This window comes from Sminthopsis crassicaudata, chromosome 2 (genome assembly GCF_048593235.1).
Source record: "Sminthopsis crassicaudata isolate SCR6 chromosome 2, ASM4859323v1, whole genome shotgun sequence".
NCBI lineage: Eukaryota > Metazoa > Chordata > Mammalia > Dasyuromorphia > Dasyuridae > Sminthopsis > Sminthopsis crassicaudata.
In genome coordinates, this window is record NC_133618.1 from 598,556,026 (window position 1) to 598,700,204 (window position 144,179).

Sequence of the window (144,179 nt, forward strand, 5' to 3'; positions counted from 1 at the left end):
TTTGAGTCAATTTTCTATATATTTTAGAAATAAGGTCTTTATCAGAATTCTTGGATATAAAAAAAAATGTTTCCCAGTTTTTCTGCTCCCCTTCTAATTATTTTTGCATTGGTTTTGTCTGTACAAAACTTTTTAAGTTAATATAATCAAAATTACTTATTTTACATTCTATAAGGTACTCTAGTTCTTCTTTGGCTACAAATTCCTTCCTTTTCCATATATCTGACAGGTAGACTCTTTTTTGTTCTTTTAAAATTCTTAGAGTATCATTCTTTATACATAAATCATACACCCATTTCAGCCTTATCTTGATATAGGATATTAGATATGGGTCAATGTCTAGTTTCTGACATTCTAATTTCCAATTTCCCCAGCAATTTTTTTGTCAAATAGTGAATTCTTATCCCAGAATCTGGAATCTTTGGGTTTATCAAACATTGATTGACTACTCTTATTTCTTAGCCTGTACCAAATGATTTTGATGACTGATGTTTTATATTATAATTTTAGGTCTGGTATAGCTAGTCCACCTTCATTTTCAGTAATTTTTATTAATTACCTTGAAATTTTTGACTTCTTGTTCTTCCAGATGAATTTTGTTATTATTTTTTCTAGCTCTATAAAATAATTTCTTGGGGGTTTGATTGGTATAGCAGATTAATTTAGGCAGAAATGTCATTTTATTATATTAGCTTAGCCTACCCATTAGCAATTGATTAGATCTGACTTTATTTGTGTGGAAAGTGTTTTGTAATTCTGTTCATGTAGTTCCTGACTTTGTCTTGGCAGGTAGACTCCCAAATATTTTATATTATCTACAGTTATTTTAAATGGAATTTCTCTTTGTAGGGAGAATTATCTTTTACCCAAATCTTAGAAGCCTTCAAAGATAGTTCCATTCCAACAGAGAATAGGAACAAATCAAACAAGAAACAAAAACATGAAGGAAAATGACTGGGGATAAAATTCAAATGAGTGGCAAGATCTCAAAGAGAAAGTTGTCCTTTCTACATCTGGGATACACTTAAGCACAGGATAGAATGTTAACAAGAATGGAAGAATTCAAAAGACTTGGGGGTCCTTATTTGCCATGAGAAAAATTTGAAACATTTTCTAAAAATGGAAGGGTATTCCCCTTTCATCAAGGCACATGCCAGTTCAAAACCTGGCATGAGTAAAAAGGCATTTTCCTATTCCCATTCTCATAAAACTCTCATGTAACAAATAATGTTCAAGATTTGGCTCTTTCTTTCCTGTTCTTGATTAAAAGCAAACCCAAGCTGGGGCAGAAGAAAATTTGGTGTGACTTTGAACTTTCATTCCCCCTTGACCAAGATATTACTCTCAGTAGCATCTAGGTCTCATAACATGAGTTCATTTCCTTTCCTCCTAAAAGAATGATCTCAAGATTTTTTTTGAGTCCTGAGTATCTTTGGAAATTTGAGGATGCTTAAGGACCCCTTCTTAAAATAATGTTTTTAAGTATATAAAATACAAAGGATTACAAAAGAAACCAATGGTATTGAAATAATTATCAAAATAATTTTATAAAACAAACTTATGGATTCCATGCTTCATGGCAAATCATTTGTCTTTACAAGATAAAAAAAAACATACTAATGAATATTTCCTAAATGCTTAGTAACACTAATAGTTTTCTAGCACCTGAAGGTTTGAAAAACACTTTACAAACCTTATCTCATTTGAGTCTTTCACAATCATGTGAGGAAAGTACTTACAATATCTATTATACGCACATATAATATCCATTATACACAAAAGACATAGGACTATGCTCAAGAGATTCATTGGTTTACTCATAGTCATATATCTAATAATTGTCAGAGAAGTTCTCAAATCCAACTCTTTCTGACTTCAGGTCTACTGTTATATCCAATACAAAATATGGCTTCTCCATAAAACAATGGGTATCACTGAAAGGCTCAGGTACCACATACCTATTAAGATTCTAGAAAGGAAAGTGTAAGGAGAGTTCTGAGCTAGCTATCTCTCTTCACTTACTACAGAGAACACAATAGATGGGGAATAAGAAACCAAGAAAGTCATAGAATTATAAATGTTTAGAATTCCTAAGGGACCTTAGATAATCTTCTTTTCAATTCAATTCAGTGCCATATGTGTATAACCCCTGCTACTGGGACTGAGGCTGATGTTCTAAACTATAGTAAGAGTAAAGCTAATTATCCATACTAAATCTTACAGTAATATGGCAATCCCTAGGAACAAAGGCCACCAGGCTATGTAGGTAGCTGGGTAAAATGGCTCAGATTGGGAAAATGGAGTATGTTAAAGCTTACGTACCAATTAGTGATGAATTGGATCTGTGAGTGGCCATTGGATAAGATTAGGATACAGGGTCACAAAGAAGTGAATAAGAAAGGAAAGGGGAAGGAGAAGGAAAAGGAGAAAAGAAGGGAAAGAAAGAAAAGAAAATAGAGGAGAAAAAGAAGGTGAAAGGAAAGAAGAAGAGGGAGACAAGCCAAGAGGAAGGAGAGAAGGTAAAAAGGAGGGAAAGGAAGAAAGGAGTTTCCTCAATCTTCTAATTATACAACTGAGGAAACAGATAAGCAAAGTGACTTTTAAACAAGGTCATACAATTATTACAAAAGTCAAGACTTGGAGCCCCAAGTATTCTAATTTCCAACCTAATTCTCTTTATATTAGCAACTAACAACTCCTAGGTGTTTTTGGAAGGTTCCAATACAATCAAGTCAAACCAGGAAGCACAAATTCTGTAAATCAGAACTGGACCACAATCAAACTCCCACAATGGATTCTCTGACATTTTGGTCATCATCATAGCTGTCCTTGCCTTCTATACTATCTTAAGAAACCCCCAAGACTGTGCACATGGAATGAACATAGGTTCTGCTAGTCTGACTCTGTTACTAGATATAACTATGTGAGATGTTCAAAATTTTGTCTTGAGAGTTCTTAAATTCAGACATTTTGGAATTGGAATTAGAAACAACTGAGGTTAGCAAGGATAATTAGTTGTTTTTCAATGCTGCCAGACAGCACTTCCCCCCTACTTTGGGTAAGTTCTCCCTTGCTCTGATTCCATACAGCTCCCCACCCTAAAGCTGAGCAATAGATCATCCATACACGTATGAAATTAACTGTGGGTGGATGCTACGCCATTTGTCTTGAGCACAACTTTTTTGGCTAGGACTCAAATGGACATGTGACATGTGTCTCTTCAATTTTATCTAAGCCTGTGTGAGAAAAGGTGGCAAGAAGTAGAAAAGAGGAAGAGTTTCTCAGGAGCTGAAGCAAAATTCTGATCTTCTCCCCACCATCAGGTTGCAGAAAACTCAATCATCAGCAAGAGAAATGACTGGATGCCCTGCTTTCAGACTCACATCTAAAGCATACTGAGATGAAAAAGTGAACAAAAAATCTTCCACAGGATATAGCTTCCGCTTGACTTTCTTCAGAGTAAAAAATGAAAAGTGAACTATGAACTGCATGCAGAGAATGCATGTGGAGAATTACAGCTAAGTTTAGAGGATCAGATGTTGGAATCAAAGCAAATGAATGATAGGAGCACAGATTTCTAGTGAGAGGGGACCTGGGAGATTATCAAGTCTAAAACCCTCATTTGACCCAGAGAGAGTCATTCAGTTAATTCATATCTGAGAAGGGACTTGAACCAACAGCTTCTAGCCACAACACAATGCTTTCTCTAAAATATTTAATCCAACAGGAAAATTATGCTACATGCTTCACAACCTTCAGAATTCAGAGTAGATTATTTTGCTGACACGAAGTTGAGTTTAAACATAATCAACATGCAAATCCACATCCTTGGTTTCATATGACAGAGAATAGAATAAGGGTGGACAGATTGGAGAGAATGGGATCAAAGAAGGAGTTAGTAGAAATATAGAAGCATAACCTTCAGCACCCCATTCATTGTTCCAACCTTGGAAGAGCCTGGAAGGGAAGGAAGGATCGGAGATCCCCAAAGTTATCATTCAACTTTCATCCAGCTTTTGCTTTCCACCATTTCTGGGAAGGGGCCACCCTCTCTGGAAATGTTTATACCACAGACTGCCTCCATCCTTTGCTGCTCTCCAAGGACGATTGAATCCATTTTGCTCGGCACAGCATTTTTTGGGCAGTGAGGGTTTTATGGTTTTGTGAAACAGAGCAAGGGCTGGATTGCAAAACCAAATATAACTGGAAATGTATCCATAATTTCAAAATAAAATAAATGAAAACAGTTAATACAGACCAAGAATTGCCCTACAGGAGTGGAAACCCAAACATAATTGTATTCATCTTGAGTGGTGGGGAAGGGAGTAAACTCATTCCAAATGGACTGAGATCCAAAAGTTAAATTCAGTAAGTTGAAAAGGAGAAACCAACTAAGATCTTTAAAAACAATCCCACTAACCTTAAGTGTTGAGAACAACAAAAATAAAAATTATATTGTCTTTTTTAAACTTTCTTTTGTAGGAATAAACTTAGGATTCAATGTTGTCTTTTTGGTTTGAGATGGCAAATATTCCTGAAAACTATCTGCGGCTATAATTTGGCACATACACATGTAGTAGCAAAAGACTAAATGAAGTGTTGATACTTGGTAACCTAACCACCAAATCAAGTCCCAGAGCAGCTTAAATTCCGTTATCCACAGCTGCAAATGATTCTCCTTCATCTAGGGAAAGCAGGAATGTAAAACTAGACAGACAGAAGAATTCTGGACAGACAGGAAGATGTTGATTCTAAACCATTGTGTCACATGACACAATTCAAGTCAAAGTGTTCTGTCAAGAGTAGAGAGAAAGAAGTGAGCAGCTCTTATTTGGAGTTTTAACTTCATTTGATTTTAATAGTTATTCTGAAATGTACATGATCAGAAAAAAATTGCTTTCAAAAAGGGAAGAAGAATGATAAAAAAGATGAATGTGATGGAATGATAGTTGTCATTTCACACGATGGAATTTTTTTTCTTTTAGACAAATTATATACATATAGAAAAGTGATGAGAAAAGTTCTTACAAACTACTCAATGTATCCATATAATCTGCTGATATTGGACTATAGAGATAGATAAGTGAATAGATAGATAAAGATGGATAGATATAAATGATTTCTAGATAAACAGAATATTTAGTAATAGTTTAAACTGTATTAGGACTTTAGGAATATGACAGAGGTGGGGGGAAGAAGGAGGGAGAGAGAGGAGGGGGAGGAGAAAGAGAGGAAGAGGGAGAGAAATGACTGAACTTATGATTTGTTTAGTATAGGAAACTCCTTCTTATGCAGATTTTTTTCTGCAATCTATAGTCTTACAGAGTTGCCTTAGAGAACTTAAATATAAATAACTTGTTCAGGACCACACAGCAATTTGTGTCAGGGACAAGGTTTAAAACCAGCTGTTCCTAGCTTTAAGGTTCATCTCTAATCCACTATGCCACATTTCTTATATCATATATGTGTGTACTTACACACACACACACACACATATATATATATATACATACACATACACACACACACACACACATACTTAAAAGTCACCAAGTTTTACATCATTTTATAGATGGGGAAAACATAATGGGAAAAGTTGTAATGTAGAAGGTATAACTGTAGTTGTATGACACTAAAGTAAGTCACAGAATGTCTCTATGTCTCTGTGTCTGCTTCCACATTTATAAAATAATGTCAAACTTGGTGACTTTTAAGTATGCTTGTGGGTTGGGATAAGAAATCTAATGAGAATTTTGGAGTAGTTTTGCAGAAGCTGCAGATGACTTGTGAAGGCTAGCAGATGACACACAAAAAGTATTTTCACTTAATGTTGACATACATTTACCTATGACCCAAATAGGTAACCCAAGTTTTACAATAAGGTACTATAAACACCCCATAAAAAAAAGAAAAAATTCAGACTTCTCTAGTATAAAGGGCCAAAAATTTTTATGAGGATTTTCCAGATCAAAGGGGGCGTTGAGCCCCTAATCCATGCAATGTGGAAGGATAATTGTAGTTTCTAAGGTAGAATTCATGATACCATACTAAAGCATGGTCCTTCTGAGTACATTATAGACAGACAGATAAACAAGATGAATGATGAGAGTCGTTTTGTAAAAGTTTCACATTAGCAATAAAGTCAAGAATTTTGTGCAGAGACAGTGCTTCTGATGTGATCAGTAGGTTTGTTTGAAGCCATTTTTTTCTTTAGTGGCCATTGCTTTTAGTGACCATCCACACAAGATTATATCATCAAGCCTGATCTAAACTTGGTCTTTTCTTCATCACCTAGCACCTACTCTGCAGAAGAGGATTTAATAAAATGACAACAATGTGTAACTATGGATAGAATGCTTGTTTTTGGCCTGGAGTCAGGAATACATGAATTCAAATTTGGCCTCAGACACTTACTAGCTATGAGACCCTAAGCAAGGCAGTTAACCTCAGATTGCTTCAATTTTCTCATCTGCAAAATGGGAATGATAATAATAGCATCTGCTTCCCAAGGTTATTGTGAGGGTCAAACACTTAGCACAGTATCTGGCACATAGTAAACACTCTATAATTATGGCCATTATTATTAAATCTAAAAAGTACATCAACATTCATCTAGTCAAGGGGGTAAGAATATGATTTCATTAGTATAGGGAACTCCCAAGTAAAGAAATTACAAAAATAGACTAGTACCTTATATGTAATTTAAAGTCTGAAAGAGTTGCTTGAAGCACATAAAGGGTTAAATGACTAGCCAAGACCAGGCATAGAATCTAAACTCTTGTCTTCCTGGTATCAATGGTTGGCTCTTTATCCACTGTCCCATCCAGTTGCTCCTAATTATCAGTTCCTTAATCCTCGAAACTCTGGGTCTCAACAAAACCTAATTTCATGGAAGTTTTGGAGGCCCATCAGGTCAGATTGGGTTTATAAAATACATTAAAAAAAATAACTTGCATTGGTGATAATAATAGAGATGCAATAGCAAATAACCATAAGTTATATGTTTAGTGCCTTACAGCTAAGGAACATTCTTGCCCCCATCATTTCCTTTGATTCTGGCAACACTGAAAAGTGGGAAGGGCAAACATTTCCATCTCCATTTTTGATTAGAAATTGATGCTCAAAGGTATTTAATGATTCATCAGATTTACCAGCTGCATGGTGACCCAGTTGATAATTGGGGGAGCCAGAGTTGGAACCCAAGTTTTCTGACTGTGTCTTGTTCTTCTGGCTCAAACCTCCCCTCTTGACTCAGTGACCTTCAATAAGTCACTTAACTCTCTGGGCCTCAGTTTCCTCATCTGTAAAATGATTAGGAGATTAGACTAGATGGCCTATGAAGCCCCTTGCAGTCCCAAGTTAGGATTGTCTGATTCTACAGTTCTATGGGAATTTCTATAAAACAGCCATATTATAGAACCTCTAAGTTCCAAGGGGATGTGATCAAGAAAATGGAAGGAAAGCAAAGGATTGGGACAGGCCTTTAGATTGTCATTGTAGCAAATGTAGAAGGAAATAGATATATAAGGAAGGGAAGAGAGAGAGAGAGACAGAGAAATAGATGGAGAAATGAGAAGAGACAGAAAAATGGAGAGATAGCTAGACAGATAATTATAGAGTAATAATAGATGGATGGAGAGATAGAGAAGGATGGAGAGATAGATAAAAGGAAAGAGGCAGAGAGAGAAAGAAATGGAGAAATAGATGGAGAGATAGATAGATGGATGATTTTATATATATATATATATATATATATATATATATATATATATATATGTATATGTGTATACATATATATATGAATATGTGTATATATGTGTGCATATATGTATATGACAAGGACAGCTAGGTGGTGCAGTGAATAGTGCCAGAGCCTAAAATCAGGAAATCTCATTTTCCCAAGTTTAAATCTGGCCTCAGATAATTATAAGTTGTGTGACCCTAGGCAAGTCACTTACTGTGTTTGCCTCAGTCTCCCCATTTGTAAAATAAGCTGGAGAAGAAAATGGCAGACTACTTCAGTATCTTTGCCAAGAAAACCCCAAATGAGATCATGATCAGACATGACTTGAAAATAAGTGAAAAAGAAAAAGATATGTACATGTGTGTGGAGAGAATGCCAGACCTGGAGTCTGAAAGACTCATCTTCCTGAATTCAAATCTGGTCTCAGACACGTACTTAGATGTGTGATCCTGGACAAGTCACTTATCCCTGTTTGCCTCAGTTTCCATTTTTGTAAAATGATCAGCAGAAGGAAATGACTCTGCCAAGAATACCCACATGTGCCAGTGTGTATACATATATATGTGTGTGTGTATATATATATATAGGTATGTGTATGTATATGTACATGTGTGTGCATAACTATACAAGTCTGAACAAATGTGAACTTGCTAAAGAAGTTGAGCAAAGAAAAAATATTTGTATTGCAGCACATAATGTGTTCAGTTTCTCCTTTACTTTTGGACTAATTGTTCTTGAAACCAATCCATTTGATAAATTCTATCCTCTACTTGGAAATTGATAGGTAATACTTATCTTTCAAGTAAAGAGAAAAAGGCCATAATTCTGGGTGTTAAAAAGAAAAAAAGGAAGTTAATTTTTAAAACTGGAGATCAGCACTTTTTGAAAAGTTTATGAACAGAAAGTTTTAAAAAATAATTACTTAATAAAAACCTTTTTAGTTAAGAATGTTAAGCAATGAATTCTCCAAAACTAAATTACAGTAATGCCATTTTATTAACTTAATTTTTTTAAACTCAGAGGTTTTGAACTCAATGGAAGTGATTTTTTTAAATTAACTTCATTTTTATTCATTTATTTATTTTTAAACACAAGTCTCTCTTCCAAAATTATATAGGCGCCTTCAAGGCAAAGCATAATAAAGTGAGATTAATTCAAATTCCATTCATTCAGAATTTCTGACAATTTAGCCAGGGTTCTCTGGAAGTTTGCCTTGGAATCTTAGAATAATAGTTTTGCTAAAGAAATCCACTGTGCAAACAAGATGGCTGGGGGCTAGATTTAACCTAACTTAAAAGAACTGCTTTGGTTCATTGTTTTGCATGCAAATGCATGCTGTTAATTACAGAGGAGTCTTATCTTGTCATTAAAGCAGGCTAGCCCAAACCTGAGTTAGAGGCTCTGTTGGTAATTAATTCAAAAAGTTACCTCCACTTGAAAGTAAGGAAAAGATCTTTCTTTCCAATTATTCTGCCATACTGACCTTTTGCTGATTTAAACTAGCCTTCCCCTAATTATGCTGAACTAGCTAATGGACCTTGGGACAAACTGAGAAAGGCCCAAATTCTGGGAATAGGAAAGTAATGGTCCCACTGCAACACAGCAGTTTAATAGTACAGATTGAGGACTGCCCTGGGAATGAGGAAGACTTGAATTCAAGTTCGCCTCTGACACAGACTATGTAAATCTGGGCAAATCACAATCTCTTGGTGCCCCCAAACAACTGGTGAAAGTTCCTTAAGAAGAAAGCTGGGAAAAAAAAAAAAATTAAGTCAGTGTTTCTGATAGAGGCCTCATAACTAAAATATATAGAGAATTGACTCAAAGTTATAAGAATACAAGCCATTCCCCAGCTGATAAATGGCCGAAGGATAGGAACAGTTTTTTGATGAAGAAATTAAAGCATTTCTAACTCATATGAAAAAAATGTTTTAAATCATGATTGATTAGAGAAATATAAAAATTAAAACTTTGAGGTATATTTTACATTTCTTAGATTGGCTAAAATGCCAGGAAAAGATAATGATAAATGTTGAAGGGGATGTGAGGAAAAATGAGACATTAATCCGTTGGTGGAGTTATGAAATGATCCAATCATTCTGGGGAACAATTTGGAAAAGGGCTATCAAACTGTGCAAACCATTTGATCTAGCAGAGCCTCCACTGTATCCTAAAGAGATCATAAAAAAAGAGGAAAGGAACAGGTGCAAAAATGTTTGTAGAAGCCCTTTTTGTGTGAAAATGGAGTGGATGCACATCACTTGGGGAGTATCTGAATAAGTTATGGTACATGAAAGTTATGGAATATTATTGTTCTATGAGAAATGACCAGTAGGCTGATTTCAGAGAGGCCTGGAGAGACTTACATGAAATGATGCTGAGTGCTGTTAGTAGAACCAGGAGAACATTGTACATGGCAACAAGATTATACAATGACTAATTCTGATGGATGTGGCTCTTTTCAACAAGGAGATGATTTAAGGCAGTTCCAAGACTTTGATGGTAAGTGCCATTGGCATTCAGAGAAAGAACTATGGAGACTGAATCTGAATCAAAGCAAAGTATTTTCACCTTATGTTGTTTTTTCTTTGGGTTTTTTCCTTTTTGCATTTTTCCCTTCTGATATGACTTTTTTCTACAGAATAATAAATATGGAAATATGTTTAGAAGAATTGTACATGTTTAACCTATATCAAATTGCTAGTTATCTTGAGGAGGGGAAAGAGGAAGAAAAATTTGGAACATAAGTTTCTGTAAAGATGAATGATGAAAACTATGTATTTGTATGTATTTGGGAAAATAAAATGCTATTAAAAGAAAAAAGAAAGTTCACTATACAAAAGAAATGACAGGTCTACTTAAAAACAACAAACAAATAAACAAAACCAATATTTCTGCATTCTGTCCTGGTGAAATTATATCACCACAGTTTAGGAAGTTGAGAAACTGGAGAATGTGTGAGGATGGTGAAATGAGGATAGATTTGAAGAACCAGAAATATATAGCTCTAGAAAAGACTGGTGTTGGGATGGGGAACCAAAATGAGAGTTGTGTTCAAGTACTTTAAGGATTATTAAGTGAAGAGGCTTCCCTTGGGGGACGGAATGAGACAAAGGCTTCACATGTCAAAAAGGCAAATTTAAATTAAATGTAAAAGTTCAAAAATTTAGAATTGCCCAAATGTGAGAAGGGCAGAAGGTAGGGGACTTTCTATCATCAAAGGTCACCAAGTAAAGAACAGATTGCATGCCCTTTTGTCAGATTCTTCCTTTCTGATTTCAATTCTCTTAAGTTTTTTCCAAACCACTCAGCATTCTCTTAGGTACCCAAAGAAAGTAGATAAAAGACATAACTTAGTGTCCTGATTTCCCTACTCTCAACTTATGCTTTCAATTCAAACTGAATCTGGGAAATGTGTACTATATGTATGAAGACTATTTAAACAGTTATTCCATCAACTTGCTGAAAAGGAATTGTGAAATGTCAAGGGAAGGAAGGAATTCGGACTTTCCCAAAGTTTAAACTTTTTTTTTTTCTTTTAGAACGAGTCTATGATTTCATGGGCATATGGGAGTCCCAAGGAGAAAGCTCCTTTTATTAATTATTAATCAATAGCAGAATTTGCTCTATGATTTCATGGTGTTAGAGACTTATTTTGGGGCACTGAAGAGTTAAACTTCTTGCCTGGGGCTTCAGGACAGTCAAACAGGCAAGACTTTCTGATTCTAAGATAACAAATATAAATATTGTAATAATATAAATAATATAACAAATATAAAAATTGAAGAAGAATAACATGAGAAAAGTAGATAAATGAAATAAAAAATTCATAAACAACTGAGCTTTTAAATGTTATTGGAATTTAAATTTAACAGAAAGATATGTTAAGAGAGTATCAGATTCACTTTGAGATCACTTTCCAGGGTTGTTAGAAGGACTTAGTTCATCCCAGATCTCAATTCTATTTGTCTCTCTTCATACATTAATTAAAATTAAATTTCCTGCTATGATCCAATCTACCAAGCACTTATTAAATGCCTGGTTTTTTTACAAGATATTCTATGAGGGGCTTAGGATATAAAAAATAAATTAGAAAAATAGTCCTTAATCTCAAGGAGCAGAAAGTCTACTGGAATTCACTGCTCTAGAGGGTTAAAACACACTTTTATCTCCTCAAAAAAAAGCCCAAAAGTCAAGAATTTAAAAACTCAGGCTTCAACTGTTTTAATCTTCAAGTCCCAAAACCAAAACAGGCATTAATATGAAAACTTTTCCAAAAGATAAATTGAAATCCCCACACCTAAACATAGATCTTTTAAGGAAACAAGCCTAACTTCTGATACAGTGACTTTCCTTAATCCCACAGCACAGAGTATCTTATGAAGTAGCCAGTGTACCCAGATATTACTTTATAGGTCGATAAATGTGGAAACTGATACAGAACTTGCTTTTATTTACTTAAAGACTCATGATGGAGCACTGGGTCACCCTAGTCCATGGCCATTGCTGTTTGCAGATGAAAAGATTCCAAACTTCTTTTAGAAAACCTGTATGGCCACTGGTGAAACTATGAGCTGGTCCAACCATTCTGGAAAATAATTTGCAACTATATTAAGAAATCACTAGACCATACATATCCTCAGCCCTAGTGATACCACTGGTAGGCTTGTACCTTAAAGAGATCAAAGAGGAAAAATAACCTATGTATGAGAATAATTATAGCAACACATTTTTGTAGTAGCCAAGAACTGAAAACTTAAAGGGGTACCCATAAATTGGGGAATGTCTGAACAAATTATGGTTTATGAATGTGTTATTGCACTGTAAGAAATGATTAAAAGGATAGTTTCGGAGAAACCTGGGGGGACTTGTATGAACTGATGGAGAGTGAAATGAACAGAATCAGGAGAATAATGAAATAAGCAACCTCAACTCTAGAAGATGGATTGTAATGATGTCTGCTACCCTTCCTCCTGATATCTGGGTGATGAGCTCAGGTTGCACGGGATATATATTTTTGGATATGGTCGATGGATAACTCTATTTTGTTTGATTATGCTTATTCATTAGAAGAATGTTAATTTTCTTTTCATTGGGAAGAAAGCATGTGAGGGAGAGATACTGTGACATCAACTCAGAAAAATAGTGGCTTATTAAAACATTTAAAAGAAAATGGAAAGATAAACAAGAATATAAAGAAACTTAGAAAGAAACATAGATAAGTAAGATAGCTTTGAGAGTTACAGATTGAATTTTAGTGGCCTGAATTTATTGTATTTGTTTTTAAAAAGCAAATTGTTGTGTTCCATTATGCTATGCATATATTTGTATGTATATATGCATGTGTGTATATATTTATATATATGAGTATATATTTGCATATATACATATAAAATAAATATTCTTATTTGGGACAGTGTATATGTATATACATATTTATATGTTCATATATATATATACACATATACATATATACACATATTTATATATTTATTACATATATATTTATATGCATATATATACATATAATACATATAATATAGAAATATTCTTGGTTTTGAACATTGGTTGTAGAATAAAAGAAAAGTAAAATAAAAGCTACAGGAAACTCACTAACCTTGATGGCACAGCAGTCAGAATGGATATAACCCCAGTCCTGACCCCATCTACCTGTAGGATGAATGAATACCTAAAAGTGGGAAAGCGACTCGCTATGGAATAGGGAGATCTTGTTTCAAACCCCGCTTCTGCTTCTTGCTACCTTTGTGACCTCAGACAAGTTATTCTTCTTTCTGGACTCCATGAAATATGAATTTTGAGCCAGATGACCTTAAAGGTCTCTCCTACCCAAGCAAGTTCAGTTCCTGGAGAGCAGGGATTCCTTCATTTCTTTCTTTATAACCTCTGTGCCTGACTCGGAATAGACACTTTATAAATATTTGATGACTGATTGACAAATTGATGACCCTTTATGCTATGATCCTAATTCCTAGAAATTGAACAGACGTGCTTACTGATATATATAAGATAATGGGATTCTCCTCTCTATTTAATTTTTCCATCTTTTTTTCTCCTTGTCTTGCCTCACTGGAGTGTTTGGGGATCTGTTCCCTCCATCTAATCCAGCACTTTCAGACCTCACTTGTCAAACTCCTGACCATTCCCTTTAATACTTATAATAAGTTGACTTGGGAAGCAGAAGCAGTTATACTCTCTCTGATTCCAATACTCTTACCCTGTACTCTTCTCCCACAAATCCCCCCACTTCTGATCTGGCAATCAGCAAGTATTCATTAAGTGCCCATTATGTGCCAGGCATTATGCCAAAGCAAAAGGGGCATAAATACCAAGAATGTAACAGTTCCCATTCTCAGAGGAAGATAAGTAGACATGTGTATAAATATATACAGAAAAAAATATAAAGGAGGCACATATGCATAAATGTGGTGGCTAAATGCAAGGAATCGGGGAAGGGAGAGCTTTAGAGTTTGAAGGCCCTGGAAAGTCTGCATGCTTTTCCTGGTGGTACCCAAGCATCTTGAAGGAAGAAAGGGATTCTATGAGATGAACAAGGGTGGAAGGGACAGGTCACTGCTCTGTGCAACTGATTTGGAGGATGGGAAGGCAAACACGTGGCTATGGTAGCTACTGCATGATTTAACACTGGTTGGGAGGATGTTCCATGAAAGGGAGGAAGAATATGAAGCTGCGGGGATTTTTAAGTACACCTGTGGGAATGTGCTGGGCTAGTCAAGAATCAAGGGACAAGAGGTTAAAAATGTTGTATCCTGGTGCACAGAGCCATGCCTGAGACATAGTAGAAGCTTCATTAATTGATTGGACATATGAAGAAAAGGAGTAGCAATGAAGCTGGAGAGTTGGTTAGAACCAGATTGTGCAGGACCAGGGCGTTTGCATTTTAGCTTATGGACATTGTAGAGACAATGGATGTTTGTAAGTGACGATGTCAGAAGAGAGCATTAAGAAAACTAATCTGACAGCTGTGTAAATGTTGGAGCACCTGGAGGCAGGAAGACCCCCTGGAAATGCTCTTACATTTGTCCAAGGGAGTGACAATAAGGATAGGGAGCTAAGAGAAGAATAATGTGAATGGAGAGAAGAGGACAAATGTAAGTTATCAATAAGGTTTGGTGAATGAGTGGATGTGGTGGGTAAGAGAGGGAAGACTTAAAGATTTCAGGCTCATTACAGACAGTCCCCGGAAGACTGATGGTAGCATGAACAGAAATAAGGAAGTGGGGAGGATGGATAAGTTTGGCTAGGAAGAGAATTAGTTCCATTTTGGACATGTTGAGTTAGAACTACCAGCAAGATATATGCATATATGTATATTTCCATGCATTCAAATATGCTATGGAATCTGGACCCTAATTGATGTGTATATTCCTTCCCATAATATAAATAGGGGCCCATCCATATTTATTCATCCTATGTGACTTTTTCTTGTCTTCCTATAGTTCTGCTACAGAAATTCCACCAGACACACTGGGGACCTTTTTTTTCTTGATCTTGATATCTCAAAGATAGCTGCAAAACATACAAGTATTCCATCAATTATCCCTCTACCTTCTTGTATAATAAATGATCTGGCAAACTGATTTCCCAAAGTATGTGTATGTATTTTACTGGTAACAGGAATGTTGCTTCTAGTCCTTTGTTTTCTAAAAGGGTCAATAACATTGGGGGTGATGTTTTGACTTGTGAGTGAACTGGACTTAAATGAGGTAGAATTGCACTAGTTATCAACTTTACTCTCTCTCCCAAAGTCATTGAAAGTCCAGTCCTTTTGATTGTACATACCTATTGACTCTGTCATTTACCACAGCAGACATTTAAGAGGTGCTTGCTGATTCGGTTGACTACCAAAAAGTCAGGTTGTTTTTTGGGATACTTGCCGGTACATAACCATTGATATCCCTTTTATGTATGGAGTGGACTAAATGGCCACAAAGGTCCCTTCCAAATCAACTTCTAAGATTCTGGGATTGTTTTAGGATAATTCAAACTTAAAGGGAGTTTCTTTACCTGGAAATTCCCTATGCCAATTTAATCACAGGTCCAATTCTTGTCCTCATCCCTGTTACTATAAAGCACATCAGATCTCATCAAATGAATAATATGAAATCATATATCATTTTAGTTTTATTTTTAAAGAATGTTATCTTCTATCTCTATCTTAATCACAGAGTATTGACAAAACACAAAAGACTAATGAATTGAAATATTATCATGATCAGAGACATCATTATTAGTAACAACTCCTGACATTTATATAGAATTTTCATCTTTTTGATGTATTTACCTATATATCTAACTTGATCCTCAAGTTGTGAGATAGTCACTATAATTTTCCAACTTTACGGGAGGGAAACTGAGATTCAGAGAAATTGGAAGAGGAAGACCAGAAGAGTAAAAGCCTCATTTTGAAAGAATTAGCATCTTTTCAACTCTAAGATCATTTAACTTCCCATTATACCCTACTGCCCCTACTGATAAGTCATCTCAAGGTTGGTAAGCACTTCTTAAGCAACAATTGTACAAGACAAATGTTCTTATCTTCATTTTTCAGATGAGGAAACAGATTATTTCATTTGCCTAGTATCACAGAACTATAAAGATCAAGTCAAGTCTTGAACTCAGCTCAATATTCCCATCTTTCTTCTTTCTATCACAAATAGTAGCTAGGACAGATTGATTAACTATCCATCTGATTTACCAATCAAATCAAGAAGTGTGTATGAAACTCCTACTATATGACAGTCATTGGTTGATGTTGAGGATACAAGTAAAAAATGAACAATCCTTCCTTTCAATGAATTTATATTTCAATGTAAGATGGATGAATGAGCTCCTGACATTGATTCTATTTATTCAGTGCTAAACTTAAACTCATACAACCACTAAGTTAAATATTGACTAAATGGATTCATTAAAATATCTTCCAACAAGAAAATCACCATTAAAATTTTCTATCCTTTCCTGGGTCAAAATGGACTTTTTGCATCTTGAAAGGAATCAGCTAATGAAAGACATGCCACATATTCCAACAAATCCTTTGAGAGGGGACAGTATATTAAAGGAAAATATTTTATTAGAATATGTTTTCAATTGAGTTATTCAATATATGCTTTGTAAAACTTTTCAGTGGGTCTATCAATGTTTAGGCAGAATGTCCTGATTTTTTTTTCTTCTCAACTTACAAGATTCAGTAGTCACAATGGAATGTGGGCATAATAATTCAAAAGCACATTCTAGAGTACTGGGAAGTTGTGGAACCATTAAATCTTATTGAATTATTATTAAAAATTATGCTTGGAGACACTAGGGCTCCATCAAGGGCACAGAAGATCTGATCAAGGTTATACATAGCAAGCTTAGTGCTCAAAGGGTTTATCAATTCTTCCCTTCACTCCATCCTAACATTTGATTCTTGGTTAAATTTGCTATTTACCTTCAGTTACAATATAGGGAAGGTAAGTACTGTGAGGACCTCCCCTAAAGATAGCCAATTTGCTTCTAGCAATTCACGTTAATGGAAGGTGATGAGAGATGAGTGTTTTTTACTTCAATTATGTTTGAATGCTTGTTAATGAATAGTCTGTGTAATTAAGACATTGGGTTTTATTACAGTCAAGTATTTATTTATCTATTTAGTGTATAAATAATTATACATTGCTTAAGTCCTTCAATTTAAAATGGAATGAAATCATAAGAGCATGAAGTTTAAATAAGATAAAAAATTTATTTGAAAGGAGTACCAGGGATACTGAAACTCAGGAGAGAAATGTTCTATTTAAATAAGGAAAGAATGGGGGAAAGGAGCAAGGAGGAGAGGAGAGTCGGTGATATTACATGCTCTAGCTTCAGTGATTTCTTTTTGTTGTATCATGGAGTGTGTATGTGAGCTTTGAGAGGGGGGTAGAGCCTAGACATCTGGGATTTCTTCAATGCAGGGAATTCACAGATGCCAATCAACAATTCTTCTATAACTTATAGTCTTAGAGATTCATGTTGGAGTATCTGAGAAGAAAATAAGTTACTTGTCTATAGTCACAGAGTCATGTAGAGAAGGAAATGGTAAACCTCACTTGCCAAGAAAACCCTAGACAAGATCACAAAGAGTTGAAAATGACTGGAAAAGGACTGAACTGAACAGAGTCAGCATGTGGCAAAAGTATCGCTGAACCCCATTTTCTGCTGAACCCTCCTTGGAGTCCTCAATCACAGCCGCTGCTCTAACAGACATCCCCTCTCATTCCAAGACTCTAATGTTGATACGTTTCTGTTCCATCTGCTGCTCCTATGTCACTCTTCATTTCCATGATTAGATGCACAATAAATTTTGAGAAATCTAAAGGAAAAAAAAAAAAGTTGGGTAGTGAGCACCAAAAAATTTTAGGTGAGATCAATGAAAACAAAATTATTTATCACATGACTAACAGATTCCTTAAGCAAATGGTCTTATTTCTCAAATGTTAATTTCCAATTTATGACAATTCTCCTTTAAGAAGAATGCTTTAGGGTTGGGGAACAGGAGTGGAAAGGGGAGTTCTGAATTTTCATTCTAAATCTAAAATACTCCCAGGGATGGAGAGGAAGTATCTAAAAGTTCAACCGTATCCAATTATTTTCCTCCAATCTTTGTCTATCAGAAAGATAAAGATAACAAAAAAAAAATCTGTCTGAAGAAAAATTTACCTGAAGGAAAATTTGAAAGCCAGAAAGAAAAATATCCACACACACAAAAATAAAATAATTTAGAATTGCTTTTCCTCAATGAGGCTAACAACTAGAAATTTTTGTATATTATGGCAAAAGCTTCTTGCAAGACTTTGAAGAGATGAATTTTAAGACTCCAGACCTCCTCATTACCCTGGGTGATCTGACAAACTCCAAAAGACAAGAAGTGTCAATTTCTAAACAGGCGAAGAGATCTATCCTGATCCACTCCATGGGGGAGAGGAGGCTGAATCAGCCTGGACGTGCTTCTGCTGTACAGCTCTCTAAGCAAAGTGCAGACAAGCATGGATAATCTCACCTCCCATTACAGATGGACTGCCCACAAAACTGTCACCTCACATCGTGCCTGTAACTGAGAAACCACAATTATCTGCTGGTGCACATTTACTGGGAAGCACCAAGCCAAAGGCAGTAAGGATGATACTATTTAGAACAGGTGGAACTGGTGAGGAGAGAGGGAGGGAGGATTTTCAGATGCATCTCTCTGCAGGCGGTAGAGTGAATAGAGAAGGGAGACCATCAGAAAGACAGGAGCTGCTGGATGAAGGATACAGGAAAAAAAGGAAGTAGATATGAAAAAAAAGAAGGAAAAGTAAGTAGGAACCAAGCTAGAGAACATGGGATGATAAACAAAGATGTCAACTTTCAAGAGAGAGAAATCAAAAGCTCTAAAAGGTCCCAGAGAAGTTTTCCCCCTTAGCCACAGGAAAGGTTGAGCTCAACTTACTCTGACTTCAAACTTTTTCATGGAAGGCTGGGAGAAAACAGGACTGGTTTACAATAGGTTGTGGAAGAGCTGATTTTGCTGAAATGTTTTGTTCCCTGAAGGAAGGGGGTCTATATTCCTGATCTGAACATGAATATGGTCGAAAGATTAAAGATGTAGAGATATGCCAAACCTTAGAGTTCATCTAGCCTAATACCCCTTAGTTTATGAATGATAAAAAAAAAAAGTTATCTCCTCCACATCACGACTTTCCCCAGTTCAGTTTTGATTTATCATGGGTTGGCATAAGAAATTAAATGGCAATTTAGAGGGAGTTTTGTGGAAGCAACAGGCCAGCAGACAAAGATTAGGAATTCAGAACTGCTAAATATGTGCATAATATTGTATAATATAAACACTAATTTTACCACGATGAAAAATAAAAAGTAAACATTAAGACTAAAAAGCAGAGAAGAAAAATTTTATGTAGATTTTCCAAATTGCAGGGGTACTATGCCCTTAACCCCTGTGATATAGCAGGGATAACTATACATGTTTTATATATATATATATATATATATATATATATATATATATATATATATATATATATATATATATATATATATGTGTGTGTGTGTGTGTGTGTGTGTGTGTGTGTGTGCACCTATGTGTATATACACTGTACATATATACAACATACATATAGCACACATGTGTATGGTGTGTACAATGCATGCATAGATAAACATAAACAGATATACATATACACACATATAAATATAGATATATCTATAGAGCTATGCATATATATAGACTTCTATGTTTATATGGGGATACATGTAATATACTTGCATGTAGGCATACATAGGCACGTGTACACATTTGGGATGTAGATTAACTTTTTTTTTCCCACAATGACATGTTTCCCTCTTGAAATTAAAACTAGCCATTTTAAGGAGCTTTAATCAGCTCCAAATTCTCACATCCTACAATCCCCCTACTTTCTGGATTAAGCCGGTGGTTGGTTTAATTCCCTTCATCTTTAACAGCTTTTTTAGGTCTCACTACCCACTCCCTACCTGCAGGCAGACTCTCTGCAGAGGCTGAAACCTGGGAGTTCCAAATACCTCCTCATGTACCAGTGCTATAAGACAGGATCCCATACATGGGCTGTTTAGACATTTTGCAGAAACGTTGACTTTTCTTTCCCATTTACTTGACTTGTATATGTTTAGCATAGATCATACTTTTTTCTATAAACACTGTCAATATTCTTCTCTTACTTTTTGGGGGGGAAGGGCTATGGTTGTTTTGGTCATTTCAGGTAACGATCCCCGATGCTGCCTGTGGAACACAGAAGTCTGGGCAATGTTAGAACTGTCGTTTTTTGCTTGCTTGCTTGCTTTTTTCGGGCGGGAAGTGACTGCAACATTAACACTATCCAGAAGTGAGTGGTGATAAACTTTGGCGCTGCTACAAAAAGGCTTAGCCAGGCAGAGTGACATGGAAACTTGTGGGATACATTCTGCAGTCCAGGGGAGAAACCCTCATGAACTCAAAACAAACCAGTTCAAATAAACCTTGCCCCTTGCCATCTATAAACAGTAAGTTTGAGGAAGAATATACTTGCCCTGACAGGAACTATGGAATGAGATGAGTGAGACTTTTTTCCTTCCTTCCCCGCCCCCCATCTTTTAAAAAATAAAGACATGGTATGTTTTGGGGCTTTCTTATAAATGCATTTTAAATATCCATAAAATTTTAATCGGCTCAGTTCTATTCAGCCATGACTACTTTCTGGAATTCTTCTGGGGAGAGTTTCCTGTTGTTATCCTAAGATTCTGGCAGCTTAATGGAGTCTATATGTCAGCAAACACCATTTTTAAAATCTGAGGATAAACTTACAAGAAGAAATAAGAACCTTGCCAGGCTGACTTCAGATGTTGAGGTGCCATTCATGACTAAACTTGACTCAGTTTGACGTGGCTGCTCCGAGAAGTACCCATGACCCCATGAAATACAGCCCCTAGAAGTAATGTTCATCAATCGACCTTCTGGCTTGAAATATAATCTGGTTAATGGATTTACCTGCTTCACATAACAGGTATTGGATGGAATACCCAATCTGAAAATCACTGCACAGAGAACTCATTCTCATCAATTCTCCATCCCAAAGTGTTTTGGAATTGGGATCTAATATTTTTATGCTTTCCTAAGAGAAAGTGATTTCTTTGTTTCCTTTATAAGGGAAAGTGAACCTTCCAGCAAATCATGGCATATCACATAGGTCCGTGCTGCCATGTTTTTCAAGAGAAATAGCCTGAATATTCTCAAACTTAAACCAAACTCCTTTTAATGAGTTCAGGGGGATCAGAGTATTTGCTTTGGCCGGCAAGATATTTGTAGTTCATGGGCTTAGTTGATTCAGGCACAAATCAGCAGCAGGAGAAGGCATTAGCTCTGCTCCACATTTCTGCTCAGCAAGTTTGATGGCCAAGTTCAAAGCCAGGTACTTTAGAAAAACAAAAACTGACAACCCAAGAATCATGGCCTTATGGAACAGTCAGTGTCATCCTTTATGAAACAAATATTTAAATAGAGCTAAAAGAAAAATCTTCTTGATTATTTGAATTTAGTTCAAATTATTTAGACTAAGATATTGGTTGTTTCAAAAGTCCAAAGAAATTTGAACTCTCTTCATAAATTTCAGTAGGAGAGTAGTTCTCCATCTGCCACGTAATCAAATTCTCAAAGGTACTAAAAGACATGTAGCATAAACCTTTCTTTAAATGCATGGGAAGTACTTCAGCAAAACAATACTAACAATATTGAGTGTGTTACACTTCATCTTAATTCTGATGAAAATCTAAAAGTTTAGATATGAGAGATTTTAGACCTTGTCCAGTGAATAAAATACTAACATCACAGAATAAGAAAATCAGTCATGGGGAACTTGTGACTTGCTCATACTTAGGGAAGTAGATTGGGAGTGGCAGATTCAAAACTAGTTAAGAGTCCTTAAATTTGCTAGTCTTCTGAGGGGAAATCATTATTAATGATAGGAGCCCAGGAAATTGAGGTCAGGACCAAATAGTGCCAGATCTCTCTTACAAGAGAGAAGGAGGAGGTAGAATATGATTTTGGCAGAGAATCCCAAATCAAGAAGTGAGACTGGAAAAGAGAAGAGGGCACCATATTCTATGAAAAAATATTATGTATCATGAGATAACCAACATACAAACCTAGAAGAAGAGAATAACTTCACAAGTAAAAACTGTGCCTCAAAAAAGGGAGGGGAGTGCTTGCTTGTCCCACAGAACTAGAAGAGTATCTGAAAAAAAGCAAAGCTAACAATTTAAATGTGTGTGTGTGTGTGTGTGTGTGTGTGTGTGTGTGTGTGTGTGTGTGTAAAACATTATCAGGTGAAAAAAGCATTTTCAAGGAAAAAAAATTGGGGAAATAAACAGATTAGAACAAAAGAAAAAAATATTTATCCAAGTATTGTATCTGAAAATTAAAATAAAGAAAATTAAAGTCAATGACTCGATTAGCAATAAATGTTAGAGAAAAAAATCAATTTTCTTTTAAATAGAAGAAGAAAAATGTAAGGTGTCTATTATGAAAAACAACTGATCAATAGATCAGGGGAAGAGAATTTTAAAATAATCAGACTCTTCAAAGACTACAGCCAAAAAAGAAGATATGGATACCATATTTCAAAAAGCGATATATGAAAAGTGCCTGGATCTGTTAAAAACAACGAACAAAGCAAAAATAGAGATACTCTACCAGTCAACTCCTAAAAGAAATAGAATCAAATAAAAACTTCCAGAAATGTCATAGTCAAAATCCTTCCATCATAAAACCTTCCACATAAAAGAAAGGGAAAAAAATAAACTTTAACACAGAGTTCAAATAGTAAACTATAGAGTCAGTGTCACACAAAACCTAAAAATCACTACAAATAAAATCAAAAATTAAATAAAGAGTCCATTCAAAATCGAATCAAAAGAAAAATATTCAAATAGGATATTCCAAAATGCAAAAGAAAAATGTTTTAAATGAAGTATATCTTAGTACACAAGTTTGAGTATGATTGTATAAGTGGGGAAAAGGGGGCTTTTTGTAGAACAGAGATCTTTAATCACAACTGATAGAAAGACTACACTGAGTAGAACTGAAATATAAAGACAAATGTCAAGGCAAACTTAGAAAAATAAGCATAGAACAATTAATTGGAAAGGCCTCAACAATAATGAAATGCTTAAATTCTAATATGGAGGAAAGAGATTCAGAATACTATTTTTTTCCCAAAGGTTATAGAGGAAGTTAAATATAAGTCAATCTGAGAGACCACAGTAATTTTATTCTGCTTTATTGTTTTTAAGTGAGGGAAAAAAATCAAGATAGAAAGGAATACACTGAGGTGAAAATGGGGGAGGGGGAAATGATATTTTCTAATTGGAGTTTCCTAATTTGAATGAATGAGAAGAAAAGCATACAAACATGAAGGAAGAAGTAGAGAAAATAGGCATCATATGAATTCCACTTTTCTGTGAACCAGACAAAGGAGGATTGAACACATACACACACACAGACACACACAGAGGAGGGGGCTGCAGAAGGGAGGGAGAGAAACAGGGGGGGGAGAGGGAGATAGAGACAGAGAGAGAGACAGATAAAGAGAGAGAGAGAGAGAGAGAGAGAGAGAGAGAGAGAGAGAGAGAGAGAGAGAGAGAGAGAGAGAGAGAGAGAGAGATAAGAAGAAAAAGAAGGAGAAGGAAGGAAGGGAAGGAGAGGGAGAGAGAGATACAGAAACAGAAAGAGGGAGGGAGGGGGAGAGAGAGAATATATAGTAAACTCAATAGGGAAATAGATAGGTACAGAGAATATAGAGAGGGGTTTTAAAGAAAGAGGTAGAGTTGAGATTAGAATAGTTACAAGCAAAACAAAATTTACTTTCAGAGGATAAATCATAAAAGAAGAGACTTAAATAAAGAGAGTCAAACCCAATGATTAGGATCCGAGTGAGAGGAATAAAGAGAAGAAACAGATTGTTTCAATTATAGATCACTAATGTTGGCATATTTATTCTTTTTTTAAACCATCTTTTATGGTGAAGCGCAAAGGGTTGGGGGAAGAAAAATATAAATGGGAAATGCATAATTAATGCTTATAGCTGTGAATATAATTACAAAATTGAAGAGAGTAGCAGAATGGTTTAGAAAGTAAAACTTAATAATATAGTAATTAAAAGACATACTTAAAATAAGAAAGATAAAATGAGGGGCTGGAGCATAATCTACTATGCTTCAGGTAAATATAAGAAAAGCAAAAATACAATCATGATATCAAACTAGGCCATAAAACAAAAATAAATATGATAAAAAATAAACAAGGAAATTAGATTATACCTAAAGACAGCATATAACATGGTATAAATAATATGTCTGTATATATATAAATAATATATAGTAATATATATAATTATATATATATATATAGCATTGAATGGCAGTATCTAAATGCTTAAAGAAAAAGTCAATTACAATACAGGCAAAAGCACAAATGCTCAAAAGATAATATCTGGGAATCTCAATATATCCCTTTTATAGATAAGTATAAGAAGATAAATAAGAATATAATCAAGAACATGGATAGAAAAGAATTTAAGAAAAGATATGATAGATGTCTGGTGATTATGGAACAGGAAAAGAATGAGCAGAAAGATAAATAACATCAATATAGATTATAAATCTTTGGTGACTATTGAATAGAAATACAAAGGAGTATACACACATTCACATATATGTATATGTATGGACACATGTGTGTTGTATGTTCACTCATTGTAACATGCCCTCCTGGCAGTTATTATTACCAGTCTGTCCTAGGCCCAACAGAGTACCTTTGATCACTGACCTTTGCAGTGTCAATTCTACCCGGCTCGCCTTCTCTGAGGCCTTCAAAGGTCTCTGGCCATGATCTCTTGAATCTATAGTTTAATAACTGGTAGCGCACTCAAGAACAGCCATGTGTAATCTTAAAAGCCTTTATTATACCTACTCACATAATGCCCTGACATAATGCCCTGACTTGTCAGTTCCCTAGTGAACACCTGGTCAGAAGACACATGTGTTCACTACCAAACTCCTTACCTCTCTGGGCTTAGCTTGGCTACCCCAGGCTAGAGAGTGACTGCTGTCTGCAGTGGGCTTATAAAGGGCCTGTGAGGTCACACACACAGCCAATCAGCAAGAGAGCTGTCACCCATTACTAAGCTATCTCAATATGGCCAGGATCCCACCCACAGGGAAGTCCTATATCCACAGAGATTACTTCTGGGCCACTCAAATCTCCTGTTGTGCTGTGGCAGCCCATTTAAAGGACCCTTACAATTCCCTTCTCTTGTTTTGCAGGAACTGCATCCTTACAATTTTTTAATTCTTTTGATTTTGCATTTTTAAGTTATTTTGATTTTACATTTTGATTTTATATTTTTAAATTATTTTGGTTTTATATTTTTAAATTATTTCTGTTTTACATTTTAAAATTCTTTGCATTTTATCTTACCAATGCACTTCGGGCATACACAGAAAGTGTAGCTAGGTGACAGACGGACTAACTTTTGTCTGACTTTTGTTCATCTTTTTGACAACAACTTTGTTTCCACTGTGATGTGGAAAGGCCTGGATGGCATTTGGAAAGGCCCAAGTTGGGCCCCGGGTACATTCTTTCCTAGGTACAGATCCAGCAGCAGAGTTCATCCCACCAGAGACATTTGTAACCTGGGATCCACGAGAAGGACCAGACAACAGCCCAGAGGGACCAGCCAGATGTCCGCAGCCCTCCAGACGCTGAGGGAAGCAATGTCCCCCCTGACCGCAACACCAGAGACAGCAGACAGTTCCAGTGTAGCAGCTGAAATGGACTTGGGTGATACACAATATAAAGACTGTAAATGGACAATGGGCCTGCTTGCTCCTCCCGTGGCTACTTGCCATATGGTGGCCTGGGGAGAGGCTTTGCCCTTGAAGGACTATGATTTTAAATTAGTGGGTGAAAAACCAACGCACCCACCCGCCATTGTTATTGAGACACAGTTTCTGGACATGACTTTACTTATGTGCACCTGTGAAACTAGAATTGCTGTAGGATTTGAAAAGTGCAATAGAGAATTGTGATAAGCTAGAATTGTTCTAGAACTGTGATAAATGTAACTAGAATTGTGACAACCTACCTCACTGATATTTAATTGTTAATTAAAATTGTGATGTTTTACCTTGTTGACTTCCCACCTCAGTGCTGACATCCTACCTCATTGGCATCCAACCTCTTTGGCTTATTATCTCCTTGAGTATGACTTTGATGAATGGGTTGAACACTTGGGCCACTGTTGAGCCTGGTTCTCATTGTCATACTTCTGTTTACTGATCTGCTGCTTTGTACCTCCTTGGGCATAACACTCTGTCATCTCATGGATCAAGTGAACTACAGCTGGTGCTAAAAGTTTAGCTTGATGAGATGTGCGGTGCCTGCAAAACAAGAGAAGGGAATTGTAAGGGCCCTTTAAATGGGCGGTGCCACAGTGCAATGGGAGATTTGAGTGGCCCAGAAGTAATCTCTGTGGATATAGGACTGCCCTGTGGGTGGTATCTTGGCCATATTGAGATAGCTTCGTAATGGGTGACGATTCTCTTGCTGATTGGCTGTGTGTGTGACCTCATAGGCCCTTTATAAGCCCACTGCAGACAGCAGTCACTCTCTTTAACCTGGCTCCCTAACCTGGAGTAGCTGAGCCAAGCTGATGGATAGCCGAGAGGTAAGGAGTTTGGTAGTGAACATGTGTGTCTTCTGACCAGGTGTTCACTAGGGAACCAACAAGTCAGGGCATCAAGACAGGGCATTATGTGAGTAGGTATAATAAAGGCTTTTAAGATTACACATGGCTGTTCTTGAGTGCGCTACTGGTTATTAAGCTATAGATTCAAGAGATCGTGGCCAGAGACCTTTGAAGGCCTCCCTCAGAGGAGGCGAGCCAGGTAGAGTTGACACTGCAAAGGTCAGTGATCAAAGGTACTCTGTTGGGCCTAGGACAGACTAGTAATAGTAACTGCTAGGAAGGCATGTTACAACTCATATATACATACATACATTTTATACATATACAACACAGAAAAACTGAGATTTTAAGTACATTCTTTGCTGACTGAAGCATAACAAAAGTCCTATTCTGTAAATGGCCTTTGAAGAAAGGATTTGTACTTAAAGGTTAAAGAAGGGGATAGTCTCTAACAAGTACCCTAGAATTTTGGAGGGCTTATTCTCAGAGGCTCAGTGAAAAGGTAGGTGCGATTTCATGGAATATAATGGCACAGATGTCAGGCCAAGAAGAATAAAGGTGAACAAAATGACAGAAAAATAATTCTAGCAAAGAAGAAAATGAAGAGCTATCTTAAAAAAAAAAAAAAAAAAAAAAAGAACAATGAGGTTACACAGGATCTCAGCAACCAGACTGAAAAAAAAAAAAAAAAATATATATATATATATATATATATATATATATATATACATATATATATATAAACATGAAGATTATCCAAATAAAGATAGGAAATAGAAGATATGTATAAAAGAGCTACACAGCTCTCTAAGAATGGGATCATGTGATAATGTACAAAATGAGTAAGACTGGAAGGAAAGAGTTAACACAAAGGGCCTCTAGAAGGAAAGACCATGATAAGAAAACTGACAACTATAGTTTGGGGTAGATGAAAGAATAACTGACCACAGAAAGACTTTACCTCCAGCTTCTATATCTCCTCTTAATTCTAGTGCCTTCTATCTCTTCATTATTTCCTCTATAGCCTATGTATAGATTGCCTGCATTTATTTGTTTGTCTTTCCTATTAACTTGAGAGGACAATTTTTGTTTCTCTTTTTGTATTCCCAGTGCTTAGAATAATGCCCACCATATTGTTTGCCCTTTATGCTCAGAGAGAATCAAAATAATATCACTCTATTCTGTCATATATTAGGTACTTAATAAATGTTTATTGACTGATTGACTTCACATTCCTTATTTTGTATCTGTTTCCTTTGCCAAGAAAAATGATCATTGCATTGGACAGATCATAGCAAAACTGGCTAACAAGGAATTAAAGGTAAGCAGAAAACAAAGAAGGGAATATCCAACTGTTCTTGATGAGCTCAAGTCACCAAGGCCATAAATTAAATTATATCCCATAGATATAAAGGACAGATATAATTTCAACCAATTTGGGAAAGAATTGTAGCAATAAATACTATAGGACTAGAAAAGAATAACTATTACTCCCTTTTTTAGGAGGAGAAAATAGAATAGGCACATGCAAGAGCAGTGAACCTAAGTTCACATCATTACAAAATTCTAAAACATATCATTAAAAGAATGGCTAGAGGACATGTAAAGAAAGGAAATCATAATAACAAAGAACTATGATGACTTTTTCAAGACAGGTGATGTCAGAATAACTATCTCCTTTTATATGAGGATTATTAGAATGCTAGACAAAAGGAATGTTTAGCTACTTGGATTCTAGGAAAGCATTTAGCAAAGTTTTGTGTTATTATAATTCTTTTAAATATAGAAAGCTGACAGTTAGATGGTGACACAATTAGGGAGGATTTAGAATGAATTGCATAACCAGATCTAAAGAAAAGTTATTAATAATGGGATATCAGCTTGGAAGGAGGTAGACAATGGAGGGCTCCCTTGTTGAGTCACGTTTTCATTAATCATTCAGATAAAACATAGATGACATACTTATCAAATTTACAATTTGGAAGTTCAGCTAAAACAGTTGATAATTGATTCAGAATTCAAAAAATCTCCAAGCATAGAATATTGGGCAAAATCCAATAAAGACATAAATTTCACCAAATTGATACAAATATAAAAATCTAATGCTTTGTTTAATGAAAAAAAAAAACCTTCCTAGGCATTAAAACAATAGAGGTATGGCTTGACAGGAAAATATTTGAGGAGTGGATTATAAAATTAATGAGAGCCAGGAGTATTTATATGGAAGCCAATAAAGTTAATGCAACCTTGGACTACATTAAGAGGGGCATGGCAATAGAACTGGAGTCATGATAGTTTCATTGTTCTCTTCCATGGCCAGACCATATTTGGAACACTATATTCAGTTATGGGCACTCCATTTTAGGAAGGGCATTAATAAGTTGGAGCACATCCAGAGGAGAATAAACAGCATGGCCTTAAGTTCAAGCCACATAAAGTTCAGTTGGAGAAAATAGGACTTTTTAGCTAGGAGGAGAGAACTCCTTCCTGGTAGGATGAGGGAAATGGGGTGCTATAGTTATTTTCAAATATTTGAAAGGCTGTCGGGTGGAAGAGGGATGAGGTCTATTCCGCTTGGCCCTAAAGGGTAGAACTCAAAACAACAGATAGAAGTTGCAAAGAAAAAGATTTAATCTTACTATAAGGAAAAACTTCCTAACAACTAGAGCTATTCAAATAGTTCTCCCTGAGAGAGGAGGAAGAGAAAGAGAGAAAGAAAAAGAGACAGATTCGTATGGGTATTTTTTCATCCATGAGTTTTCTGAAAACATGACTGACTTATTGGAGTGATTTAAGCATAATCTTGCCTGTAAAGGGAAAAGAGAGAGGAAGGGGGGAAATAAGATAATTTTTGAGTGTCTCTCTTATTGTTTGATTCTACTTTAAGTGAGAGAAGAGAGTCTTTTTTATAATAGAAATATACTGTGATCCAGCTTAATCCACTTTGTATCACATAACAATACAATTTCAGGAATTAGACATCCTCTTAATGAAAAGTATAAATCTTCAACAGTCATTTCTAGGAAATCTGGATATTGTCTTAGGACATGGGGGCTGATGTGTGACAACCTACATATGGCCAATGTGATTGCCAGGGTTTTGAATAGCAGACAATAAACTTGCTAATATAATTGATGCAACTTAATGGGAGGTGACAATATAAATCAAAGAGTTAACAGTTGAATCTGAAGAAACAAGAACTGAGGTGGTACAATTTTTTTAGGTTGAATACGTTAAAGTTCTCAGCTGAATTTTCTGTCTGTTCAGAAGTTTGAGTAACAAGAAATCTGCTATAAAAAGATGAATAAAAACCTTACTAAATTAACCATAATCCTTAGCATCTCTAATTCATAGCAACTGGATGATTAGGCAAAGAGTTATCTCAATGGTGATTTCAGAGTCATGTCCAATTTCCAGCTGATTCTGTTGATTAGAGATAGACAATGCTCAGAAATATTTTTTAAAATATCATTTCTCTTTAAATATGTTATTCCGGAATGGTGAAATGTTAGCTTTATATGTAAATGGATATATAAATATATTCATATTTTTAAAGGAGGCTTTTTATTAAAAGATAATTGTATTTTGAGTTTCATAAAAGAGCAAAGAATTCATCTTAATGGATTCAGAGACATATAATACATTCTAATTTGAAGAATTATTTTTTTAATCTTTTTTCATGAATACTGGTAAAAATAAAATCATTTCCAAAAAGGGCCATAGTTTATATGCATGAGCATACTGCTGTGAAATAACTGGGGAGTGTGTGTGTGGTCATCAGTTTTTCTTGTTTAAATGTTCCAAAATTGTGAATTTTAAGAAACTGAATCTGATTCAGTTCTTTTAATCTATATAGTCACTTTTACAAAGATCAAATGATGAATTGATACTTTCAGTATGGACATATATACTGTAATACACACATGTACATATATATACATATATATACACATACATATATACATTTGTATTTAGAATACATAACATATAAATTTTGGCCATTTCTCTAATTTCATTATTGAAGGGAACTCCAAATGAGAAAATTTATCCCGCTAATGAAACATGACATTTGTTGTGCAAGTGTAAAGCACAGAGAGATCAACCAGAGTTATAACTAATATATGTCAGAAGCAGGTAGCATCTGAATCTAAGTCTTCCAAGCACACTAACTAGTTGACTTAGTAATTCTCCCTTTCCTTCTCCTTTTCCCTTTCTTTCTCCCTTTGCCTCTCCCTCTCACTTTCTCTCTCTCTCTCTTCCTCTTCCTCTCCCTCCTCCTCTCCCCCTTTCTTTCTCATCCCTTTCTCCCTCTCCCTCTCTTCTTCTTTCTCTCCCTCTCTCTCTCTTTAATAATAGTTAGATCATGTTAAGCCTTCACACATTTCTTTAAATCAAATTCAACATTAATATAAATTCTATTAATTAACAAGAAATAATGATAATTCTTGTCAAGGAATAATTAAAATCTAAAACAAACCAACCTTCTACCTATCTATCTACAGAGATATAGAGATAGAGATATTCTCCATTCAGATTGAAGAAAAATAAAATAAAATATTATTTGCCTGATCATACCACCAAACATTCCTGCCCACCCCCTTCTTAGTGAGTTTTTATAAAGGCCTTTCTTTTTTTAAATCTTTACTTTTAAAAATGGGGGGATGTTTCTATATTTCAAACTAGGAGAACAACAAAGTCAGAATGCCTGTAAAAATCATTCTAATACTTTAACTTTACAAATTATGAAACTCATTCCTTTGGAGGTAAAAAGACTTACCCAAACTCCCATATCTAGTTAAAATCAAGGTCTCCTGAATTTAAATCTAATCTGCATTCCATTATACCACACTAACTCTCTCATCCAAGTCCACGGAGTCTTTTTAAACCTCTTATGTGTTTAAGAAGGATATGCATTGTTCATATAATCCTAAAAATAAGAATCATGAAAATATCATTTTCTTTTTAAATAGCTTTTTATTTTTCCAAATACATGCAGAGATAGTTTTCAACATTCACTTTTGCAAAACCTCAAGTTCCAAATTTTTCTCCCTCCTTCCCCCACCTTCCCCCACAGCAAATTATCCAATATAGATTAAACATGTGCAAGTCTTCTAAACATTTTTCCATATTTGTCATGCTGTGCAAGAAAAATTAGATCAAAAGGAAAAAAATTAGAAAGAAGAAAAAAAAACAAGCAAACAAGACAACCAAAAAGATGAAAATACTATGCTTTAATCTACATTCAGACTTCATAGTTCTTTCTCTGGATACCGGTATCTCTTTTTACCACAAATATTTTGGAATTGCCCTGAATCACCTCATTATTGAAAAGATTCAAGTCCGTCACAATTGATCATCATATAATCTTGCTGTTACTGTGTACAATGTCTCCTGGTTCTGCTCATTTCACTCATCATTAGTTCATTAAGTCTTTCCAGGCTTTTCTGAAATGAGCCTATTCACTATTTCTTATAGAACATTACATTCATATACCATAATATATTCAGCCATTCCCCAAGAAAATGCTATTTTTCTTAATGCAAAAATAATGTATATTTAGCATTTCAATAGGTTTTGAAATCTTGCTATTTTTCATGAGTACTGAATTGTTGTCCCCTTACAATGGCAGGAATCTCTGAGCATAAATTATACTAGATGGGTCATTAATACATGGAGAAATGAATGGGATCATCCAAAATCTCTGTATTTTCAGCAGAAAATACTGAAACCATAGAGAGATAAATGATATTCAATAAAAGAAACCAAGAATACAGTTAAAAAACACATGAACTTCTTAGAAATGTTCTCAGCATTGACAAGACAAGTATCTTCCTTAGTCTCTTCTCACACAAAAATAAAGGAGAGAGAAGGGAAAAGAAGAAAAGGCAAAAGAGAGAGAAGAGAGATAAAGGAAATAGTACAAAGACAAGCCACTTTTTCATTAGAACAGAGTCGGGTCAATGCTCCTTACTCCCAACATTCAGGTTGTTCAGGTATGTACCATCTGTGAGAAAAACTGGTGATTATCATAAGCTAATAAGTTTATGGTATTTGTGACATCAATAATGAAAACAATATGAGATGCTGAAAGATTTTCATCAATACATAAGAGAGTTAAGCTTAGGCTAAAGCATTTTGAAATTTCCTTCTTATTTGGTTCCTTCTCAGATCACACAAAATTCTGGGATCTGTGTTTTTTGTGTCACTTTTTTTTTTTTCAATTATACAGTTAGGTTTAGAAGAAAGAGACTTTGATGTTAAAAAAAGAATAAACCCTGGATTTTAATCTCATGACCCTAAGCACATTTTTAGATCTTAGGTTCCTGATCTGTTAAAAAAAAAAAAAATCCCCTGTTCTCTGTTTCCTTCTAGTTCTAAAAAGTATTTTGTTGTTTTTGACACTTAGTTATATCTAACTCTTCATGACCTCACTAGGAGTTTTCTGGGCAAAGATATTGGAGTGGTTTGTCATTTCCTTCTCCAGCCCATTTTACAGATAAGGAAAGTGAGGCAAACAGGATTAAGTGACTTGTCCAAGGCAATAAGTATCTGAGGCCAGATTTGAACTAAGAAAGATGAATCATCCTGACTCCACGCCCAGTGCTCTAGCCACAGTGTCACTTAGCTGGACATCTAAATAGTACTATCCATTGATATCAAAGCTGTTATTGAAATTCTAGTTTCCAAATATTACCTACAACAATATTATCTTCCCTTAATCCTCAAAATGCATTATTAGGATTATGAAACATCATAAATCCACAGACTGGCTAAATTATTCAATAAAAAAGGAATATTATTTCTCATTTTTTGATCAGCTAATGGTTAAAAATCAGTGACTTACACACTTTATTATCTCAGCTTTTTCTGACTTTCTTTATATTTCTGATCTTAGTATTTTAACATTTCATTTCTTGGACATCCATTTCCTGGCAAGAAAGCTACACTTCAAAGCTTTGTTGTGCCCTCAGCACAGCAATTGTTTTCCCAAAATAGCACTGGCAGGCAGGCACATTGTCACAAATTTGTTTGGTAACTTCGGACCTGGGCTCACTAAAAGCACCATATAAAGTTTTCCAATTTGAAATTTGGGTTTTGTATTTGGGCCCCATGGCGCGTCCTTAATAATGTAGTCATGCAGAGCTTTGTGCTTCCTCAGTACTAATTTAAACCATGTCAGGATTCTTGCAACATGATTGACAATTGCCAAAATTAGTAGCCAAAAAAACTGTCATCCCATTAAATTGTGAGCAGAATGCATGAATTTCTACTCAAGAATCTCTCTCTCTCTCTCTCTCTCTCTCTCTCTCTCTCTCTCTCTCTCTCTCTCACACCACACACACACACACACACACACACACACACACACACACACACACACATAGACACACACATCAGTGGATGATTTCCAAGCATCTAACATATATTTGACTGAAACAAACTGGAATAGACCACACACAAAATACTAAATTGACTAAATAAGTCAGATGCATGACCATCAGCCACTCTAGTATAGAGAATGTTTACATTTTAGGGGGAAAAAATAAATCAAAGCATAATCTTCCCCCTAAAGTGATTCCTTATTGAGGATCCTGCTCTGAACAGAACGGGAGGCCATGGGGAGTTGTGTCTATCTCTGGGGCCCCACATGTTTTCCCTCTTTTTCTGGGACATACTCCGTGACTGATTAAGTGTGGCTCTATTTCCCAGTAAATCCATACACTGTAAAGGGGAGGAAGAGACAGTGAGTTAGATTTACATCCTCCTTTGAAGAGCCTCAGAAATCTTTGAATACTTTGAAAACAGACAAGGTTTCTGGTTTTTAAGATCATTCAAAAGCCCACCCCCATCCTACTCCCCAACACACACACACACACACACACACACACACACACACACACACACACACACACACACACTCCAGAGCTGAACTTAATGCATGGATAATTGCTTTTTCTTCTGGAAGAGAATAACTAGAACTCCCAAGGCTTTAGCCCTGAAACAGGTATCAGAACTTCTCTATCTCAACCATCCAGACAATTACTGCCCATGTTTCAAGGACCAATTTAAATTTCCTATTTTCCATGAAGCCTCAATGACATATACACCTAGGAAATGTAATGATTACCTCCTCTTTTCTGCTCTCATTGTCTTTTTCAAAAATGAGCTTTGTTAATGCCCTATGTTTCTACAACTGGTCAATAGTTTCTGGAAAAGCATGGGGAATGAGGATGGGGGTCAATATGACAGAATATAGATTAGCAAATCAAGCCGAGCTTCCCCAACATTGTCTTTCAGTCAACTTTAAGATGATTCTTCAAATCAAATTTTGGAAACAGCAAAGCCCAAAACAAGAGTCATCATGGAATATTTTTCTAGCCCAAGACTAGGCTGGCCCAAAAGACCAAGGACACCTAACTGAGCATGACAGGAACATCTGGAAAATGACTGGTAAAATATCAGCAATAGGAGCTTTGGGAGCTCTTAGCTTAGAGACAAGAAGGGGGTCAGACAACTGACAAGAAAGAGATTACTGGGGATCTTTTGTGGACACAAGATGCAACTGGTGCTAACTGTCAATTCTATTGCCCATATATAGTTCTGGGTTTCAATTCAGGGGAGAGAGAAGCATTTGTGGTCAGCCAAAAGGAAAAAGGACCCTAGTAAGAGAGGAATATTAACACTTAGGCAACACTAAGGGAAAGTAGCAGACCAAGAAGAGTATTACTACTTGTAGAGAGTCACAAACAGTGGGGAAACTTTGGGTGAGGTATAAGAACCTTCAGCCCAGAGGGAACCTGCTAAAAATTTCTGGTTTGGCTCCCCATCTCTCCTAAGGGCTCTCAACCTTCCTAAGAAATCAGGGAGTTGTGACAACCTGCATTGTGATTGAAACAGAGTGGTACCAGGTGAAAGAATGATACCAGGTGGCAAACTACGTACAACAGCAAATTGTTTATGTGGTCCCACATGCACAGTATAAACTTAGAGCATGTGTATTAGGGTATATAAAGGAGGAAGATCTAAGAATAAATGGACTCCATATTTTAACTATCTTCAGGAGTCTCATCACTCCTCACTAAGATGGTATATTTTTTCACCCCAGCATGGGGACTCTAGAAAGCACAGTATGTTTTGTCACTCCAATTTGGGGGATCTAGAAAGCAGGATACAACAACTATGGTGCCTGGGTAAAGATCAGAGTGCAGATCAGAAGTGACCACACCCTCACCAAACCTTGGTATCACCAAAAACTTACTGAAAACAGAAGGACCAAAAAAAAAAAAAAAAAAAAAAAAAACCTGAACAATGCCTCATCAGCCTTAGATGACCAGAGCCCAACTTTAGAACAAAGTCCCAAATCAAAGAAGTAGACTGGAAAAAAAAATTAGCAAATAAAAAAAATTGTGGCTATAATAAGTTACAGCAATGGAAAGGGAAGATCAAGACATAAAATTAGAAGACAACAATGTGAAAATTGGCTACAAACAAAGCCTCAAGAAAATGATAATTGAATTCAAGTCCAACAAAAAATTCCTACAAGAGTTAAGAAAGAGAAAAAATTGGGGACAGAAATGAGATTGATAAAAGAAATTTACAGGGGGGAAATTAACTGCTTGGTAAAAGAGAAAAGAATCCTTAAAAATTAAAATTGGGCAAGTGAAAGCCAATGAATCTATGAGACATCAAGAAAAAACCAAATCTGAGAAATGGAAGAAAATGTGAATTATCTCACTGTATAAAACAACAAAAATAACTGAACTGGAAAATAGATTAAGGAAAAATAATTTTGGAATTATTGGACTATATGAAAACTGTGATTAAAAAGTAGAGCATAGACATTATATTTCAAGAAATTAAAAAGGAAAACTGACCCCAATACCTTAGATCTAGAAGGTAAAATAAAAATTGAAAGAATATGTCAATCACCTTCTAAAAGAAATAGCAAAATGGAAATCCACAGGAATGTTATAATCAAATCCCAGAGCTCCCAGGTCAAGGAGAAAGTACAGCAAGCAGCCAAAAAGAAATAATTCAAATATTGTGGAGCCACAGCCAAGTGACATTTTAAGATTTAGCAGCTTCCACATTAAAGGAGTTGAAGACTTGGAATACAATGTTCCAGAAGGTAAAGGGGCTAGGATTACAACTTAAGATAACCTACCCAGAAAAACTGAATTTAATCCTTCAGGGGCAAAAGTGGATATATAGTGAAATAAGGTTTTCAGATATTACAGATGAAAAAATAAGAGTCGAATAGAAGATTTGATATTCAATCATAAGACTCAAGAGAAGCATAGAAAGGTAAACATGAAAGAGTAATCATAAGGAATTCAAGGTTATACCATTTACATTCTATCTTAATCATTATTAGGATAACTAGAATGGGTCCATATAGGTAGAAAACAAGAGTTGATTATGTTGTGATAATTTTTTAAAAATGAAGTCCTGTGAAAAAGGGATGATTTGGGAGAAGGGGAAAAGGAGTGGGGAGAATTTTCTTACATGGAAGATGTGTGGAAGGAATAGCTTCTAAAGTAAATGAGGCAGTGGGGGACAATCCTTGAATCCTTGAATATATACACACACACTCAGTTAAGTATAGAAACTTCTTCTATCCAACAGAGAAATAGACAATAAAAAATATGTGGAGAGATGATAAAAACGGAATGTGTATTAAAGGAGGCAGTGGACAGAAGCAAAATAAGATTTTTGAAAAAGATGGGGAGTAAACAAACAGAAGAAATAGAATAGAGGTGTATACACAATAATCATAACTGTGAGTTTAAATGAGTTCACCCATAAAATTGAAGCAGAACATAGTTGGATTACAAATAAGACTCCAATAACATGTTGTTTACAAGAGACACAATTAAGGTATTGATGCGTGGTTTTTTTGTTTGTAGATGATTGTGCACTCAATGTAATCTCTGAAACTGAGAAGCAACAAAGTATGATCTGATCAGCTACAATCAGACACACTGTAACTCGACTCATTATCAAATACATAGGGAACTAAGTCAAATTTATAAAACTTAAGAGCCATTACCCCATTGATAAATGGTCAAAGAATATGAACAGGAAGTTTTCAGAAGAAGAAATATAAACTCTCTACAATCATATAAAAAAATGCTCTAAACCACTATTAATTAGAGAAAGGCAAATTAAAACAACTCTGAGGTGCCACTTCACATCTATCAGAAATGACAGATGTTAGATGGGATAAGGAAAAAGGAGGTACATTAATAAATTCCTGGTAAAGTAGTGAACTGGTCCAATAATTCTAGAAAACAATTTGCAACTATGCCCAAAGGATTATAAATCTGTACATTATCTTTTGACCAACAATGCCATTATTAGCTCCATATCTCAAAGAGGTCAAAGAAAAAAGAACAAGACCTATTGTAGCAGATTTTTTGGAGGTACAAGTTGAGGAAAAGTTAATCAATTGAGGAATAACTAAACAAGTTGTGGTGTATTATTATGATGGAGCTCTATTGTACCATAAGAAATGATGAGAAGAATAGTTTCAGAGAGGGGAGTAAGGAACTTGGCAAGATCTATATGAATTGATGCAAGTGAAATGAGAAGAATCAGGAGAGCATTGTAACAACAATATTGTAATCATGATCAGCTGTGAAAGACCTGGATATTCTCATCAGTATAATGACCCAAGAAATTTTCAAAGAACTCATAATAAAAATAATCAAGTACAAATTGAAATACAATTTTCTCACTCTTTATTTTTGTGAGTTTTGCGATATGTTAAGAGAGAAATATGTTTTACATGCTTTTACATGTATAATTGATATCATTTTCTTGTGTTCTCATTGGATGGGAAAGGGTAGGAGAGAATTTAGAACTCAAAATATAAAAAGAAAATAATGCTAAAAATAAAGAACAAGTTTTAATTTAAAAAAAAAAAAAGAGTGGATGGGGAAGTGTGAAAACATTCCCCTCTCCTGCACTTCAAATTGAACTATCTCTTTTAACAACAACAATAGCTAATAACGGGTAGCATTTTATAGTCCACACTATGTGCCAGCCACTATGCTGAGTACTTTTAAATTATTGTTTCATTTCATCCTCAAACAATTCTGGGAAGTAGATGCATTATCAGTTGAGGAAACTGAGATGGTGACTTACCCAGGGTCACTCAATTATCTAAATCTGGATTTGAATTCATATTTTCCTGGCACTTTATTATAGCACACAACAAGGAGAAAATGTTCAATAAAAATTATGTAACAATACAGAAACATCTATTAGGTCCCCAATCTTTCCTCCAAGTAGAAGAAGTTTCATTAAATATACATTCTCTCAGTCCATTGACTAATTTTTTTCAGTCACTCAGAGCTTGGCTTTTCATATATGTTGCAGTTATCATATATACTGTTCTCTTTGTTCTGATTATTTCTCTCTGGATCAGTTTAGACAATTCTTCCTCTATTTCTCAGACAGCTTCATGGTCTCTATTTCTTAGCACACAGTAATATTCCATTGCATTCACTTACCATGATTTTTCAGCCAGTGGATGGGCACATATTTTATTTTCAGCTTTTTTATTACTACAAAGTGTGATTAATAGGTAAAGTATTACAATCCTTATCACATTCGGTCCTATATTACAATTATTTGTAGAAGCATTTTACTTTAGATAATGAATGTACTCTATTAATTTTCCTACTTCCCCTTTAATTCCTACTACAGGGCTTTTTACATAATAGGTGATAAATAAAAATGTATTGAAAAATGAATGAAATTTATCTAATCTGAAAACTTGACTTCTTTGGTCATTGGACCTAAAACAAAAAGTTGAAGTGCTTAACATAATACCTGACACATAATAAAAATGACTTATTTTTCTCCTTCATCTTCTTTTCCACTTCATTATCTATAATATATAGGAACATATTAGGAGAGGGAGAATCAATGAGATTTGGAATTCACAAATTATATACCATGGAATCTAAAAATTGGAAACTAAGAGGTTATCTAGTCAAATCTCCACCCCAATCCCCATTTTCCTAATTAGATAACTGAGGCCTTAGAAAAAATAGCAGATTGCTATTACTATTATACTTTATACTCAGGCTCTACCCACCATCAAGAAGCAGGCTAAGGATGATGCCCCATAGTGAGAAAATTCCAATTACTACTATTGTAATAAAAAGACTTACTTAATGGTAATTATTGTTATTTAGCCCAAATCTTCCAGTCCAACACTGTAGGATGCAAACATATCCACCCAAAGGAAAAATATACTTTCCACTAGTTGATCCTAATTAGGGATTAAAAGGTCATTTTCCCATCACTGCTGGAACATACAAAGAATTGTCCTATAAAGATTAAAGCAACCCAGATTTCCTTATTGAAAAATCAAGCATGTTAATAGAAATATTAAATAATACCATAAGTAATATTGTTCCTTCTTTCTCAGAATTCCAATACATATTTCCCCAAAACTGAGCCACTCTTATACATAGGTAAAGTAGAGAATGATTGTTACAGGATTATTTTAAGAGTACTGGGAAAATTATTTCATCTCATCAGTGGTCAAAATCTTAACTTTCCATTCAAATGCTAGAAATACTACACAGAATCTTTCATTCCAAAATGAGAGAAAAATTAAAAGACTTAATATTTCAATCCTGGGGAAGAAGATTAAAATTCTTGCTCAGAAATAAATGACCTAGAGATCTTTTCCAGACACTAGGTGGTATAAAGAGCTACAGGGAGAGGACACCTTCAGAACCAGCTAGTTCCAAGCTTCTCATTTCATTGGTGAGGAAACCAAAGCTCTAAGAAATGTGTGTCTTGTCTGTGGCCATGCAGTCAAGTGATAACAGAATCAGAAGTTCAGTGGTAGTATCCTAACTCCCAATTCAAGCATTTACAAAGTATGTCTTGAAAGAATACCTACTATTATGAGCAACATTGTTCTAATACTGAATATTATGATGATGAGAGAGAAGGCAATAGGCAACTAAAGGGATAGAAAAGCCATGTGCTGGAAGGCCAGGATGGGAAGGAGTAGGGATGGTAGGGAAATCATGTTCCAGGAATTTACCAACTTTTTTTTTCTATATGGCCTGCCACAGAATTCAACCTGGCCTTAGAAATACGTATGAACCACAGCAGCTCATTCTGAAGACCAATCAGTAAGCATTGACTAAGTGCCTTCTCTGTGCCAAGAACTGTGCTAAGTGATAAAATCAAAGGCAAAAGCAAAGGCTTCACCTGCAGGGAGTTTGCATTCTAATGGAAGGGTTGGGAGAGAGAATGTATTCCTGGCAGCCAGAAGAGATCAGGAAAAGCATCATAAATTTAAACTGAGTCTTAAAGGAATAGGGATTTTTGAGAGATAGATAATCTAGACATAAGGCATAGCTTGTAGAAAGGAACAAAGACTTGTGTGATTACTTAGGAGAGGTAGAAGGAGGGTGATATTGTGGAAAGAACACTAGATATGACATCAGAAAACCTGAGTTGGATTTTCATTTCTTGTCATGAAATAGCTTTGTGAATGTAGGAAAATTACTTAGCTTCTCTAACCCTCAATTGAATCATCTATAAAATAACAGTAATCATACTTGCTCTATCTACTTCCCAGGGCTTTTGGGAAGAAAGTACTATTTAAATGTGAGTTGTTATTATGGTATTCCCTCAGTGTATAATTCATATGTAGAATTACAGCTCTAACTCATACCTGAATTAAAAAAAAATCTTTCTGATAATACTTGCCAAAGTGACAAATAAACAAGCATGGAAGAATGCAATCACAAAATCTCCATATTGGACGGGATTTCTTTGACCTTCTAGAATAACCCTGAACAGGAAAAGGGATCTTAGTCTAGCATTTGCAATAAATAGTCAATTAGATTCTTAACTGAAAACTTCCACACACAGAGAGAGAGACCACTACCTCTAAAGATATCTCAACTGCTAAAAAGTTTTTCCTCAGGGGCAACTAGATGGTGAGTTTAAATCTGGCATTAGACACTTAGTTACTGTATGATTTTGAGCAAGTCATTTCACCCTGATTGTCCCACCCCTCCAAAAAAAAAAAGTTTTCCCTTACATTAAGTCCAAATATAGAAAGTTCTCTATAACTTCCATTCATAGCTTCTAGTTTTGTTCCAGAAAGAGTTTAATCTTTTTCACAATCCATTTTTCAAATATTTGAAAAGTTATCATTTCCTCTTAAATCTTCCCTTCTCCAGGCTAAACAGCTTGAGTTACTTCAACCAATCCTCATATGGAATAAATTTGCAGCCTTAAACCATTCTGGTTAATATCTTCTGGATCTTATCCAGCTTATCAACTTCCATATGAGTTTTTAATTTCATTCTTGAGTGATTCCACTATCTCTGATGTGTTTGGGGGCCATCTATTTTCTAAATCCTTTGAAATCTCCTATCTTCAAAGTTAAGTATATGACCTATTATACCCACCAAGTCCCTCTCCCTTTCTTGTTGGAACTCCCAAGTTGGTCACTTGCCTCCAAGATTCCTAATTTTTTTCTTAAACAACCAGAGCTTCTTTCTCAGTCAGAATCACTCCAGAATATGATCTTCCCTCATCATTTCTTCTCCTGTTTGAAGGATGAAATAATGCCCAAGGAAAGTCACAAAGTTCTTCTTGGAAATGGCCAGAATGAGAGTCCTTGAAAATTGACAAGAAAATTCAAATCCCCAACACTAGCTCCCATGTTCCCATAGCAGATCTGAGATCTTTCTCTAAAGATGTTAACCTATTTTTCCTTCTCTCTGGATGAGATTATGATGGAGCAGGATAATAAGATCACAGAATGAAAATTAGAAGTGACTTTGGATATCATCTAGACCAGAGGTTCCCAAACTTTCTTGGTTTATGATGCTCTTAATGTCTCAATAATTTTTTTCTTGACATCCCTTACTCAAAGGAAATAGCTAACAGTTCTGTTTATTGAGTAGTAAGGTCTTAACAAGTTAATAACTATTTATGTCCTAATAATTTAGTGATCTGAAACAATAAATTGAAAGATATTTTCTTTATTCCATTTTTACATAAACATGAGTTGTTATTAAATGGGACATATATATCTGTTGAACACTAACCAACTTCTCAAATCATGGAATTAAATAGGATACCACCAGCTCCCTTCCTGTTTTATATCCATTTTTGTTTGCTATGTGCTTTTTGTCAAAGCATCTGTTGAAAAGCCAATTTCACAAAGACATGACTTTCTAAATTAGAAAGTCTGAGAAATTACTTTTTTTACTGATCCTTCTTATTGCTACTATTGTATGATTTTCCGTATTTCAAGCTTCCCAAAATGAGTTCCATTCCCTAAGACTCAGAGATATCTATGGAGTCAAATTGGTTGCTTTGTTTAAAACCTCTAATTTATCAAAATTGCAAAAACAAATGTTAAATGTTGCTTTTACATGTAATTGGAAAATAATAATTTTTAAAAGAATCTCCACTTTATTCAAATAATGCATAAATACATAGATACATAGAAATATTTGAGGAAGTTAGTTTTCTTGCTGACTCTCCTTGGGGATTTATCCCTCTCCCACTTACTAATATTTTTTTCAATTACATATAAAGATGGTCTTTAATATTCACTTTTATAAGAGTTTGAGTTCTATTTTTTTCTCCTTCCTTCCCTATATCCTCTGCCTCTACCCAAAAGGGCAAGTGATCTAAGTAATACATGTGTAATAAACGTAATTACACATTAGTCATGTTGTGAATGAAGAATCAGGGAAAAACCAAGAGAAAGGAAGGAAAAACCTGAAAATAGTATGCTTCTTTCTGCATTCAGATTCCCTACTTTTTCTCTGGATGTAGATAGTATTCCCTTTATGTATCTTTTTAGAATTGCCTTAGATTGTTGTATTGCCTAGCAGAGTTAAATCTATCAAAGCTGACCATTACATAATGTTGCTATTACTATGTATAATATTCTTGTAGTTCTGCTCACTTCGCTCAACATCAGTTCATAGAAATCTTTCCAGATTTTTTTGAAATCTAAGAAATGATCAACAGGCAAAGTACAATAATATTCTATTACTTTAATTTACCACAATTTCTTCAGTCATTCTCCACTTAATGGACATCCATTCAATTTCCAATTCTTTGCCTCCTTTGGGTATTTTATTTCATAAACCATTGGTCCTCCCTTCTTGGTCTAATATTGTCTCTGTATTGTAATTGCCTCTCTTTTGTAGCACCCAGCTAGTCAGACCTATTTTGCTTCTATATCATCTATATTTCTCACTATATTCTTCCCTTCAACTGCTCCCAGACAGCATAATAATAATATGAAGAAGGAAAGAAAAATTTTTTTAATCTGATGCTATATTCTGTATCCTATACCAATGGTCTCCCTCTTCAGTTTAAAACTTTCTTGAGAAGTTAAGAAGACTCTGAGAAAATATATTTTAATGGACCTTATATGGAGATAAAAATTATTCCACCTACAATAAGAGAGACTGAAGCAATGGTATTTTATTAAAGTGTCCAGGGTCCCCTCTAATGAAGTAGACCTTAGATATTCCTCATGATCTGAGATTCTACCTCCTTCCAGGGTCCTATTTTTATAGGACTAGATGTCCAGTCATTCCAGAACAACTCTACCAATGCAGAATAACTCTATTGAATAAGCAAAATAATATGTCATCAGGGTCACAAGTTTAGTGAAAGAAGGAATATTCCACATAAAATAGATAGGGTTTTCTTAATTTGGACAAGAGGAAATGGTACAAGCCATCACAGTCAGTAATCTAAGTGGTTATATGCAGGTTACCTTCTTCTAATGAACAAAATGTTGATCTAGAGATACAAAAATATTTGGGGGACTTGCCATGTAGTTGTGACCTCTGCCAAACTGACTTAGTCACCATCACAAGGCAAACAAGGGTGGAAGGTCTTTAGTTAACTTCCTATAATTAAGCAAGTGAACTTAGAATCTGTAGCTCACAACTCTGGGGCCTTATATACAGAACTTTGATGATTTTATAAAATTGATTACTAATGATTGTAATAGAATAGGGCTCCAAACGAATTATTTCTTTCACTTATGAAGTGCAATCCCTTGCTACAAAAGTTCATTATTCCTATACTTTAAGTTGTGGTACAGCAATCCTAAACTCTTTCTCAGATATCATGGTAAGAGCATGGTATAATGAAAAATGTGATGACTTTAGATTTAGAGGCTAAGGCTGCAAATTCTGATGTTACTAATTATTTATGACACTAGACGAGTCACAAAACTATAGTCTCAATCTATACAATAAAAAGTTTTGATTACATGAATTCTAACACTGTTAGTTCTGTATCTATGATCCTCTTCTTTAAAAAAAAAGTTTATATACATACATTCTTTTTTTATATATATTTCCATGAGACTTATGTTGGGAGAGAAAAATCAGAACAAAGGGGAAAAAATGAGGGGAAAAAATAGAAAAAAGGGAGTGAAAAAAGTTTTCATTGATCCATATTCAATCTCCATGATCATCTCTCTGGTAGCGGATGGCACTTTTCATACAAAGTTTATTGGAAATGCTTTGGATCACTGAATTGCTGAAAAGAAACAAGTCTAACATAATTGATCATCACACAATCTTGTTGCAATGTTTTCCTGGTTCTGCTTGCTTTACTCAGCATTAGTTCATATAAATATTTCCAGGCTTTTCTAAAATTAATCAATTCATCATTTCTTATAAAACAATAATATTCTATTACCTTCATATACCATAACTTATTTAACCATTCTCTAATTGATAGGCATCCACTCAGTTTCTAATTCTTTGCCAGATCCTCTTATTTTCTTAATGAGACATTCACTTTCCATGTTTGAATTTCTCTTCTGAGTTCACGACTTTCAACTAGAAACAGTCATGAAAATCTCACCTAATTTCTACCTCTACCCATTAAATGCTCAAGTGTGCTGTTGGTTTTTTTTTCCTTCTTGATTTCTAGGCCAGTACCATGTATGCTCATGTGAATCACCAGAAGTGTATAGTTGTAGTGTCCAAATTTTGGGGAGTGATCTCTATCACATCCTTAATCTATAACCAAGAAAAACAGGATGTTTTTCTATTGCTGCTATCAAGTCAACTTCAGGACACCCTCAACAGAGAGTAACCTCACATCACCACTCTCCCTTTCTTCCACTGATCCATATTGTATTAGCTCAGTGTTAGAACCTTCATCATCATTTCTAGGTGGTCCAGAGAGTAGAGTGTAGGGTCTGAAATCAGGAAGACACACCTTCCTGAGTTCAAATCTGGCCTCAGACCCTTACTAGCTGTGCGATTTAACCCTGTTTGCTACTGTTTCCTCATCTAGAGAAAATGGCCAATAGTTTCAATATCTTTGCCAAGAAATCCCCAAATGAGGTCACAAAGAGTCATACATGACTCAACAACAACATTTCTTGGAACTCAAGAAGCTGCTTCCTCCTGAAGATGGCCAAGTTCTGATTTCCAAAGGAAGAACCTCTCATCCATTGATGGGTAAGAGACATGAATTTCACTGCTCTTCTTCTCTTGTATCACTTTTTTTTCTACCCACAAGTTTCCTGACATGAATAGGAATTCCTTTCTACCTCTTTACTTCCTTTTTAATCCTTTGTTTCTCTTTGAAGCACTTGAGCAGACGATTTAGACCAGAAGTGTGTCCCTCCATTTCTCGTACTTTCTCCTCTTCAACTTGCACTTTGTACATACATAGGTGTTACATCAGACTGACAAACACAGTAAATAGGTTGGAAGATCACAGAAGAATTTTCCTTCCCCTCCAAAAGGCTCAAAGCAAATTCCACTGTCTTTTGTCTTCTTTTTCTTAGCTCTCTTGGCTAACCCTCTTAGCTAACTACTGTGCAAATGACTATTTGCCAGATGTTAGACTGGAATGCAAATAGAAGATTGATCTCAGTTGACAAAGTGAGCTTTTAGTCAGGGTCAATGCCTTGTTAACAAGGTTAATATGGGTGAGACTGTCATTCTGGCATAGTCTTTGTGTCCTTTTTTAGGGAACCTTATGAATTACCTGAGAAATGACAGTGGATAGAGGTAAAAATGCTGGCCCAAGGTGATCCTGAGCCAAGCCAGAAGCTATCAAAACGATGCTTAAAATAGTAGGGCATCAGTTAATGACTCTGATAGAGAAAGGATAGAGCTAATACACTCTTAGTTTGATTCTTTTCTCTCCCTTCTGCCAAGGAGAATTATCTTTGGACTAGAAAAGACAGAATAAAAAATGACTAATAGGAAGGAAAATAGTATTATTAAGTCCATTAGGTATAAGTCAGTGCTAATCACTTTATAAATATTTTCTCATTACCTCACAACAACCCTGGGAAATTTCTAAGTAGCACACACACATGCACACACTCACATGCACACATAGACACCCTTTTGATGGCTGTGCTATTATTATCATTTTTCAGTTGAGGAAACTGAGGTCGAGTAGTTCTTAACTTGTCCAGGGTCACACACCTTGGAAATGGCTGAGGCTGGGTATGAACGCTAGTGTTCCACACTCAAGGGTCTACGAATGGTACCATCTTTCTGCCTTTGGAACCAACTCTGGGAAGTTAGAGCCCCAAGAAAGAAAAATAGGGACAGAATAAAACCTGACTACCTTGATAATTACATTATCAGGTCCAAATGAGCTATTCTAGGGTAATTGTAATTTCTGTACCACTGTCAGTGGTCTTTGGAAAAACATGGACAATGGAAAAATTCCTGCAGATTAAGGGGAAAAGTCCCCCCATTTTAAGAAAAAAGAATAAAATTTACAAACTATAAACTGATAAGCTTGTTGTCAGTAAATCTGACTGCTCTTCTTATATCGTGTCATGCTTATGAAATCATTTTATCTGCTCCTGACTTCCACCTTTCATGTGTCTTAAAAATTCTAACATAGCATTCATCCTTGTATCCTTAGAAAATACCCATTTTTCTTCTGACTAGAATGTTTTGTTATCCTTAGAATTCCATCCTTGAAAGCTTCCAATTATTTTCCTCTTGCAGAATTTTAAGTCATGTATTCTTATCTGGAGACAAACATAAGTGGATGAGCTCTTATCAGGTATGCTATAGGGAAAACTCATATTCAGATATCAAAGGTTTAGATGGCCTCTGAGTTGTCTTCTAGCTCAGGGATTCTTTGATTGTGAGATCTGTATCACAATATAGAATAATAGTTAAGGCTTACCAAGAGAAAGGCATGAATTGAAAAAGTGAGCATTTTGACTTACTCTATTTTTTTAATTATGTGGACTATTTAGATCAGGGGAGAAAGGACTAGACCCTCCAAGGATCATAAATCAATCAGTCAGTCAATAAGCATCCATTAAACACACACTGTGTACCAGAAGTCATGCTAAGCACCAGAGATACAAAGAAAAACAAAAAGGCAAGTCCTGACTTGGGAGCTTACAATACAATGTGTTTTCTCCTTATGTTATCTCCTTATCCTAAGGAATAGTATAGTAATTTATAAGGTATCTCATAAATTATTAGAGAGACAGCTTGGTGGTAACCAAGGTATGTATATACCTAGGTAGAGAGTACCAAGCCCAGAGTCAGAAAGAAATGAATTCAAATCTGGCCCCAGATACTAGCTGTGTGACCCTGGACAAGCCACTTAACCCTTTTTGCCTCAGTTTCCTCATTCATAAAATGAGCTGAAAAAGGAAAACCTCTCCAGTATCTTTGCCAAGAAAAACCAGAAATGGGTCACAAAGAGTCAGATTCAACTAAACAACAACAAAAATAGGTTATTAGAGATTGCAGCCCTCCCCAAGGGACAAAAGGTTATTGACTATGGGACATGGAGGCTATTTTCTCTAGAATCAAAGGAGTTCAATTCAAATTCTATTTCTATCACTTAGTACATATCTGTGATGATGGATAAGTCAATTAACCTTGCTAGACTGGAGTTTCTTAGTCTATAACATAAAGAAGATGGAACTACATAGTCTTGAAGATTCTTTCTAGTTTTGTTCTATGATCGTCCAGCAACCTTAAGTACTTTGTGTTCTGTAGGAGTGGCAAGATTTCTGTGCAGGAAACATCAAATTTCAATCCCAAAATACTATTATAAATATGAAGGATTATATAAGACCCTGAGGTAAGTGGAAAGCTACTGAAGAGGACAGGTAAATTGTTTTCATTCTTCAGGAATTCAAATGAGTCTTTTTCATTTGTTGAGTAAATAATGCCCAATCCAAATTTCTATGTCTTATTTGCTTGAGTGTCTTCATGGAACCTGTGAGATTTTTGCAATTTCTGCAGAGATATAAAGATAATGCAAATTATGATGTTCCCAAAGTAAATCTTGATCCTTCAGAATTTTTCTTGGATGTTTAAAAGTTGAATAAATTTCCTAGAAAATGGAGTATGTAAATAGTTCATTTTCTAATCTGATTTGTAAACTATATATCTATTTTACTTTATAACCTACTTCCAGATGTAGGCAGGTTACTGTCAATCTGATACACTGATTAAAAGACAAAAATATTTATAAAATGCTTAGTATAATACCTAACACATAGTAGGCAGTTTAATAAATGCTTTCTTTTGCTTACTTTTCCTCTTTCCTTTTATAATTCTATTGATCCAACACTGAAAAAATGCTTCTCTCAGGCACATTACAGCATTATTTGAGGTTTAACTGTAGCCTTGTCTAAAAACAGTATTAAAGGTTGTTAGGCAAGTCTAAAGCAGTATCTGAATTTGAAGGACATTTATCTTGCTTAGCAATTTTACTACAACTTCATCCAGAAAAGGATTCCTGAATACATCTGTTTGTAGTTGATAGGAGAGTATATATTTGGAATAGTCAAATATTAAGACAATGGTGTCTCCCATAACTACTCTGAGAAGGTTAATATTAGGCCAAGAATGCAAAGCACATAAATCAAAGACTAAAAATAAGATTTTGTCTCAGGTATTATGCTCTACACTTTTTTTTAAAGTCTTGTCTTTTAAGTCTTTCTATATCTCATCTCACATCTGATAGTAATAATAACAATAATCATTAATAACAGCTAACATTTAGCACTTACTATGTATCAGGCCCTGTGCCAGACATTTTCTAGATTTCATCTCATTTGATGAGACAACAACGCTGTCAAGTAGGTACCATTATTATCCCCATTTTACATATAAGATAACTGAGGCAAATAGGTATTGAGTGACTTGCCCAGGGTTACACAGCTAGTAAATATTTGAGCTGAATTTAAATTTAGACTTTCCTGACTCCAGGCCCAGTGCTCTATCAATTGCACCACCAAGCTGTCCCTAATCTGATCATACAGGCTCTGTCAGATGAATAATACCTATCCTGATAAGAGTAGGAAAACTTGGCTTTTTAAAAAATAAACATTTTTGATGGCACATCAAGCTTTTGGAACCTTCTGACAAGGTTGATATTAAGCCTGTCTTGTATACATCATGAACCTTAAATATACTATTTGTTTAAGCTGTTTTAAATTGTTAACTCCCCCACCAGTAGGGTAGTGTCTTCTTTCTACCAGTTTTACAAGTGTGAACCCAGCTAAGTAAAGGGCTCCGGTTCCACCATCCAACTCAAACAACCCTGTCAAGTCTCTAGGAAAACCTTTTATTTAGAAGTGCTCAAATTAATGACTGAGAAAAATCAACTTCTCCAGGAGAATAAAAAGAGCTCTATTAATACAAGTGCCATGAATGGAAAGTCAACAAAACTGGATAATGGGTTTTATTTGGATCTATACAGCATGACTATGATAAGAAGGTGTTTATATCTTAGAAACTGATGGCAATACACAAAATGTGATTCTTTATTGATTCTAAAACAAAGCCTCCCATTCAAATCACAGCAAGCTTAGGTGACTAGTAATGAAGCTATACATACATGGAAGACAGAAATTAGACATGATTCTATTGGTATAATGAACCCCCAGATTAAAAAATTCTCTCTGTTAACGCAAGTTAGCAACTACTCTGCAACTGACGATCTTACAGAGTTGTCCAGGCTAAAAAACTTGTGAGAAAGAGAGACAGAGACAGAGACAGAGAGAGTGAAATGAGAGAGAGAGAGAGAATGGAAAGATAGCCAGAAATAGAGAATGATAGAGATGGACAAATAAATAATAGAAAGATAGATAGATGGATGGATAATAGATTGATGATAGATCTATAAATAGAAAGACAGTGACACAATCGATAGATAATAATATATGAACATGTAGATGATAAGTAAATGGATGAACAAATGGTAGCTCTATGGGGAATGGAAAGATAGAGAGATAATAAGTGGACAAATAAATTACAGGTAGGTGGATAGATAATGATAGAAAGATAGATATGTGGGCAGATCAATAGCAGATAGATAATGATAGATTGTCAAATAAGATGAAAGAGAGAGGGAGATAATGAAAAAGAGATGGATATATGATAGATGGACAGAGATAGTAAGATAATGTTGGACAGATAGATGATAGGTAGATGGATAAAGATAAGACAGAGAGATATATACATGATTGATGGACAGATTGACTGAAGATAATGATAGATTAACAGATAATATGATAGCTATCTAGATAGATCAACTAACCAAATGCTTGAAAGTTATCATAATGTGGTAAATTTGGACTCAATATTAGGAAGCATTTTCTTACAATTAGAACTATCTAGCTATGAAATTGGTACAGAAAAATTTTCCTATTGATGGAAAGGACAGCTTGAACTTGCTCGGAGTCACATAGCCAATATATGAACAGAGATTTAAACCCAGGTGCTCCTGTCTTCATGGCTTCTTATCTATTCTGTATAGCAAGCTGTTTTTTGAAGTAATACACAAGGAAAATCTATCTAGCTTCCAGAAAGTAGAAGTTTAATAAATGCTTATTGATTGGTTATTGGAGATTTTTCTGAGTGAGGAAGAAATGAGGAGGAAGAGCATTACAATTGTGGGGAGCAGGCTATGCAAAGTGGAGGAGATAGAAAAGGGAATGTTTTATTCAGAAAAGAGGCCAATTTTCCTGGATCTCTGTGTGTATAAAGGAGAGGAGAATAAATGCAACAAACTTGGAACAAATAGGCTACTGTCAGATAGTGCAGGGCTTTCAACACCCAATAGAGGAGTTTGTATGTTATGCAATAGGAAACCACTGGGAATTTTGCCCATCTGCATTGGGAAAAGGGAATACCCCACACCAATGAAATTACAGAAACAGACCACAATAGAAGGATACACAAAGAGACAGAGGCAGAAAGAGAGAGAAAGAAAGAGAAAAAGAGAATGATAGATTATATAAATACAAATATATAGATTCTATTATATACAGATAGAAATAGATTTGTGTAATCAATAATGAGACTACCCCCCCCAGATTTTGTTCCTGGATTGTTGAGTACTTGAACTAAGTCACATGATTTAAATATATCTTAATTTCTGCATTATGAAGTGGGGATAAAATCCAATGACAGTGTGTTTTTTTCTTCTCAGAGAAACCTTATGTGACAACTTCAAATGAGGAAATTTGTCCAAATGGTATTTCAATAGGAGTCTATCTCTACATCATACACACACAAATGGCCTCTGAATAAAAATCTCCAGTGAGGAGAAGCCCATTATCTTTAAGACATATTTAGGTAACTACCCACTCGAGGATGATTGATGAGGTAAGTTTTCCCTCATATCAAACCAAAATCTATCCCTCTGAAATATTCTTTTTTGTACCCTCAATCTAATTTCTGAGACAATAATAATAACTCTTTTACAAGAAAGCTTTTCAAATATTTTAAAATTATCCTGTTATTTCCCATCAAAGCATTCTCTCTCCTGAACTAAATAATCCCATTCCATCTCTATCCTATATATAATAATGGATACAGGCACATAGTTACATGTTGTCTTTCATATTATATTATACGCTGCATTAGAATTTTGAGGGTGAGGGTTGTTTTGCTATTTTTTGTAGCACCAATGTTTAGCACAATGCCTAACCTATAGTAAGGATTAAGTCAATGTTTGCTGATTGACTGAACCAATTCAGAATCTACCTACTCTCCCCTTATTTCTCAGGAGGCCAACAAGATTCCTTGTATCCCCTGGTAATACCATCAGTAGGGAAAAGGAGGAAAGGAGAAAAGAAAAAAGCACACTCTCCTCCCTTTAAAAACTACTTTTTTAAAGCCATTCTCACATTTAAGGTCCTTTCCCGTTTAAATGGCCAGTTTAAGAGTAGCAGTTTTTATATGTAGCTCAAGGGACTTGATCTTCTCCGAACACTCACAAGATATCTCCTGAATGGCTTCTTCTACCTTTCTTTATCTGACAGTCCCAAAACCCTATAATCTTTTCAAACTAAGTATTTATTCACACCTAGTTTACTTTTGATTGGTTGACTAATTCAATCCAGATGTCTGTGCCAGCTGCAATTAGTTGTGTTGGGGATACAAAATAATTTCCAGAAGGGGAGAGCACTAGCAATGGAAGAAACAGGATAGGTTTCCTATTGATGGTGGCACTTGAGCTGAGCTTTACAATCAATCAGGCATCTATTGCCTGTCAATGTGCTAAGAACTAAAGGAAATTAGGGATATTTGTGAACTTTTTTTTTTTCTGGGAACCAACATCAAGTTCACTGTCTATTATCATTTACCATCCCAACTGTTTCCCCTTTTCTTAAAATCAGAATAAATTTGCCTACAGTACTTGTCCAAATATCTACGATCTTTCAAAGATCACTGTCAAGGACTCAGAAATGACAGTCTTGTTTGGGGATTTGTTTGTTCACTTGTTTCACCAAACACTTTAGTTCATTGAAACTTGGTGATCTGAGAAGCAGCTATATGGCACAGTGGATAGAGCACTGGACATGAAGTCAGGAGAAACTGAGTTCAGATCCCACCTCAGTCACTTAATACTTCCTAGGTGTGTGACCTTGGGCAAGTCACTTAATCCCAATTACCTCAGAAAAAGAAAGAAAAAGAAAAAAGAAAGCTGGTGATCTGAACTATTTGAGAAAAGCATTAGACTTTCTTTCCACTTTTTCACTTAACTTGAGTTTTAACTCCCTTATAATCATTTTGTCTCCTTTCTAGATCAAGGATCCTTATCCTTGCAAGACAAAACAGAAGCAAAATAAAGGCCATATAGTTCTGTTTTCTTAATACTGTCTCTATGGGTTGCCCCATATAAACACAAGCAGATCCTCTGCCTTGAGGCATCCCCTCATCCTGCAGGACTACACCTGTAGTAGGATTGCTTGTCCTCTATGTCTCAGCTTCTTATATTTTGTTTTTTGACCTTACATGGGGTCTTGTACCTGAAAGTGGGCATTATGAAATTATGATTTATTATCAGTTAATATTTGATTTGCATATCTGTTTTATATAACCATATGCCTGGGATCACATAAAAATTTCTTGGGCAAAAAGGGGTCATAGGTGGAAAAAGTTTAAGAAACCCTGCTCTGTATCAGTGACTGCCTCACCCATCATTAGACAAGCTTCTGCACTTCAATAACTGGGACAAATGTTAACAGTAGGAGAAAGAATCTATGGTGAAAGGATGCTAAGAATAGTATTTTGGTATCTAACTTGTGTTTCACTGAAGACATGTATTGGTGGAAAACTGATTCATGAGTTAGTCAACAAGCATTTTTAAATGTTTAATGTCAGTCAGACACTAGGGATATAAAGAAAGGAAAAAAATAATCACTATTGTCAAAAATCTCCCACTCTAATAGGTGGAGAGGATATATCAATATTGGGATACTTAACTATATGTGTGTGTGTATATATACACATACAAATATATACATATATATCTATATCTATATCTATCTATAGATAGATAGATAGATAGATAGATACATATGTGTGTGTGTGTGTGAATGGTAAATAATCTAAGAGGAGAAGGCACTAATAACTGCCGGGACTGGGAAAGACCTCCTATAGAAGGTAGATTTGAGGCAATATATGTTTGTGGCAGCTCTTTTCGTAGTGGCTAGAAACTGGAAGTTGAAGGGATGTCCATCAAATGGAGAATGGTTGGGTAAATTATGGTATATGAAGGTTAAGGAATATTACTGCTCTGTAAGAAATGACCAGCAGGACAAATATAGAGAGGTTTGGAGAGACTTACATCAACTGATGCAGAGTGAAATGAACAGAACCAAAAGATCACTATACACTTCAATGCTGTATGAAGATGTATTCTGATGGAAGTGGATATCTTCAACATTAAGAAGATCCAACTCACTTCCAATTGATCAATGATGGACAGAAACAACTACACCCAGAGAAGGAACACTGGGAAGTGAATGTAAACTGTTAGCACTACTGTCTTTCTACCCAGGTTACTTATACCTTCGGAATCTAATACTTAATGTGCAATAAGAAAATGGTATTTACACACATATATTGTATCTAGGTTGTATTGTAACACATGTAAAACATATGGGATTGCCTGTCATCAAGGGGAGGGAGTAGAGGGAGGGAGGGGATAATTTGGAAAAATTAATACAAGGGATAATGTTATTTTAAAAATTACTTATGCATATATAATGTCAAAAAAATTTATAAATAAAATTTAAAAAAAAAGAAATTCTAGGCAACTAATTGGTAGAAGTAAGGAGACAGCACATTTCAGGTATGGGAGAACATACAAAATCAGTAAGGTGGGTATACAAGAACAAGAAGTAGACTAGAATATAGATGCATCATAAAGTGCAAGAATATTGGAAATGTAGAAAGGAAGCAAATTATCAAAAGTTTTAAATTTCAGAAAATGTTATATTTAATCCCAGAAGTAACAGGGAGCCATAGATTGTTGTTAGGTGAAGAGGGAGTGACATTTCCTACAATTTAGTAAATTCCCTTTCTCAAATGAATGGAGAATGAATTGGAGGTAGAAAAGATTTGAAAACAGAGGACCAATCAGAAATATATTTCAGTTGTTCATGTGAGAGATTATTAGAACATGAACCTAGAATGATAGCCATGAGCATAAGAAAGGATCAAAAATGAGCAATAAGTTAAAGGTAGAAATAGCAAGGCTTTGCAATGGTGTGACTGTGGGATGAATAAAAGTGAAGGATGATGTTCAGGTGGAGATGTAGGATGTATGAAAGGAAGGTGATATCCTCCCCATGAGACACAGGAACAACATTCTCTAGGCCACCATAGGAAGAAACAGTACCTGCTCATTAACGAAAGATGTCTCCTATCCCCTTCCCAAAATGTGGTACCTTGGTACAAAACCCTGGTTGCCCTGCCATAGTTCAGATCTCAGTGACTAGTCCAATTTTGTCACTTACTACTTATATGACCTTACATATTTAGCTTCTCTTGATAAGATGAGAAATTAGATATCTACATTCCTTTCCAACTTTCCATCCATTTGTCCCATTTTTACCTTTAGTTCTAGTTTTTGTTGTTTTGACTTGTTTTTCTTTTCTAAGTTAAACAACCCAGTTCAAGTAGCAATGTTCAAAGAAGATAATATAGCAAGAATATCTCTTCTTGTTCCAAGTTCACTTTTCTGAGCTTACATTAGTTTTTTTAATCTATCACAATTAGATCATAGAAAGCTTGTATCAAGTAAAATCCCCATTTGTTCCACTGTTTTTGAAATTTACCACAAAACCTATCTGTCTCCTTGAAGACAAAGCAATTTCAAATGCAATCAGCTCTCAATTATACTATACTCAGTAAAAGGCTTAACTGAGTTCAAATGTTAGACAATCTACAAAATATATTGATCTATGAAATGTATTATCTGTAAATGTCTGGCATATGATTTACCTTCCACATGACAGTTGGTTTAGGCTAATAGAATAGATTTAGTTCTTCTACAAACACTCAAATGGACTCATGTAGTTTACTAGCAAGAAATGAACCTGAGACAATATACTTGCTTAGGTATTTCACAAAAGACCTGACAGACTGGAGCCAGATTGTGAAGGACTTTAAAAGTCAAACAGACAAGTCTGTATTTTAACCTAGAGATGATAAAGAGCTTTTTGATCAGGTGCATCATAGGGCCAAAACTGTTTTAACTAGTTTTGGCTGCTGTGTGGGAAATGGATCGGAGAGAAGAGAGGAAAAGCATCTATATTTTCAACTGAAGATGTTTAGAGGACATTTAATCATTAATTTTTGTACTGAGTCAAGAAAATTACTTTGAAATGGTGCTACTGACCATGTGAATGGGAAAATATCACTCATAATAATTAAAACTCTAAAATCTCATTATTGATCCAAAGAAATAAAAACTATGAGTGAAGTTTGACTGTATCAAGGTTTGGGGGGGTTGTAGTTTACTTTATTCAAGAATTAAGTTTATAATATATAGTTTTCTTTCAATCCTAGGTTCACACCCCACTTCCATGTTTATTATCTATGTGACTTAAGGTAAATCATTTAAGCTCCCTGAGTCTCAGTTTGCTCCTCTGTAAAATGAAGTTGTTAAATATGACAAAGGTCCCATCTCCATCTAGATATATATTCCTGTAATCTTTAATCTTAAAAAAGTATTTCTCAATTCATACATCAGTTTAAAGACTGCCTATTGTGACTTGCTGCAAGCAGTGATTTTTTTTTTCGGGTTTTTTTTTTCTTCTTTATTCCAAAACCTTGGTATTGTGATGATCATCCACCAACAAAGCCATCAACCATTCTTGCCCTGTCCAAAACAGATTATCCAAAACGGTTGACCTCTACTCGACCATCTTCCCCCATCTGGAGACAAGGCCTCCTGTAGAAATGTAAAAACTCTGACAGGCTTTGGCACTCCCACAATTCCATTGTTTGCTCTAATTTGGGGAGGCAGAAGAAGGAGAAGGTGGAGAGGCAGGCGGGACTTCTGAGGAACACAAGGCTTTGAGATACAGAACACTAACAGATCACCCAGGACACATTGTGAAGGTTCTTTGTTTTCTCTCTGAAGTGTTCGATCCCCAAAGCCCCTTTTCATCCTTTTCAGTCTTTGAAAGGCTCAGGCATCTGCTCTGCATAATGCTGGGGGAGGAATATTTAGGTTGAGGGAAACAAAAGCTCAAAAAGCTAAAATGCTCTCCCTCCAGGACTAAACCTCAAACAAGAAAAGTATCCAAGATTGATTGTGAAGACACCATACCATTCTGTTGTGGGGTGGGATAACAGACTCTCCCCTTTAAATAAAGTCTTCTTGTTGTCTCTGCCAATTTGGGCTTGTTTACCCAGATAGCTTAAGCATGGAACAGTCTTCCCTCTTCCAGGAACTGGGAATTAGAGGAGTATAAGCCTATTAAAATATTAGGGCAATTTATCTTACGCCACAAGACAATAAAATGGAGATATCAATTATGTGTACATTGAGTGGGGGGAAGGAGGGGAGGAATGAATAGGGACTGTTCAATGGCAAGGTTTACCTTCTACTATCCTCCAGGTTCCACGACTTCAGAAAACCCATGATTTTGCTAATACAAGAGCTTTCAGCACCAATGTAAGGCAGAGTACCTTGGGGACTCTGGACAAGGTCTTTATAAATGGCCAGGGCCAACAAGCTCATCAAAGTAATGGACATCCTTCTGAGAATGCATCCTTTCTGCATCTAGCTATGTTAGTTCCCAGGGAGCAGTCCTTCTGGGATCTTGTGTCCAAAATCTTGACAACTTGGAATAATCCACCACAGGTTGGGTTTTTCTGGCCTTGCCTTTAAAACACAGAGTCACCTCCTGCCATAGAGAAGCATTGGAATAGAGTAATATATTGTGGTTTTCAGTAAGGGATTCTTTGGTCACCTTATTTATTTATTTATTTATTTTTTTAAGATCTTTGCTGGGCTATGAATTACGGGTATCACATCAGATAGAGATAAAGGGCAAGGCCTGTGAATCCTTAAAAACATTTGGGTCTCCACTTTTCTTATTAGAAAATGATTTTTTTTAAATCTGTGGGTCAAAGATCATCTTGAAAGAGTCTATTCAAGGATTAAAGTCCAGCCTGAGACAGATGTTGGCAGTAGTTGAGAATCTAAAAGATGGAGGCAATAGAATCTGAAAGCATTCACAAATCCATTTGTAAAACTGAAGGGCTACCACCTAATCAAGGGGGGAAAGGCACTGGAGAGAAGGGAAAGCCCTTGTCAGATTACAAAAACTCTGATGGAGGAGGCAAGAAATTTTATTTGCTTGATTGGGAGGGTGGGGAGAGAGAAACGACAAGATTCCTGGGGATTAAGGCAATCCAAAATTGGCAGGCAACTGTGGAGATTTGAGTTACCTAATTTTAGGGGAAAGATAGGGCTTTGAGGCAGGGAATAATTCAGGATTGGGAGGCTATTCAGCCTGAATAATCTGGATAGTTTATCAGCCTTTCACTTCAAAAATGGTAGGATCACAGATCCAGATTTAGAAGGAATTGTAGTAACCTTAGGTTCTCATTTTATAGAAGAGGAACCTGGTGTTTATGGAGAGTAAGTGATTCTTCAAGTAAACATCCAAAACAGCATTTTAATCTAAATTTTGCAATTGCAGCATAGACTGCCCTTTGTTTTGGACAGATCCCAAACCCCAAAACATTAAAATGACTATATATCAAGATTCCCCATGGGCATAGATAGGAATTATACTGTGAGAGGTCCCCATGGTTTCATTATCTGAACCTTGGCAATCTGGAACGCACCTCGCCTGTGATGGCAGAGTCCAATCCAAAATGTGTTAAATTCCTCGATAACACAGACACGGGCTAATAGAAAAGAGCGAGAAGTTCACCAAAGGAATTCAAAAGGCTCTGGATTGGCTGTGTAATTTGGCTGACACATGGCAGATGAAATTTAATATGGAGTCATGTAAATTGGTTACAGAACCCCAGTCCTGAAGTAGAAAGTGGGTAGAAATGATCAAAAGCAGGAGGGCTTAATAACAATAGACACCTTAATAAAACAATTGTAAAAGCTGAATGACTGCCAAGAAAGCTTGGATATTTAAATATCAATGTTTATACAAGGAGACAGAAGCTGAATGGTAGGCAAAAAGATCGATTTTTTAGAATCCTGTCAGTGACAGCAGCGTTTTTTACAATTTGGGATTGATTCATCATGTTTCAGGGGCAAAAGCAAGGAGATCACAGTCTGCAAATAAGATTTCTTCAAATACCTCCAGATAGCCCATGATTGAATCTTTAACTAATAGAATTACAACGTGACTAGATTGAAATGCAGGTCACTTATTTGTGGACTTTTTGTTGTCCATGACTTTTAAATTGTTGCAAATGTTTTTGTTTACCAGGAAAGGTGCAGTAGGTTAGGCCTTGGATCTGCTCACACCTGAAGCTATCATAACCAGTTTCCCCACGCCTACTAACAATTGGGACTGATCCTGGGCAGAGCCTGCTCAGCTGTCGACTTCCTGGGAATAAACTGCTCAGCCATGTGAGATGAATTAACTGTTTAGGGCAATGCAATCCGATACTGTTAGTTACTTCTCTGGCCAGGTCTGGACAGCCAAATTGAAGTAGAAGGTAGTGCAGTGACCCAGATAATTCATAATGGGGTGGAGGGGAAGGGTAGTGTTTGCTTGAGTGTATGTTTTATAGCTCAAAGCTAAACACTGGCTAATGTCCAGGACAGGGAAGAATAATGAGGGAATTCATGAATCAGCTTTCTGCTCACATTCCTGTTGTGAAGGATAATTATTATTTTAAATAAGACAATTGGTTATAGGCTAAATAGCCCAGTGGATAATAATCATAAGTAACATTTATATGGGCAGTTAGGTGGCACAATGGATAATGTGGGGTCTGGGTCCAGGAAGACTCTTCTTCCTGAGTTCAAACCTTGCCTTAGATACTTATTAGCTTTGTGATCTCTGGCAAGTCCCTGAACTCTGTTTGCCTCAGTTTCCCTTCTGTAAAATAACCTGAAGAAGGAAAAAGCAAACCTCTCCAATATCTTTGCAAGGAAAAAATAAATAGGATCACCAAGAGGCAGACATCCTGAAAATGACCAAACAAGAACAGTTTCAACAAAGAATAATAACAGTTAGCATTTTACATATTTTAACTTATTTGTCCTTCATAATAATCCCTAAAGATAGGTTCCATTATTATCCCTATTTTATAAATGAGGAAACTGAGATTAATCAAGGTTAAATTACTTACCTAAAGTCACAGTTAATAATTGAGACAAAATTATAAACTCAAAGATTTTTGACTAAATTCAACTAACTGCTGAATCATCTGGGTGCTTCCTGAGAAAATTGAGGCTCAGAATGACTTTAAGATCACAAAAAACCCAAAACTAATAAATAAAAATAGAAGTATATATAGAATTCATGTATATATATATATATATACATATATATATATACGTATTTGTGACTAATGGTAGTCATCTCTAGGATGGGTGGGTGGGGTGAAAAAAAAGAGGAGAAATTACATAATAACTTTAACATATATTTAAAAGAAATAGCAAGTTGAATATAATGAAGTTGTAGCTTTGTGTGCAATTATTATTTATTATACTATGTAATGGAAATACTTTTTTATTTCATAAATAATTTTTAAGTATTAGGTAGAAAAGATGGAATTCTTTTGATAGCAAACCTAGTTTACCATCAGTACATGAAATTGTTGCATGAGATGAGTCTGTGAAACACAATATTGTATGAAATGAAAATACACCTGTGATGGGGGTGGGGTTTCCGTAAACATACTTTCATTTCCTTTTCATACTGTCACTAAGAGCCCTAATAAAGGCATTTAAAGAATAGTGCTGACAATGAGTTTGATAGAATAATAAGCTAATGTTCTTGTCTACCTAATTAGGAGAGTTTTAGCTACAATCTACCTATCGTAATATTTTTATTATTAAAAGGATGACATTATAGATGGTAATTGTCATCAGATTAGGGCTGAAAAAACTAAAGAACATGATCTGAACCCAACTTTGATCTTGTTTCTTTCTGTAGTTAAGATTTGTGACTCTGTAAGTATTCCTATCTTGTATGACACTCAGTTAAAACAAAGCTACTTCTTAGAGAGAATATCTGCTGTAGGGGAAAGTTGGTGACAGTGAATAGCAGCCCTGGAGTTAGGAGGACTGAGTTCAAATCCAGCCTAAGACACTTATTAACTGTATGACCCTGGGTAAGTCACTTAACCCTGACTCCCCTACCCCCAAAAAAAGTGTGTTTGTGTGTGCAACTGTCAGACTTTCTTCTATTTTTTGTAGATCAACTGTTCACTGAATCTAGTTTGTATTAAAAAGCATTCAGGGTAGCAGCAGAAAGGGGGAAGTCAAAGGGAAGGATCTGAATTTCACATGATAAAACCCAAATTCAAATTCTGCTTCTGCCACTTAATAATTCTGAAGTCTCAAACAAATCATGATGAGCTTCAATTTCCTCAGTAAAGTGAGAGAAATAACTCCGCTATAACTAACTTATAGTGGTTTATTTTATTGTATTTTGGTGAGAATCAAGTGGAATGATGTTTGAGAAAGAACACGGTAAACTATAAAGATCTACAGCAAGATTGTTATTACTACAGCAAGCATTGTTAGTATTACTGAACAGTGGTTTGGGGGCAATTAGGGGGGTCCTTTTCTCTGCTCCTTGCTTTCAGATGTCCCTCTTCCATTTCACCGTGGCAACCACTAGGGAATCTCATCTCACATATTTTCTACACATGTTGAGACTGAATTATATGGGCAATGAAGATAAAAGTGGATTTGGAGATGGAATGACCTGGATATCTGTGCAGCTCTGACACATAGATTTGGCTTTATAGTAAAGATCACTATAAACTTCTTAAAGATTTAAGTTATCAGACATAGGAAAGGAATTTACTGCCAAGGAGTAGTTTATTTCCTTGAATTCACTATAGAGTCCAGGCTCTGAATATATAAATTTTTTTTAAAAAGTAAGTAGTAACTTTGAAGCCAAAGATTTATAAATGCTTTTAAAATATTTCATTAATTCTCCTGCCACATGTACAAAGATGTTGACGCATCAGCAGGCTTTTAACAAAGGAGGAGAATGGTAATAAACAATAGTAAAGTGATTTGACCAAGCAGAGGATGGTCAAAAGACCATGGTGGGAGGGGGGACAAATTAGGGGAAGTTTTGCCAACTACAACAAAAGTATAATCCTTTGAGTTGGCAAATTAATGCAGGGCAAACACCTTTGTCTCTGCCTTACTCCCTCCAGCATTGCTAGGTATTTTTATGGTTGTTCAGTTATTTTTCAGTCCCATCCAACTCTCTGTGAACCCACTTAGAGTTCTCTTGGCAAAGATCCTGGTGTGGGGTGCCATTTCCTTCTCCAGCTAATTTTACAGATGAGGAATTGACTTGCCCATGATCCCACAGCTAGCAAATGTTTGAGGCTGGATTTGAACTCAGTTCTCCCGAACTTCAGACCCAGAACTCTGGCACTCTGTCCACTGGTTCATTGGCTAGTATTTGCTTAAAGCTTACTGAAGCTTTGGGATAGCATTTGTAGCCCATGTCCTAGCTTCCAGGATCAGGACAAGAATTGAAAAGAATATATTTATAATAGCACAATTAGGTATATCAAAGTAAGATGAGTCAAGAAGGAAAAAAAGTCTTTCTAACAAAAGAACAAAAATGTGTTGATTAGCCCCTTTGGTGTACCAACCATGGGCAAGATAAGTGATAATATTTTTTCTTCCTCACTCCTCTCCAGCCACAGCAACAAATGATAATTCCAGAAGAACTACTTAGTAAAGATACACCAAATGGCAAGTTATGAGTTGGCTTCTGTGTGATATGGAGAAAGAGTGGCAAGTTGAGTTAAAGGATGCTCCCAAGGGAGTTGTGAAGAGCAGAAGTGCCAAATAGATTACCGGGAAATAAAGCCCTGAGTGGGATTCTAGCAGTGCTCACCTTGCAATCTGAGTTACCTGAGGTGCATTCCCTCCCCAGCCGACTGACAGAGTGTGGGAGCACACACTCCTTCATGTATAGAAGACTGAGAAAGACTTTTTCCTCCCTAGTGAAACCTTCCCTACTCCTTATTTCTGGCTGGTCTATGAAGAATAAATTATTAGACTCTTCTCATGCTCCAGTGACTGTCACTAAAGCCACATCAATTACTTTGAAACTTAAGTAGCTTGCCTCATATCCCTGCCACCAAAGATTTATGCCAGAAGACCTGAGTTCAAATTCAGGTTTTGTTATTTTCTATCTTTTCTAGTTGGTAAAACAATTAATTCCTCAACTTTCATTTTTCTCCTGTATAAACAAAAAAGACAGGCGTACATGGTTTGTAAAGCCCCTTCCAGCTTTAAATCCTATAATCATACTTAATTTTACTGGAAAAACAAAGATGCCCAGTCATATCAGGACCTCCACAATATGGTCTCATCTTTCCTTTATAACTTACTTAACCTTCCATGAACCTATATGCAATGCCATCCCCACCATGACGTGGTATTTGCTATCACTATGTCTTTGCACACACTCTTCCACCAACTGAAATGCCCTTCCTGTCCCTCTCCCCACACACTCAAAATAAATTCAGAAACAATAAATTAAGTTCTGGTCTCTTTGTTCTCCACATCTCTTTCTATCAAATGATAACCAGCATTTATCCAATGCTTCAAGTTTTCAAAACACTTTTTAAAACATCTCATTGGTTCTCACAACAATTCTGTGAAGGAAATGCTATTATTTCCTTTTTTTCCCCCAGAAGAAGAAATTAGGGGAAAGAGAGATAAGGTGATTGCCCAAGGTCACACAGTGTATTCTTGATTTAAACTCAGGTCCTCCTGATTCCAAATCCTTCATTCTACCTACTGCACATCTAGTCACCTCTTTTAAGAAATGGTTTAATAAATATCAGATCAAATCATAGAATCACAAAAGCTGAAAAGGGGCCCACAGATAAGCTAGTACAACTTGCATTTTTTTTCCTGATAGGAAACCCAGCCACACAATATCCTTGATCAATAGTATCTTCCCCTTGAACACTCTAGTGTGTGTGTGGGAACCTATTAAGTTCTAACATAACCTGTTTCACTTTTGAACAGCTCAAATTGTTAGAAAGTTTTTGTTCCTGGAATCCTCCTTTTTGTTACTCCTACCCATTGGTACTAATCCTGCCTAACTGAGTAAATATCTGTTGAATGAATGGTTTCTTGGGGGTGGAGGAGAGGGAGGGAACAACAACAAAAGTTAATTTAAAGTTTTGCTCATCTTGATCTGAGACCTAAACATTTTAGAGGAAATCATTTCTTTTCAAGGTTTTTAAAATGAAATTTCTAAAGTTAAGTTTTATGATGAAATGCTTTTCAAAGATCACCTGGCCTCAATTATCACTTTAGAGAAATTTAAAATTCTACCATGTCCTTTCTTCTAATGGGATTTTCCAAAGATCATATTTTCCCCTTTTGACTCTTTCAGACAAAACGGTTTTCATTTCACATTGATGTCTTTAAACATTCATTAATGCTGATTCTAATGCAAAACCACTGCCAAAAACTTTATCAGGAACTTTAAATTTCTATACACAAAAAGAGGTAAATATTTAATCCCATGGCCATGTAATTGAGGAGTCTTTCAGTAAAATAATTACTTGACACAATAATTCTTCTGAAATATACCAATCAATATATTTTACTTCTAAAAATGAAGCCCAAATTAGCCTGTTATTTCTTTCCATGCTGGAAAGAATTTTATTATTATTATTATTAAATTATTATTAAAGGAGTAGGAAAGAATTTGTTTCTTTTTTTATTTGTTTTTAAACAAAAGTAGGCATAAAGAAACACCAGAGGAGAGATGCTAAAGTGAATCACCAGGTATTCTTCCAATATCTCCAAAGATCTCATTATCTCTTTCTTTGTGTAAATTCTGTCATTCGAAAAGAAACAGGAAATTGCTCTGCAAAAACTCAATTCTATTAATTCTGCAAATCCTTATTAGTTAAATGGGTGGCTAGTACAGGTTAAAAATAACACTCAACACTGAAAATCAGATATTAAGGAAAATTTATTAAAGAAGAATCTTAAGGAATCATCTTAAAGTTTCGGGCCAAAAGTGGGTCTCACTCCTCTTGGGGAAGAGGGAGCACTAAGTCCAGAAATGGGGGAGCCTTTATACTTGCTTACATGACTCAGCTCCTCTCTTCAAAGAAGGGATTGGTTCATTTTATCCAGTAGTCTTTCTGATATGCCCACTACATGTTTTCCCTTAATATGTATAAAATCCATCCCCCCAAAATCATACACCCCCTGTTCAAAAATAGTGGAAAACTCCTCCTCTGGGGTGTGTTGTTTAATATTCAGTTAGCCTATTAAGCAGGCACAGTAGTGTTTTGGTCAAGTCAGGTCACTGACCCCAACTAGTTTGAGCTGGATGGGCTATTGTCTTAAATTTGTAGTTTTCTCAAAACCACAAGACTTTCTGATTGGCTGAACTCCTGTGCCTTTCTAGCCCCCCCAATTCCTTGTTTGCTCAAGGCTTCTATTGATGACTTAATTGTTCTGTGAATCCTAACCTTCCTTAACCTCTCACATTCTGAAAACCTCTTGGTGAGTGGTACCCACTATCCCACACTACCTCAAAGCTTGCCACACTGTGGAAACCCAACTTTTCAGCATTTTTCACATAAGAACTCCAAATCCAGTGTTCTCTTCAGGGCCTGTTGCTTTATATATGTGGTCAGTGAGTAATAGAATCAGAATTTGAACACAAATCCAATGACTTCAGATCCAGGTTGAGACTCTACTTGAGGTTCAAATCTCACCTCTGACAATTAGTTGGGCAAATTATTCAACTTTTACTAGTCTCAGGTTTCCCCAGAAATTACCTAAGTCATAGACAAGTTAATACCTATTTAGCAGAGGTTCCCTCTGCTAAAGGAATGTCAGAAGTAAGATTATACCACCTCTTCCTGACATCTGTATGCTTCTGTCTGAATCGCCTTTTTGATGCAGCGGGGCACAATAAAAAGAGTAGGAATTAGGAAACGGATTCTCACCTAACCTTACCACTATCTTGCTTTATGGCATTGGGAAAGTCACTTCCCTTGGATTCAGTTTCCTTATTGGTAAAAATAAGAGAGGAGGAATTTTCAAGTTTAAAACTCTATTATCCTGCCTATTGATTTATGTCATCATAGTTTATTAATGTTGCAAAGAAAATCATTTTTCATAAAATAAGCCTTGCTCACATCTCCTTCAATAAAATATCAATCAATCAATAAATGTGTATCAGATGCCTACTGTTCCATGAACAATGTTAGACACTGAAGATACAATAACAAAAGCTGTCAATAAGCTTATATTCTATCAAGGGAGACAATATAAACATAAACATATACAAAATATATTCCAGGTAAATTTTGGGTGGAAAGCAGAGCACTCATAGCTGGGAGTATTTGAAAAGGCTCCATAGAGTCATTTCAGCACTGTTTTGAAGGAAAAGAGGGATTCTAAGGACTTTAAGGGGTCTCTAAGGGAGATTATATTCAGAGCAGAGAGCTAAGGGACAGATGTTATTTGGGAGGACCAACAAGGAGGGTATTGAAAAGATTGAAAAAGTAGGTCAAGACCATTTGTGAAAAACTTTAAAAACTAAAGAGATGAGTTTAGATTCTATTCTGGAAACAATAAGGAGTGTGACATATAAAAAGTCCCAAAGACAGTTTCTGGGAAATTAATTATTTCATTAATCATGCTAACAATAATTAATAAAAGAGGTCAGTGGTGCTCTTGAATGCCAAAGACCATCATTGAACCCACTTAATAATTATATTCTCTTGGAAAAAATGGGTATTCCTGAGGAGGACAATTTATTCTGATTTGTTAAGAATTAATGAGAAAACAGAATATTATAATGAGAAATGGGTTTATTCTAAGAAGGAGCTCAGGGACTCAGTGTGGACAAAAAGATTTAACTCTTATCCAGTCTACTCCCTCATGAGGCAGTTTAGACAAAAGGGATTCTACTTCTGATCTGACCTGACTGAATAAAATACAGTGGGCCTAAGATTCTCAAGCTGTTTGGGACAGCAATTCCAAGATTTCATCTCATCAGCCATCCAGACCTTCAGAGAACTAAGTTTTGATCTAATCTCCAAAAGAGGAAAGGAAAAAATCCTGGAACTCTCCACTATTTCGTTATTTAATAATCATTTGTCTCAGGGATCACTATAATTTATTAAAGGTGGAGGGGGGAGTCTGTCATAGGCAGATCTGAACTTTAAGAAAATCACTTTGACAGCTATTGGAGGATGAATTGGAGACAGGGAAGGCCTTAGTCAGGGAACCCAATTATTAGGAAACTATTTAAATAATTCAAATGAACTTGAACTAGGATGGTGACTCTGTTAATTGACAGAAGGAGGAAGATAAGAGAGACATTTTGGAGAAAAAAAACAAGGAGATTTGACAAAATGTAATATAAGCTTGGATCTCCAAGGGAGTTTTCTCCCTACTAGGACTCTTCTTTCTTTCTAGATAAAAAAAAAAAAACATGGTCAAATCCAGATTGCCTCCTGTTTTTAATGCTCCTCATAAGAATGTTTTTTTTTCTTTTTTTACATTTTTAAAAGGGCTGGATTTAGTCCTTGAGTAACAGTCTTCCAACCCAGTTTGCATTTGACTCACATATTGGGTGCCATGTTTAGAACTTCTCATTACTTCTCTTAAACCCCATGCAGCAGTTGGTTTTGTTTTTGTGCTGTTTCAAAAGCCTACTTATCCAGTTTCAGTGAACCTATGAAAAGGCAGACATCCTAAAATAGTATTTATTGGTGGATCTGTGAATTGATGAAACAAGTTCTATTATACATAATTGTTACATTGTTCATTGTTACAATAATTTGGTTTTTGACCCACTAATTATTCAAGATATCATTAAATTTACATTTTGGTCTGTAATGATGATCTTAATATTTATGGTTTTCTTCCAAATCACTATTGATCAGAGAAATGCAAATTAAGACAACTCTGAGGTATCATTACACACCTGTCAGATTGGCTAAGATGACAGGAACAAATAACGTGAATGTTGGAGGGGCTGTGGGAAAACTGATGCATTGTTGGTGGAGTTGTGAAAGAATCCAACCATTCTGGAGAGCAATCTGGAATTATGCCCAAAAAGTTATCAAAATGTTAATATTTATGGTTTTCTAAAAAGTTTAATAAACTTTTCCTTTATGAATGTAGATGCTAAGCTATTTGGTGCCTCTATACTGAGTATTAATATTATTTCACTGTCTATTACTCCTTTAAGCTCTCGTATTTAACAGTGTGAGTTTTTTCCCCTAATTTGTTAGCACAATTACAACTTCATGCTTTTTTGGAAACATATGATACAAAACTTTCAAGCTCCTAATTTTAATTCTCTATGTTTCTTTATTTTTAAGACATATTTCATATATATTACAAATAGTTTGAGTTTGTTATCTTATTAAATCTCCCACTTTTATCTTATGGGATTGTTGAAATCCATTTATTGGCTCAGATTAAGAATTGCAAGTTACTTCAAAAGTCTTCTAGATAAAGTCGTTCAATTTATAAATAAGGCCTAGAGCAATTAAATGATTTGCCCAGTGTCACATAGGTAAAAAAAAACATCCTAAGAGAGATCTGAAGCTTTGTCTATTTAGGCTTATTATTTTCCTCTATTTATTTTCCAATGATTTTTATCTTTATCATCAGAATTTTCTCTCTCTGATTAGTTCACTAGCACTAAGTTGGTAAACTAATATCAAATCTATTACAAGATTCTCACTTTGCTCTCATTTAATTGCCCTATTTGATATTATATCAAATGAGATATTTGTAAAAGGTTTAGTACAATGCCTAGCACATAGTAGGAATTTAATAAATGCTTATTGCCTTCTTCTTCCATTCCTCTGTGTAAAATTCCTTGAATTTATTAAAATTACTAATTTTCTTTCTTTCTTTCTTTCTTTCTTTAGGTTTCCCATCATATTTTGACCCTTCCCTTTCCTAACCTAGATAATCATGTGTTTCAAAATTTTCCCTTCCCAATCCCCACTTAGACTTTTAGGTTAAATAGCATTCTTTTTGGCACCATTTGCCAGGAAGTTTTCATTATTTTTTGGTCTATTTTATTTGTATCCCCTTCTGTTTTCCCATTCATAGGTTATTATTTGTTCATGTTTTTTCATTGTTCTATCTACCTGCTTGATAAGAAATAGAACTTCTGGAGTACCCAATTTGACTTCCTTCTCTATCATTTTCTATATTAATTAAATTAGTAAACTAATCCCATTCTCTCACCCCCTTCTGAATATAATTTGTTTAATTTTTGTTTTGTTTCTAGCAAGGCCTTCTAGTTTGCCTCATTCTTAGAAATATCATTTCATCAGATTTGTAGGTCATTCATGAATTAATCACTTTCTTCAGAGCTCTTTAATAATTATAATAATAATAATAGAAAAATGTATCCTGTGGAAAACAATGAAACCATAGGTGAAGCTATAGGACATTTTAAAAAAGAGATCAACTTACATATTAGCCACAAATAATTCAAATACTTAAAGTCTTTATTTAGCACCCAAATGAGCCTCCATGAGCCAGCAAGCTACAAAGAAAAGTCACCCTCTGGTACTTTTGGCACATTGTGAGTTTCTCCCTCCTACTGAGAGTCTGCATCAAGCCTGACCAGCAATAAATGGAAGACACTGATTCTGCCCAGCCACAAAGGAGGCATAAAAAAATGGAAGCACCCTTCCTTCTTACAAGAGAACTGCTCTAGATTAGGAATTCTCAAGATTGCAGAGAATTTTTCCATATCATTTATTCCAAGCTTAAAAATGTGGTAGAAGTAAAAGGAAAAGAGGAGAGCCAAAGGTAATCCATAAGTATTATTTATTAAGCACTTTCTATTTGTCAGCACCATGCCTAAGTGCAACCAATTACAAAGAAAGGGGGAAATGAGTTCTCAGGGAATTCAGTATAATCGGGGAGAAAGCATAACAAAGAAAAATGTATAAACAAGATATATTCATGATAAACTGGAATCAACAAAAGAAAATCACTAATATTAAGTGGAATAGAAAAAGGTTTTTTTTTGATCAGCAGGATGATTTCAGAGAGGCTGGGAAAATGAAATGATGTTGAGTAAAATGAGTAGAACCAGGAGAATATTGTACATAGCAACAACAATATTATGTGATGATCAAATCTTTCAGCTGTGGCTTTTTTCCACACTGAGGTGATTCAGGCCAGTTCCAAGGGTCTTGTGATGGAGAGAGCCATCTACACCCAGAGAGAGCACTCTGAGTGTGAATCACAATATAGAATTTTCATTTTTGTATTGTTGTTTACTTGCAATTTCTTTCATTCTCATTTTTTTCCTTTTTGATCTGATTTTTCTTGTGCAGTGTGATGATTGTGGAAATATATATAGAAAAATTGCACATGTTTAACATATTGGATTACTTAGGGGAGGGCGGAGAAAGAAAGGAAAAAAAATTGGAATACAAATTTTTACAAAGGCGAATGTTGAAAATTATCTATGCATATGTTTTGAAAAAAAACTTTAATTAAAAGAAAGAAAGTAGGTTTTTAGCCTGTACTTGAAGCAAGTCACAGAAGCCAGAATATAGTAGAGAATTCAAGGGTTAAAGAATAAGAGCCAGTGAAAATGCCCAGAGCTGAGAGATGGAATGTTGTGTGACAGGGATAGAAAGTCAGTATCACTGATTTGCAAACTACTTGGAAGAAAATAAGGTATAAGAAGATTAGAAAGGTAAAAATAGGTCAGATTATAAAGGGCTTTAAATGCCAAATAAAGGATGTTATACTAGATCCTAGAAGTAATTTGGAGTTACTGGAGTGTCAATCATGTAATCAAGCAAAGCAAAAATAAAAATTCATAATATCAATCAAGAACAATAAAGAAACAAAATTCTGTTTAAAAGAACCAAAGACAATGAATCAATATCAATATTTAACATATATGCACCAAATGGCATGCCTTCTAAATTCATAAAGGAAATATCCATTGAACTGCCAAAGGACACATAATGGAACAAAATGATATTATACAAAATTATTCCTTTGTAATTGATGGCACTTTGCATGGAAAATTATGAGGAGTTAGCAAAGTACCTCAATAAGATAAAAATAACTTTAGGAAGTAGCAAGCTATGAGGTAAAAGCACAAAAATCAACTTCATTTTTATATGTTAATAGTTAAGTCCAAGAAAGAATAATAGAAAAGGAAACCCCATTTGAAATAATTACAATTTTAAAGCATTATTTTAGTTTTCAACTTACATGTAAATATAACTATAAAATTAATAAAATATCTAAGATTCAGTCCACCAAGGCATACTTGGCATCTATAACTATATAGCTGTAAAATAAATTTTTAAGAAATAGACAACAGCTTAAATAACTGGATCTATCTTCAGTGAACATGTTTAGGCTTTGCCAATGTAATAAACATGACAATATTACCTAAATAAATTTAAATGCCCAGTGCTATACCAAACTACCACAGGAATATTTCATAAAGGCATACAAGCAATAAAAAGTTCTAAAATATCAAAGGAAAATGGGGAGGGGAGTAGAAATAAAGATAAAAGGTCACTTTTAGACCTAAAAGTATACTGTAAAGTGGTAATCATCAGAACTATTTGATATTGGTTAAAAATATCAAAGTAGTGCAATAGTACAAACTAAGCAAGGAAAAATCAGAAATAATTGAAGATCCTAACACAATGTTTGATAAACCCCCAAACATACCTATCTAAGAAGGAAAGCTCTATCTGACAAGAAACTGGAAAGCAAGTTTAGAAGAAGTTAGATTTAGATCAACAACTTACAGCACATATCAAAATAAGCTCCATGGAATCATATACATTGGGAATGCAAACAAAAGTAGAAATAAAGTTCCTGCTCTCAAGTAGCGTTCTACATTCTAATGGGAGAAGACAACACATAAAAGGAAGTTGAAAGGCAGTAAGAGACAAAAGTATCTAGCATGGAGGTGTGATGGGGTATATGGTAGAGAAAGTTCAGGGTGTAACCTGGAGCAGAATGAGGATGACTAAGTTGAGTATCCTTCCCTATCTTTAAGTGGCATTTCTTAGAGGAGTCATCCAATCAAAGGAAGAAGTCCTAGGGACAAAGGATGCTTTCAGAGTTTGAATTTTAGGTCTGAAGTAAGACTTCAGGGTGAAAAGTTAAGGCATGATAGAAGAGGTCCAGATTATAGTCTAATGAGAAATAAAATTTTAAATCCCCTACATTTCCCAACATATCTCTTTCCTCCCTTATTCCCCAGAATCACCCATTAGAATGAAGAATAAAAAATAAAAAAATAAAAAAAAGCCCACCCCACAAACATGCTGAAAAAGTCTGTTATTATATGCATTGTTCAACACCCATTTTGCTCTACATTTGTAAAGAAATGGTGGGAAGTAACTTCTTCAATCTTTTGTCTGGGACCAAGCTTAGTCATTATAATCTGCAGTATTCATTTTTTATTTTTTTTTTTGCTGTTATTTTTGTTATTATTTCCATTAACATTTTTTCAATGCATTGTGTAGATTGTTTTCCTGGTTCTATTTTCTTAATTTTACTTCAAGTCATCTAAGTTTCCAGGCTTCTTTGTACTTATCATTTTTGGCATTTCTTATAATGCAATGCTATTCCATTGTCTTTATGTACTATAACAGGTTTAGGCATTCTGTAAATGCTGGACACTTTCTTTGGTTCCAGATATTTTCTACTTAAAAAAATGCTGTGATGAATAAATATGTCTATGGGTATTTTTTTTTTTGTGAAGCAATAAGGGGTAAGTGACTTGCCCAATGTGACATAACTTGTAAGTTTTAAATGCCTGAGGTAGGGCTTGAATTCAAATTCCTCTGATTCCAAAGCTGATGCTCTATTCAGTGTAGCTACTTAGCTGTACCCTTTCTTTTCTTTTCTTTTAAATAATTTTTATGATGGACATTTTAGTTATTCTTTTAGCAAAGTTCCCAAATTGCATTTTAAGACAATTGGCTCAATTCATAGCTCCTTCAACGAAGTATGGAAATAGAGAAAAATTGAAAACAAACCTTTCTGTGATACCTTTAATATCAACTTTTTCTTTCTTTTTCATCTTTTTCAATTCATAAAATTGTTTTGTTTGTATTCCTAATGCATACCACAATGCCTGGTACATAGTAAGTCCTAAATATATATTCTTGATGACTAATTGAAAAGTAAGATATTAGTGGAAGTTTATTTTAAAAGAAAGAAATAACCATTCATGAAGGAAGCAATGAATTTTGGAGGGAATCACTTTGTATCCTGAGTAATGAGGCAATCTTGACCCTTGCCATTACTATGATTACTCATTGCTTTTAAGGAAAGTATAATCCAACTCTGGATCTATGTTTTACTTCTTAGCAAGGGTGTTGGCTGCCTCTGAGACCCATGCATTCTTCTTCTTAAGCAGAATACGTTCCAGGGAAACAGCTCCCATTTGGGAAAGTATTGTGCCCATTTTTCCAGACAAAGCCTATCAAAAGGTTTCTATCTCTCACAAAAGACATTAACTCCATTCCCCCCTTTATTATGAGAAAGTTTTTCAATGTACATTTTCATTTTTCCGTATTGGACAAAAATTACCTTCTTATCCCCTCTACTCCACTCTCTTTCCCTAGTCTTATCCTATTTCTCCTTGTATTTCCCCACTCCCTACATCCCTTACTCTACATCCTACACTTGCTAAAATACTGAAGAACCCACTGTTCCTTTTCTGCTAACTACTATATGGATAGTAATATATTTACAAGTCCTCTCTGACTCTTGCCTCTCCTCTCTCTGTTTAATTTGTGCTGACTCTCAACAAAAGATAAAGATTAATTTACAGGAAACTATATGATTTAGTCCATGAAGTATTAATTTATTCTTCTTCCATCCCTTCTCCTGATTCTTTAAGATACCTTTAAATCTTTAGCCCCTTTTTGTCCATGAATATTTTTTTCTCTTTTAATCCTCAGTCCAATTCCTTAATTTTTCCTTTCAAAGGCAGCATAGAAATAAGAGCTAACTGACTTTTTGATAACTATAATTGCCTTTACTGTCTGTGGCTTATCTTAAAGTGTCTATTCCCCTCTGGTGGTTTTTTCAGGATTGCTTGAAATGTCTTTCCTTGGATGAAGGTTCATTTGTTTCCAGTGATAATTAGGCTCCATTTTATAGGGAATATTATTGTGGATTGCATCTCAAATTCCTTCATTTCCTGGAATATTTATTCCTTTCTCTGGTTTTTCATGATTACAAAGAAATCATCTATTATTCAAATTGGCATTCCTTCAAAGCTGATTGCCTTTCTCCTGGCTGCTTGCAAAATTTGTTATTTGGCATTGAAACCCTAAAATGTAACCACTACATACCTTATAATTTCAAAAATGGGGTTTTTCTCTGGTAACAATCTGTAGATTCAATCAGTACTTTGGTGTCTGTATTTAAATGTTCTGGTAAGTTTTCTTATAATATTTCCTATGGTATAATGTTTTTAATTTATCTACTTTTTTTTCTGGCAGTCTTGTAATACTTAAATTTTTTTTTGTTTTTTTTTCCCCCCTCTGGTCATCCTGCCTTCCAAGTCAATTGCTTTGACTTGTATAGGATTCAAGTATTCTTTCAAAATTGTTATTTTTTCCTCTTTTGCCAAATTTTCTATTTCTTCTATATTTTTTCATTCCAAATGTGTCATTCTCTTTCCAGAATACTTTAGAAATAGTCTCCATCTTGTATTCTAAATTTTCTAATTCTGTGCTTATCTTTATTAATTCTGTTTTGAGCAATCTGATTTATAAACTAATTTCTATCCTTGTAATCATTTTATTTCTTTTTTGAATGTTTTAGAAATTCAAATTATCTGGGCAATCAGTAGAATTTTATTTTTCCTTGGTGTCCTTTTCCTTTGGTGTCCTATTTAATATGGCTTTTAACATTTTTTTACTACTTCTACATTTATAATTATAAATCTCACTCTTAGTTTTCCTTTTTGGTCTGTAGGTTTAAACAGAGCAATTTCTTCAGCATTTTGTCCTTCAACATTTCCCTTATATTCTCATTATCTTTTCTCTGGCTTCTTTTCTACCTTAGATTTTTTTTTCCTTCCTTCACTGCTGTGGCACACTCTCAACTTCTTTATATGACAATCTAACTTGTTTTCTGCCCAGAGTAAATTCCATAAGATGACAATTAACTCCAATAAGTTTTCAGTGTTTTTGTTTTCAAGAATTAATGTTACAAGTCTCTGTAAAAGTATAAAGATTCTGCATCACTACTATGGGAGTACCAAGTAGATATAGCCATATCCTAAAACATAAGCACATAAGACTACTTGTGATGATTGAGACCAATTTGTGAAATAGATTCAGAGGTGGAGAAAGTGAGAGTTTTAGTATATTTAATATATTTATGTCTTACTTTGTTTAAGCATCTGTTATTGCTTCCTCCCACTACACACCCAAATAAACATTTTTAAAACAAAAATACAGTCCAAAAACAAATTCCCACATCGACTGAGCTTTAAGTATTTAAAATTTGATGTTATTTTAAGAAAGTTTTACAATTTACAATGTTTTTGATTCAAATTAAAGATTCAACTTTAATTAGTATAGATTTGGTACATAATTCTTTCTTTTTAAGTTTTCAAATCAGGTAGAAAACAACTTTGTAGCCATGTTGCAGATCACATGACATGACTCTTAGATATTTTTTCTCTGATTTAGGTCTTCTTCAATGACTTGCTAGTTTTTCAAAGAGTTTGACCAAAATGGTAGAAAGATTACCTGGAACTCTATTTGAATGAACCTCCCTTGCTAATTTGGAGCTTTTTATTAAATTGTTTCTTGATCCATTCATGACCTCTACTTTAAAAAAAAAATCTTTGAATTATTGGGTCTGGTACTGATAAGAAAGAATGATTTTTCTAAAATCTGGGTCATCAAAATACCATAGGTAATATAATGATGTCTGTATATATGTTTTTACATGAGATATTACATCAAACAAAAGCAAAATTGGTATGTTACAAATCTTCCTAATGGAACAAAGACAACAATGATCTTATTCTTTCTAATAACATCACTATTCTGATATTGGCAAAAGTGGATATATTATTTTTAAATGAGAGATAGAAACCCCCTCTTCATAATCAGTGATGCAATGAAAAGTAATTCATAGTTGCAAAAGGATGAGATTTCTTGTTTTGATCTGCTGCAGAGGGAAACTTTTCATTGTTTCTTATTTGGTTGTTTTTATTTTAATTAAGAGAAATCTATATTCTTCCCCTCCCACTCAACTCTTCCACACATGGAAAAAAAAATATAAGAAAAAAAATTTTGTAAAAAATTTGTAAAGACAAACAAATTCCCTCTTTATCTGTGTCCAAAAAAAAAAAAATCTCATTCTGCATGCTGAATCTATCACCTCTCTGGAGGTGTATAATATGTTTCATCACTGGTCTACTATTTCTTTAGGGACATTTTGTTTCCCAGAATTCATTCAGTGATATCACAGATTTAATAGATCCTTCCCTGGGATGGTCAAAGAGAATTTTTTTTTGTGATAGGCTTAGGAAAGATAATTGCTCACTCTTGCCCAGCCACAACATTCCTGATTCAACCATAATAACTCTATTCCTTGAATTTTAGTCCTACTATCTGTTACTTATCTCCAAAAAAGTAATTCTAGTCAATACCCTGATCCAAAGATTAGGAATCTGAAAATCTAACATCAGTCTCTCTAACCTTCCAACAAATATGTTATTCACACTTCAAGCTTCTTGCCAAACACCAATAAAAATAAAAATAAATTGTATGGTCTGCTTTATGTGTACATTGCAAGAATTCATTCATGCTTACAGAAGACACAGAGATGTGCAGATGGACAGAGTTATATAAGTGCTAGGTTATTATTAGTGTGTTTTCCAAATTTCCAGTAGAAAAATATGATCACACAGATGCGGGTGTCAGTACACATGTGTATATTGGAGCAAAAGAACTCTCTCTGGTGTCTGTTTATTTCTTAAACTTTATGGCTCTTTTGGAAACTTAAAATGAATAACCAATTGAATATGGATATGGCTGCTATATTGGCATGTACTACAGAAAATACATACAACTGTATTTTAAGCAAAGAAATGAACCAATTATTTAATTATTACTTAAAATGGAAGATGGCCATCCAGATCAGATTGAAGCTATTAGAATACAGAATGAGGCTCAAAAAATGCTAAATCTTTCACGGGTGATTATACTTCTATCCCCTTATAATTCACAAGATTTTTGGAAAATAATTCTTTTAGATCTGCTGTTGACAGTTTAATATTCCCTATGATAATGGTCTCAGGTGATAACAGATCTAACATTTAAACTTTGATCTGAATATGGATATTGTCATCAGTTGTAACACGTTGGAGATGTTCCCCTTGGAAATCCATCCACCAAATTGAAATGGTAAGCGTAGGGTGTTTCAAATGTGGTTAAACAATAAGATCTCTACCTTCGAAGAGCCTAGATTGCTTTTATTGAATACTGGCAGATTCCTAACTGTAACATCACCCTTGCCAACCAAAAAGAGTAAAAGCACTGCCAAAAGACATTCAAGAACAATTCCACATAGTCTCTTCTTTAAATGAATGCTTTTATAAAAGGCAAATTCTCATATTTCAGTGGCATACATACATAGATGTCTCATAGAAACCATGGTTATGTGTCTTAGTATTTCTCTTTAGCTAACCACAAGACCATTGAAATGGCATTCTGTTCATAGAGTTAAATATGGTAGCAATTATTTTGCTGGCAAAGATGAAGAAGGGTCTTGATAGCCTAAGTCCTGCACGTCAGGATTATATAAATGTCTTTCAGAGTTACATTGATAACTTTGAACACTCCCTTGCTGCTGAATGTTTGATGCAGCGACTGCCGAAATAAAACTGTCTGCATATAGTCAGCCCACTCTGGTTTGACTGGTAGGATTGTGGTGTAATTTCAGAGTGAAAACAGGTTTAAAAAATAAAAGAGAAAATAATGGTCTTTTTAAACTTTTCCAAAGTAATTTCAAACTTTCAAATTATCACATACATTTAAATATCAAGAAATGACTTGGAAATTGCTTTCTTGCATCATATTTACTAAAATGATGTCATCACTTATTTCAGGTGAAGAATAATATGATGCATGTAACTTGAGTATTGGTGACTGATCAGTGTTTGAACTAAAGGGCAGCCCAGGTCTTTTGGATTTAATTTTAACTATTCAAGTATGAGATGAGGTGGCTGTGAGCATAATAATATTAAAGGTTGGCTTGATGGGACCCATTTTGAAAAGTAGTACAATGGTTTTTGCTTTGTTTTTTTTTCTTTCCCCAATGGCTAGACTATATGCATACTAATAATTTACTCAAATGATCTCCAAAAACTTCATAGACAAGAATTTAAAAAAAATGAGATCCAAAGATGATTAGGGTAAAAGGAAAAGCACCTATATGTTATAAAATGTTTATAACAGCTCTTTTTCTAGTGTCAAAAAATGGGAAATTTCAGGAATGCCTGTCAATTGGGGACTGGCTAAACAAATTGTGATTATATAATTATGATGCAATGTCACTGTGCTATAAGAAATGATGAGTTCAACTATCTTAGAAAAACATGAAGAGACTTACACAAAATAATGAACAGCAAAATGAGCAAAACCAAGAGAACATTGTACATAATAATAACAATATCATTTTAAGAATGATTTTGAGCAAATAAGTCATTTTGACTATTATAGATATCCAAATTAACTATAAAGGACATATGAATAAAACAAACTAATCAGTTCTAGATAACTGATAAATAGAAATATGTATAAAATAATTTTACATATATATATATATATATATATATATATATATATATATATATATTTGGCTAATGGGACCTATTTCTGGAATGGGGTAGAGGAGAGAAGGGCAAAGGAGGAAAAAAAGTCAGGAGAAGAAATGTACATAAATTTGTTATGTATTTTAAATGAATAACAAATTATAAATGATGGATTTGCAGTTTCATGTTAATGCTTATTCTATTCAATAAATTTTTAAAATTTAAATCAAATCAAATTCTGCCTGTAATAAAATTAATTAACTGAAAACAAAATAAAAATCTGCTTGAAATGGGGAAAATATGCTTCATCATTTCCTCTACCACAAAAAGACAAGCAACTTCTGGAGAAAAATGTTCATGTTATAGGCTCAGTAACACTAAAGGACAGAATCAGAAAGAAGGAAACTATTTTTTGTTGTATATTTTTCCACTTGAAAGTATATTGTTTTTTTTCCATTACATGTAAAGATAGTTTTCTACATTCACTTTTATAAGATTTTGAGTTCCAAAATTTTCCCTCCATCCTTCTTTCCTCTTTCCCCTCCCCAAGACAGCAAGCAATCTGATATAGGTAATATATGTATAATCATATTAAACATATTTTCACATTAATCATGTTGCAAAAAAAAGAATCAGAACAAAAGGGAAAAACCACAATAAAGGAAAAAATGTGAAAATAATGTACTTCAATCTTGGATATGAATAGCATTTTCCACCATGAGTCTTTTTGCACTAAGTCTGCCAAAGGTGATCATTGCATGATATTGTTGTTACTATATACAATGTTCTCCTGGTTCTGTTACTTCACTCAGCATCAGTGCATGGAAGTATTTCCAGCTCTTTCTGAAATTAGCCTGTTCATAATTTCTTATGGCACAATAGTACTCCATTATATTTATATACCACAACTATTCTTCAATTGATGGGCATCTCCCAATTTCCAATGTTTCACCACCACAAAAAGAGCTGCTAAAATTTTTTGGGGTGTGTGGGTCCTTTTTTATGAGCTTTTTGGGGTATAGACCTAGCAGTGATATTACAACTTTATGGCCCTTTGAGCATAATTCCAAATTTCTTTCCAGAATGTTTGGATCAGTTCACAACTCCACTAACAATGTATGAGTGTTCCAATTTTGCCACACATTCACAAACATTTATCATGTGAAGGAAACTATTTCTCCCAAATTGGAAGAATTAAGAGAATTCAGAATAGTTTTCTTATAATTGAGTGTAGCAGAAATGCTGAGCTCATAAATCTAATCACACAGTGACCAATACATTTACAAGACAGCTTTTCCCAACCAATTCCATCTGAAAAGGCATTTCCTTATGGGATTATGTCAGACCTATGAGATGACAATGTTCATTTCTGGATGAAACATTTTAGAAAGAACGTGTACAAAATAGTGAATCATCCAAGAAGGAGGATAATCATGATTATGAGGGAGTTAGAGACCATGCCACATGTTAAGCTGAAAAATGAGATATTTATGAAAAAGAGGCAAATCATAGGAGACATTATAGCTTCTTCAAGCATTTTAAGGACTGTTACATGAAGAGAAATTTGAGGGTAATGATTAGAAAATGCAAACAGTTTATGGTCCTTTACAAAGAAAAATTTCTTAAAAATTAGAACTATGCAAAAATAGAAAAGACTATCTTGGGAGGTATTGGTGTGAAGTAAAACAAATATACTCAATAGAGGTCCTCAAGCTGGGGTTGAATGACCATATGGTGATGTTATAAAAAGTGATATTAGTCATTACATGCCATACAAAATTACCTCTGAGGTCTCTTCCAAATCTTGGATCCTGTGATTGGATAATTCATACTGTCCTTATGGGGGAAGATAAAGTCATATGGACTAGGCTGACCTGTATCATGTCATACAGTTAAAAAGATCTATGACTAGTAGAATGATTGCATCTCAAGTACAATCCTTAACAGATTGGTCTTATCCTCAAAACATAACAGAGTCCAATAAGAACTTTTTCAGCAGTACTAAAGCCCAAATTAAATAAGACATAATAAACTGGGAAGGCAATGACAAAGAAAGGATGAGCTATATTGAAAAAAAAAGGAAAATGAAAAAAATTTCAGGATATAGATAGCTAAAAAGCATCTCACTCCTTAATTTTAGAGATTAAGAAATTGAGGTTCAGAGAGGTGAAATAAATAGATTGTTACTCAGTATCTTAGAGTTAACAAATAACCCAAGTAAGTATTCCTCATTTTAGATCCTGGACTTACTATATTACCCACTTAGGCTGGATAAGAAAATGAAACAGTAGGGGACATAGTAGAAAGAGTTTTAGACCTACAAACAATATAGCACTGTGTTGAATGCTGTCTTTCATAATTTTGGAGCAGCTAAATGGTGCAGTGGATGGAGCACTGTACTTGAAACAGAAAGACATCTACCTAAATTCAAACCTCACCCATACACATTTACTAGCTGTTTGACTCTGGGCATGTCCCTTTACCCTGCTTACCTTAATTTCCTCATGTACAAAATGATCTGGCGAAGGAAATGGCAAAATCCTCCAGTATCTTTGCTAAGAAAACCCCAAATGAGGTTATGGAGAATAGGACATGACTGAAATGACTGAACATTCTCACACTCATTTCCTATATGACTATGGACAGGTTACTTAACTCTGATGACCTCAGCTTCCATAGCTGCAAAATAAGAATTTTGATACCTGTAGTATTTCAGAGGGTCATTGTAAAGACTTAAGATAATGCATAAAAAGTGTTTGCAACTATGCTTTAAGCCGTTAAGAAGGATTAGGCTTGTTCTGATTGGCCTTTTAGAGCAGAATCAGAAACAAGAGGAGAGTATTTCCGAAAAGCAAGTTGAGGCTCCATGAAAGGTTAATGAGAAACTGAACAAAAAACTGAATCTACCCCAAAGTTGATTGAGCTGCATCAAGAGCTAACAATTCCCCATATATATTGATCATCATGCAGAGGAATCATGTTCTTTTGTTGGGCTTGCTGTAGAAAGAATTCATGGTCAAGCTGAACTAGTTGACCTCTGAGGTCCCACCCAGCTCTTAGACTCCATTATTAGACTCTATTATCACAATCATGACAATCAACTGTCATGACTGTGATAATAGAAAACAAAAAGAACCAGAGCTACTTCAGTGGTTCCCAAGCTTTTTGTAACCACATTCTGACCTTTTAAAAATTAAATCAATTGTTTTGCCCCTCCATGCGTCAAATAAAATAATCTATAAAAGTAATTTCCTTTTATTATATTGTATTGAAATAAAATTAAGAATTTCTTATAATTTTGAAATACATAGATCTAAATAAAAATAAAGATAAATAGATATTCACTGATTTTTTAAAAAATTCTTTACAGTATTAGAGTAACAGGGGCACAATGGATAGAGCACTGTACATTGAGTCAAGAAAATCTGAGTTCAAATCCAGCATCAAATACTCCTTAGTTGTGTGACCACGTTTGCCTCAGTTTTCTCAATTACAAAGTGGGGATAACAATAATAATAGTACCTGTCTCATTAGATTATTATGCCAACTAAATAAGATAATTGTGCAATACTTAACACAGTACCTGGTACATAGTAAGCACTATGTAAATGTTTTTGTTGTTTTTTTGTTTTCCAGTCATGTTTGACTCTTCATGACCCCATTTGGAGCTTTCTTGGAAAAGATAATGAAATGGTTTGCCATTTCCTTTTCCAGCTCATTTTACAGACATGGAAACTGAGGCAAATGGATAAGTGACTTGTCCAGTGTCTAGTCAGCATCTGAGGCCAGACTTCAACTCATAAAGATAAGTTTTTCCTAGCTCTGAGCTCTAACTTAGAAGTCCATATAAATGTCAGTTATGGTTATTACTACTGATAATAATAACTTATAAAAACAATAATAAAATAATTTTATTCGTGTGATGAATGGGCTTGTTTGCTTAGCTCAGAGTTTTGTTGTTTTTTTTTTTTTTTAAGAAACCCAATGGCACTGATAATATTGCTACTTATAACTTTTTTTTTATTCTCTAAGTTAGTTATGTTGTCTTTAGAATAGCCATAGTAGAAAAACCTCATTTTTCACAAAAGAAGATATTGCAATATGGTTATAAAATTTATATCAGTTTGCTAAACCAAAAGACTATTTATTCATCCATAGCTAACATTTAAGAAGGGTATCAAATGCAAATGCTTCTTCTTGTTTCAAAAGCAAGACTATTAATGCTTCTTGTCCAGATGGAATAAGATGAAATGTATCATGTTTATGCATTGCAAGTAGTTTTCTTGTCCACTCATATTCAGAAATATTGAGCTCTTTTAAAAAATGATAATTATGTTTGTAGACTATAAACTGCTCTAATTAAGAGAACCTTCTTTTATTTTTTTAAAAAAAGAAATATGCATATTTATTTCCATATTTCTAATCCATTATACATAGCCCCAACTTTCTCCTAAATGCTTTCTCATTCTGGCTCAGAGTATGAATTTAGGAATTTTTCATTGCTTTACAATACTCAATTTTTACATCTACCAAATAGAGAATTTTCAAGAGGAAGTTTTGTTGCAAATTTATTTGCTTCATTGCTATTATAATTACTATGCAAAATGACAAATTCCTCTTTGAAACCAATCTCCCCTTGAAGTACTTGGCAGAAAAAAAAGCCTTCATATTTCACAATAATATGGAAAGGCACTATTCCCCCATCATCACAACATTTTGGAAAGAGTTTTCATGTTAATAGGTTGCTTTATAAAGTTTATTACTCTTGTAACAATATGAAAAACTATATGTGGCTCATCAATCATATTTCTCAATACAAATGATTTCCTATGAAATGTGAAATGAATCCAAATTCTACAAGCACATTTTCAATTTGTGCTTATTGACTTGCATCTTGTCTGATGACAATTGAGTTCCATCAGTACAGAGTTCACATTATATTTTCATTTTTAAACATCTATAAATTACATTAAAAATGTCCCTTGACACAGTACTGCCATTAATATGTTTGCAGAATACCAAATTTTCCCCAACATCAGTTTCAACAATATATCATACATAATCAAATAAGCATCTTTAACTCTATTTGTTGATTCATATGCTTGCTTTACAAAACAAGAAGAATTTCATTTATTAACTGATTAGAAAAATCTTCAGACACATGGGGCAAATCTTCAGCTCTGGATGGGAGTTTCACTATTAATGACAGGTAGCACCAACATTTCTATTATCAAAGTTCCTGTTGTTGTTGTTGTTGTTGTTGTTGTTGTTGTTGTTGTTGTTGTTGTTGTTGTTGCTATTTTTTTAAATACTGAGAAAGTAACTATTTACAGAACAAAAAGTCATTTTATGTTACACACTTGGGTTTAGAATAAGTTTGCTTTAGTTTATTAAGAGCATTTAACTTTTGCTTTAAAAAATTATCTTGTCATTATAGCATATTTTAAATGTATATTTTCAAGATATTTCAATTTATTAGTTTTTTGTATCTATAGTTGATGCATTTATGCAAAGAATAAGACTAAAATTATAGTAAACATTAACTTCAAAAATAACAGTACTTATAAATCTTAATGACAATATAGTAAATAGTATTCTCAAGATGGAGGCTTTTTACTATGTGTTTCTACAAAATAAACTGTAGCTTTTGCTTGCAATAGTTTCAAATTTAATAGTAGATTTTTCTTTCTAATCAGCTTTTATTCACCAAAAGAGGACATTATTTCACTCAAATACACAGAATTTTAACATATCTAGATTTAAATTTAAGTGCTGAGAATTTGAATTATTTATTCTAATTCTTGAGTTATTTTACTACAATTTTAAGTTGCAATGTCTTTTAGCCCACTAATTATACTATACCAAAATGAATGACATTAAGTAATATAATAGATAATGTGATACTTTTAATTTCCATTCAGAGATAGTTGAGGTTGACAGCAGTTGACAGTGGCCCATGTTCATTAATAGCTAATAGCTATCTGGCCTTTGTCAGCCTTTTGTAACATTCACTTTGGGTCCTGACATGCACACCTGTCTATAGGACTTCAACCTTCTGCCCCCATGTGACTTTCTCTGGCCTTCAGACAGCCAAAAGTGCTGAGTCAAGCAACTATTTGACTTTTAAAAATAGATTGTTAGGGCTAGAAAAAACTGTAGAAATCATCTACTCTAACCACTTCCTTTTATTAGGGAAGATAAGAAAGGGTCAAAGTGAGAAAGTGACTTTTAAAGTAAGGTATATAGGAACAGAACTGAGACAAAAATCCATAATATTTCATACAGTACCTCAAGTACAGCAACATGTCCAACTTGGAACCTGAATATAGGATTCTGAGACTGAGAGTTTCATGGTCTGCCTACCAATTTGTTAACCAGTCCATTGCCATTGGCATTGACTCAAGATGAGATAACCTGCTTTTGATAGCTTCCCATAGTCAAATTAGGAAGAATAACCCATCAAATTCTAATTTGCTACATTTCCATTCTTTGGCCTAAAGAGTCCCTTATGGAGTCATACCAAATTCATTTTATGACACAGATATAGTGTTGATACCTAAACCAGGTAGGGTGAAAAGAGAGAAAGAAAGCTATAGACCAATTTCCCTAATGAATATTGATGCAAAAATCTTAAATAAAATATTAGCAAAGAGATTACAGAAAATCATCCCCAGGATAATACACTATAATAAAATAGGATTTATACCAGGAATGCAGGGCTGGTTTAGTATTAGGAAAACTATTAGTATAATTGACTATATCGATAACCAAACTAATAAAAGTCATATGATTATCTCAATAGATGCAGAAAAATCATTTGAAAAAATCCAGCATCCATTCCTATTAAAAAACACTAGAGAGTATAGGAATAAATGGAGTTTTCCTTAAAATGATCAATAGCATTTATTTAAAACTATCAATAAGCATCATATGTATTAGGGACAAATTAGAACCATTCACAATAAAATCAGGGTTGAAACATGGTTGCCCACTATCACCATTACTATTTAATACTGTATTAGAAATGTTAGCTTTGGCAATAAAAGAAGAAAAAGAAATTAAAGGAATTAGAGTAGATAATGAAGAAACCAAATTATCACTCTTTGCAGATGATATGATGGTATACTTAAAAAACCCTATTGAATCATCTAAAAAACTACTAGAAACAATTCACAACTTTTAGCAAAGTTTCAGGATACCAAAAAATCCACATAAATCATCAACATTTTTATATATTACCAACAAAGTCCAGCAGCAAGAGATACAAAGGGAAATTTCATTTAAAATAACTGTCAATAATATAAAATATTTGGGAATCTATATGCCAAGGCAAAGACAAGAACCATATGAATACAACTACAAAATACTTTCCATACAAATAGAGTCAGATCTAATTAATTGGAAAAATACCAAGTACTCATGGATAGACCAAGTGAATATAATCAAAATGGCAATACTACCTAAATTAGTCTACTTATTCAATGCCATACCAATCAAACTCCCAAGAAATTATTTTACAGATCTAGGAAAAAATAATAACAAAGTTCATCTGGAAAAACAAAGATCAAGAATTTCAAGGGAATTAATGACAAAATAAATGCCAATGAATGTGGCCTAGCTGTGCCAGACCTAAAACTATATTATAAATCAGTGGTCATAAAAACCATTTGGTACTGCCTAAGAAATAGAGCAGAAATAGAACAGATTAGGTTCACAGGACAAAATAATCAATGACTATGGTAATCTAATGTTTGACAAAGCCAAAGACTCCAGCTTTGGGGAGAAGAACTCACTCTTTGACAAAACTTGCTGGGCTTATTTCCCAAAGAGATTTTAAAAGAGGGAAAGGGATCCACATGTGCAAAAAAAAGTTTGTGGCAACCCTTTTTGTAATGGACAGAAACTGGAAACTGAGTGAATGCTGACCAGTTGGAGAATGGCTGAATAAGTTCTGGTATATTTATGTTATAGAATATTATTGTTCTTTAAGAAATGATCAGCAGGATGAATTCAGAGAGGCCCAGAGAGATTTACAGGAACTTATGCTAAATGAAATGAGTAGAACCAGGAGATCATTGTACACAGCAACAGCAAGATTATACAATGATCAATTCTATGGGTGTGGCTCTTCTCAACAATGAGATGATTCAGGCCAATTACAATGATCTTGTAATGATGAGAGTCATCTACACCCAGAGAGAGGACTGTGGGAACTGAGTGTGAATCACAACACAGAATTTTCACTTCTTTTGTTATTGTTTGCTTGAATTTTATTTCTTTCTCATTTTTTTTCTTTTTGATCTGATTTTTATTGTGCCCCAAGATAATAATATAAATATGTATGCCTATATTGGATTTACATATATGTACATATGTGTGTATATATATGTGTGTGTGTGTGTATATATATATACATATATATATTTAACCATGTTTAACATTAAAAAAAGGGTCCCCTATGCTATAGCATTTGTATTTTACTGGAAAATAGTATTAAGAAAGAAGGTATTTAATAACTAATAATAATTTATGTGGTGTTTATTATTGCCATACACTATACTAAACACTTTATAATTATTATGTCATTTGATCCTCACATCAACTCCGAAAAGTGGATGATATTGATGTTCCCATTGTACAGATGAGGAAACTGAGGCAAAAATAGGTTAAATGGCTTACCAATGTCATACAACTAGAACGTGTCTGAGGTAAAATTTAAACTGAGGTATTCCTACTCTCCAAAACCAATTATTTATCTACTATGCCATGTAACTGCTCAATTACTTCAATATCCTCCTCTTTATCTACCATTTCGATCTGAGGCAATATAAATAAAAATGTAAGAATATATGAAGTCCAGTAATAAACTGTTTCTTATATTCCTATAAGTCCCATCAATAATTTGAGAAATGCAAAAAATTTAACAAATTATCAAAATAAGCTACCATACATTGTAGCTACAAAGGATGGTGGAACACACATGATTAATGTTAAAATACATTAATTAATTGATTGATGTTATAGCATCTGAGTACCTAAAGGAAAAACCAATCAAAATAGACAGTAAAACTATAGTATTTGGGAACTTTGATGAGATACTTCAGCCAAAAAAAATTAAAAATGAACAAGAAAGAAAGATGCAGTTAAATATAACTTTAGAAAAGTTAACTATGATAGATACCTAATGATTAAAAAGTGGGAATTGAATGAATAAACATTTAAAATGTTGAACCCAAAATTATGGTATATGAATATTATGGAATATTATTGTTCTGTAAGAAATGACCAACAGGATGAATACAGAGAGGCCTGGAGAGACTTACATCAACTGATGCTGAGTGAAACGAGCAGAACTAGGGGATCATTATACACTTCAACAATGATACTGTATGAGGATCTATTCTGATGGAAGTGGATATCTTCAACATAGAGAAGAGCTAATCCAATTCCAATTGATCAATGATGGACTGAATCAGCTACACCCAGAAAAGGGACACTGGGAAATGAGTGTATACTGTTAGCATTTTTTGTTTTTCTCCCCAAGTTATTTTTACTTCTGAATCCAATTCTTCCTTTGTAACAACAACAAAATTCGGTTCTGCACATATATATTGTACCTAGGATATACTATAACATATTTAGTATGTATGGGAATGCCTGCCATCCAGGGGAGGGGGTAGAGGGAAGTAGGGGAAAATTCAGAACAGAAGGGAGTACAAGGAAGTACAATGTTGTAAAAAAATGTTATAATTATAAAATTAATAAAATAAAATAAAATAAAATTTTAAACCCATTCTGGAATATAAAATAACTCACAAAAAAGAGCAGAAATATTAGATTCATCCTATGTAAAAACTTATAATTAATAGAGTATATTTGATAAAAGGATCTAAACTTAAGTGAAAACTCAATAATATGATACTAAAAAATATCTTGATCAAAGAGTAAATCATGGAAAAGAAGATAATTTCATTAGGAAAAAAATGAAAACAATATGGCAATATGCCAAAACTTTTGGAATGAAGCCAAAGCATTCATTAAGTGAAAATGTATATCTCTAAAGACTTTCATCATAAAAGAGAAAAAGAATAAGTCATTGATTTGTCATGCAGCTAAAAAACTAAAAAAAAACAAAAAAAAAAAAAAAAAAAAAACAAATAAAACCCCCAACTAAACACCAAAATAGAAATTCTGAGAATCAGAGATAAACAAAATCCAAAATAAAAGCAAAAACATTTAATTTTGAAATAAAACTGGGAGCTATTTTTAAAAGACAAAGCATTAACTATTCAATCCTCCAAAAGGTGCTTTCACTATACCCCCACTCTGCTTTTTTGCCTCCTTTGATGTACTAATTTTCCTTTATTCCCCTTAGAATGTAAGTTACTTGGGGTCAAGGATTGTCTTTCTCCTTATATTTGTATTTTTAACAAAGTGCTTGGCACATAGGAACCACTTCATAAATGTTTGTTGACATGAAAAAACACTGCTATTACAACTTCTAACAACAATAATAACAACAGCATTTCTATAGCATTTTAAAGTTTATAAAACTGAGGTAAGAAGTTTTTAAGCTGTAGCTCTAGCTTTCTAGCTCTAAATGTATGATCCTGTGATCCCTATTAGACTTTACACCCATGAGGGTGGATACTTCCAGATATGTCTTAGTCATGTTTATATTCCCACTTCACAACTTCACACAATTGATAGTATCATAGATTCGAAGCTGGAAAGAATCTCTAAATAGGTTTAGTTTAACGTCATTTCAGTTGAAACAAAATGATGTATTATGGGGAAGGAGATTTGATCAATGTTTAGAACACTGTAGGCATTAAACAAGAATTTATTAATTGTATATTAGATGAACTTCACAAAGCTGTCAAGGATGAAATGCAACGCTTCTAGAATTCTTTCTTTGAATAAAAACTTTTTGATTAGTTGATTCTAGTGGGATTTCTACTAAAGAAAAAATTTTATGAGGAAAAACTTCAAAAATGGCAATGATCAGGAATGAACATTAGGTAAGCTCCAAGTTGTAAATAAAGAATAACCAAATTGTTTCAAAATAAAAACAATTAAATTAACAATAATAAAAAGTAAAATAAAGAAGAATTATGTGCTGTAAAACCACATTGAAAAGCAATGTCCTCTTCTACAATTCTGGTTGTACCACAGGTTACTTTGTGTTCCTTAAGCTCAATGCTTCTTCCTCAACATGACACTGAAAGTTTATGATGAAGGTTAAATCTAATCACCAAGTAGCAATATGATAATGAGTTTTCTACTTTGCAGCACTTATTTCTACTTATAATCATTTGAAATCTCAGCTTTACAAAGGCCTTAGAAAACTAAAAAATACTCAGTAAAGTTGCATTTATTAAGTGCCTACTATGCTTCAGGCACTGTTCTAATCACTTAAGATACAAAAAAGAGGGAGAGGACAAAAAAAATTGACCATGTTCTCAAGGAGTTCACAGTCTCAGAGAGAGGAAAACATGCAACTTACTATGGACAAACAAGCTATGAACAAGGTAAGTTGGTGGTCAGAAATACAACTTAACATTGGACTTCTTAAGGTAAAAATTTTTGAAATGAACTTTGTAAAATTATGCCTTAAAAATGGAAGAGAAAGGTTGCATAACTGTCCAGGTGTAAGGAAAGCAGTGCTAACATAATCCCCTTGTGTACAGAAGGATAACAATCCCCATGATCCTTTGCCCAAAACTTTTAGTGAACCTGAACAAAAAAAAAATTGAAGTTCAAAAAGTATCACTTCACTCTTTTTATATTATTTTTGCGTTCTGCGCATCTCTCTATTTCCTTGTTCCGGCCAGCAACTGTGCCAAAATACACAACATCTCCTGTTCTCACGGTATTTCTGACCTGACCAAAAGAAGGAAGTTTCACAAAGCCTGTCCTTGTGAAATCAAAAGCCCAATTTTGCATACTCCAGAGATTTAGATAAAAGTTATGTGATTACCTCAAGTGTTAGGTACTTATCTAGAAGGAGTTGGCTGCCTCCATCTTTGAGGGGTTTCTTGGGGCAAAGTTCTATATCCTCCATCTTAGTCAAAAGCCCTTATAAATGCTTCATTCCTACAACTAAGAGTTTGTTAAAGGAACTTTTAAAAAATAAATACAATTTCAATTCTCAATAACTCAACAATAACCCAATTATCAAGATAATTTTTTGGCACTCCATTAATATGAGAAAGGGAGGAGAGGAATGAAAGAAGGAAAAAAAGGCAGAGGGCTAGGAGGAAAGAAGGAAGGCAAAGACAGAAGTAGCAGCATAATAATTAATCTGTCTGAATCTTTTCTCATTGATTATTTTTCCAATTCTGGGACATGATGAGTATGACTCTGGACCAACATGAACTACTGCCTTGTGCTGATATAGATGCCTATAAACATCCCAACCTGTCAATATAACAAATATCAAATGTCTTACAAACTCAACCAGTAAATTCCAGGTGTTCATTCCTGTCACCCTTTTCTACAGAGCTCACTCAAAATCATTTTCCCTCATGACCAAATTTATTTCCCACATATAGATACATTACTTTCTCATGATTTCCCATCTCAAAAGGATTTGTTAGACTGAAGCTGAGGAGAAAGGTAAAGCTTATTAAAAAGATTTGGAGGGAAAGTAAGATACAGACTATGTCTTTGAAGGGAAATAATCTGGCCCATTGTAAGATGCAATGAGATAAAGTTGAATATAACAATGAATTCCATTAGAAGGAAGTATATATTTGAGGGAATTCTCTTCTTCTAGTAAGGGATGTACTTCTTGGAACTAATGAACACTTCAGGAAAGGGAAGTTTGGATCTATGTAGCACATAGGATCAAAAAAGAGTAAATGGAAGATCAAAAGTTGAGAGAGAAGCTATGTTGGCCTTCAAGATAGGCAGATAATAGTGGATTGCAGGATCCTGATTATACTTTAGTGAACTACAAGTAGCTAAGTAGTATAGCAGCTAGATAGAATAGAGTATGAGACATAGAGTTAGGAGGGTCTGAGTTTAAATTTGGCCTTAGAAACTTATTACCTGTGTGATTGTAGGCAAATCATTTAATCTTTATTTGCCTCAGTTTCTTCAACTATAAAATGGAGTGATAGAATGCCAGTCTTGAAGTCAAGAGGACCATAGTTCAAATCTGGCCTCAGACCCATACAAAATTAGCTATGTGATCTATGGTAAATCACTTAACTCTGTCTCAGATTCTCATCTGTAAAGTGAACTAGAAAGGAAATAGCAAACCACTCCATTATCTTTGCCAAGAAAATCCCAGATAGGATCACAAAGAGTCAGATATAACTAAAAAAAATTACTGAATAAATACAAACCACCAGGATTATTATGAGGATCAAATGATAGTATCTGCCACATAATAGGTCTATATATATTTTTAAAAACTGTTCTGTTTCTCTTCTCTTTCCCTTTATTCCCCTAGTTTCCTACATGATTTTTTTTTTCAAAATGAGGCCTTTTGGAAGAAAGTTCTTGAAAGAGAGAGAGGGGGGGGGGGAGAGAGAGGGAAGCACGTATGGATATGGCAGAGATCCATAGTCTTCCTAGTAGATGGGCTAAATAGAAATGGGAATAAGGTTTTTATCTCCTAGACCTTATATGAAGGCCATAGGAAGAATTTGGTAAAGACAGATCACTGGATTTAGTCAGGATGAATTTTGGCTCAAAAATCTGGTAGTTTTGTCAATCTGGGAAATTAGCACTAATTTATCGAGCCTCAGTTTCCTCACTATAATATGGGAATAGTAAGAACATCTATTGAACAGGGTCACTGAGGATCAAATGAGGTAATGTTTATAGTTTGCCTTTCAAAGCACTACATCAAAATGAGTGATTCTTGTTATTAATAAAAACCATTCAAGTACCATGCCCTTGAGCAAGAGAATAGATTATAGGCCTAGAGTATTCTAGAAGAAAAAAAAAAGAATGAGTTAAATTAACATGTATTAGATTGGAACACCACAAATACATGTTTTTCAAAGAATTATAGAGAGAAAAAAGAAAGAAGAGACAGGTATAAAAAAGAAGGGAAAGGGAAAAGGAGGAGGAAGATGAGAAGTTGAGACAAAGGAAAAGGAGAAAAGAATGAAGGGGAGACAGAGAGAAAGAGAGACAGACAGATGAGGGGAGAGACAGAGAGGGAAAGGGAGAGGAAGAGGGAAGAAAAGTCAAGTGGATTCACGAAATTTAGGCTTCAGCAGGATAATGGAGAATAAAGTAGAAGTGGATAAATCAGATATTGAAGCATTATCATTATTAAATATACAATCAAAAATGGTGTCATATCTATATTCATAAAAATAAAGCTAATCAAATCACAGAGATTTAATAACATGATAATGTTAGAGACCTTAAGTTCCCCTTTCAAAGCTCAATCTAAATGATCTGAAAGAAAGACAAACCAAAAGGAAAATGTAAGCGCTGAAATTCTAAAAGATATAACATCTCTTAAATGATGATATTAAAGAAAAAATATTTCATAGCATCATATAATGCCCTTACAAAAATGAGCATATCTTAAGACACAAAGAAATCACAAATAAATGTTATAAAATGAACTGGTTCCTTAAGTAACTAATAAAATTAATAAGTAATTTACATAACTTGATCAAAAAAAAGATTTTGTGATTGTATTATTATAATTTTTCCATTTATATTGCTATATTCAGTGTATATTGTTTTCCTGGTTTATCTTCATTTTGCATAAATTTATGTGTCTTCCTATATTTTTCTGAATTCATTAAGTTGATTATTTCATATACTCAATAATATTCCATTACATTAATAAATCACAATTTGTTTATTGAGTCTCCCAATTGATGATCATCTACTTTGTTTTCAGTTCTTTTTTACACAAAAAGTGTTGTTACATTTAATTCTACAGGGTACTTTTCTCATAGAGCTCCAAGAGAACCACTCGGTCTGGACTTTTTAGTCACCTTCTTAGCATAGTTCCAATTTTGCTTTTCAGAATGGTTGGACCAATTCAAAACTCCACCAAAAAAATATTACATCCTCTTCAATATTGACTATTCTTTTCTTTCCCCTCTTTGCTAATTTGCTGAGTGTGAATTGAAACCTCAGACTTCACATTTCTTTTTCCATTAGTGACTTGGAACATTCTTTTTTTTTATACGTATTAATAACTTAAAATTATCCTTTGGAGAATTAATCAATGATGTCCTTTTATCACTTATCTATTGGTGAATAGTTTGTGCTACTTTTCTTTGCTGTTTCCTGAATTGACTACCTATCTTTTAAACTTACATTGATATCATATTTAGATTTTAACACATGCCAAAGTTTTTCCAATTCATATAATTGAAATTATCTATCATATTTTATGACTGCTTCAATGCATTGTTTGATTAAGAATTGTAGTCTTTGCCATTGTCATGAATATAACCTAATCTGATTTGCTTCTAATTCTTTTATTGTGCTAACTTTTAATATAGCATACATCCATTTTGGGTTTATTATGGTATATGACTAGGCAATACATTTAAGCCTAATTTCTACTAAAATACTTTCCAATTTTCCTAGAAATCTTTATCAAATAGGAAGTTCTTTGCAAAATAATTTATATTCTTTTTAAAAATTTTTGGAGGCAATTGGTGTTAAATGACTTGCTCAGGGTCACACAGTTTTGATGTGTTAAGTGTCTGAGATCACATTTGAACTCAGGTCCTTCTGACTTCAGGGCTGGTACACTATCCACTGTGCCACTTAGCTGTCCCAGTAATTTATATTCTTAGGTTTGACAAATACTTATTAGGATTTTTTTTACTTCAATTATTTCTAATTATTTCTTGCCTAACCTATTCCACTAATCACCTTATGCTTGGGTATTTTGTTGTTGCTATCTCTCTTGAAATATTAGATCTGTTGTTTCTCCAAATGAATTGTTATTAGTCTATTATTTGGCCCACATCTACAAAATATCCTGAGTATATATATATATATATACACATACATATATATAGATATAGATATATATAAATATAGATATAGATATAGATAGATAGATAGATAGATAGATAGATAGATATACAGCATTGAATCTATAAATTATCTATGAAGTTTCCTACATTAGTATAGCCCAGTGATAAGAGCAGAGAATGTTCCTCTACTTTTTTTTTTGCTCATGATTCCTTTTAAGGAGTTACTTTATAGAATCTATATAGGTCTTGAACATACTTTGTTAGATTAATTCCATGACATTTTATACACTTACTAAGAATTTTGAATAAGCCTTACCTTTCTTAATTTTTTAAAAAGTTCTTTATATTATCTCTTTAAAAGGCAGGAACTGTTTTTTTTTTCTTTTTTATGTTTACTTTTAATTTCTCTGGCACATGTTCTACATTTGCAACAATCCTGAGAATTATACATATATATATGTATATATGTATATATGTATATATATGTGTATGTATGCATTGTGTATGTATATATATACATATATATATATACATATATATATTCTTTAATTTTACTATTCAGAAAAGGCTACAAGTCTTTCAGTTCTAAATTTTCCAAAAGTTTATCTAGTATATCCACAGTAAAAGGAACATTAAAGTCTGCTACTATTATTGTGTTACATAGATTTTTATCTACATTGATATTATATTTTCTGCCTTATCTTATAACATAATTATGATTTCTACTTATTGGAGCCAACTGATGAATAGAAAATTTTGTTTTAGCTCCTGAATTCTATAGTTAATCTTTAGATATACTTCTTATATAAAGTGAATCATCAGTATCATTTACTTATCCATTTTCCTATTTCATTCTGTTTTATTGGATTGTTTGACCCATTCACACTTAAAGTTGTGTTTATTAAACTTGTGTTTTCTTCCATTTATTTCTTAAATATTGCTTTTTGAAAATTCCTTCCTCTTTTAAGTCAGTATTTTCACCATGTAATCAACTAACTTAGATTTTGAAGATATATATATAAATATATATATATATATATATATATATACACACACATACAGAGAGAGAAAGAGAGAGAGAGAGAGAGAGAGAGAGAGAGAGAGAGAGAGAGAGAGAGAGAGAGAGAGAGAGAGAGAGAGAGAGAGAGAGAAAGAAGATGGAAGTAGAGGCTTCTTTTTACCTTTTCTGTCTTTTTATCCTTTCCCTCTGTAAAAGCCTGTTTCACCTGACTACTGCCTCCTTTAATCTACCTTTCCTTTTATCATTCACTCTGCCAGATCTTTTATCCTCTTCCTCTATTTCTTCCCTAGTAGATAAGATACATATATTACACATACATACACACATACACACACATACACGCACCTGTATACACACCTACAGGCTCCTTCTAATTGCCCCAATAATGATAAAGATTACTAGGATTTACATATATCATCTTCCCACATAGGATTGTAATCAGTTTAACTTCATTAAATCTTTTATGAATATTCTTTCACCTTTTCCTGTTTATGCCCCTTGAGGATCATATTTAAATGTCAAATCTTCTATTCAGCTCCAATCTTTTCATCAAGAGTGCTTGGAAATCTTCTATTTCATTATCTACTTTTTTGCCAGAAGAATTTATTTTTATTATTATTATAATTATTATTATAGCTTTTTATTTACAAAACATATGCATGGGTAATTTTTCAACATTAACCCTTGCAAAACCTTCTGTTCCAACTTTTCCCCTCCTTCCCCCCACCCTTTCCCCTAGCTGGCAGGTAGTCCCATACATGTTAAATATGTTAAAGTATATGTTAAATCCAATATATGTATAAATATTTATACAGCTATGTTGCTGCACAAGAAAAACTGGATCTATTAAGAAAGAAAAAAACCTTAGAAGTAAAACAAACGCAAGCAAACAATAACAGAAAGAGTGGGAATGCTATGTTGTGGTTCACATTCATTTCCCATAGTTCTCTCTCTCTTCATTAGCTGACTCTCTTCATTACTGAACAATTGGAACTGGTTTGAATCATCTTACTATTGAAGAGAGCCACATCCATCAGAATTGATCATCGTACAATGTTGTTGTTGTGTATAATAAACTGGTTCTGCTCATTTCACTCAGCATCAATTCATGTAAGTTCTCCAGGCCTCTCTAAAAATCATCCTGTTGGTCATTTCTTAAGAACAATAATATTCCATTACATTCATGTACCATAACTTGTTCAGGCATTCTCCAATTGATGGGCATCCATTCAGTTTCCAGTTTCCAACCACTACAAAGTGGGCTACTACAAACATTCTTGTACATACAGGTCCCTTCCCCTTCTTTAATATCTCTTTGGGATATAAGCCCAGTAGTAACACTGCTGGATCAAAGGTTATGCATAGTTTGATAACTTTTTGAGTATAGTTCCAAATTGTGCCGGAAGAATTTAAGTCAGTTCACTAAGTATATTATTCTTGGTTCAAATCTCGATTCCTTTGCCTATACAGAATATCATATTCTAAACCCTCTAGCTCTTTAACATGCATGGAAACTACTAAATGTCATGTTATCCTGACTGCAAGTTCATGACATTTGAATTATTTGTTTCTAGTTGCTTAAAATATTTTCTTTTTGACCTGAAAACTCTAGAATTTGGCTATAAAATGGGAATTTTCATTTTGGGATCTCTTTCAGGAAATGATAAATAGATCCTATTGATTTCTCTTTTACCCTCTGGGTCTAAGGTATTGAGGCAATTTTCCAGTATAATTTCTTGAAATATGATATGACTCTTTTTTAAAAAAAATCATGACTGTCAGATAGTCCAATGGTTTTTGAATTATTTCTTCCAGATCTATTTTTTTAATTAGAATGTTTTAATAAGATTTTTAAATTTTTCTGTTATTTTCATTCTTTTAACTTTGTTTTATTGTTCTTGATGACTCATGTAGCCATTAGTTTCCATTTGTCCAATTTTAATTATTTTTTTTTAGCTAGCTTTTTGCCTCTTTTTTCATTTTGTCAATTCTGCTTTTTTCCCCCTGAAGCAATTGGGGTTAAGTGACTTTTCCAAGGGTCACAAAGACAGGAAGTTTTAAGTGTCTGAGACCAGATTTGAACTCAGGTCCTCCTGACTTCAGGGCTGGTGCTCTATCCACTCAATTCTGCTTTTTAAAAGAGTTCTTTTCCTCTAAATTTTTTGTCTCTTTTGCCAGTAAGCCAATTCTGCAGGATTTTTTTAAAGGTCTTATTTTCTTCAATGTTTTTTGTGTCTTTTTTAGCAAGCTGTTAATTTTCTTCCTATAATTTTCTTTCCTATAATTTCACTGTTATTTCTTTTCCAGAGTTCTCTTCTAGCACTCTTATCACTTGAGTCCAATTACCTTTCTTTATTTGATGCTTTGCTTGTATCACATTATTGCCTTCTTCTGAGTTTAAGTTTTGGTCTTCTCTGCCACTGTAGTAACACTTTATGTCCAAGTTCTTTTTTGTTATTTACTTATTTTCACAGACTATTTCTTGACTGAATTTTATGTTAAAGTTGGTCTCTGCTCACCTGGGAGTGGGGCAACACTTTCAGGGTTTTTCATGCTGCTGTTTTCAGAGCTACGTCTAAAGTCCTGAAGTTTTCAGTGCCTTTGAGGTGAGGAAAAGGTGTGGTTGCTGCCCTGGTCTGCATTCTGGTCTTTACACAGGAAGGGCCCTTGCTCCCCTGTAGTTGTGAGTGTTAGCATTCCTTTTGGCCTTATAACTGTGACCAGGGCCCCCATTCCTTTTAGACCTGCCACAATCAGACCTCTTCATCCAAGAACTGTGATCCAGAATGATTTATGGTCAATCAGTGCCAAATGTACCAATGCCAGCAAAAGGTCCCCTATAATCTCTTTCTGACAACTTGTCTGACCACCTTACCATCTGTCTCCAGGTTGAGAGTTCTGAAGCCACTACTATTGCTGCTGATGCCACTTTCTTGCTTGCCTCCAAAGTCTACTGTTGGTGCTCTTGCCATGCTCTAGAAAGGCTTCAGTCCTGATGTCACAAAAATCTCCTGCAAATCACTTCAGTTGCCTTAGGCTAGAAAAATGTCTCATTCTGACCTTTGTTTGCTCTGTCTCTCCAAAATTTGATCTGAGGAATTATTTTGAAGTTGTTTGAAGGAGAATGTTGGGGGAGTTCAGCTGTACTCCACGGTTCTAGAATATATTGTTAAAGGGATAATTGGGACACATCTTAAAAATGAAGTGGTGGCCACAAAAATCTATGCCAGACTAACTTTATTTCCTTTATTGATGAGGTTATAATACTTTCAAATCATGGGAATTCTATAGTTATAGCTCTTATATAGATATAAATTCTCTATTCATAAATTCTCTAGGAAGGCATATACTTAGATATTCAGAATTGGTTGAATGGACAGACACAAAAAAATAGTCATTAATGATTTCATATCAGTTTAGAAAGAAGTCACTAATGAAATGGCCCAGAAGTCACTAATGGAGTGGTCTGTGCTATTTAACATTTTCATCAATGACTTGAATAAAATTATAGATAGTATGCTCATTAAATAATTTTCAGATGACAACAAGCTAAGAAAGATAGAGAACACATCAGATGGCAGATTCATAGTCCCAAAAGATCTTAAAATCTTGATATACTAGAATACTGTGCCAAATCTGATGAGATAAAATTTAATAGTTTCACATTTGGGTTCAAATACTCAGCCTGGCAAATACAAAATGAAAGTTGTTTGGCAAGATAGACATTCATCTGAAAAACAATTTTAACAGATTGTGAATAAACAGTATGTTCTATCAGTTCCCTTCCTCCCCCCCAAAAAAATTTAATAAAATCTTAGGTTCTGTTAAGATTGGTATAGTATCAAAATGCAGGGATGTCATAGTCATACTTCCTTCTGTCCTGATCAGATCATAATTGGACTATTCTACATTATAGGCAGGCCATTGAAAAACTGGAAAATAATAAATCAGTTAACAAATATTTACTAAGTGCCTACTATGTGCCAGGCACTATGAAAAGTACTGAAGATGCAGATATGAAAAAGAAAAATGGTCCTTGACCTTGAAGCATTTATAATCTAATGGAAGAAAATGACAAATAAAAGAAAGCAAAAAAGAGAGAGTGAGGGAAGTAGTCAGCATGGGGATATGATGAAGAAGTTGGAAGGAGTACAGCTGGATACGAAATGAAGAGATAGTTGAAGAAATAGATAGACATCAGGTGTCCACTGTGGTGTCAAAGAGATTCTTAATAAGGGTTGTCTTGCATCAAATGGCTTCTGCATTCCTTTTAAATAGTGACATTCTATATTTCTGTGATTAATATGCAAGAACCACTTCTTTCCTGAATGTATAAAATTTAAATCTAAGAAACAAATTAATAATTTATAAAAATTATAATCATAAAATCCTATAAATTTTATTTGTTAAAATGTAATTATAAAATATGTTTAAAATATGTTTATATCTAACAAACATTTACTAAGTTTCATTAATTCTAAGCTTTTATGTCAATCTGGGGGGATGGGAGAAGAAAGTGGGAATATAAAGAGAAATGAAATATGATTGCAGCCTCTAAGAACTTGTAGTCTTGTAATAAAAATCATCATAACTCACACTTGCATGATGCCATCTAACGCCAAAGCACTTTACATAAATTATTTTATTTGATCTTTACAACAACCTTTTGAGGTAAAATGCAAACATCCTCATTCCCATTTTATAGACGAAAAAAGAAGGGACCAAATTGACTTGCTCAAATTCATATGAAACCCTGATCTCCTGAAACCAAATCCAGTGCTCTTTCCACTATTCCCCTGTTAGGAGATATAAAAGAGAAGGGATGTAATGAATCTGTCTTTTTAAGAGATGACCTTTTGTGGAAGGAAACAGTTTGCAAGTCCTGTATGTCAGTGAAGCTATTGTGAATGGAAATGAAGTAGAAATGCTTGTCATGTGACCAAATCAACAAGAAATTGGCTGGCAAGAAAGGTGTTCCATTGGCCTTGGGGAAAAGAAGACAAGTCAATGAGCAGAGTCCCAAGTGTTTTTAAGCATACTCTGCAAGGAGTTAACATTTTCCATTTGGAAGATTACAGTCTGAAAATACTTGTGTGTATGTGTGTGTGTGTGTGTGTGTGTGTGTGTGTGTATAATGCTTGCATATAAGTATATATGTGGGTATATGCATATATAAGCATATATATATACACATGTATAACATATTTTTAATTACAAAATATCTATTTATACAAAGAATATACAAAGAAACTATGGTACCTCAAATTCCAAGATCAAGTTGGTCCATACAACCAGCACCAATTTTTTGTCATTGTATGTACATATATATAAATATGTACACTTAAAAAGTATACTCACATATGTGAGTATGTATATAAATTTTGTATATATATATATATATATATATATATACTCACATATATGTGTGTATATATACACACCACACACATGCACACACACATAAAATGACAACAGAGAAAGCAACTTTGAAGTCTCCATATAAACACCATTGCTGGCTTTGGATCTCTGGAACCCACACTCCTGAAAACCATCTATTTTATTTTCAAATGGCATGCCCCCTGCCAAGAAGTTACATTTTTTCCCCTTCTTTAAATAAGCAGCAAGGGTAATGGCATGATGAACACATTTCATTTCTCCGACTCAGTTTTTTCCATCTTTAATACGGCCTCCAGCAGGCCAGATGGCACCAGTGCAATTGCTAGTAAGTCAATACATCTGGCGACATTCCTGAGATGACAAATCTGATGGATAGAACTCCAGCTCCTATACAAAGCCTCTTTTCAGAACATTTTCAGTGGGACTCGTCTGCTTGAAGCAAGACCTAATGTGTGAAAACAAAATAAAATTGAGCTCTTTCACCACTCTGTGCTAACATTTCATTTTCAATGTTTTTATTCGCATGACTTTCTCACTCCCCTGCTTCCCCACCCCAACCTGAAACCGATGAACACTTTCTGCTTGGAAGTCCATTTCATGGGCGCCATATATGGAGAACTGTTCAAAATAAGTTTCAATAAACATGTCAATATTTTATTCTAAAGAAAGCAATATAATTTGGGAAATTATCAACAAAGAACTTGTGAGAATAGGAAGAATTTTTTTGGTGGAGGAAGGGCTACCTGTCCCTCTCACCCTCCTCCTCATGGATCTTTCACCAATGGAGTTATAAGTTAGAGCTCCCAGGTGCCCTTCGGGCCCCAGGGGCACACTCATCTGTCAGCAAGTCACTACCATGACACTAACACAGATAGGGTTCTATAACCATGAAAATGAAAATCTGCTGAAGTCCATAGCTTTGCAAAGAACAAAAACCATGCTCCTCAAACCATCCGGACCAAAGTAACCAATACAACCAGCTCCATTTCATTGTCATCATCCTTAAACAAAAAAAGCTAAACATGACACAAAAACAGTCATGTCAAGATAACTTGAGTGGTCAATTGATCCTGCTATATTTGTCACCCCCTGCTTTTTCAAAAGTAAATGTACCCCAAATGACATAAGCCAGGAAACCTCCTTCATAAGAACATTAAGCTTATCATTTATACTAATGAAATATTCCTTTGTTTAATAGCATTTTCCAGCTTGATTATGTGATTTCATGGATAATGGGAATTCCAGATAAGGAAACTCCTTCTATCAATGCAAACTAATTCATGCTTGACCACTTTTAGTCTTGGGAGTTTCCTGGGGCCTACAGGGAACATGGGACTTGCCCAACGTCACAAAACCAGGATGTGTCATAGGTGGGACTTGAGTCTAGGGCTTCCTGACTAGCAGACCATTTCTCCTCTATTACTATATGCTGCCTACTTTATTGTTAATAATAACTATTATCATTATGAAAATAAAATTAATAAAATAATAGTTCATATTTTGCAGCTTTTTATATGAATTGTCCCATTCCAAGATGATTCTATTCTACAAGCATCTATTAGATACCTACTATGGTACATTTGATGCATTGAGCCTCTGGGGACACAAAGGCCTGTACCAAATCTTGAAGAAAGAGAAAAACTATGAAAAGTGAAATTTTATAAGTATTCTAGGTCTGGGGATGTGGTCTTCATGAATGGTTAGAAAGAACATGTTTATATCAGGGAAATAACTAATCTGAATGGAATAAAAAATGTATCAAGATAAGTAATGCAAATAAAATCATTAAAATGGGCTAGAATAAGAATGTAAAAAATTTTAAATTCCAGGTTAAGCTGCTTCGATTAGAACTTATAAAGAACTTTGGAAGCCATCTAACCCCATCATTTTATAAAAGAAGAGCATGAGGGCCAAAGTGACACTCCTCATTATAGTAAGAGCAACATCAACACTTGAACCCACATCCTTTGACTCCAAAGCCAGCCTCTTTTCTCTATACCATACTGCATACTGAAAACAATAGGAAGCAACTGAAGAATTTGAGCAGGAAAGGGATACTTTTAGATCTGGTCCTAAAAATAAGTGTTTGGGCAACTATATGGAAGATATATAGGAGAGAAGAGAGACTAGAGCCAGGAAAACAATAATAACAGCAAAAGTTTATGTAATGTGTTAACTTGTATAAAGTGCTTCCCATATACTATTTCATTTGATCCTCACCTCAACAATCTTGAGGTGCTATTATTATCTCCATTTTACAGATAAGGAAACTAAGTCCAAGAGGAATTGCCCAAGATCGCATAAGTAGTGTGTGGTAAAATTGGAATTCAAGCCTTCCTAACTCCAAATCCGATATTTTATTATGCCGCCTTCCTGACATCCAAGTATGAGGCTAATTCAATATTTTGGTTAACGGTGATGAAAGCCTTCACCACCATGGTTTCATTGTGAATGGAGACAGACTAACACACAAGTAATGGAGTTAGATTTGACAAGATTTATATAGCACTTGAAGGTTACCAAAGACCTTTACATATATTATCATATTCAATCCTTATAACAACCCTATGATATAGGTAATATAAATATTATTGCTGACATTTGATCTGGTGATCTGGTAGAGCTACCAAACTCCCTGTGCCTCTCTTAAGTTCTCAAAATATCTGGTTGCTACTAGCCCCTTGCTGCTACAGCTTAGTGGGTGGCGTCAATGTAGGGGGTACATCTTCATATCCCAATAAAATCTCATGGCTCATTACCCCATCTCACTGCCAATTCCATACCTGTACAGTTCCATTTAAGGTCATAAGTGAAAATTGTATAAGTGTTAGTAAACCAAATGGAAGATATGAAAAATAGAAAGGTTAATATCAATGTTTCCAGTACATGTATTCCCAGCCCATAATTCTTACAATCCTAGTATCAACCTGCCAACAGGGCAAAAGCTTGGAAGTTCCTTTCCCAACAATTTTCAGTCAGGAACAGCTTTAGCCCAGCACCCTTAGCTCCAGAAGGATTAACTTTATTTCAATGCTTTGGAGGAACTTAGTATACCCTGGGGTTTCTTTCCAAAGACTACATGGACTGAACAAACAAGATGATTCCAGAGTTGGTTTTAAGCTTATAGGTGTTCATATTTTTGTTGTCTAATATCCAGCTTTCCTCATCTTACTTGCAGTTAAATGAATTTAATTGAATTGATATCCTTTTAACATCCCTTTAAACATGGGTTTCCCTTCACTGGACATTAAAAAACTAGTTATTACTGTCCCGCCAATATTGCTATAGGAGAGGGGATTCTTAGACTGTTGCAAGCTAAAATGCCACTTTCTCCAATCTCTCTCTCCCTATTCAAATTTTTCTTCTTTAAAAAAAATATCCTACACTGGTCTTTTCTATTACTACCAAAGCAGGGCTCATCCCAGTCCCATATGGGAGGAATAATAGTATTAGGAAGTAAAGGAAACTGAGGTTCAGTTTATGAGTAACATGACCTGCCAAAGGCAACACAGCTAATGAGTATCAAAGAATCTTCAAATTCCAAGTCCTGTGCTTTTTTTCGTTACATCATATTTTATGCAGCTTCTAGGAGAAAAATTGCAAACATCTCCTCATCACCCTCCTCCTAAAATCCCAAGATATAGCACAAGGGAACAAACTGCTGCTGCATGTCAGTACTGTAAAGCCTCTCCTGGGGTCTGCTCTTTGATCTCCCCTTTGCCTTCCCCATGGCAAGCATCAGCTAGGGCTCTGGATCAGCTCTGGAAAGATCAGCACATTTCTAATTGACATTTGAGCTCAATATAAATGTGCTCCAAAAAGCTGTTAGGAATGTAAAAGGCAGGGTGCACGTTCTCAGTTTATAGCTTGTTCCTGCTTATGTGCTCAGATGCCGTTAGCTCTAATTTATGAACAGGCAATCAATCCACAGAGTTGAAAGGCAGGTTAAAAATTCCAGTCATGTGCAATCCATCGACTTCATTTAGTCTAAGAAGGCAACAGTAACCCAGAAATGTAGCCCACTGCTCACTATGGAAATGTGAGGTGTTCTGGGATCATTCAGTACCACCCACCCTATTAAGAAACTGAGAACTTAGGGGCACCAAGCTTTTAAAGATATATTTTTAAGACATCCAAAGGTGGATCACCAGAATGGTGAAGGGTCTGAAGATCACTTGATGATCCATTGAAGGAACTGGGAGGTCTTGACTTACTGAAGACAAACAGGAGTGTTGAATAAAATAATATTTTATGTGAAGAGTTTTGCAGCCTACAAAGAGCTATATAAATAGCACTTATTATTATGAAGTTTTTGAAGGACTATCACCTGAAAGAGGGATTAGATTTGTCCCCAGGGGCCAAAGTAGGAACAATTAATGAATGATACTTATGTATAAGTAAATTTCAGTTCAATGTAAAGAGCAAGTTCTCACAATTTAGATCATTCAAAAGTGAACTAGGTTTTTCAATAAGAGAGGTATTCCTTGAACATGGAGGTATTTAGGGAAATCATTGAATGAAGTAAGTCTAAGAAAAGCTTCTTAATCAGATATACTCTAGTGCCTTCCACAACCAAGACTCTGATAATCCTTCCAATTTCATTGAATAAAGAAATTTCAAAGAGAAATGCACCCAGACTCATCTTATCTAATCCCTTCTGGAAGCAATAATCTCTTCTACTGTACCCCACACCAGTGGTCATTCAGCCTCCACTTGATCCCAAAGAACGATCTCCATATCCAAATTAAAGACCAGAGCTCAAATCCAAATATGCCTTTTTGAGTAATCTTAAACAAGTCTTTTCCCTTCTTGGAGCCTCAGCTTTTCAACCTCTATAAAATGAGGAAGTAAATTCGGTGAAATTTGGAGCCATTTGGGGCTCTGGGTTCAATAATGCTAGTCTCCTTTATCTATTAATTCTCTCTTTCTTTTCATCCAATTAAGCATGCATTTAATCAAGCAAGCATTATTAAACACCAATATTTACCAAATATAGTGGTAGCACTGAGGAAACAGAAACAGAAATCAAACAATCCCTGTGCTCAAGGAGTTTGCTTTGATATGGGACAATAACATAAATGTATATTGGTGTACAGAGATCAGACAGGAAAATCAAACAAGGTAATTTCAGAGGGGAGGTGCTTATTGCTCCACTAAAAACAAAGTGGCAACAACCAACATTAGATGAGCATGGTCCCAACATTCAGGGAGCCTAATGTTTAGTCTTGTCTTACCAATCTCATTCCTTTTGGATTACTGAGGGTATTCCAAAGATCTTAGTGCAATTTTAAGCCATTAAACTTTAAAAGCCAGGGATACTTTGTGTTTTCTATTCCAAATGCTCTTCCATGTTCACAATACAAGTTATACATTATTGAACTCCTATCTGCACAATGTATGATTGTTCAACAACCATTTCATATTACTTATATCCTCCGTATCCAACTAAAATGTAATTTGAACAGTGTTATCTTCCTTTCTCATTCCCTTCTCTCTTTCTCAATCTCCTTCTCCCTGAGGTTAGTGATCTTGGTAAATACTAATAAACACTTATGAACGGAAGTGGAATTCATGCCAGGATTTCATCTTGCCAATATCACTCCTTGGTGCGGTAGAAAGAACAATGGAACTGGAGTCAGAAGACTTGGATATTTGTCCTTGATTCAACACTTATTTGCTATGTGGCCTTTGGAAAAGTTATTTAGCTTTTCTAAGCCTCAGTTTCCTAATCTGTAAAAATTGGAGTAATAATGCCATGCCAGTCTCACAAGGCTATTTTGAAGAAAGGCATTTGTGAATCATAAAGAAAATGAAATAATTATTAAATGAGCAAAATTAATTATTACTACTTTTTTGTTTTCTATCATTGTTCTTTTGACTCTTCTGGGATGAAAGGGTTAAACTCTTTGTGCAGTCCGGATTTATTTCATTAATCAAGCAATACTTCTGTCTTTGAAGTCAAACACTGGAAGAATTAACCAAAGTATGTGAGATATTTAATGTCTTAGCAATAAATGAAAAACATATTGAAAATCAGCAGCAACTGAGACATTATATCATGTGCCTAACAAAACATGAAATACAGTATAAAAATAAAAGCATATATTACATTTGGCAAGATGCTAGAATACCGTTTGTTAGAAAGCCCAATGAAAGAACTACAGTGCCTCATTTATGACACATGTTTCTTGCATGCATGTCACCCATTTTGCAAAAACAAAATGTAAATCATTTGTGTACATATATATGAACACATGAGCAAACACACATGGGCATATATACAGAGACACATGCACACGCATATATACATACATATTCATAGACATGCATATGTATACAGTTATTCATATTTCTGGACATACGCAGGTATATAAATATAGCACAGGAGATATTGGCTTTCTAATCTGTCCCACTAAAGCCTTTCCATCTCTCCCAATCAAAAGTACACATTACATTTTCTACATGATGAAGTTGCAATAGCCTGGAGTCAAGACAATCTTTTCTCCTCTTCTTCCTGCTCCTCCACTTCCCCCTCTTCCCTTTCCTCTTTGTCTTTCTCTTCTTCCTCTTCTTCTTCAAAGAGAAGAAGCTGATCACATTCATTAAATACCCATTGCTAGGCATAACTAGTCTGACAATTAGAATATCACTATATTTGAGCTTCCTAAAGTTCTTGACAATATCATTCTCTTCTGCTTCTCTGTCAGGAAGTTGAAAAGGAGACATTGAAGAATAATTGTCAAAGGATGCCATGATAATAATAAATTATGAGTAAATATATATATATGTATGTGTGTGTGTGTGTATAAAACCTTTGTATCAAATGCACAAGTTCCATGCTGTATATAGGATATATTTGTTTGCATTTAGTTTGTAATTCACTGAAAGGTTTTGCCTCTTTATATATCTCCACCACTTACATAGTGCCTGGAATATACTTGATATTATTGATAATAATATTATCAATTATTATTATCACTTGATAATATTGGAGATTTCCTCTCCTTTCCCTCCACTCTGATGATGACAAGACAGGTAAGTTCCTATCTAGGCTACTGCATACATCTCCCAAATCCTGATTCCCAATGTTTAATCTTGTTTCATGCTTCCCAAATTCAAAATTCCATCTCCTATCTCCAGGCATTCCTTCCGTTCACCCATGACTCTGATACTTGGAATATAACTTTTCCCAAACTCAGTTAATGAGAATCTCTGTCTTTGTTCAAGACCCAGTTGGGTGCCTCCTTTTAAAGGTTATCTTCCATTTAAAGGATATATTTCCTGTATGTATCTGTCTATATACCTGTTGTTTCACAATTATAATACAATGTTCTGAGGGCCTTTTATTCTCCCCATTTAGCCCTATTCTACAAGCCCTACCACTTGGTAAGGATTTAATAAATGCTTCATTGATTCAAGTCTTCCCTGATTTCCATTTGTTAGTATTCTCATCCTCCTCAAATTATCTTGTATTTATAAATCTGTATATTGCATTTTATTATTTCCTCCCTCTTAAATATCATTATGTTAACTACTTTCATCTTTCTATTCCCAGTTCCTAGCAGTAATACAATATAGTAAGTACTTAATACATATGTGTTGAACTGAATTGAACCAAATGATGTCTGGAAACATTCAATATTCTACATTGAAGACATGAATGCATCTTCCTTTTTTGTTGTGATGAACAAACTCAGGTGCCTTTCCATCACAATGCTTTGAAATTTCTTAACTGAAATTACCCAACTATTTCCTGAATTATGCTTTCTGTGAATCAGGTAAGTCTTGCAACATATTATAATCCCATGATACAAGTGTCTTGTAGGTTTTATGGAATCTCCTTTTGTTTCACTGTAATAATACAGTAACAATGTTAATAGTCTTTGGTTTTTATTTAGAAGTGGATTCAAATCCCTGCTCTACACTTTAATAAATAATGTGTAAATAATTGACTCTCGGCCTCAGTTTCTCCAACTGTAAGAAGAGAGGGTTCAACTTGCTGATCTATATGCCCCCTTCTAATTCTAAACATTTTTAGTTTACGTAAAAGTTCAAGGCTTTCTATACAAGATGACCATAGAGGGGGAAAACTCCTCCAATCTAATAGTAACAGGTACTGATGGCTTACACTAAGAGAGGCAACATGAAGTATATGCAGTTGTATATCTGTTTTTAGGGACTGAGTCAAGAATTCTGAAGATTTCTTCTTAGAGAGGACTCATTCCTTTGGAAAAGATTTTAGTCATCTCGTAATAGTCTTGTAACAACACATGTCTATTGATAAATCAAAGAGTTTTGGCACAATGGATGATTTTTTGGGCACGGGATACAACAGAATCCACACCTACAGATGCAGAGTAAGTTCAACACCAAGACAGCAAGAAATAGTATAGAGAACAAAAATTTTCAGCTTAGAATCAAAATGGTACAGTGTCCAGAACACAGTGATTGCACTTGAAGTCAGGAAGATTATAGTCTCAGACACTTACTAGTTACTTACTTAATCTGTTGCCTCAGTTTCCCCATCAATAGTGCCTCTTCAAAGGACTGTATATAAGTAACTTTGTAAATCTTAAAGCATTATATAAATGCTAGTTATTCTTATTATTACTAGTGGTAGCAGTAATAGAAGTTTTAATTCAAAAATTGAGAAGAATGAAAAAAACGTGTAGTCAAATAATTTTTAACTAGGTACAAAAGGCAAGAATACACATATTAACAGAGTCATACCAGTCATGTCCAGAAACACTCTATTAATTTTCCCAAAAGTAACTTGCTATTCAACTTAATCACATATTAAACTTTTTGTTTAAAAAATATAGATTACTGATATAATAAGTATAAAATATATTGTAGACATATATAAAAAGTATGCATTCTTTCATAGATTATATTAATCTAGCTGCGAAGACTATTGGTTTTTCTCATCTCCTCTCACCATTATTTCAGATGATTATATGATCTATAGTCATGACCATGCTAATCATGTCTAGGGTAGTAATGCCTATGATCTATCAAATATACGTTATGTTTTAAATATTTTATGTTTTAATTCAATCATCTAATAGGCCCTACTATGGTTTGATTCTTTGTTAAAAAAAAAAAAGTAAAATGAATTATGATGAATATGTTGATATTATTATAAATATATATAATTAGTGTTACCACAAGTTCTGACATATTCCAAAAAGTGGATCATGATCCAGAAAAACCATCTTTTGCTTTTTAGTTCACATCAGTGTGTTGTTGTTCTTCATTTCCAATGCCACGCTGGGCAGTTCTGTGCCAGTGTCTCCCATGACATACTAATAATCAATTCTAAAGTTCTTAAGGGAGAACTTGAGAGTGTCCTTGTATGGCTTTTTCTTGCCCTGTGTGAGTTCTCCACAAAACAATTATTTTAGCAAGCATACATTTGACCTTTGAATGATGTGGCCAGCCCAATGGAGTTGTGCTCCCTGCAGTAAAGTTGGAATGTTTGGCAGTTTAGTTCAAGAAAGGACCAAGTGTCTGGTATCTTATTCTGCCAAGTGATCTTCAGAATTTCCCTAAAACAATTCAAATGGAAGTGATTCGGTTTCCAGGCATGGTACGAGTATGCTATCCAGGTTTCACACACATACAGCAGTGAGGTTATCACAACAGCTCTGCAAACCTTCACTTTGGTAGTCAATTTAATATCTCTTTGCTCCCACATGTTCCTTTGAAGCCTCCCAAACACTGAGCTAGCTCTCACATTGTGTGTCTTAATCTCATTATCAACGTGGACACCCCTGGAAAATATACTGCCAAGGTAAGAGAACTTCCCTACCACATTCAAAATTTCACTATTTGCTATTCATGATTCCGCATATGGATGGTGTAAAATGACTGATAGAAGACCTGTTTTTCCTGGGTGTTAATTGTTAGGCTGTCTTTGATATTCCAAAAACAAGATTAGAAATGTTAAGAATTAGAATAAGAGTAGCTAATATTTATGCAGTACTTTAAGGTTCACAAAGCACTTTACAAATATTGTGGCACCTGGGTACTTGGTTTCAGAAGGCGCAAAGAGTGACAAAAAACGATAAGTACCAAGTGGATTTTTCCCATAAAGAGTACATCTCCAGTCTGCAGCCTATCTTCCCCAACTCAGTTCCCCAAAGGGGCTAGTGGAGCCTCCAGCCAGTTTTCTCCCTTCTTGACCCAACTCACTTTCTGAGAAGAACCATGACCTTTATACTCTCCCCCCACTTATATCCTTGGAGAGAAGAGGAAGTATGCAGGAGCTAGATGTAGAGGCAGAAGCTATGGTCCCATGCCCTCCACCCCCTAGGCCCCTGGTTACAACCTGAGGAATCCTGTGTTTTCCCCCACGATAGCTTTTGCCTGGACTCTTACCATTGCTGCTTGTGCTAACTGCAGTTGCTCCTACTCCTACTGCTTCTTCTCCTGCTACACATTCCAACTACTCCATGCTCCTTTCAGTACTAGTGTTTTAGGAACCAGGAGACCATATGATGAAACCACATAGTCCTATAGGAACTGCCCCAAACCTGCCAGCTGATGCACACAATCTCAGCATTGTGGGCTCCAACCTGACAATTCAGCACATCTCTACGTTTGCCAGTGAGGAGCTGTCCACAGCTGTTCACAATAGCAGCAGACTCTGGACAATATGCCTGGCTAACATCATATCCTTATTGCTCATCCAAGACAACAACCAAGGGCAATAAATACCAAGCTAAACATTTTTTTTCTAACAAAATGCATCAAATACTATTTCAAAGAAAAGAAGGGCCGAGGTATCACTGTTTTACCGCATATTATTCTCACTACAATCCTGGGTGGCCAGTGCTATTATTATTGCCTTTTTACAAATGAGGTAACTGAGGCAGACAACGATTAAATGATTTGCCCAGAATAGTATATAAAACAAGATTTAAACTCTAAGCTCAGTATTCTATCCACTATGCCTCCTAGTTGCATGTTTCCTGAGAATAAAAAGAGAGCAAAGAAGATTTTTATTCTAATCTACATGGGAAAAAAACACAAATAATTAGACTTATAGTCTATAAAAGGATGCACTATTTCCTTTTTTACTCCTAAATATTTTCTAATCAAGAAGCAAAGAAAAAGTTGATACACAATTTCTCAATAAAGGATTCAAAAAGTAGTGTGGTATAGGTACAATACATTTTAAAAACCTTATCAAAAATTTCATATATTGAGCTATTCGATATCAAATTTGAATGAAGAGAAACTACAGAAGTATTATGGCATGTAATCTCATGAATCAAAGCATTCATTATTCCAGGAACTGTTCTAGATATAGGAACTACAAGGAATACACTTTTTTTTGGTCTTCAAAGAGCTTGCATTCCTTTGAGAGAGATAACTGCATAAATAAGAATACAGACAATTAATATAAAGAAGATAAGCATAAACTAATTTAATACAAGATACAGTGGGCAGAAGACCCTTAATAGTTGGGAGACAGTGGACTGAGATATGTCCAAATATAAAAAGGGACATAATCAAAGCATGTTGGAAAGATTGCTTGACATTCCCCATGTCACTGGGAAGAATAGACTTGTTGAGTTCTATTCCTTCCAATCTTGGGTAGTCAAGAAATCTGTATGGATTATAGGATGGCCCAAAACTTGCAAAAAGAAAAGCAAGAAGAGAAAGGATTCCAGGTGTTCCTACTGCCCACTTGTCTTGTTCTGGAAACACCAACAATTTTGATAAAAATCTACATCTAAATTGTTCTAAAAATATTCTGAAAATAAGATTTTATAATGGCAAAGCATGTTTACCAATAGTCTCACATTGCTCCTGAGGAATTGCTTCCAAAGTGATTTAATTGTGGCCTTGTACAATGTGGCAAAACAAAAGACTGTAACTCCACTAAAAATTAGCAAAACAGCTGTAATAATTGTTATAATGACAATGGATCTCTATTCTGGCACTATATTTTGACAATGAAAAAACACAATATAACTGAATATTTTATGCTTGTTCAAAAACTATTAACAATTGATGTAATCCATTGGGGTCATTTAAATGACATTCTTGATATTCTTAAAATTAATTTTCTTTAAAAATTAAGAAAAATTTCCATTTTATGTCTTTCTACTGGTTATCCTCTATACTTAGAATGCTCTGCCTCCTTAACTCTTCCTCTTGGCTTCCTGGTTTCCTTTAAGACCCAGCTCAAGACTCACCTTCTTTAGGAGGCCTTTCCTTTCCCCCTTAACTAGCACTAGTGTTTTCACCTCTCAGATTGCCTTCCATGTTTTCAATATAAATCATGTATGAACCTAATTATTATCTCTCTTAAACCCCCCCATTAGAATGTCAATTCCAGAGGACAAAAACTATTTTTACCTTTCTTTGTATCCACATAGTGTCTGGTTCATACTATCACTTAATAAATATTCATCTTTTGACGAGTTAGAAGCTGAAACCACATTGCTTAGAAATGATGAATCTGTTACTACAGGTAGCACTTCAAACACTACTGCAGAGCCAGAGAGTGGTTTGATTTCCTCAAGGAATCAGACTGAGCATCCATGTTTCAGATCTTTTACAAATCTTTTCAGTTCTTTGCCTATTACAAACTATTCATCTGATAAAGCCTTTTTGAAATCAGGGCATGTTAAAACACACACACAACAACAATAACAACAACAAAAACAAATGCCTACAGTTCAATTCACTCATGATTTTGTACACTGCACAAGAATTAACTTTGTCAACTAATTATAATGATTTGACTGAGGAATTTAATTCCTTAACACCTGATGAGCAGCATCTCATTCTCCAGGACAAGAAGATTAAGGGAATTTACTCTCCTTTAGCCAATTCAGATTAACTCATTATCTGCCTAAAAATAAAGAATATCTAAATGGATTGTATCTTTGCATGCATCTGATCATTACAAAAAATATATATTTTATCTCATTTTAAAATTTAATGTTTATGTAAACTTTAATTTTAATTGTAAAATATTTTATTCTTTAGTATGATGAATAAAAGTAATGTCTTTTATGATTCAATTTTTTATAAATGGCTTCAAAAACAAAAACAAGAAAAAAATTCCATGAGGGTATCCACCCTAATGAAACATGCCTCACAAACCTATATATATGTAAGATATGCATCAGCTCAAAATCCCATACTTCTGAAGAAGGAAAAAACTATCCTCCTTCACCTCTCTCTCTTCCTTTCTTCCTTCTCCTCCTTCTCTTCCTCCTCTCCCGCCTCCTTGTTTGTCTCTCTCTGTCTCTCTCTCTGTATCTCTGTCTCTGTTTCTATGTCTCTCTCTGTCTATGTGTATGTGTGTGTGTCTGTCTCTGTGTCTATCAGTCTCTCTGTCTCTATCTCAGTCTGTCTCTTTGGGTCTGTCTGTCTGTCTCTCTCTTTCTCACACACACACACACTCATGTAACCTGTATATAATGTAACCATTTTTGGATGTAGTAAAGTGAAAAAACACTACTTTGAGATTAGAAGAACTTGGATTCAGATCTTGCTTCTTCCCTTTACTACTGTGTGACTTTGCTCCTTGCCCCTTCTCTACCTCTCAGAACTGTGGTGAGAGCCCAAGGAGACATTTGGCAAAGTATCTTAGATATTCCAAGGCAACACACATACAATTCTAGCAGGCCCTTGTTTTTAAAAAAGAAGTCACAGAAAGAGCCCTGAATTACAATTGAGCTAAAAGAGATTTTACAGGTAATCTAATATAATTTCATTTGTCAAATGAGGACGTAAGACGACCAGAGAAGGAAAATGATTTCCCTAGAGTTCTAGTCCTAGTTCAGTTGTGATTTGGTTTGAGTACTTGGACTTTCTGAACCTCAGTTTCCCCATCAATAAAATAAGAAGCATAAGACTTCCCACCTACATTATCATTTTTAAGGAAAAGTGTTTCTTAAATTAGAAAGTGCTTTAGAGAGGCAAATAATAAACTACTTTTGCTAGAAGAGAAAGGAGGTGATATGGACTCTTGGCCAGTCATGCAGTTGGAACTTTAAAAAAAAATCACTGATAAAAGTCTTAGAGGAAACTTACAATATTAGCCAGATTCAGCAACTTTAGTTGAAGTTGCCAACATAAATCTGTACACTTTGAATTATTAAACTATCTCATAGTAGAAACCATTTAGAAAAATTGAGCAGAAATTATGCATTTAATGTAAGGCTTGCCATTTTTTACATCAGAGTCCATTTATTTTAGTCATAAAGAAACTTTTAAGCAGTTGCACAATAGAACAGAATGTGTTGTATATCATTGCATGTAAAGTGACCGGAACGAAAGGAGAAGAAAATGATTAATGAGGTAAGTGGCTGGGAGAAATGGACAGTTTATGTGCCTCTTTCTATATTTTCTCATCTACACACATACACACACACACACACACAGACTCTTTCTCCTTTCTCCTCTCTCTCTCTCTCTCTCTCTCTCTCTCTCTCTCTCTCTCTCTCTCTCTCTCTCTCTCTCTCTCTCTCTCTCTCTTCCAAAATATAGCTTCAGAGACATGATAATTTTTTTCCTCCTAGATTATTAATTAAATTCTTCAGCAACATTTGTATAATGGAAATTTGGCACATGCATAGGGGGTGATAATATCTTAGATAGTCTACGCATGCACCAAACCCCCATTACATTTATAACCCTTCCAAACAATTTTAAAACTGACCAAAATTCATGTCTTTATGAAACTGTCAAAAGAATATGGACAATTAGTCAGCTGAACATAGCAGCAGCATGTATCCAACCAGCAATGCATTTCAAAAAATCATTTCGAGTCAGGACAAGTCCCTCCTGTGGAAAATCTCTAGAAAATAGGTTCCATGTCATCACCATACTGACAATCTTCAGCACAACAGAGAAGCCTTCCAAAAAAAATAGTCTACTTAATGATGACAACAGAAATATAGGGCTGTTAGGCTAACGTATTCTTTCTTAATGTAAAGAATCAATTATCATCATCTAACAATTTTTAAAAGTGGAATTTTCTTAACAATGAAATCCTAGACTCAGGCCCTGTGTTTTATCAGATCAAGGATCACAAATTCTGGATAGTTGATATACTGATTAAATATGATATTAGTGATCTCTGAGAGACTTAGGACACATTACTTAATTTTTCCCCAAAATTCTTTCTTGCCTGCCACCTGCCTTTAAAGCTGCCTGTCCTAATTTATTCCAAGCCTTAGGCCTAAAAGAAAGGTGAACCAAATAATAATAATGAAATATACACTACATTAGTCTCCAAAGGAAATGAGTTTTGAAAAACTCATACCCTACAGGCAGACTTACCTCTGTGTTCTGGGAATTTCAAAGGACAAAACAGAAAATTGGGAAAGATCAATATCATGACAACAGTGATCTGCAGCAGTTATAAATAAAGATGTCTTTCAAGGCCCATTAACCACTAATCACATTTTGGATCAAAACTAGTAGAGCAGCTCTCAGGCTGCTTGAAAGACTTTCTACCAGTCAGCCTTTTCCTGAACTCTAACACAGAGATGCCCTGAATCTATTTTATTTGCAGAAACTTCAGTCAGGTGTGTTTTTAAGGGGGAAGGCTTTGCAGGTGGTAGAGTATTTTGGGTAGGCTTTTTTTCCCCCTAAGGACACACCAGCATTTTTTTCTAAGTCTTCATAATAACATTAATCTTGGAAAGGAAAAAATTTTTAAATTAATATGGGAATAATAGAATTCCTGAAAAGAGTACCACGGCCAAGTTGTCATGGATTAGGAAACTTAATTGTGCCTCCTTGAGCCTTACCAGAGCTTCAGTACATAAGTAGATTCCAAACAGCAGGGCATGGAGCATTGATGTTGCCCTAATTGAGAAGGGCAATGACTGAGGGGGTTCACTTAAATCCTTAGGATGGACAAGGAGGAGGAATCCTGTCACTTGTGTTGTGGTGTCTCCTTCTCTATCTGTAGCCAGGAGAGAGACAAGCCTAAAAGTCTCTATCAGCAAATTTTGTAGTTTTAAACAATGTTCTAGGTACCTGTTTAGTTGGGGTGATGATTTGGAGATCCGAAAAGAAACACACTTCTCCCTCCAGAAGGAAGTTCACATTTTGGTTCTCAGAAAATATTTGGGTACCTGATCTCATGCAGGTAAGGGCTATCTCCCAAGATTAAGATTCACATCTTCTTATTCTGTGTACTTTTTCTCCATGTCTTTCCATACACAGAGGATTCTCCCAACATACTGCAGGTTTTTCTGTGTGCCTGCTTAGAAAAGAATTGGCAAATTTTGCCTTTTTTAAAAAGACTATTTCTAAGCTGAAATTTATTTCTAGCCCTTAACTTCTCAACCATTACTAAAATTAAATCACTTGCTAGCATATGAAATAAATCAGCCCCTAACTCTTCTTTAGTGATAAGAAAAGCATCATACAATTAGAGGATTTTGAGTTGGAAGGGACTAAGATATTATCTACCCCAACCCTCTTATTTTAGAGAGTTTATGTGGATTGTCGGGTCTTCTATGATCCCTTTCAGCAAAAATATTTCCTGACCTTGAAATTTATAATTCATCCTGAAATTGTCTCTATTTTAGTCTTATGGGAAAAAATTTTTCATAAAAAACAACATTTCTTTTAGAATGACTAACATGAATATAAAGGAGCTGAGATTTCATCAGTCTGGTCATTTTCTCCACCGGTGAATATCTCAATCCAGCCAGGCTTTCTCCTTCTTTATCAATACATTTACATAAATCTTCCCAAGTCTAACTAGTTACATTCACCCTTTCAGTTTTAAGAAGTACCCTTGGTGGGGGGAGGGGTTGCAGCATGTCTTTTCTAATGCCCTTGGGTCTTAGTACCCATTCCAGATATGTTTATACACACACACACACACACACACACACACACACACACACACACACACAGAGTTAGCTGCCATAAACTAGTACCTCATTTCAATTTCATAAATTAACGTCAATTAATTTTTACAAAGAATTGCAGGAATAAAAATACAAAATTTTTCCCTCCTAATCCCCAAGACTTGGAAAGCACTCTGGGCTTAGTCTCTGAGGACAGTGGATTCAGATTAGCACTGTCCACATCAAGCTGATATCCAAACATGAAATTGCTACCAGGTATATCCTGATTTCAGCCACCACTCCTCAATCTTTGGGGCATCAGTGTTGGGCTGGCTGCAAAACTTGGAGTGGATGTGACTTTTACACTCTCTGACTCTGGGAATCCCAGAGAGTTGCTTTCCAAACCTTTCAAAATTCATAGTATCACAGCCTCTGATTCCTTCCCCTAAAAGAAGATAATAAGCATTCAATTGAGCAAAGAACACGGGCCACATGTGAACGGAGAAAGTTTAAGACCCTTCCCTTTAGAGCATCATCTCTGACCAGACCCCATCAGCAAAGAGTTAAACCAAGAATAGAGATCTACTAAGACAGATAATTAAGAGAGGCTCATTAAGAGCTTTTGAAGGTGCCATCTAGTTCTGGTTCTGGAGCAATAGCCAATCCAAAAGGATTCTGTGTACCACATGACCATCAGAACAGAACTAGTTACACACAGAATATCTAACATGAGCCAATCTTTCCAATGTACTTCCATTATAGGTCATCACTACTCTCCTAGAAAAAAGGCTTGTGTGTCTCTTCTTGGGGTGGGGAGAGGAAAGGGTAGAAGAGAAGGAAATGGGCTTTTGCATTAGTGTCATTTGGTAAATGAGCCCATCCTTCTTTATGATCAATGAAGATATTTCTTCCTTTACTCAATGTGCTGAGAACCTTCCTCTAGTTCTTTTCATATTTTGTAGAAAACAATATAACATTCAATCCTTACTTTCACTACAAGACTGGACTAAGTCTTTTCCTTCTCATTGATAAGTCATAAATTGCAATATGTCACAGACTAAGTTTATCTGCTATAGTTTATTTTTTCCATTGCCAAAATCTTTATTCTTCAGAGATCTTAATGTTTTCTAAAGAGCTATATTGCATCACTGGAGGAATGTTGACTTTAAAAAGATGGTCTTTTTTTATGACAAGGAGAAATTTGGAACCCTTGAAATTCCTATGCAAGTTCCCAAATGCAATACAATTCATCCCTTCCTAGTGCTTAATTAGGGGCTCACTTTACTATTCATCTAAAGCATAAGTCCTAAACTACATAGATACAGACATAGACAATAGGACTAATTCAATACACTGTCCATACAAATGAATAACATGATCTAGGCAATGTGATTTTCTTCATTTTCTTGTTTTCTCTTTTTTTTTCTTTCTTTGATCTATAGTTTTTTTGTATGGTCTATATTTTGTGGCTATAAATTTCATTGAAAATGTCCAATAGTTTTCTGGGTCCCATTACAATCTGCACAATGCTATTTTTTCCAGCAGGAATCAAAACTGTCTATGAGCAACTCTTCTTCAATTCACCTCAGTAACTATTTACTGAATACATATTATGTACAAAGCACTATGCTAATCATTGAGAATATGCAGAGCAGATTAGAAACAATTCTGCCCTCAAGGAATTTACAGTTTACCAAAGGGACACAACACAGCTGCCAAAAGGTCTGTCATCTGAACTTTGTCCAGGATATATCCTCCATGATGACTTGAGAACTTGTGCCTATTCTATACCTTGCATATATGCTCTTTTTGATATTAATAGTCAGATTACTGGGGGGAAAATGTTTTCCTTGAAAGAGACATCTTATTGGAAGTGATAGCTTTAGCTGGATTTGTGTGTGTCTGTGTTTGTGTGTCCGTGTGTGTATGTGTGAGTGTGTGTGTGTGTGTGTGTGTTTTAGTGGCCCATTGGGGTGGGGTGGCTAGGATGCTAAAGCAGGGTAGTGCCTGATACAATTCACAGCCACCTTCAGTCTTTTTGGCATGTTAAAGTTACTGCTGTTCTGGGATAGAAACATATGCTCTGTGTTCCCCTCTGAGATATTTCCATTCTTTATTAACTATGCATTCTGCAGGATCGCCAAAAATTTTCCTACTTATGCAACTAACCAGATCATTCCTTTGAAAGGGCCTAGTTCCTATGATGTGTGAGGAAGCTTGTTCTATACCCAGGGGATCCCGCTCTCTGAACCTTATTACATAAAACACTTTGATGCACTTGTTCTGAAGGAAGAGTGGAACCTCAACAATGTGGAGATATTTGCAGCCTGCGCTTTTTATATCTATTTTAAGCAACATTTTTTGGTTCCTTTTTGTTTTATCTATGTTTTATGTGAGACAGAGAGAGAGAGAGAGAGAGAGAGAGAGAGAGAGAGAGAGAGAGAGAGAGAGAGAGAGAGAGAGAGAGAGAGAGAGAGAGAGAGAGAGAGAGAAGGAAGGAAGAAAGGAAGGAAAGAAGGAAGGAAGGAAGGAAGGAAGGAAGGAAGGAAGGAAGGAAGGAAGGAAGGAAGGAAGGAAGGAAGGAAGGAAGGAAGGAAGGAAGGAAGGAAGGAAGGAAGGAAGGAAGGAAGGAAGGAAGGAAGGAAGGAAGGAAGGAAGGAAGGAAGGAAGGATGGATGGATCAGGCACAAAAAAAAGAATAGAATTCCTGTTAACAGCATACAGTTTTGCAAATAGCACTTGGAATTATTGTGAATCGAGGAGTCATCTTGATTAATAAAATGGCTCTGGAAGCAGCTGGATTTGCTTTACTCCAAAATGGTTAAAGGTTTGACAACTGCATGGAAGTTTGGACTGTGAAGCAACTGCTTCTAAGCTGGGGTGAGACAGTCAGCCACCCAGAACACTGACCTGATTGGGGGATGGGATGTCAGATTGAAGCCAGGGACGACTGAATCTTATTAAAAAAAGGTTGTTCAGTAAGGAGACTGAAAGATCAAAGAGCTTCCTATCTCTCCAAACAGAGGCTCTCTGATCTTCTCTAACCTGGGTCTGTCTGCACTTGCAAAATGAAAGGCAAAAGACTGTGACCTAGATCACGGAGAACAGAATAAAATGTACATTTAATTGAAGCCAAAGTGTCTCTGAGTGGAGAGTTGATGGGTTTTTGTTTTGTTTTGTTTTTGAAGGGGGAAAGGCCATTTTTTTATGTGCATCAGTTATTTGGGTAATTGTTTCTGCTTCTGCCTCAGTTTGAGTGTGTGTATGTATACAGTTTTGGCAAACCCTTAAGTACATATTTTTTCTCTTCCTAGGAGGTCCTCAACTTGGAAGGAACATAAGAGGCTACCCACTCTAACCTCCCATTCCCAACTCTTTTCCCAATGAAGTGGTTCATTCACAATCTTCTAACACACCTGACCAAATAAAAGCCTTTCCAACAGGAGTCTGGAGGACTCTGTCATCCTCAGCCCTCCCCACCTCCCTCCCTTCTCCCACAGTATGTTGGTTCCTCAAATTCTGAAGTTCTCTGCAAGAGTACAATTAGTTCCCCTGTGATATCCATACCAGTCACTGAAATATTTCTTAGTCAAAAGCAGTTTCCAAACCCTACATTTCCTTCCAGGACAAATATTATAGCTATGAGATTCTAAGCTATAGTGCCAAGAGGGACTTTAACAACACCTAGTCTAACCCCCTCATTTTTCAAATGAGAAAATTGGGCAGGGAGGTTAAGGGTTTTGCTTCAAGTGGCAGGGACAGTTTGGTAGAGCTGGCCTTTGAACCTTTTACTAAATCCAACACTCTTAACATGAAACCATGTGAGGTCTCCTCTTCTTCCCCACTAGGGGACATTTTCCTTGGTCATTTTTTTTTCCCATAGGTTCAGAAAGTGAAGTGATTGCCTCCAGTTTCCTCTTCCCTAAATTGAGAGATTTAGCCTTGAAGGTTAGGATCCTATTCTTGTGGCTCCAGATCTCCTGAATACCAGGGAGGGAGTCTGACCGCAGGGCAAAGGTAAAAGATGGAAAAGGGGAAACAGAACTGCATGCTGGGACTGACTGCAGAAAAGGGAGAGAAACTTTGGCAGAAGAACAGTTGGAAATGACAAATGAGGTAAATGCTTGTGATATTGTTTGCCTGGTGGGAGGCTATTTTTTCAATAAAGTGGGAAACATTATCCACTGTATAGATACTATAAAAGGAGACTAAATAAACTGCAAAGAAAGAGAATAGAAAACTCCCAGCATTCTACCCCTCCCCCAGAAACCCCCCCAAATTCCAGAGCTCCCCATTCATATGCACCTGTTCACCTGCAATCCACCACCACCACACCTCTGTTTATCCAGGTATCCTTGTCACTCACTCCCTGAGGACAAATGGCCCCTTAGGAAGAACTGAATCCACAGTCCAGTTAAAAGCTAGTGGCCCCAGCTTTTTCTGGGTTGCAGTTTTTAAAGAGCTCTGCATTTGCAACCAAAACAGCCTTAAAAGGGCACTTCTGGACTGGAGCCAAAGCAAACCTTTCCCATTGCCTAGGTGTGGTTTGGGACTAGCACTCTACAGTCTGGAATAACAAAGAGTTACACAGAGCAGCCCAGCTCCCATAGCTTTTCCAGCCTCAACTGCAGTTCCTTCCCTCCTCCCCCCCTAAACTATGTACCTCTCTCCAACATGTAAATTCATAAGGGTTTTAATGCATAGGTTCACCCAGCCCAAGAAAAACACTCAAGAGTGGGTGTGCTGCCTCAAGATTACATTGTGCTTACAGATAAGCCCAAGGAGAAACAAAGAGTACTTTATATCCCACAGGGATGGTTGCTTTAGACATTCACTAGGTTTCGTATTAAAAGTCTCTGTGATTATTACTAGCTCATGTTCTATTAATGTAGTGAATTGCTATCGGAAGGCAACTGGATAGGAAATGATCTGCTGGAAGTAAACTCTTCAAAAATGAAAAGAAAACCAAAAGGAGTGAAAGTTCCTTGTTGTTGGGGGAGAGAAGAAGAAAAATACCATGTTTCTCAAGAAACTGAACAGTCATTTATATGTAAGCACTTTGAGGTACTGTCTTTTTTTGTCATTGTATTTCCCAGCATCAGCATAGTGCCTTGCACATAGTAGGTTCTTAGTAAGCTTTATTGAATTGCACACATGAAAACATGTGACTTGATGCATAAATACTCACCTCTTCTAGGAATTAGTTGCATAAACTTGGGGAAATCCTTTTACGTTGTTATGTCTCAGTTTTCGTATCAGAAATGAGGAGAGAAAATGACCTTTTAAACTCCCAAACTCTTTGCTTCTCTGTAGCTTCAGTAACTTCCATGATAACTAGAAGTCTATGTGAAGCAGAATGATTCTGGACAATGACCAAAACTGAAATGAAGAGTGAGTAAATGGTTCTTTTGAAAATGATCTCATAGAGAGCTGAGTATGAAATGTTGCATACACTGTCAGACTTGGTCATTGTTAAAAGGAAGAGTTTATCTGGTAAAGTTGGAGGTCTATCTGGAAATAACTATGTTGTAAAATTGATAAAACATTTTGGTAATAAGATTAAAAGGTCATTAAATATTCTGAAAATCTGTACAAAGTAAAGTAATCCAACTCTTACTCTCTTGGGTAAGAGTAAGGACATTTGGAAGGTTCCTGAAAATCTATTCATATATAACTTATAAGAAAGCCATAGGTCTGGCGGTCAAACTTATGTTTATGAACTGGGCAAAGAGTCACAGAACAGGCTAACCTTCCTTGGATATTTTTTCCCATAGATATTGAGAAGAAATGTGTTGAATAGAAAAGCTCATTGTACCCAGAGCCTGCAACAAGAAAGAAATAAAATAACTCCAGCTGATCCTGCAATTTGTATTGCCAAAAGTGACCCATCATCCCAGGTTGCTTTCCTATCAAGGCTGGTAAGGTTCAAAGAAGTGATTGAATTGAATAATAACTATTAAGTGTAGACAAATAAAAAATAGTGGGAATTATAGTGGAGGAGGAAGAAGAAGAGGAGAAGGAGGAGGAGAAGGAGAAGAAGGAGGAGGAGGAGGAGGAGGAGGAGGAGGAGGAGGAGGAGGAGGAGGAGGAGGAGGAGGAGGAGGAGAAGGAGGAGGAGGAGGATAGTGGTGGTAGTAGTAGCAGCAGCAGTATTTATATAATGCTAGGACAAGTGAGTGTCCAAGTGTTAATGACTCCCTCAGATGGGGACACATGAGTATGGTGATCCTACTAATAGTTTCATCTTATAAAGAGAAAAATGGGGCCCATAAAATTGACGTAACAACCAGGTACAAACAGATAGTAAGTAGTATAGCCAGGATTTATACCAAGGCCATCTTACTCTAGCCTTCTTCCATTATACAATGTTGTTATTTACTGCTTAGAATTATAAAATCTCAAAGTTAGAAGAAATTTTAAAAGTTACAGTATCATAATTTTAGAGCTAGAAAGGATTTTCAAAGTCTTTTAATCCATCTAAATACTCTGAAAATCTGTACAAACTAAAGTAATCCAAGAAGAACTCAATGAAGAAACTAATAGAAAGATAATTGGTTTGCCAAAAGTCACAGATTATGTGGGGCTGCAATTCAAACTCAAGTACTTGGAGATTAAATCCAGTTTTCTTTCTGGAGGACCATGCTACTCCTCCTTCTACTCTAATCCCTATTTCCAACATGAATTCGTTTGTGTACCTAAGACAATGGTCCTCCAACACACACAAAAAAAAAAACACTGCCTCATTGAATAGTTCCTTCTACCTATAAGCCCTTTTAAAGTTCCCAAAGTTCTATTAGCTTGACATTTTTTTTGTTCAAACTTTAAATAGGCCATTTAGGTAAAGAAAAAGCAACATAAAACCGAAAAGTCATAAATGGTATATAAGCACACATATAATGATAAATAATAATTGCATATATATCACATTAAGGTTTTCATGTAATATTTCATTTGATCCTCACAACTTTGGGAAATAGGTGCTATTCCATTCCTATTTTGTGGGTGAGAAAACTGAGACTGAGAGAGATTCAATTATTTCCCCAAGATCATGCCTTCAGAAAGTGATTAAGTTTGTAGACATTGAAGACATAGTTCTTTCCCTTAGATCATGTTGTATTACATATAGATATATTGAGAAGAGAGGAAACAATGAGAGGAAAAAGAGGAAAAAAAGGAGTTAAGGAAAAAAAAAAAAAAGTAGGTCAGAAGGAAACTCATGTGGTCCCATACTGAGAGAGAGGGAGAGAGAATGCTAAAGAAAATATGGGATGAGTCATTTGAAAATTCACTTTGGAAATACCTACCAAGATATACCCACAAGTCTAATAAATGTTTTTCCTTCCCACACCACCCCCATCCCATTTATGGGAGGTGAGGAGAGGAGAAGTTAAATAAGTACCTTGTTTTGTTTTTAGAGAAGTAGTATAGAATTTCATTGCCAGAAGAAAAACCCAATCTAAAGCATCTGAGATGTTTTTCATCAGAAATGTTAGGTTTTTTTTTTTGTTGTTTTTGTTTTTTTTTTTTTTTTTGTGAAGAGTAATAGACAGTAGGAAAAGATCAAGGTGAGTTTGATTAATGCAATTACCCTTCCAGCTAAATAGATCATCAACACCATGGGTGTAAGCATGAGGTTTCTAAAAGGCAAGGCAGAGCTGTGCAACTTGTTAAGTAAGTAAAAGATGGTGTCAAACATTGCTTTGGAGCAAGTCCTAAAGAATGAATCAATCCAAGCCACAAGAGCCAGGTCTAGACACATGATGCTTATGGTGATCCTATAGCAGAGGTGGAGAACATCCAGGCCATAGAAATCATTTGGACCGGCCCTGCCAAGGCAACTACAGTTGATGATGAGCTGAAAGCTAGGTATGAGAACCTCTTCCTGCTTGAGTTTTTAAGTTGATAATTTTGCATGATTTTGAATGATGTTATAAATCTCCAAATGGCCCTGAACAGAAAAAAGGTTCCCCATTCCTGACCTCTAGATATACTCCTCTCACTGTGCAAAACTGTTTTACCTGGTTGCAAAAAGCAAAATTGGGAACAAAAGTGACAAGTAACTAAATCCCAAATTTATGCTTGATATAAAGAAAAACGTCCTAGTCATCTGAGCTCTCCACAAGGAGTTATCTCAGTAGATCGTTATTTCTACTCGTTAGAAGTCTCCAAGGTAATATGGAAGGACACTTTTTCCAGAATGTTGTAGAAGACATTCTTCATCAGGTAGAGGTTGGCTTAGGTGGCCTCTGAAGCATCTTCCAATGAATAAATAAAGATATTTAAATCCTGGAATTAAGTGGGTGATTCTTGGTGTGAAAGAATTCAGGATTCAAGCTGTCCCAAATCAAGTAAAGTCATTTATTGAGATTTCGGCACTCAGAGGCCTAGACTACTTGAATAAATTAGCAGTCTAGCAAAGTTAGGGGCAATAATTGGGTTGGGAACCATAATAAGGATTCCATCATTCAGCACTTTGTACTAAGAGGACACAAATACAAAAGATGATAGATAGTCAGACAATGTTCATTACTTTACAGGGAGATAATACATCTCCTGCAGTAGTGATCAAGGAAGGTAGAGTTTATCTTGGTAAACTTCTGAGTGAGTTATTTGAAGATTTCAGTTTGAATACTCTCCCCCAAAAAAAGTATTGGAGCAGCTAATTGGTGCAGTAGATAGAGTACCAGCCCTGAAGTCAGGAGGACCTGAGTTCAAATGGACCTCAGACACTTAAAACTTCTTAGTTGTGTGACCCTGGTCAAGTCACTTAATCTCAATTGCCTCAGCAAAAAAAATATATATATACATATATATATATATATATATAGTATTTATAATCACTGAGATTGATGAGAGAGATAGCGATCAAGCACTTAAGTTTCTTTAAGTATTGACTGATAAGAATTTGAAAAAAACTACATCTACACATATTGCCAGATTCTTGTACTGTTTGATTTTCCTTGGTTTTTTTCCTAATAAAAGGAATAAAAAGATTTATTGTATTTTTAGCTAAATACCTTATGGTATTCTTACCAGTGTACAAAACAGAAATTAATGAAAATTCAGAAAAGTGAATGAGAAAGTCTGACACAAATAGAAATCAGAATGATTAATTTGGCACTTGTCATACATAAATAAAGCTTTTGTTTGGGCTTCAGAATTCCTCCTTTGAATCATCACAATGCATGTCACAGAACATCACAGAATATCATATTACAGCACAGATCTGCATATCAAAATCAGATTCAAAGATTCTTCCCAAGTAGCTTAAGAGCATCATGCCATAGGAACGAACAGACCTTTAGGGCTTAAAAAGGATGATCACTCAATTGAGAAAGGATCACTTGGGGCATTTTGCAGTTTTGCAACTTCAGATCTTCAGCAGCTTGAGAAACCTCCACACAGTTGAGCCTAAGTCTTGAATGGGTTCCTGCTGTACCACATTCCTCATGCAATGATGTTGGACGGCTAAATATGGCAAAAGCAGCTGAAGTCTGTGCTGAATGATCAGCCACATCAGTTCATTCCCTCAATGGCTGGGTCTGGTCTTGCCCTTTTATTTCTAATTCTTTATTATAAGGGTTGGCTCTCCAGACAAGGGAAGAGGAAGAGATATATTGGGAAATAAAGATGACATAAAAAATAGACATATCAGTAAAAATTAAAGAAAAATCAAAATCCCATTTACTAAGCACATTACCAGAAAAAGAAAACTAGTTCAAATCAATTTAATCCAACCAACATATATTAAAAGCCTAATGTGTGTACGGTGCTGTACTAATTGCTTGAGAAACAAAGACTAAACAAACAGGTACCTGCTCAGAGTCAGGGTACTAATTACCTAGGGGTGGGAGGAGGGCAAGGATCATAAAAAACGTTTTTTGTCAGAGTAGCCCCTGAGCTGGGCTTTGAGGGAAACCTATGAGGCAGTGTCAAGCAGGATACACATGGGAGGCATGGGCTACCATTTGTGAAAAGGTTAGAAATGGAATGTTTGCGTTCAGGGAACAACTAGGCAGTAGGCCAGCTTGATGTAAAGGAAGAATATATGAAATAAGACTCAAAAGCAAGGCTAATGCCAGCTGGGGGAAGTCTGTATTTAAATGCCAGGGTGAGGAGTTTGTAGTTTATCCTAAAGGCAATGGGGAGTTACTGAACTTTTAAATAGGGCAGGGAGAGCAGGATAGTGTGACCTGGCAAAAGCTATATTTTAGGAAATAACTGTTAGTTACATGAGAAAAAAATGAAAGGAAAACAGACAAGAAATTTTGTTGTTCAGTCATATCCGACTCTTCATAACACCATGGACCATAGCACATCAGGCCCTTTTATCTTCCACTATGTCCCAATGTCTGTTCAAGTTTATATTCATTGTTTCCATGACAATGTCTATCTATATCATTCTCTGCTTCTGTTTCAGTATATGACTTTCCAATGAACATTCTGGATTAATTTCTTTAAGTATTGACTGATATGCTCTCCTAGACTGTCAAAAGTCTTCAGTACTGCAATTCAAAAGCATCAACTCAGCTTTCCTTATAATCCAATTCTCATAGTCATACATTAATACTAGAAAAACCTTAATTTTGACTCTACAGACTTTTATCAGCAAGGTAAAGTCTCTCCTTTTTAATACTGTCCAGCTTTGTCATAGCTTTACTCCTGAAGAACAAGTATATTTTAATTTTTTTTGGCTGTAATCACCATTTACAGTGATTTTTGAGTTCAGGAATATAAAATATGACATTACTTCCAATTCTTCTCTTTCTAGTTACCAGGATCAAGTTATTATATTAGATGGGAAATGAGTGTAAACTGTGAGCATTCTGTTTTTTGTTTTTTGGGTTTTTTTTGTTTTTCTCCCCAGATTATTTTTACCTTCCGAATACAATTCTTCCTTTGAAACAACAACAACAACAAAATTCGGTTCTGCACATATATATTGTACCTAGGATATACTATAAGATATTTAATATGTATGGGAATGCCTACCATCTAGGGGAGGGGGTGGAGGGAAGGAGGGGAAAAAATTTGGAACAGAAGGGAGTACAAGGGATAATGTTGTAAAAAAAAAATACCTATGCATATGTACTGTCAAAAAGATGTTATAATTATAAAATTAATTAAAAAAAAATCACAAGAAAAAAAGTTATTATATTAGATTTTGTGATGTGAAGCTGCAAGCAAGCTTTTACATTCTCCTCTTTCATCCTTATCAAGAAGCTTCTTAATTCTTCACTTTATGCCATCAGAGTGGTATGTCTGAGATTGTAGGTATTTTTTCTGTCAACTTTAATTCCAGCTTTCGATTCATCTTGCCTGGCATTTCACATGACATATTCTACATACGTTAAGTAAATGACACTATAGAACTTTGTTATACTTCTTTTCCAATCTTAAGCCAAAGAATATTATATGTTTGATTCAGCTGTTGCTTTTTGACCCACATATAGGTTCCTCAGGGGACAAGTGAAATGATTTGCTATTTCTACGTCTTTGAGGACTTGCCATGTTTTGGTGTGATTTCTATGGCTTTAGTAGTCAATAAAGCAGAAGTGATATTTTTCTGAAATTCCCTTGCTTTCTCCATAACCCAACCAATAATGGCAATTTGACCTCTAGTTCCTCTGCCTCTTTGAAAACTAGTCTGCTCGAACCAGGAGATCATTACACACGTAACAACAAGACTATACTATAATTAATTCTGATAGACATGGCTCTCTTCAACACTGAGAGGATTCAAACCAGTTCCACTTGTTCAGTGATGAAGAGAGCCATCTACACCCAGAGAGAGAACAGTGGGAACTGAGTGTGGACCACAGCATAGCATTCTTACTCTTTCTGCTGTTATTTGCTTGCATTATGTTTTCTTTCTCAGTTTTTCTTTTTCTTTCTTCTTGATCTGATTTTTCTAGTATAACAAGATAACTGATAAATATATATGTGTATATTGGATCTAACATGTATTTCAACATATTTAACATATATTGGACTACCTGCCAACTGGGGGGGAAGAGGAGGAAGGAGGGAAAGAGGGGAAAATTTGCAACAAAAAGTTATGCAAGGGTCAATGTTGGAAAAATTACCCATGCATATGCTTTGTAAATTAATTTTTTAAAAAAAGAAAAGAAAACTAGTATGCTCTTCTGGCAATTTTCAGTTCATATATTGCTGATGTCTAGCTTGCAGAATCTTAAGTGTAATCTTTCTTGCATGTGAAATAAGCATAATTGTTCAATAATTGAATACTCCTTGGTATTGCCCTTCTTTAGGATTTGGACATAAATGGATCTTTTCCAATCCCAGAGAACCTTTTTGAAATTTTCCAAATTTGTTGGCATAGTGAGCACAACACTTTATATATATGTATATACACATACATATATATATATATACATATACATTTTTTTTTTTCTTTTCTGAGGCTGGGGTTAAGTGACTTGCCCAGGGTCACACAGCTAGGAAGTGTTAAGTATCTGAGATCAGATTTGAACTCTGGTCCTCCCAAATTCAAGGCTGGTGCTCTATCCACCATGCCACCTAGCTGCCCCATGAGCATAACACTTTAATGTCATCATCTTTTATGGTTTTAGAGAGTTCAGCAGAAATTCTGTCATTTTCCCTGGCCTTATTGTTAGTAATGTTTCCAAAGATTCACTTGATTTCATTCTCCACGATGTCTGGCTCTAGATTAGTAATCACACCATCTTGATTATCAGTAATGTTAAGGATATTTCTTGTATAGTACTTTTGTATATTCTTATCACTTCTTAATCTCTTCTGCTTCTGTTAAATCCCTACCTATCATTTTTGTCTTTTATCATGCCCATTTTTTTTCATGAAACATTCTCTTGATGTATCTAATAATCTTGAAGTAATCTCTTACCTTTCCCAATTTATTGCTTTCTTCTATTTGCATCTCTCTTAGGAAAACCTTGTTATCTCTCTTTGCTATTCTCTGGAATTCTGTGTTCATTTAAGTATGTCTTTCCCTTACTCTTTTCTCTTTTGCTTTCCTTCTTTCCTCGGTTTATTTGTAAAACCTCATCAGATAGCCATTTTGGTTTTTTGCTCTTCTTTTTCTTTGGAATGTTTTTTATTGCTATCACCTGGATAATATCATAAACCTCTGTCCATAGTTCTTCAAACACTCTATCAAATTGAATCCTTTACTCATTATTTCTACTTTATATTCATGAGGAACATTACTTAAGTCAAACCTAGATGGTCTAATAAGATTCCATTTGAATATTAATTTTTGGAATAAGAAGCTCATGATCTGAGCCACAGTTATCCCTATTTCTTCTCTTAACTGACTGTAATAGAGCTTTTCTTCCTTTGTATATGACCAGTCTAATTTTGATATTAACCATCTGGTGATGTCCAGCTGTAGAATCACCTTTTGAGTTATTGAAAAAAAGTGCTTGCTACAACGAGTGAATTGTCTTAACAAAACTCTATTAATCTCTTCCCTGATTCATTCTGTATGCTCCTGGGACAAACTTGTCTGTTATCCCAATTATTTTTTTTTTCCAATTCCTCATGATGAAGGTGACATGGTGGAGAGAAGGACAGTATTTCCACAAAATGTTGTAGGTCTTCACAGAACTGATCAACTTTGCTCTTTTCAGCATCGGTGGTTGGAGCATAGACTTCTATAACTGGAATGGTAAATGCTCTACCTTGGATTTGAACAGATATCATTCTGCTATTTTTTCAATTATACTTCTACACTGCTACTTTCCTTACCTTACTTATGAGAGCTTCTAAGAGATTATTGCTCACAGTAACATTATATATATATATATATATATATATATATATATATATATATATATATATATATATATATATATATATATATATATATATATTCACACTAACACATAACATGTTGGTATTTAAGCTTTCTATCTCCTGTTTGATCACATCCAGCTCATCTTGATTCATAGATCTTATGATCCAGGTTCTTATGCAAACTGATTTTTGCAGCATCAAATTTCCTTTTGTCACCAAGCATATCTGTAGATGGGTTTCTTTTCAGTTTTGACCCAATTAATCCATTAGTACTGGAACTACTTGTAGTTGTCCTCTGTTCTTCTCCAGTAGTGTGTTGGACACTTTCTGACCCGAGGCACTCATCTTCTGCTGCCATTTTATCATTTTAATATTATTCATGAGGTTTTCTTGGCAAAGACACTGAAGTGGTTTGCCATTCCTTCTCCAGTGGATCACCTTTTGTCAGAACTCTCCACTATGAATGTCCATCTTGGGCAACCCTGCACAGTATATAACTCATAATTTCTTCAACTTAGACAAGCCTTTCCACCAGAGAGGAAGGAGGGAGATCCATTAGCAGATTAATGCAATAATAGCTCAGCAGGGAAGTGATAAGAGTCTCAAATAGGCTAAAGAGTTTGCAGAAGTAGAAAGTAATAAATATGAGATGGGGCAGAAATGCTGGGGAATTGAGGTCTTGGCAACCCACTGGATTTTTAAGATAAGGAAAAGAAAGCAATCAAGGATGACTCATCCAGTCCTCCAACAAGCATTATTTAAGAATGAACTGTATTCCAGTTGCTTTGCAGGCACTTGAGACAAAAAGATAAATAACGTAGTCCCTTCCTTCAAAGAACGTATATTCTAATGTGGGGAAAGAACACAAACATAGATAAATAAATAGCACTACAACCATAGGAAGTAATACTAAATTGTAGTGGGAATAGAAAGAGATAAGAAGAGAATAAGCATTTATATAGTGTCTACCATGTACCAGGCACTGTGCTAAGTGTTGTGCCAATATTATTGCTTTACAAATATTATCTCATCAAGTTTGATAACAGCACAGGATCTGCCACATATTGGGTACTATATAAATGCTTATTTCCTTTATTGTAGGTCTAAATCTTTGATCTTATATCCCCTCAAGTCCCTTCCAGACCTAGATCTTTTGAAATAAAGTTGAAGTCCTTAAAAGGGAAACAAATTGTAATGTGACATTTCCCCTTTTAGGAAAGAAAACAGAGTTTTTTCCTGCTAATACTTTTGGGATTTTGTCTCTCTGGCTTTAATAATGAGCAACTACCTTTGTTTACTATTTGCATGTTTAATAAACAGACTTAAAAAAGGGAAACTCTTCTGCTTATGGGGTGGGAAGAGTTAAAGAAATTTCTCTTTTCTTCCCCCTTGGGACTTAAATGGTTAAACATGCCAAAATTTGGTCTTCTAGTATTTTTTTTCTTATACAATGAAAAGCATTTAAAATCCTAAAAAGAAGTCAAAAATTGCCCTTAAGTTTATCTTTACAATTTTAGCACTTCTCAACCAAAAAAGATTCAAAAGAGGAATAATCACAGATGTTCAGAAAGCTGCTTCTGTGTTTCATCCTCTGACCCAGAAGGTTCATTATTCAGGATAATACAGAATACAGTAGAATGGGAGGAGGGGAAGGATCAAAAGGAGGCAAAGGATAATATTCTAGCTATAGGTAATTCCTGGACACGGTTAATTAATAGAATATGCAACATGGAGCGCAATTATCTAAAATTTCCATTTAAATTGTTGATTCTCTGTACGTATATATTTGTATACATACATATATACATAAACATGCACATATACACAAATATAATTATAGACTAGATATAGATATACACATGTACTACAGAAAGTGTGTCTTTTAGTGCTAATCTAACATTGCCATAGAACATCAAAGAGCTTGTGAATATTTAATTTTATTAGTGGATTTGTGATCTCATGTATTTGGGAACTCTCTCATCCAGTGTAAAATCTCTTTCCACCAGGGTAGATCATGACCCATCCAAGATTTCTCAACCTGGGCAATTTTTGTCTGTATCTTTCCTCCCTCTACCACTTCCACATGAGATCTACTCAACTTGCTGGAGATCTTACTGTAGGATATAACATTCTTTCTACAGAGTAGCTGGGATGAATACAGGGAATCACATTAAGACATATGAATTGATGCAAAGTGAACTAAGCAGACTCTATCAAATAAAATATACAGTGATTAAAAATGTCAATGGAAAGGACAGCAAAACAATAAAAACTAAATGTTGGGAAAGTATGACAAAATTCAACCTTAAGTAATGGTATGGAAATGCTTCTATCTATTTATACACACCAAGACATTTCTCAAAAAGCTATTCAAAGAGCATTTAAAAGGTCTAAGGAGGAGTCTGATGAGCAGATTCATAGATGAGGATGATGATACTGGTGATGGTGATGATGATAATGATGATGACAACAACAATGACAATAATAATAGCAACATAATAATTACAAGGGGCAGCTACACAATGGATGGAGTTCTGGCCTTGGAATCAGAAGGACTCATCTTTGTGAGTTTAAATCTGGGCTCAGATACTTACCAGCTGTGTGATTCTGGCCATGTCATTTAACCCTGTTGGCCTCAATTCCTCATCTGTAAAATGAGCTGGAGAAGGAAATGGGAAATCACTCCAGTCTCTGTACCAAGAAAACCTCAAGTGGGGTCACAAAGAATCAGATATGACTGAAAAACTGAGCATCAGTCATAATTACAAGGACAATTGGGTAGTCCAATGGATAGAGTACTGAGCCTGTAGGAAGACCTGATTTCAAATTTGGCTCCTTACACTACCTATAACCCTAACTACCTATAACCCTGAGCAAATCATTTAATCCCTGATTGCCTCAGTTTACCTTCATCTGTGAAATGGAGTTAATAATAGTGCCTGCTTCCCAGGGTTGTTATAAGGATCACGTGAGATGATAATTTCAGAGTACCTGAAAAATAATAAGTGCTATATAAATGTTAGCTGTTAAATGATAATAAATATTATTACGAATAAAAATTAACTGGTAGAGATTGAATGTCTAGTGTACTGTACTATCTTCTGATTTTTTGAAAATCGCTAAGCCATAAAGTGGTAATAAAGGGAAATTTTATATCTTTAGAGGCTTATTTGAAGAAAATAGAGAAAGAAAAGATTAACGAATTGGGCCTGCAACTTAAAAAGCTAGAAAAAGACCAAATTAAAAACCCCCAACCAAAAATTAAACTGGAAATACAAAAATTAAAAGGAGAAATCAATAATATTGAAAGTAAAAAAACTATTGAATTAATAAATAAAACCAAGAGTTGGTTTTATGAAAAAGCTAATAAAATAGATAAACCTTTGGTAAATCTGATCAGAAAAAAGAAAGAGGAAAATCAAATTGTTAGTCTTACAAATGAAAAGGGGGATCTTTCCACCAATGAAGAGGAAATTAGAGAAATAATAAGGAGTTACTTTGCCCAACTTTATGCCAATAAATTTGATAACTTAAGTGAAATGGATGACTTCCTCCAAAAATATAGGCTTCCTAGATTAACAGAGGAGGAGATAAATTGCTTAAATAGTCCCATTTCAGAAAAAGAAATAGAACAAGCTATTAATCAACTCCCCAGGAAAAAATCCCCAGGACCAGATGGATTCACATGTGAATTCTACCAAACATTTAAAGAACAATTAGCCCCAATGCTATATAAACTATTCGAAAAAATAGGGGATGAAGGAGTCCTACAAAACTCTTTTTATGACACAGACATGGTACTGATACCTAAACCAGGTCGATCGAAAACTGAGAAAGAATGAATATTCTCCTTAATGAATATTGATGCTAAAATCTTAAATAAGATAGTAGCAAAAAGACTTCAGAAAATCATCCCCAGGATAATACACTATGATCAAGTAGGATTTATACCAGGAATGCAGTGCTGGTTTAATATTAGGAAAACTATTAGTATAATTGACCATATTAATAATCAAATTAATAAAAACCATATGATCATCTCAATAGATGCAGAAAAAGCATTTGACAAAATCCAACATCCATTCCTACTAAAAACTCTTGAGAGTATAGGAATAAATGGACTATTCCTTAGAATAATCAGGAGCATATATTTACGACCGTCAGCAAGCATAATATGCAATAGAAGTAAACTGCAACTTTTCCCAGTAAGATCAGGAGTGAAACAAGGTTGCCCACTATCACCATTACTATTCAATATAGTACTAGAAAAGCTAGCCTTGGCAATAAGAGCCGAGAAAGAGATTCAAGGAATTAGAGTAGGAAATGAGGAAATCAAACTATCACTCTTTGCAGATGACATGATGGTATACTTAGAGAACCCCAAAGACTCTGCTAAAAAGCTATTAGAAATAATTCAGAATTTTAGCAAAGTGGCAGAATACAAAATAAATCCACATAAATCCTCAGCATTTTTATACATCACCAACAAAATGAAACAGCAAGAGATACAAAGAGAAATTCCATTCCAAACAAATGTTGAGAGTATAAAGTATTTGGGAATCCATCTACCAAAGAATAGTCAGGAATTATATGAGAAAAATTACAAAACACTTGCCACAAAAATAAAGTCAGATTTAAATAATTGGAAAGACATTCTTGCTCTTGGATAGGCCGAGCGAATATAATAAAGATGACAATACTCCCCAAACTAATCTATTTATTTAGTGCTATACCAATCAGACTCCCAAGAAACTATTTTAATGACCTAGAAAAAATAACAACAAAATTCATATGGAAGAATAAAAGGTCGAGAATTGCAAGGGAACTAATGAAAAAAAACTCAGAGGAAGGTGGTCTAAGTGTACCTGATCTAAAGCTATATTATATAGCAGCAGTCACCAAAACCATTTGGTATTGGCTAAGAAATAGACCGGTAGATCAGTGGAACAGATTAGATACAAAGGACAAAAAAGGGTACATCTACAGCAATCTAATCTTTGACAAACCCAAAGATACCAACATTAGGGATAAAAATTCATTATTTGGAAAAAACTGTTGGGAAAACTGAAAATTAGTATGGCAGAAATTAGATATGGATCCACACTTAACACCATATACCAAGATAAGATCAAAATGGGTCCATGACTTAGGCATAACGAATGAGATCATAAATAGATTAGAGGAACAGAGAATAGTCTACCTCTCAGACCTGTGGAGGAGGAAGGAATTTATGACCAGAGGAGAACTAGAGATCCTTATTGATCACAAAATAGAAGATTTTGATTACATCAAACTAAAAAGTTTCTGTACAAACAATACTAATGCAAACAAGATTAGAAGGGAAGTAACAAATTGGGAAAATATTTTTAAAGTTAAAGGTTCTGACAAAGGTCTCATTTCCAAAATATATAGAGAACTGACCCTAATTTATAAGAAATCAAACCATTCTCCAATTGATAAATGGTCAAGGGATATGAACAGACAATTCTCAGATGATGAAATTGAAACTATATCCACTCATATGAAAGAGTGTTCCAAATCACTACTGATCAGAGAAATGCAAATTAAGACAACTCTGAGATACCACTACACACCTGTCAGATTGGCTAAGATGACAGGAACAAATAATGATGAATGTTGGAGGGGCTGTGGGAAAACTGGGACACTGATGCATTGTTGGTGGAGTTGTGAAAGAATCCAACCATTCTGGAGAGCAATTTGGAACTATGACCAAAAAGTTATCAAACTGTGCATACCCTTTGACCCAGCAGCGCTGCTATTGGGCTTATATCCCAAAGAAATACTAAAGAGCAGAAAGAGACATATATGTGCCAAAATGTTTGTGGCAGCTCTTTTTGTTGTAGCTAGAAACTGGAAGTTGAATGGATGCCCATCAATTGGAGAATGGTTGGGTAAATTATGGTATATGAAGGTTATGGAATATTATTGCTCTGTAAGAAATGATCAGCAGGAGGAATACAGAGAGGCTTGGAGAGACTTACATCAACTGATGCTGAGTGAAATGAGCAGAACCAGAAGATCACTGTACACTGCAACAACAATACTGTATGAGGATGTATTCTGATGGAAGTGGAAATCTTCAACATAAAGAAGATCCAACTCACTTCCAGTTGATCAATGATGGACAGAAACAACTACACCCAGAGAAGGAACACTGGGAAGTGAATGTAAATTGTTAGCACTACTGTCTATCTACCCAGGTTACTTATACCTTCGGAATCTAATACTTAATGTGCAACAAGAAAATGGGATTTACACACATATATTGTATCTAGGTTTTATTGTAACACATGTAAAATATATGGGATTGCCTGTCATCGGGGGGAGGGAATGGAGGGAGGGGGGGGATAATTTGGAAAAATGAATACAAGGGATAATATTATTTTAAAAATTACTTATGCATATATACTGTGAAAAAAAATTCTAAAGAAAAAAAAAGAAAAGAAAAAAAAAAAAAAGAAAAAAGAAAATCGCTAAGCCATGCATATGAAAACTCTATTAAGGGGATCCATCATAGCACCCCATTTTCCAGCTTCCCTAAATAACAAACTTTCTAGACAGAAAGATATTTTAAAGAACAAGAAAATACTTTACTGACACTAGAAACTCAAAATCAATTACAAGGTTGGCCCAAGCACAGTCATATAAATAAACTACGGAGATATTGCCAAGATGATTGATCAGATGGAAAATACAGCAGGGCCAGCATGAGAAAAGAGGAGCAGAAATCCAGCGTAACTAGAAAGCCCAAAATGATAGGCTCACATTCATAATCAATGAGTTTGTTCTGGCAGTAGATATGTTTAGGAAGCTGTTAAATCAAACCTTACAGACATGTCATTTACCTTACAGACTCTAGCTCCCTAGTAATGGGAAGGAAATGTGTGTGTGCAAGAAGGGAACTGTGTGTGTCTTTTCCTCAAATTTTTAATATCATTGGTAAAGGAGTCTCAAGTCCCCTGAAAACATATGGGAACGGAAAGGGCAATAAGAATGAGAAATGTTCCTGGAGCCAATCTTACTTTCATACTAGACCAAAGGCTGCATGATAAGAAATAACAGGAAGGTAGAGGCGATGTCATGGATCAGAGAAAGGATTAGAAATCTGCAGCTCTCACTCTCTTCTCCCTCATTGTTCTTAGCACTATTCAGAGACAAAAAGAGCTTATACCCCCCACTCTATCCTCTATTTCAGTTGCAGTTCCTCTTTAGCATTAATGCCCCAGCTGTGGACATATAGTCACTATGTCTATTTAAGTGCAAATTCTCAAAAGTGTCCTGACTTTAATTAGTAACTTCACTTTGATCTTGTCTGATAGAACGTTCCTGTGTCCTCTGCCTGTGATACTTGGTTTGCCAACTTGGTTAATCAAAATCCTTCTATCTTTCAATTAAGTTTTCACTAGCTGAGGCATTTAGGTGGCACAATGGACAAAGCACTGGCCCCCAAAGCAGGAGAATCCACATTCAAATCCAGCCTCAGACACTTATTACTCTGTGGCCCCAGCCTCCATTTGCCTCAGTTTCCCCAAATATAAAAAATGTAAAATGAGGTAAAATGTAAACTCTATCTCAGGGTGATCATGAGAATCAAATGAGATCATACTTGGAAAGCACTTCTCAGTGTCTGGAACATAGTAGGCATTATATAAATATTTATTCTCTTTCCCTTTCCTCTTCTATGTTACTCTGTGTTATAAGTTTGTACTGTACAGGAGACATGTGTTATGTGGTCACATGTAGGAATGTATATTCATTTGCGGAGTTAATCTCTGGATTGTACGTTCCTTCTGGAGAGAAACTCATTAATTCATCTTTATCTATAAATCCCATGGTAGGAAGAGTGAATAGTCCCTTGCAATACTTTAGCAGATTTTTAATTTCATTTATACATGTACTCCCTCCAAAGGTATGGATCACAATCCTAGGCAACTCCTATCCATTTCATACCTTAAATCTTCTATAGAAATACCCACCCTTCTCTCCAGTTTTCTTGACATTACATATATACCAATGGATATGTTAGGCAATCCAACCAAACCATATTTGTTAACCTTAACTATCACCTTTGCTCACCTTTGCCAGTCATATATCTGTTTCATGACATCCTTATACTACTTTTCTTGTTCAATATTTCAGTGCTTCAGAGATTATGGAATTATATGAATAATATTAGTAGATACGATTGATCAGTAAATTGAATGAATAAATGAAAATGGAGGCAATAGATTAAGAGCATCAGCTACCAGTTTTGCATCCCCTTAAAGTATGATTGCCATGATTCATTTCATAGCATCTGGTTTATGCTTTCCATGACCTTTCTTTTATAGGCATAAAAATATATTTGCTTATTAGAATTCTGTAAATACAAGTTCCATTCTCTAGATACTGTAAATGAATTGATATTGCCTGCTGGGAACTAGATACATGCATACATATATTTACATATAAATATATTAATAATTAAGGCCTTTCTTCCCTTCTTGGGGTCTGTGTGCATTGGAAGTTTATTGTTTCCCCTCCATCCTTAGAATCTGAGTTAGTATTCCCATGTAAAATAATGATGTGAAAAATCACAACTATCCTCGTTCTTAGCAAATAACCAATGACCATGCTCTTGGCACTGGCCAATCAGCAATAAACAAGCATTTATTAAGTACCTACTATGAGCCATTGGAATGAGAATCAATAAAAAGACAGTGACTGAAACAATCCCTACTGACAAAGGGTATACCATTTAATAGGGAAGACAATAAGCATACGTAAAAGTTTGTACATGATAAATATAAAAATGATAAATGCAAAGTAGTTAAAAGCAAATTAACTTGGGAAAGAAGATACTGGCATTTGGTAGAGGGGGAGAAGAATAGGGAAGAGAGGGTTTCTATGAAGCAGGAGTGAGGAGTGTGCATTCCAAGCATGGAAGACATTCAAAGACAGAGAGACAAGAAATGGAACATCATTCATGAGAAAGAAAGAAGCCCAACCTTGCTGGATGTTAGAAAGCAAAAAGGGCACATATTGGCCAGTGAGATTGGAACAATAGTATGTAGTCAGATCATAAGGACTTTAGAAGCCAAATGGGGGAGAAAAGTAAGCCACTGGACGTGATTAAATAGGGAGTCAGATCTACATTTTAAAAAAATCATTTTGGCAAGAATGTGTAAGATGGAATAAGTTGTTAAGAGACTTGCAACAAGGAGGTCAGGTACAAGTTGCACAGCTGTCCAAGTGAGAGATGACAAAGGCCTCAGCTAAGCTGGTAGCTATGCAGTAGAGAGAAGAGACCAACTCAAGTGAATGAAGATACACTAGCAAAATTTGACAACTGCCTGGCTAAGTGGGATGAGAGATACTGAAAAGTTGAGAATGTCAAAATTATGAACTTGAAAAACTAGAAGAATATCAGTGACTTTAACAATAACAAAAAATGAAATTCAAAAGAAGAGAGGATTTTGGAGGGAAAAGACAATTTAAGAGGTAGAATTTTCTGGATAAAATCATGTTCATATTAATTAAATAATATGATATCAAGTTTTAGTTGTTTGCTTTTATGCTGAAACTAACCAAAAATCTTTCTCTCCATTTTACCAATTCTAACATCATATATGTGCTTGTCTGAGCCTAGGACCCTTCACATTCCCCTTATTAGATTTAAGAAAATGAGAAAATGCTATATCTTTTTTTATCCTTCAACCAATGACTGTACTCAAAGACCCATAAAGCATAGATATGCAAGTAAATCACCCTCCTAAAATGCCTAAAGAAGTTTTAATATCCGTTAGCGATGGGACTTGCCCTATACAAAAAAGGAAATTTTAGAAAGAGCAGCCATACCACCAACCCAATCTTGAACAAAGATTCAAAGGGCTTCAGTAACTCTTTCTGTCTCCAAATAGCAATGAATATCATCTCTTTTTTAAGAGCTCTTTTGAACACAAAAGTCTTGTGTCTGTGCTTTCTCATTTTCCTTTCTTCAGTGTGAATGTTGGTTTATCACATAAGCACTCACATATGGGGGCATTTGCCACCAAATGTCAGAACTGAAATAGGTGGAAGAAATTGATCAAACCTCCTTATTTTAAAACTCTTCAGACTTACTGAGTCCTCATTCCAGCTAAGAAAGCAAAAGAGACTAATTTACTACCTAAACGTGAGAATCATTCTGACAAATTTTTATGGCACTGTGTTCCACAGATCCCTTCCATTTCTGCAAAGTGGCTCATGTGAGATAACCTCCACATCTCCCCATTTTGATGTCTGCCTGCTAAGTGATGCTATAACTAACCTTGTCCTTCACCTACGGTAAGAAGCTATAAGCCATTGATGCCTTGGAAACCTGCCACTTCATCCTGCTCCTAAGACCTATGTCAAATAGTCTTCTAAGCGTAGATGAAAAGCCACGCTCTGAACTGAGTCTTTTGGAGTCAGCCAGGGCTTTAGTGCTCAGCATACTAACCTGAATAGCACCACAACTACCTTTGTCTTGTCCCAAATGTTCTGGTCAAAAACTGCTACCAACACAAACTAGAGTTTAAAGCAGGAAGTCAAGGGGAAGCTGCCATCTTCTCATCCTTTTGGGGTTCTTTATCGCCTTGAACTATGGAAAACTAAAATTAGAATCAAAAGTTGGCAAGGCAGGAGCTACCTTGATAATTCTTGGTTCTTCTCTGTTAAGCCAGCTGCAGTCCAGCTGCAATCTTTCCCTTTGGCTATTCCCCAAATCTCCATTCCTACCTATGATCTCTTTTCATCAGCACCAATCATCCACCAGTTTCTTCCTTTATTTGTTCTTTGTTCTCTTCCTCTTTTCTCCTCCCCATTAGGTGACCAAGAAAGAAGACCACATGTCTAACATTTTCTAGAACACTGATTTTAAAAATGTTATCTTCCAAGTTAGGGGGAAAAATTCTTTGTTAGACTCTCCTGGGTTTTATTTTTTGACTTGGAAAACAGTCACCATGCCTATGAACTCCTTGTACTAATGAAACTAGAATCAAATAGGTAGTATAGTGTGTAGAATGATGGATTTGGATTTGCAAAGTCTTGAGTTCAAAACTTACTATGTGATGGTGAGCAAGTTACTTAATCTCTTTCTCAGCTCCTTCCTCTGCAAAATGAGGATAATAATAGCACCCACATCTCAGGATTATTGTGAGGATAACAAAATGAGATAACATGTACAAAGGACTTTTCAAACCAAA

At 35.0% G+C, this 144,179-nt stretch overlaps 1 long non-coding RNA gene across 1 annotated transcript; it reads right to left on the reverse strand.

Annotated features, from left to right (window-relative positions):
• Positions 1-17,522: 17,522 nt before the first annotated feature.
• On the reverse strand, positions 17,523-117,814 carry LOC141558480 (uncharacterized). Its single transcript, XR_012487082.1, has 3 exons — positions 117,629-117,814; positions 26,532-26,749; positions 17,523-18,116 (listed from the first exon to the last, which is right to left on the reverse strand). It is a non-coding gene; the product is annotated as an uncharacterized LOC141558480 (long non-coding RNA).
• Between the last annotated feature and the right edge of the window lie 26,365 nt (positions 117,815-144,179).